This window comes from Hemiscyllium ocellatum, chromosome 33 (genome assembly GCF_020745735.1).
Source record: "Hemiscyllium ocellatum isolate sHemOce1 chromosome 33, sHemOce1.pat.X.cur, whole genome shotgun sequence".
NCBI lineage: Eukaryota > Metazoa > Chordata > Chondrichthyes > Orectolobiformes > Hemiscylliidae > Hemiscyllium > Hemiscyllium ocellatum.
The window spans coordinates 15,914,583-16,036,945 of NC_083433.1; the positions used below are offsets into that span (position 1 = coordinate 15,914,583).

Sequence of the window (122,363 nt, forward strand, 5' to 3'; positions counted from 1 at the left end):
GGACCTGATTGAGGTTTACAAAATCATGAAGGGTATAGACAGAGTAGATAGAGATAAGCCAGGGTGTTATCCCAGGGTGAAGGATTCAATAACGAGACGTCACACTTTCAAGGTGAGAGTTCAACAGTTTAAGGGGGATACACAAAACAAGTATTTCACACAGAGGGTGGTGGGTGTTTGGAACGCATTACCGGCAGAGGTGGTAGAGGCAGGCACGGTAGATGTGTCTGGACAGAAGCATGAGTAGGTGGGGAGCAGAAGGATACAGATGCTTGGGAATTGGGTGACAGACTTAGACAGTAGATTTGGATCAGCTCAGGTTTGGAGGGCCGAAGGGCCTAATCCTGGGCTGTAAATTTTCTTTTGTTCTTAATTCTTTATCTCTTTACGATCCCGGAGCTGGCAGGAGAGGGATCCAATTGAAGCATTACTTTACTCTGCTTAAGTAAGGCACGGCCACACAAATCAAAACAAGTTCATCAAAGGCCAGTTACTGTGACTGGCTCAGAAACATTTGTTCCTTCACGCTCACCAGGCATAAGTAATTGCAGCTCAGTTACACTGCTCTCCTGCACCCTCCATCTCTGCATTCTGATATCCGAGGACACATCTCCCTCTGCTGGGTTAGGACTGATGTAACACCAATAGCCATCTCCCAGTGGCAAAAGCAGAGACTTCCCTCATTCCCCAGTTTTTGGTGACTGAATATGAGGTGTTGGTTTTTAGATGGAAATACTTAGGGATGGACCTTTGATATATTAACAGGGGTTGCCAGATAGAAGACCCTGCACAATGAAGAACATACCATTCAGCTGGATGAGAAGTTGGAGAGGGTTCAGAAGAGATTATATTCCCTACAGTGTGGAGACAGGCCATTTGGCCCGACAAGTCCACACCGACCCTCCAAGCAGTAACCCACCCAGACCCATTTCCCTCTGACTGATGCACCTAACACTATGGGCAATTTAGCACGGCCAATTCACCCTGACCTGCACATCTTTGGACTGTGAGAGGAAACCAGAGCACCCGGAGGAAACCCACGCAAACACAGAGAGAATGCACAAATTCCACACAGTCACCTGAGTTGGGAATCGAACCAGTCTGTGAGTGCTGTGAGACAGCAGTGTTAATCACCATGCCACCCTAGGCTGTTGTCGGGTACGGAAGGTTTGAGTTATAAAGAAAGGCTGGATAGGCTGAGACTCTTTTCACTGGAGCATCAGAGGTTGAGAGGAGACCTTATAGGATTGAAGTGAATCGAATTTATTGTCACGTGTATTGAGGCACAGTGAAAAGCTTTGTCTTGTGAGCAATACAAGGAGATCACAGAGTTAAGTAGCATAGATAGTAAATAATAGGGGAACAGCGGCAAAAACAAAAACACAGGGACAGGCGAATGTTAAGAGTTTGAGAGTCCATTCAGTATTCTAACAACAGTAGGGTAGAATCTGTTTCGAAACTGGCTGGTGTGTGTGTTCAGGCTTCTGTACCTTCTCCCCGATGGTAGAAGTTGTAGAACGGCATTGCCAGGGTGGGATGGATCTTTGAGAATGCTGGCGGCCTTTCCTTGACAGCGGGCCTGGTAGATGGATTCTATAGATGGGAGGTTGGCCTTTGTGATTGTCCGGACCGAGTTCACCACGCTCTGTAACCGTCTCCCATCTTGAATGGTACAGTTGCCATATCAGGGAGTGATACACCCAGACAGAATGCGCTCAGTGGTGCACCTATAAAAGTTGGCAAGGATATTCGCCGTCAGCTGCCTGAGGAAGAAGAGACATTGTTGGGCCTTTGTAACCAGTGCGTCCACATGAAGAGTCCAAGAAAGCTTGTTGTGGATGACCACTCCCAGGAGCTTGACACTCTCCACTCGTTCCACCTCTATGCTGTTAATGTGTAGGGGGGAGCATGAGCAACATCCCGCCTAAAGTCAATAATGAGTTCCTTGGTTTTGCCGGCATTGAGAGCTCGGTTGTTATCAGTGCATCGTTTTTCCAGGTCTTCCACCTCTCGTTTGTAGTGTGTTTCGTTGCCATCTGAGTTTCGACTGACTATGGTGGTGTTATCAGCGAATTTGTAAATGGTATTAGTCCGGTATTTGGCAACCTCGTCATGGGTATACAGTGAGTACAGTAGGGGGCTGAGTACACACCCCCAGGGGCTCCAGTGTTGAGTGTTAGTGAGGATGAAATATTGTCCCCAGTCTTCACTGATTGTGGCCTGTGGGCCAGGAAACTGAGAATCCAGTTGCAGAGAGTGAGGCTTAGTCTGGGATCACTAAGTTTGGTAATCAGTCCCGGGGGGATAATAGTGTTGAAGGCTGAACTGTAGTCAATGAGTAGCAAAGGGGTATAGATTGGGTTATTGGTCGTTGTCTTTTCCCTGGGATGGGTGATTTCAAGACTAAGGGGCACATTTTTAAAGTGAGAGAAGTGAAGTTTAAAGCAGACATTGGGGTAAATGTTTTACACAGAGGGTGGTTCGCGTGTGGAATGAGTTTCCAGAGGAAGTGATGGATGCGGGTACAGTTACAATGTTTAAAACACATTTGGATAAGTTCATGAATAGGAAAGGTTTGGAGGGATATGGGCCAGGAACAGGCAGGTAGCATTAGTTTATTTGGGATTATGTTCGGCATGGACTGGTTAGACCAAAGGGTCTATTTCCATGTTGTATGACTTTATGACTGTAACTCTGTGTGCCTCATATATATATATTAAATAGATTAAACTAATAAATTTGCTTCATATCAAAGCACCCCTGTTTTCTTGTATTAATTTTGATCAGACCTGGTTAGGTGCATCCAGCCTAACATTATACCCACCAACTCTTGTTGCTATCTTGTGCTATCTCACGTCTGATCCTCACACATTTACCATTTTCATCACTCAACCTTTGTCATTGTGTTTTGATCTGCCAAATCTTGAGCTCCAGAATCCCTTTCCTTACAGCCTCTGTTGAGTAGCACAGTGGCTTAGTGGTTAGCACTGTTGCCACACAGCGCCAAAGAACCTGGGTTCAATTCCAGCCTTGGGCGACTGTGTGTGTGGAGTTTGCACATTCGCCCCGTGTCTGTGCGGGTTTCGTCTGGATGCCTGTGGTTTCCTCCCATAGTCCAATGATGAGCAGGTTAAGCGAATTAGACGTGGGAAATGTAGGGGATGGGTCCGGGTGGGATGCCCCTCAGGGGGTCTGTGTGGACTTGGTGGGCCAAATGGCCTGCTTCCACATTGTAGGTATTCTACGATTCTTAATTAGTAACAAGTTGAAGGGCCATCGAGAGTGGTGTTAAGGATGAGATTGGATGGGCTAAGACCCACCTGTCTTGTAACGTGCGTCTCACTCTCGAGAAGGGAGTGCAATCTATAATCATGACAGAGATTTTAAGGTCAGTCTTTCACATAGTTCAATGGGAAGATGTAAAATGAGGCTGATGTGTCACCCTCTCACACTTTTAAATGGAGCTTTCTCGATTTTAAGACATTGCTTAATGGCCCAGAAAGCTCAGTTCTGACACAGTTCCATTACAACCATGTCAGCAGGGATTAATCAGCAGAAAACACAACAACCTACGACACAGATAGTTACAAGCAAAGAGTACTCCAAGTCCCATTTAATATCACCTTTCCTGAATGCAGACACTGGTTTCCCATTGCCATTTGTCACTGTCAAAAGCTAGACGTTTTTGGGTCCTCCTCAAGTTCAGGCATGTTTCTTTATGTTATTATAACTCTATTACGAGAGTAAATAAGGAGGGACTGTTCAGCCGTGACTGAAGAATTGAAATTGGAAAACATGATATCAGTGACAACATGAGGCCGAAATAATTTTAAGCAGCGAGTTATGAAGGTGTGAGGAGATTCAGTTCAGGGGTTTCAAAAGGAGTTGGGCAAATATTTGGAGTGGAAGGCGTAGCTGGGTTTTAGATACAATATGGAAGTGGGATTCTTACTTAATCATTAAGGGGTTCTGGGCAGCATTGGCTGTGCCAGCATTTATTGACCATCTGCAATTAGCCTGCAGAGGGCACTGGTGAGCTGCCTTCTTGAACCGCTACAGTCCATATCATGTATGGACTCTCAGAGTGCCCTCAGGGAGGGAATGTCAGGATTCTGACCCAGTGACAGTGAGGGAACGGCGATATGTTTCCAAGTTAGGATGGGGAGTGGCTTGTTGGGAAACTTGCAGGTGATGGTGTTCCCATGTATCTGCTGCCCTTGTCCTTCTGGGTGGGAGAGGTCATGGATTTGGGAGGGCTTGGTGAGAATGATCCTTGGGAGCTCCAACACAGAGCCCGCGTGCATAATGGGCTGAATAACCTCCTTATTGATATTTTCCAATTGAGCTGTTCAGAGATATCATTACGCACCTCTGGAGCAGGTAGGACTTGACCCCTGGCTCAGAGGTAGGGATATTACCTCCACACCACAAGAGCCTTCAATGGCCTTCTTATGTATTCCATCACTGATGACTCAATGTTTTCCCTTTCATTGTCAGAGGGAGGATTGGTTATACCGACAACAGTGGGTTCAAATCCTGCCTCCAGCTGAGATTACCCTGAAGGGCCTCTCCTTCTCAACCTCTCCCCTCACCTGAGGCAGGGTGAGCCCCCTCAGGTTAAACCACCACTGGTCATCTCTCACTAAGGACAGAGCAACCATGCAGGTCTGGCCACTTTGACGTTTACCCGGAATATGGATGTCGTTGGACAGAGCAGTATGCATCGCCCAGAGGACACTTAGAAGTCAACAGCATTGCTGTGGGATCAAAGCATGTCATATCCTGTACTGTAGACTTTGTCCGGCTGCTCAACAAAGCCACAACTTTGCAGGATGCATGTGGCGTCAAACAGTTGTGGCACTGGAAAAGCACAGCCGATTAGGCAGTGTCCAAGGAACAGGCGAGTCATCAGGAAGGGCTTATGCTCGAAACGTCGACTCTCCTGCTCCTCGGATGTTGCCTGACCAGCTGTACTTTTCCAGCACCACACTTTTTGACACTGATCTCCAGCATCTGCAGTCCTCACTTCCTCCCAGGATGCATGTGGAGTCGGGGTTTGCTGTGGGTGTACTTTGAGCAGCATTATCCTCAATTCTTTCCTGAAATCCTTCTTTCCTTGGCATAGGGCTGTCAGCTCTGCCTGATACCTTCCAGCCAGGAGACTGTGGGTTCAAACCACTCTCGAGAGACCAGATGCTGTAATCTGGACTGGCACTGTTATGTAGCACGGATGTACTGTTCGAGTTGCTGTTATTCTGATGAAACGTCAACTTCTTTTTAGACTTCAGTCAGATTTCAATGATCCAAGAGCAGAAGAAAATAAGCAAGAGACTGTCCTTACCTAATCTTAGGACAAGCCAGAGACACGCATGAGAATTCCTAGAAGCATGGTATTCCAACCGGAACTCTATCAACAAACACATCGAGTTAGACCCCATCTACCACCCCCTGAGAAAAAGAATAGGAAATGACATCACCACAGGAAATGACATCACCAACCCAAAGAAACCCAAACATATAAATAGAAAGCAGGAATCATATACACTGCTTCCCCAGAGGCTCACTGAAGATGTTATCTAGTATGATGACGAAACATCTGGAAATGAACCTTCCTGCTCAGCAAGCAAACCTACATCCAGAACTTCAATCTGAGCTACAAATCTTCTCAAAACTCGCTATTACCTAATACAACTTACATCATTCCATTAATCGATCATGGTCATTTGTCAGACCTGTATAAATGATGGCAATCCAAATGCTTAGGCATCCAAAGCATACTGGATATGTGATGCTTTGGGAAATCTCTTTTAAAATACTTTGAGTGTGTGTGAGACAGCATTCAGACTGTGGTCAGACATTCCTATCAGATATTCTGTACCATTCTCCATGAGGGATGTTACATTAAAATACCAGATTTGGCAACTCAAATCAAAGTCAGTTGTGTAAAGTCAGCACCATGTGGACTGCTCCTTTAATTCTTTTGTTTGGAAAAAGAAATAAATAATGTGCACTTACATGGCATCTTTCACACCTCAAGAATCTCCAGAAGCTCCCTCCCATTTTAGACTCTTGACGGGTTGACACTGTTGTTGAGAAGCTATACACAATAGGGGGACCTCAATTTGCTACTTGGGTTAAGTTCCAAAATAATTTAATTCTGCAGCCTCCCCCCTCCCCCCGCCCACCACATCTTTAACAATGCTGCTGCAGTCCTTTGAATAGCTGCATTCATGGTCTCAGTGTCTGCTCCTTAACAGCAGACATCCAATAACGTGAGGAGAAGGTGAGGACTACAGATGCTGAAGATCAGAATCGAGAGTGTGGCGCTGGAAAAGCACAGCAGGTCAGGCAGCATCCGGGGAGCAGGAGAATCGACGTTTCAGGCATAAGACCTTCCTCATTTCCTCCTAGATAATTTCAACATTCCTAGGAAGCCTCTTCCAAGGCTGCTTATCTTGAAGTTCTCTATTCCTGATGAACAGCTTATACCCGAAATGTCGATTCTCCTGCTCCTTGGATGGAGAGAGTGTGGTGTTGGAAAAGCACAGCAGGTCAGGCAGCATCCGAGGAGCAGGAGAATCGATAGCCCTTCATCAGGAATGGAGAACCTCTTCAAGGTCGGCATCCTTGGAAGAGGCTTCACAGTTGGGCTGGAAGCAACTAGGAGAAAATGAGGAATGGCTTATGCCCGAAACGTCGAGTCTCCTGCTTCTCAGATGCTGCCTGACCTGCTGTGCTTTTCCGGCATCACACTCTCTCCACCTGCTGAGTTTCTCCAGCACTTTTTCTGTGTTTTGTTTCAGATCTCCAGCATCTGTAGTTTTTTTTCTAACCTCTACTCCATATTTAATCACGCCTGCAGAGAGAAGGAAAGATCTGAACCTTATTAAGTGGAGCAAGCTCAATAGTTTGAAACGACAACACTATTAAAGCCATTATGTTTGGGGCCTTTAAGACCGTTTGCTAACAACATAATTGGCAAATTGAGAAACAAAAGCAGAAATTGTTTGGCAGCATCTGCGGGAAGTAATCCAAACTAACCGCGGACGCTGCAAATCAGAAACAAAAACAGAAATTGCTGGAAAAGCTCAGCAGGTCTGGCAGTATCTGTGGAGAGAAAGCAGAGTGAACATTTCGAGTCCAGTGAGCCTTCCTCAGTACTGAAGTCAGTCGATCCGAAACATTAGCTTTGATTTCTCCCCACAGATGCTGCCAGACCTGCTGAGCTTTTCCAGTAACTTCTGTTTGCGGGAAGAAAGTAGAGTTAAAGATCGTGTCTGTTGATTCTGCGTCAGGTTTAGCTTCCTGCTGAAAAATGGTTTATAATATTATTTGTTATATTATTTGTTAATTCAACAGAGTAGAATTCCATTTAAAATACCATTACAAAGGGCACAGAAAAGAATACATTTCCTTTCAAAACAATAATTAATTTGCAAAACCTATATCCTGATGAAGGGCTTTTGCCCGAAATGTCGGATTCTCCTGCTCCTTCAATGCTGCTGCAACACATTTTCCAGCAACACATTTTCAGCTCTGATCTCCAGCATCTGCAGTCCTCACTTTCTCTATATCCTTTCAAACCGTCTAATCATCATATAGAAATTAATTTTGGTTCTGTGAACATTATCTTCAAGTGATCTGAAACCATTGTCAAAGAATTTCATATTCAGGTTTACCACATATGTCTGGTCATTGAATTCCAAGTCTATAAGTAAATTTAATTTGTGATTATCAGAGACGCAATGCTTTGGGATGAGCTAGTCAATATAAGACCATAAGACATAGGAGTGGAAGCAAGGCCATTCAGCCCATCAAGTCCACTCCACCATTTAATCATGGCTGATGGGCATTTCAATGCCACTTACTCTCACACTCCCTGTAGCCCTTAATTCCTTGCGAGATCAAGAATTTATCAATCTCTCCCTTGAAGATAATTAATGTCCCAGCCTCCACTGGGCTCCCTGGCAATGAATTCCACAGGCCCACCACTCTCTGACTGAATATGAGGAGGTGATGGCCTAGTGTCATCGCTGAAATGATCACCTGGAGATTGAAGACTAGGGTTCAAATCCCACTGATGCCAGCTCCTTGGAATGGTGAGTCCAATGATGACCATGAAAGTGTTGCCAATAATTGGAGAAACCTCTCTGGTTCATTAATGTCCTTTAGAGAAGGAGAGATGATGGCCTGGTGGTGCTATCACTGGACTGTTAACACAGAGATCCAGGATTACTAAATGTTCCAGGGGTCCAGGTTCACAACTCACTCCAGCAGATGGTGGAATTTGAATTCAATTTTAAAATATCAGGAATTAAAAGTCAAAAGATGACCATGCAGCTATTAGATTTCAAGACTGGGAACATGTTTTTAGGGTGAGAGGAGAAAGATTTTAAAAAAGCACATGAGGGCAATGTGTTTTACACAGGGCATAGTTTGTATCTGGAATGAACTTCCTGAGGAAGGGGGTATGGTTACAATATTTAAAAGACATTTGGATAAGAAATGTTTAGAGGGATATGGGTCAGGAGCAGGCAGGTGGCACTAGTTTAGTTTGGGATTATGGTCGGTATGGATTGGTTGGACCGAAGGGTCTGTTTCTGTGCTGGATGACTCTACGATTGCTGGAAAAGCCTAGTATGTCCTTTAGGGAAGGACATTGTCCGGCCTACATGTGACCCCAGACCCACCCTAAGTGATTGACTCTTAACTGCCCTTTAGGACAACTAGAGATGGGCAATAAATAAAAAATTGAAGGACTTGCGAATGCTGTAAATCAGACACAACAACAGAAATCCCTGCAGGTCTGGCAGCATCTATGGAGTGAAATTAGAGTTAACGTCTCAGATTATCCCCTTACCTGAGAAAGGACTTACTGGCACTGGAGGGGTTGCAGAGAAGGTTTATGAGGTTGATTCCGGAGTTGAGGGGGGGTTGGCTCATGAGGAGAGACTGAGTAGACTGGGATTATATTCATTGGAACTCAGAAGATTGAGGTGGGGGGGGCACATATAAAATTATGAAGGGGATAGATAAGATAGAAGTAGAGAGGATATTTCCACTGGCAGGTGTAACCAGGACAAGAGGGTATAGCCTCAAGGTTAGAGGGCACAGGGTTGAGAAGGAACATTTTTCACCCAGAGGGTTGCTAATCAATGGAATTCCTTTCCCAGTGAAGTAGTTGATACTACTTCAGTAAATGTTTTTAAAGTTAAGGTAGATATTTTTTGAACAGTAAAGGAATTAAGGGTTAGGGTGAGCAGGTAAGTGGAGCTGAGTCCATAAAAACATCAGCCATGACCTTACTGAATGGCGATGGCCTACTCCTGCTCCTAGTTCTTATGTTCTTATATTCAGTGACCCTTGACCCGAAACATTAACTCTGATTTCTCTCCACAGATACTGTCAGACCTGCTGAGCTTTTCCAGCAATTTCTGTTTTTGTTTCTGATGGGCAGTAAATGGTGGCCTAAACGGTGATGCCTCTAAGTCCCATGAAGGAATAATGTAATATGAACATCGAGGTGCCAAACGGTGCCAACTCTCCAGTGAACAACACTAGAAAAAATAAAACATAGGGAGATAAACAAAAAGGGCTGAGATTCTGTTCATTTTCTATGAAGACTTTTATTTACCAGATGTAAAATTATTGCAAATGGGAGAGACAAGGGCCATTTGTGCAATAGCCAAGTACCATACAGGGAGAGGCTGAACAGGCTGGGGCTGTTTTCCCTGGAGCATCGGAAGCTGAGGGGTGACCTTATAGAGGTTTAGAAAATCATGGGGGGCATGAATAGGGTAAAGAGACAAGGTCTTTTCCCTGGGATGGGGGAGTCCAGAACTAGAGGGCATAGGTTTAGGGTGAGAGGGGAGAGATATAAAAGGGACCTAAGGGGCAACATTTTTATGCAGAGTGTGGTACGCGTATGGAATGAGCTGCCAGAGGAAGTGATGGAGGCTGGTACAATTACAGCATTTAAAAGGCATTTGGGTGGGTATATGAATAGGAAAGGTTTGGAGGGATATGGGCCGGGTGCTGGCAGGTGGGACTAGATTGGGTTGGGATATCTGGTTGGCGTGGACCGAAGGATCTGTTTCCATGCTGTACATCTCTCTGACTCTATGAATCTAGGACCTTGAAGGGATCATAGAGGATCATAGAATCCCTACAACATGGAAACAGGCCTTTCGGCCCAACAAGTCCACATCAACCCTCTGAAAAGTAACCCGACCAAACCCATTCCCGAGAGTCTATTTCTGTGCTGTTCATCGCTATGAATCTGTGGCTAATGGGTCATTTTAGGTTGATGAAGGGAGGCAGCACAACTCAAGATTGGACGTGATTGGTCAAATGATGGCTGGAGCCTGGGGGCAAGACACATGACGAAAGCCCCCCACAAGGAAGACATTTCATCACAGCTGACAATCCACGAGGTACCACTCCATGTGTTCAGGTGTGATCAGAATGTTCCCATCAGGTTATTGCTGGAGAGCTATCCACAGAGTTAATAAGTGAATAAAATGGCAGTGAAATATAGACACAACAGAAAAGGAATAAAGGCAATCCATAGAGATAATAACCAACAAAGAGATTGATTCCTAAAAAAAGAGTAAAGAATGATCTGATAGAGCTCTTTAAGTTTTGAGAAAAAGACTTTTGATGGAATGGGATAATGAGAGATAGTTTTCTTTTATGGGAGAGAGCTGCACTTGAGTTCATCATTACAAAGTGAAATCCTGCGAGGAATTTATAAAGAAACCTGAGGTATATTCTATGCAACTCAAAAGAATGGAAGGCAATCAAATTGAAACATATAAAAATGTAAATTGGCTTGATAGCGTTGACTCTGTGAGTTTGTTTCTGCTGGTCTATGAAATAAAACATGAGCCAACAGTCTCAAAATAAGATGCTGATCATAGAGTCATAGAGTCGTAGAGATGTACAGCATGGAAACAGACCCTTCGGTCCAACCCGTCCATGCCGACCAGATATCCCAACCCAATCTAGTCCCACCTGCCAGCACCCGGCCCATATCCCTCCAAACTCTTCCTATTCATACACCTATCCAAATGCCTCTTAAATGTTGTAATTGTACCAGCCTCCACCACTTCCTCTGGCAGCTCATTCCATACACATGCCACCGTCTGTGTGAAAACATTGCCCCTTAGGTCTCTTTTATGTCTTTCCACTCTCATCCTAAACCTATGCCCTCTAGTTCTGGACTCCCCCAACCCCAGGGAAAAGACTTTGTCTATTTACCCTATCCATGCCCTCATAATTTTGTAAACCTCTATAAGGTCACCCCTCAGCCTCTGACGCTGTAGGGAATACAGCCCCAGCCTGTTCAGCCTCTCCCTATAGCTCAAATCCTCCAACCCTGGCAACATCCTTGTAAATCTTTTCTGAACCCTTTCAAGTTTCACAACATCTTTCGATAGGAAGGAGACCAGAATTGCATGCAATATTCCAACAATGGCCTAACCAATGTCCTGTACAACCTCAACATGACCTCCCAACTCCTGTACTCAATATTCTGACCAATAAAGGAAAGCATACTAAACGCCTTCTTCACTATCCTCGCTACCTGCGACTCTACTTTCAAGGAGCTATGAACCTGCACTCCAAGGTCTCTTTGTTCAGCAACACTCCCTAGGACCTTACCATTAAGTGTGTAAGTCCTGCTAAGATTTGTTTTCCCAAAATGCAGCACCTCGCATTAATCTGAATTAAACTCCATCTGCCACTTCTCAGACCACTGGCCCATCTGGTCCAGATCCTGTTGTAATCTGAGGTAACTTGCTTCACTGTCCACTACACCTCCAATTTTGGTGTAATATGCAAACTTACTAACTGTACCTCTTATGCTCGCATCCAAATCATTTAAGTAAATGACAAAAAGTAGAGAGCTCAGCACCGATCCTTGTGGCACTCCACTGGTCATAGACCTCCAGTCTGAAAAATAACCCTCCACCACCACCCTCTTTCTTCCACCTTTGAGCCAGTTCTATATCCAAATGGCTAGTTCTCCCTGTATTCCATGAGATCTATCCTTGCTCATCAGTCTCCCATGGGGAACCTTGTCGAATGCCTTACTGAAGTCCATATAGATCACATGTACCACTCTGCCCTCATCAATCATCTCTGCTACTTCATCAAAAAACTCAATCAGGAGATCCAAGATGGCGGCGACTCAGCAAGTCTGAGTTTACAGTGTTCTTCCCAAAACCTGGGTAAAGTGAGTTACTCAGCCCCACCACACTTACCAAACCACCCAAAAAAATTTTCTAACCTTAATTAGCTGCTTACTATTATATTTAAGCAGTTTAATATTAAGTGGATAATGAGTAAACCAAAGGGATCCCGCAGCTCTCAGAAAACAAAGACCCCTCCCCCACCCTCCTCTCCTCCTCTGGCTGCAGCTGATGTAAAAACAGGCCTTGAAGAGATGATTGCCAGGCTGGAAACGACACTCGTCAATTTCATCGCAGAATCCAGACAGAGATGGAATGCATTCGAAGAAAAGCTGCAGAAACACAGCCAGGCTCTAGAGGAATTACAGGGCCGAGTGGAGGGGGCGGAGCTAAAGGCCACGACCTCCGAGGCTGCAGCACAAACAGCTGCAGAACAGGTGCGAGCTCTGGAGCAGAGAGTCCGGGCCTTTGAAATCTACATGGATGACCTGGATAATAGAAATCGGAGAAAGAATATCCGTCTTCTGGGCCTCCCTGAACAAGAAGGGAAAGGACAGTTAGCAGTATTTCTGGAGCGATGGCTGCCCCAGCTTTTAAACCTGGGGGCTGAAACTGACCGGGTAAGGGTGGAGTGGGCCTACCGGGTCGCAGTACGCGGATCTGGCCCAAACCAGCGCCCACGCCCGGTCCTGTTCCGGCTGCAGAGTTATAGGGAGAGGCAGATACTCCTGGATGCCTCCAGAAATCTTGGAAAGGATCCTAAAGCTATGATTCATGAAGGATCCAAGATTATGTTATTTCAGGACTTCTCCCCGGCTTTGGCACGAAGGAGGAAGGCGTTTGATGAGGTGAAGAAATGTCTAAGGAACTTAAATATTCAATACACCTTACGCTACCCAGCGACGTTATGCTTTACCCACGAAGGATCCGAGTATAATTTTAGATCACCAGAAGAGGCTAAGGAACTTTTAGACTCGTTTAAATAAATCGTAAGAGACAATTTATGTTGGCTTGCCTCTTCCACACTCCGTGGGGAGAAGTGGATACTTTACTCTACTTTACTTTTGCTTCTGGGAGCAGGGTTGTCTTCCTTTGCTATTTTATGTTATTATACTTAACTGTAATTTGTTGGAGTTGTAATTTTATAGTTATGTGTGTTTGTACGTGGCATTGATGCTATCAGATATACTCAGGTATGGGTGGGGAGGGGTGGGGGTGGGGCGCTCACTGTTAACTCTAGCTCGGTATTATATCTAAATCCTATTAAGGAGCGCCCGGGTCAAGGGTGGGACACTGTTTGGGAGAGGATATGGTGGACCTTTAGAAAGGAAGTAAGGCCCCCTGAGAACAAGGGGGAGGATCTCCATTCAAACATGTTTTTTTTTTGTTCTTATTGTTTGGAAATAGTTTCCTTTTTATTATACTGTTATGAGTGTATTAGAGAACATTTTCTCTTGTTTGAAGGATGTAAGTGACTCAACTATACACTCTGGATAATTGTGGATTAGATTAGTAGTTAACTGAGTTTCATTGTTTTTCTTTCTTCTTTAGTATCATTCCTTTGAATTTTGATGATTATATATTTAAGATCTATTTTTATATTAATGTTTGTGCTTGAAAGTTTTGTTTATTTTTGTAAATCAGTCAAAATATTAAATTTCTAATAAAAATATCTTTAAAAAAAAAACTCAATCAAGTTTGTGACACATGATTTCTCACGCACAAAGCCATGTTGACTATCCCGAATCAGTCCTTTCCTTTCCAAATACACGTACATCCTGTCTCTCAGGATTCCCTCCAAAACTTTGCCTACCACTGAGGTCAGGCTCATGGTCTATAGTTCCCTGTCTTGTCCTCACCACCCTTCTTAAACAGTGGCACCACGTTTGCCAACCTCCAGTCTTCCAGCACCTCACCTGTGACTATTGATGATACAAATATCTCAGTAAGAGACCCATCAATCACTTCTCTAGCTTCCCACAGAGTTCTAGGGTACACCTGATCAGGTCCTGGGGATTTATCCACCTTTAACCATTTCAAGACATCCAGCACTTCCTCCTCTGTAATCTGGACATTTTGCAAGATGTCACCATCTATTTCCCTACAGTCTATATCTTCCATATCCTTTTCCACAGTAAATACTGATGCAAAATATTCATTTAGTATCTCCCCCATTTTCTGTGGCTCCACACAAAGGCTGCTTTGCTGATCTTTGAGGGGCCCTATTCTCTCCCTAGTTACCCTTTTGTCCTTAATATATTTGTAAACCCCTTTGGATTCTCCTTAATTCCATTTGCCAAAGCTATCTCATGTCCCCGTTTTGCCCTCCTGATTTCCCTCTTAAGTATACTCCTACTTCCTTTATACTCTTCTAAGGATTCACTCGATCTATCCTGTCTGTACTTGACATATGCTTCCTTCTTTTTCTTAACCAAACCCTCAATTTCTTTAGTCATTCAGCATTCCCAATACCTACCAGCCTTCCCTTTCACCCTGACAGGAATATACTTTCTCTGGATTCTTGTTATCTCATTTCTGAAGGCGTCCCATTTTCCAGCCGTCCCTTTACCTGTGAACATCTGCCTCCAATCAGCTTTTGGAAGTTCTTGCCTAATACTGTCAAAATTGGCCTTTCTCCAATTTTTAGAACTTCAACTTTTAGATCTGGTCTATCCTTTTCCATCACTATTTTAAAACAAATAGAATTATGGTCAATGGCCCCAAAGTGCTCCCCCACTGACACCTCAGTCACCTGCCCTACTTCATTTCCCAAGAGTAGGTCAAGTTTTGCACCTTCTCTAGTAGGTACACCCACATACTGAATCAGAAAATTGTCTTGTACACACTTAAGAAATTCCTCTCCATCTAAATCTTTAACACTATGGCAGTCCCAGTTGATGTTTGGAAAGTTAAAATCACCTACCATAACCACCCTATTATTCTTACAGATAGCTGAGATCTCCTTACAAATTTGTTTCTCAATTTTCCTCTGACTATTGTGGGATCTATAATACAATCCCAATAAGGTGACCATCCCTTTCTTATTTCTCAGTTCCACCCAAATAACTTCCCTGGATGTATTTCCGGGAATATCCTCCCTCAGCACAGCTGTAATGCTATCCCTTATCGAAAATGCCACTCCCCCTCCTCTCTTGCCTCCCTTTCTATCCTTCCTGGAGCATTTGTATCCTGGAACATTAAGCTGCCAGTCCTGCCCATCCCTGAGCCATGTTTCTGTAATTGCTTTGATATCCCAGTCCCATGTTCTGAACCATGCCCTGAGTTCATCTGCCTTCCCTGTCAGGCCCCTTGCATTGAAATAAATGCAGTTTAATTTATTAGTCCTACCTTGTCCCTGCCTGCCCTGACTGTTTGACTCACTTCTGTTCTCAGCTGTACCCGTCTCAGATCGATCTCTTTCCTCACTATCTCCCTGGGTCCCACCTTCCCACCTTACTATTTAAATCCTCCCAAGCAGTTCTAGCAAATTTCCTTGCCAGTATTTTAGTCCCCTTCCAATTTAGGTGCAATCCGTCCTTCTTGTACAGGTCACTTCTACCCTAAAAGAGATTCCAATGATCCAAAAATGTGAATCCTTCTCCCATACACCAGCTCCTCAGCCATGCATTCATCTGCTCTATCCTCCTATTCCTGCCCTCACTAGCTCATAGCACTGGGAGTAACCCAGATATTGCTACCCTTGAGGACCTCCTTTTTAAAATTCTACCTAACTCTCTATAATCTCCCTTCAGAGTCTCTTCGTTGGTTCCAATGTGGACAATGACCTCCTGCTGGCCCCTCTCCCCTGTGAGAACATTCTGCACCCTCTCGGAGACATCCTTGATCCTGGCACCAGGGAAACAACACACCATTCTGCTTTTTCTCTGCTGGCCACAGAAATATCTGTCTGTACCTCGGACTAGAGAGTCCCCCAAACACAATCAATCTCTTGGAACCCGACGTACCCCTCGTTGCATTCGAGCCAGTCTCAATAGCAGAAACTTGGCTGTTTGTGCTACGTTCCCCTGAGAATCCATCACCCCCTACATTTTCCAAATCAGCATTCCTGTTTGAAATGGGTATATCCACAAAAGACTCCTGCACTACCTGCCTACCTCTCTTACCCTTCCTGGAGTTAACCCATCCATGTGACTGTATCTGAAACTTTCCCCCCTTTCTATAACTGCTATCCATCACATACTATAGCATTTGGGACTATGAGTCATAGAGTCATAGAGATGTACAGCATGAAACAGACCCTTCGGTCCAACTCGTCCATTCCGACCAGATATCCCAACCCAATCTAGTCCCACCTGCCAACACCCGGCCCATTTCCTTCCAAACCCTTCCTATTCATATTCCCATCCAAAAGCCTCTTAAATGTTGCAATTGTACCAACCTCCACCACTTCCTCAATGGCAACCCCCAGATTATTGATAGTGGGAGATTCAGTAATAGTGACACCATTGAACGTCAAGGGGCAGTGATTAGATTGTTTCATAACGGAGAAATTTGGTTATTGCCTGAAATTTGTGCGGCACAAACGTTACTTGCCACTTGTCAGCCCAAGGCCTATATATTGTTCAGGACTTGTTGTATTTGAACATGGACTACTTCAGTATCTGAGGAATTGCAAATGGTGCTGAACATTGTGCAATCATCAACAAACGTCCCTACCTCTGACCTTATGATGGAGGACATAAAGTCATTGATGAAGCAGCTGAAGATGGTTAGGCCTAGGATACTACCCTGAGGAACTCCTGCAGAGATGTCCTGGAGCTGAGATGACTGACCTCCAACAACCACACCATCTTTTTATGTGTCTCCAACCACCGGAGAATTTGCCCCCTGATACCCATTGGTTCCAGTTTTGCTAGGTGTCCTCGATTCCACACTCGGACAAATGTTGCCTTGATGTCAAGGGTAGTCACTCTCACACCAGGTCTCAACTCTTTTGTCCATGTTTGAACCAAAGCTGTGGAGAAGCTACTTCAGTTAAAGTGTTGTGATTCGTGGGAATTCTCTACCTCAGAGTCTAGCAGCTATTCCATTGTCTAAGGCCAGGAAAGACATTTTTTGTTCTTTCAGGGAAATCAAGGGACATGGGACCTGATGAGAAAGTGGATATGAAGATCAGCCTTAATCATATTGAATGGTGTGCTCAATGGGCTGAATGGCCAGCTTCTGTTCCTATTCCTCATCTTCTTGAGTTCCTATGGTCCATGCATGGTGAGAATGTGGAATGATCTACTATAGGGAGAGGCTGAAATGAATAGTATTGATGTATTGAAGACTGCAAGACCATTTGGGGGACTGTGTGTGTGTGTGTGTGTGTGTGTGTGTGTGTGTGTGTGTGTGCAAGAGAGACCCAATTTGCATAAATACATATTCCATTCTGCTACAGAGCTATCTGTAGAGGATACAACAGCCGAGTGATATTATCACAGGACTGTTAATCCAGATACAAGATTAGAGTGGTGCTGGAAAAGCACAGCCAGTCAAGCAGCATCCAAGGAGCAGGAAAATTGATGTTTCATGCAAAAGCCCTTCATCAGGAATGTTGATCCAGAGAACCCCAGGTAATGTCCTCGGGACCTGGGTTCGAATCCTGATACAGCAGATGATGGAATCTGAATCCAATAAATATCTGGAATTAAGAGTCTAATGATGACCCTGAGTCCATTTTCAGAAAACTCACCTGATTCATGAATGTCCTTTAGGGAAGGAAACTGCCATCTTTACCTGGTCTGGCCTATAAGTGACTTCAGACCCACAGCACTTCCTCTGTCAGCTCATTCCATACACGCACCCCCTCTATGTGAAAATGTTGCCTCTTAGGTCCCTTTTATATCTTTCCCCTCTCATCCTAAACCTATGCTCTCTAGTTCTGGACTCCCCTACCCCGGGGAAAAGACCTTGTCTATTTACCATACCCATGGCCCTCACGATTCACCCAGGAACAAGAAGTAGGAGTTACAAAGGGAAGACCACAACCTGGTCATTGAGGGGAGTGATATTTCCTTAAGGGACAGTGATCCTTTAATTGATGAATGAAGGAACAGTTGACCTATTAGATATTACTCCCAGTCTTAGCTTCAATCCAATTCTACATCAGCGACAGTCTCACCTTTTGAGTGTCACTACCCCTGATAGGAGGCCCAACTCTCAACAGTGTTCAGGTTGTTTCTTCTGCAGGAGGTATTTTGAAGGATAAACATTTATCAGAATCTTGAATGATGAGGAATTTCAACGGTGGGGATAGATTGAAGACATTGGGACCATTTCTCCATGGAGAGAAGCCTGGGAGGAGATCTGACAGAGGTTTCAAAAATCGTGAGTGAGGCTGGAAAGAGTAGAGAGGGAGAAGGTGTCCCTGATTATAAAAGGAACAAGTTGGCGTAGATTATAAGGGACATGCAATAGAACCAAGCATGAAGTGAGGAAATGCTGTTTCACTTTCCCTGGAGCGTCGGAGGCTGAGAGGTGACCTTATAGAGGTTTATAAAATCATGAGAGGCATGGAAAGGGCAAATAGACAAAGTCTTTTCCCTGGGGTGGGGGAGTCCAGAACTAGAGGGCATAGATTTAGGGTGAGAGGGGAAAGATATAAAAGAGACCTAAGGGGCAACTTTTTCACACAGAGGGTGGTATGTATATGGAATGAGCTGCCAGAGGAAGTGGTGGAGGCTGGTACAATTACAACATTTAAAAGGCATTTGGATGGATGTATGAATAGGAAGGGTTTGGAGGGATATGGGCTGAGTGCTGGCAGGTGGGACTAGATTGGGTTGGGTTATCCAGTCAGCATGGACGGGTTGGACCAAAGGGTCTGTTTCCGTGCTGCACATCTTTCTGATTCTATGACCCAGTTAGGATAGGGGGTTCACGGTCTGGAAATGTGGTGGAGACAGGTTCAATTGAGGCATTCAAGAGGGGCAATGGATGTTCTTTTGGACAGAACTAATGTACAAGGGTATGGGGAAAAAGCAGGAGATTGGCTCTAGGTCACGATGCCCATTTGAAGAGCCAGTGCAGGCATAATGGGCCGATTGGCCTCATTGCGCTGCATGATTGTGAGGGTTGAACTGTGGTGCCAGATACCACCCTGGAAATCTAATAAATAATTTGGATTGTAAACAAGAAAGCGCGGTCAGGACAATGTTTGCTTTTTTGGTTCCAACTCCAGTCATTACTGGCAGGTATCATCAGTTACGTTTCCCAGTCTGATTCATTTCAGTTTTGTTTTGTACTAAAGGGCTACCAATCTTGTCAAGGTAAAATAATTAAGTGACTTCCCTCCCTGCAGTCCATAACAAATTGAAATTGTGTGAATGGCTGTGTAAATTAGCCACCCCGATGACTGATATGTTTATGCACTTTTAGTATAGTGCCGTTCGATTAAACGCTGATTCAGTCCTGAACTCCAATTCCCGGGTCTCCCTTTCACAGATTAATGTGCCGTTTACTTTGTTGTAAATACCATTGCCCAGTTCCTCCCGGCCCTTTCAGACTGCGTTTGTTGCCACCTTAACCACTGGGGGCACAGTTGCCACTTGTGCCCTTGACCAGTCAATGTCAGCTATGCACTGGCCAGTTGCCCAACACAGGGCAAGGGAACCCACAACAGCTGCCGCTGAGGGGTAGAGCAAGAGGCTAGTTGACCTCAATCCCATGGCATCAATGTGGACTTCACCAGTTTCCTCATCTCCCCTTCCCCCACCTTACCCCAGTTCCAACCTTCCAGCTCAGCACAGTCCTCATGACCTGTACATCTGTCAATCTTCCCTCCCACCTATCCACTCCACCCCCCCTCTCCGACCTATCACCTTTACCCCTGCCTCCATCTACCTATTGCACTCTCAGCTACTGTCCCCCCAGCACCACCTCCCTCCCATTTATCTCTCCACCCCTGAGGCTCCCTACCTCATTCCTGATGAAGGGATTTTGCATGAAACGTCAATTTTCCTGCTCCTCGGATGCTGCCCGACCTGCTGTGCTTTTCCAGCACCACTCTAATCTTGACTCAGTCTTTAGTGAGCTGCCCCCACTGTTGTAGACCATGTTACCCTGTGGTAGCTTTGCTGCCACTTTCACTATAGGGAGCTTTAGGGTTTGCTGGGCCTAGTGTGGTCCAGAAATAAACTCTCTTCCTAGTTCAACTAGCACGGGCTAAAGTGTACTCATTGGGCCAACTAGAAGTCATCACCACCAGAAGAAGAGACAGAGCGCCGTAGATAAAGAGAAGGGCATTTCCTCCCAACTAGGAAACAACGGACCCCCCGAAGTCCACCCTCCACCCAGTGAGAACCAGGGGGTACCCACTGCCCCACAACTACAGGTAACTGAAAGCTGTGATCCTCTGACAGTCCCATTGTCAGACACAGAACTGGACGGTGCGGACCCTTGCCTTGGCTCAATGACACCAGAGCGGGTAAATGACCCCAGTGAGGAGCTGGATAGCTACCTCAGCCCAGCGAAGGTCCAGCAGTTCGTGCTCACCATGGGGATGCAGACAGCTACCCCAGAGACAGGACAGTCAAATGGACAATGGTAACCCCATAAACTGGGGGTTAAAGAAGGTTCCTTTGCTATCGTATAACAGGGCACCCACTCACTAGGTGGGTTCCACTGAAGCCACAGCTAAACAATAAGAGACTGGATGGTTAATAAAGGGAACTGTAAATAGGATAACTGTAAATTCGATTAATTCAATCTGTTCTTTGTAATGTTAAGACATGCAATGTATATATCTATGAACATTGTACAGGTACCAAAGATTTATTTCTAGGAATAAAGTATATTTTGAAATAAAAAAAACTAGAAGAGGCAGAAAACCACTGCCTCTGGTCCAACTAGAAGAGGGCTAAATCTACACTTTGGTATAACATAAAGCGACTGAAAGCCACTACGCTGGTCTTACTAGAAAAAGCTGAAAATAACCTCACCTGGTCTCACCAGAAAACACTGAAGAGGCTATAAGCCATTTTCCCTGGTCTAACTAGAAGGTGCTTTTTCATTTGACAGGAAGCAGTTCGTTGTGACCAGTCGGTATTTGCTTCATAGTTCACCCCTTTCTGAACAACGCCCTCCATTTGTGCAGCACCATTTAACGCGGCTAAATCTCCCAAAACATTTCACAGGAGTGAATGTCCAGCAACTCTCGGGCTTTCGGATAAACAGGAGGCGGGATGGGAGGTACATCACAGGGGGCGAGTGGGAGCTGGAGAGGCGGAACGGTTTAGTGAGGGTGTTCCAGAGCTCAGAGCCCAGGGCAGCTGGAAACGTGACCATCAATGGAGGAGCGACAGATATCAGCGATGGGCAGAAGACCAAAATCGCAGGGGGACGGCAAAGATCTCAAAGATTTGTGAGTCTGGAGGAGGTTTCAGAGATCAGGAGATCACAGTAAAGCAAGGATGAGAATTGTTCTCACTTGTCTTATCAGCTTTGAGAGACAGAACAAAGGGGGAAGCAAATAGGAAGATGAGGGGATGATGGTAAGGAGGCCAGAGTGAATTGACACTGGGCTGTGAATGGAATTAAAATCAGTTGACTTCCCCTGTGAGTGTGTGAGGGCAGTCTCCTGATTGGCTCAGATCCAATCCAGACCAGCCACAAAACGCCTGCAGCATATGTTGCCTGCTTTCTGTAATATGAATCATTTGGTGCAATTGGCTGGTTTTTGCAGTTAAATTAGGTACAAGTGGAGGTAGCAGGCTTTGTTTGGCTGCTGGTATAAACTGGCTCGGCATTAACATGTATCACTGTGCACTGAGCAGGTGGCTAACCGGACGCTATTCAGTTGTCTCTATTGACTAGTTCAAAGTGGTCTCTGTTTTTAAATATTATCCTGACCAAGACGAAACCATTGCCTTTTCTCTCAAAGGACAGAAACTCTGTGGGACTTGATTGGCCAGGACCTGCTGGAGGTGTATGTCAGTATGCTTCGGGCAGGTACCATGAGTGAATCCATGAGGAAAGGCATCATCCCCCTCATCTACAAGCGGAAGGGGGAGAGGGAGGAACTCAAAAATTGGAGACCAATCTCACTGTTGAATGCGAAGTACAAAATCCTGTCAAAGGTAGTTGCCAAAGCCGGTTGGAGAACCGTGAAGCCCCTCTTTGAGTCCCCAGCGGACTGGTGGGAAACAGTAAAAAGGAACATCAAGAGGTTCTTCATCCTCAAAGGTGTTCAGGAGGCGAGAGAGAGGCGGGGAAAACTGTCCCAGCTCCAGGAAAGTATGCAGAACCTGTTCCTGCTGCAGACGATGGGGGCCGATGTTACGGAGGACCTCAAGGAGGTGAAGGGCCAGCAAGCCTCGCTCTTTGCCTCAGAGGCTTCCAAGATAATCTTCCGGTCCAGGGTCCGCTCGGTGGAGCAGGACGAGACGTGCTCACGTTTCTTCTTCCAGAAGGTGCACAAAGAGAGCTCTGTGCTCAGCAGCCTGAAGGAAGAAGACGGCTCGATAACGTCATCTCAGGCTGACGTCATGAGGATCAGTAAATCCTTCTATGCCAGTCTGTATGACGCGAAGCCAACTGACAGCGCGGCCTTACAGTCGTTCCTATCCTCTATCACGGAGGTCTTAGATGACAGAACATGCAAGAGGCTGGACCAGCCGCTATCTCTGGACGAGCTGACCAAGGCCCTCGAGTCCTTCGAACAGAATAAAACTCCCGGAAGTGACAGCTTACCGGTCAAGCTCTATTCCGCTCTGTGGGATTTGATTGGCCAGGACCTGCTGGAGGTGTATGTCAGTATGCTTCGGGCAGGTACCATGAGTGAATCCGTGAGGAAAGGCATCATCCCCCTCATCTACAAGCGGAAGGGGGAGAGGGAGGAACTCAAAAATTGGAGACCAATCACACTGTTGAATGCGGATTACAAAATCCTGTCAAAGGTAATCGCCAACCGGGTCAGGTCTGCTCTGGGGTCGGTGATTCACCCTGACCAAACCTGTGCTGTGCCGGGCAGGAAGATCGCTGAGAGTCTCACACTCCTCAGGGATACAATCGCCTAAGTGCAGGACCGAGGGTTGGACACCTGCCTGATCAGCCTGGACCAGGAGAAAGCCTTTGACAGGATATCACACAGGTATATGAGAGATGTTCTCTCCAAAATGGACTTTGGGGAGGGAATCTGCAATTGGATCAGACTGCTCTACACCAACATTGTCAGTGCAGTCTCAATCAATGGGTGGGAATCAGATAGCTTCCCAGTCAGGTCTGGAGTCAAGCAGGGCTGCCCTCTCTCTCCTGCCTTGTTTGTGTGCTTCATACAGCCATTTGCCGAGTCCATCAGGAAGGATGCGAGCCTGAGGCAGGTGACTATTCCTAGAAGCAGGGGCCTACAAGTCAAGGCCTCCCTGTACATGGATGACGTCACTGTTTTCTGCTCGGATCCGCTGTCCGTGCGCAGACTCATGTGCATATGTGACCAGTTCAAACGGGCCTTGGGGGCCAAGGTAAACCGAGCGTGGCCATGCTCTTTGGGAACTGGGCCGACCAATCCTCGATCCCCTTCACCTGAAGGTGCTGGGTATTTGGTTCGGGGGGGGCTGGGGTGTGCGCCAAGTCTTGGGAGGAGCGTATCAGCAAAGTGAGGCAGACACTGGGCAGATGGAAGCTACGGTCACTCTCCATCACGGGAGAAAACCTGGTCATCAGGTGTGAGGCACTGTCATTGCTGCTATACGTGACACAGGTCTGGCCTATTCCCAGAACCTGTGCCGCTGCAGTCACCCGGGCCATCTTCCAATTTACATGGAGGCCAAAGATGGACCAGGTCCGAAGGGACTCAATGTATAAAGATCTGGGCAACGGGGGGAAAGCGTACACCCAATGCCACCCTCACCCTGATGGCCAGCTTTGTGTGTGGCTGCATCAAGCTGTGCGTGGATCCCCGGTACGCAAACACCAAGTGTCACTACGTACTGAGGTTCTACCTGTCCCCGGTGTTGCGAAGGATGGGCCTGACCTCGCTGCCGCGGAACGGTCAGAGTAGTTGGACCCTTCCGTACCACCTGTCCTTCGTGGAGAAGTTTATGAAAAAAAAACACCTTTGACCACAAGTCCATCAGGAAGTGGTCAGCACGTAGTGTCCTCGAGACCCTTCGGGAAAAGGAGAGGGCAGGTCCCATCAAGCGGTTCCATTAGCAGACTGTCAAAGCCATTTGGCAGAATGCCTCATTGCCAGAACTTTCCAACAAGCACCAAGACATGGCTTGGCTGGTGGTGAGAAGGGCTCTGCCTGTGAGATCCCTTATGCATGCCCGGACTCTCAGCCGCACTGCACGCTGCCCTCGAAGCAGCTGCGGGGGGGGGACGAGACTGTCACACACCTCCTTCTGGAATGTGCCTATGCAGAGGAAGTCTGGAGGGGAATGCAGTGGTATTTGTCGAGGTTCGTCCCGAGCAGCGCCGTGACGCGGGACTCCGTGCTCTACGGCCTGTTCCCCAGGACGCACACCGAGACGAACATCAACTGCACCTGGAGGATCATCAACTCGGTGAAGGACGTTCTCTGGGTGGTCCGAAACCTGTTGATCTTCCAGCTGAAGGAGTTGACTCCGACTGAGTGTTGCAGACTGGCACATTCCAAAGGTCCAGGACTACAGGACTACCTGGCACATTCCAGGTTGAGGGACACGCTGAAGCTTGGGGCAGCTGCCGCCAAGGCGCGGTGGGGAAAGACCACCGTTTAACATCTGCCTGTCTAAAGAAGAACAGGGGGCCCATGCAGTCATTTGGGCTCCACTGACACCTCAGCTAAATATATGGGCGTATGATTGATAAACATATAGACCTGTATATACAAATGATAAATTCTGATCTCTGTATGCAAATGTTTACGTATGTATGGCATGCCCAACTGTATGGACCATCAAAATATTTTATGAATAAAGTATACTTTTGAAATAAAAAAAAGGACAGAAACATGGTTGAGCTGGTATTTTACAATGGTAAGGGATCAGCCTGTGATTTATACAATGCCAGAGGTCTATTGATTCACACTCACTGTCCTTGCAAGAGTCCCAGAAAATGAATTAAATGGATTGAACTCTCAGATGTAATTTAGACTTCGAATTGGTGTCACCATAGTCCCAGAGGACTGATAAAGAGAGGCACTGGTGCTGAACTTAACCTGAGAGTCAACACCCTTCAGCCAAGGGACAGGGTCAAGTAAGTAGGGTTGACATGGTATCCTGAGTTGGTGCAGGAATTGAACCCACGCTGTTGGTATAGTCTACTTCATGAACCAGCCATCCAAGTGAACCACGTCCTACTTCTGAGCAATTAGGGTCTGCGAGCAGATAGATTAGATTCCCTCTGGTATGGGAACAGGCCCTTCAACCCAACAAGTCCATACTGACCCTCCAAAGAGTAACCCACCCAAACCCATACCCTATTTTTACCTCTGACTAATACACCTAGTACTATAGGCAATTTAGCATGGCCAATTCACCTGACCTGCACATCTTTGGACTGTGGGAGGAAACCCACGCAGACACAGAGAGAATGTGCAAACTCCACACAGACAGTCGCCCGAGGTAGGAATTGAACCCAGGTCCCTGGCACTGTGAGGCAGCAGGGCTAAACATTGAGCCACTGTGCCACCCTGGCAACAGAACCCAGTGAATTCCAGGATATCAGTGAGGCCACTTTGGGAACAAGGGATCAGCAACAGACACCAGCAACAGGCACGCTGCAAACAAATTAACAACACAAGCAACTTCAAAATACTTCTGTTGAATCTGATGATAAAATGGAGCTCAGGACAACTGCTGTGCACCGAAAGACAGGCTTCCATGAAAATGAACTGCTCAGAAGAACAGCAATTCGTCTAATGAACTCTTCTGTAAGATGCATCATTAGGAACTGTTAGAAAGCACGTCATCCACAAGGCACTCAGCAATTCCATCTTAATTACAGTCAGTTTAATAGTGGTGTATTGGAGAGGGAGTGTGCACTAGGATCTAAAGTAGCTGTCTTAGCCACTTTTTCATCATTAGTACAATATTGGTTACATGGCATATGGGGAATGTTTCTAAGCTTACAACGTCCATTCAGGCCAGCCAATCTTACATCCTTAGAGCTCAAAATGTGTGTGTGCGTGTATGTGTACAAGTGAGTGGGTATGTGTATCTGAGTGTGTGCTACTTCTGTGTGTGTGAGCGCGTGTGTGTATGTGTGTGCATCTGTGTATATGCATGTCAGTGCATTGGTGTGTACATTTGTGTGTGTGTGAATTTGTGTCTGTCTGTGTGTTTGTGCTTGCATGTATGTGTGTGTGTGCGTGTGTGACTGTGTCTGTCTGTTTGTGCTTGTGTGTTTGTGTCTGTGTCTATGTGCGTGTGGCTGTGTGTGTGAGAGAGAGTGTGTGTGTGTGTGTGTGCATGTGAGTGTGTGTGTGTCTGTCTGTGTGTGTGTGACTGTGTCTGTCTGTTTGTGCTTGTGTGTGTGTCTGTGTCTATGTGCGTGTGTCTGTGTGTGTGAGAGAGTATGTGTGTGTGTCTGTGTCAGTGTGTGTGTGTGTGCATGTGAGTGTGTGTGTGTGTCTGTCTGTGTGTGTGTGACTGTGTCTGTTTGTGCTTGTGTGTGTGTCTGTGTCGATGTGCGTGTCTGTGTATGAGAGCATGTGTGTGTGTGTATCTGTGTCAGTGTGTGTGTGTGCATGTGAGTGTGTGTGTGTCTGTCTGTCTGTGTGTGTGTGACTGTGTCTGTCTGTTTGTGCTTGTGTGTGTGAGAGTATGTGTGTGTGTGTGTGTGTGTCTGTGTCTGTGTCAGTGTGTGTGTGTGTGTGTGCATGTGAGTGTGTGTGTGTGTGTGTGTGTGTGTGTGTGAGTGGATGTAGCGTCTTTGAAATTTCAGAAGGCTTTCAATGAAGTGCCACATGAAAAGTTGCCGCACAAGATAAGGAGGGGTTCAGGGTGTGACAGGTAATTTATTGGTCTGGATGAAGGATTTTTTAAAGGGCAAAAGTCAGAAATTAGGGATACATGGATTATTTCCACGGTGACAGCTTTGAAAAGCAGAATACAGCAGGCGCCTGATACTGGGGACACAGCGATAGCATCCTGTTTGGTTCTCCAACCCCCAGCACCTCAGACTTCACTGTATCTGGGGATAGAGGCAGATCCTGAATCCACCCCTGAAGGAACAAGGATTAATCCGAATGCTGTTGGCATTAATCTGATCCACAGCAGGCCTGCAGTACAATTAATTCTGGCAGAGGTAAAGATTAGATTCTCTACAGTATGGAAAGAGGCCATTTGGCCCAACAAGTCCACACCGACCCTCCCAAGAGTAACCCACCCAGACCCATTCCCCTACATTTACCCCTGATTAATGCACCTATCACTACGGGCAATTTAGCATGATCAGTTCACCTGACCTATACACCGTTGGACTGTGGGAGGAAACTGGAGCATCCGGAGGAAACCCACGCAGACACAGGGGAGAATGTGCAAACTCCACATAGACAGTCACCCGAGGCTGGAATCAAACCTGGGTCCCTGGCGCTGTGAGGTAGTAGGACTAACCACTGAGCCACCATGTTGCCCATCATGGTGAAAGAGAAATAAAGCATTTCTTTGAAAATGATGAAACGTTGGTGCCCAGGAAGATTTGGGTGCGCTGGTTCTGTGTGGAGTTTGTACGTTCTCCCCGTGTCTGCGTGGGTTTCCTCCGGATGCTCCGGTTTCCTCCCACAGTCCAAAGATGTGCAGGTCGGGTATATTGGCCATGCTAAATTGCCCGTAGTGTTAGGTTAGGTGTATGGATGGGTTGCACTTCGGCGGGTCAGTGTGGACTTGTTGGGCCGAAGGGCCCGTTTCCACACTGTAAGTAATCTAATTTAAAAGAAATGCAGGAAGTAAACATACAGGGTCAGTAACCATTTGGAACTGAAACAATATGCTAATATTCATTGCAAGTGGGTTGGAGTCCAGAGTAAAGATGTCTTGTTCCAGACATTACTGAGACCTGGATGGTGTGGACAGTTTTGAACTCCATACTTGAGATATATTGGAGAATGCAACAAAGTTTCACTGGCTGAGTCCTGGGCCACGCTATGAGGTGATCTTGAGTAAATTGAACTTGTCTCCCTGGTTTAAGAGAATGAGGTGATCTTATTGAGGAAAGCAAGATTCTGACAGGGCTTCACAGGATTCAGAATTGGTGGGTCTGACCTCAGCTTTAGGATTGAGGGAAGGAGAGATTTTGCTGCTCAGAGAGTTGTGATTCTTTGGGATTGTCTGCTTCAGAGAGCTGTGGATACTCAGTTTTTCGAGGTTCCTTTCCCCATGTGTTCTGGCAGTATAAAAGTCATGTAATATAACAATATGGTATGAGAGCTGGTCACAAATATAAAAACAGACTGCAAGAGCTTCTCCAGTTTTTAGAATTAGAATCTCTAGGCCCTTCAGCCCAACAGGTCCATACCGACCCTCCGTAGAGTAACACCCTCCCCCCCCCAGACCTACTCCCTTTCCCTACATTTACCCCTGACTAATGACGCTGGCCTACACATCCCTGAAATGGCCAATTCACCCTAACCTGCACATCTTTGGATTGTGGGAGGAAACCCATGCAGACACGGGGAGAATGTGCAAACTCAACACAGACAGTTGTCTGAGGTTGGAATCAAACCCGGGTCCCTGGCGCTGTGAGGCAGCGATGCTAACCACTGAGATACCAGGCCACCCTAAACACTGAGCCACTGTGCCAACCTTTTGTAAAGTTTTGCAAAAAGGTGGAGAGAAGCTAAAGTAACTGTGGATCCTTAGAGGCAGAATTGGGAAGAATTATGATATGTATTAAGGAAATGGCACAGATATGGAACATATATTTTGTATCTACCTTCACGGCAAAATATATTAAACACATCCCAGTCCATGTGATCGAAGCATGCTAACCAGTCGAACATACGGAACCTTCTCAAATGCCTTGCTGAAGTCCATATAGACAATGTTTGTATGTGTACAGATGTCCACATGCATGTGCATGTACATATTTATGAGTATACGTATGTGTTTGTGTGTACTTGCGTATGTATGTGGTGAATATGTTATATGTGTGTGCATGTGCTTATCTATGTATGTACGTGTCTACGTGAGCGTGCGTGTGCTTGAATGTGCGTTTGTGGAATTTACCATCATTGATTTCCCTAAGTTATCAAAGCTGACTTTTCTGTGTGTACAAAGATTTATCTGTTGTGTGTGCTAGCACGGCTACAGAGTTGAGTCGCAGAGCTGCATGCCTCTCTGCAGCACCGGAGGAAATTAATCACTTTGCTGCCTGTATATTTTGTTGTGTTAAGGAACCAACGCCATTCCTTATAATCACTCCCCCCAGTATAGAGTAATGGAATTAGCATCAGCAGCTTGGATAATGATGATGTATAGCCTTGTGAGTACCACAGATTCCAACAGTATTACTTTGGCAGGTTATTCAATAGAGTTAGATCTCATCCACAAATGCATTTTTGAGCTTTGCTCCTTGGCCCATCGTAGGCAAATGGTATTTCTGGAGCTTGGGCCTTCAATAAGTCTTTAAATCACAATCTGAGTCACTTTGCCAGCAGTGTTCACGTTGAGGTCATGAACAGCTGACTATCTGAGGGACTTTACTGACATTCATATCCATCTGAGCTGAGTTCAGATGCCACGTGTTCCAATTCCAGGCATTTCTGCTGTTTGATGAATTGTATTGGGCATTAGCCCTTTCCATTTGATGCTTCTTGAATACATCCCATGTTAAACCTGTCCCAGTGCTGAGAGTGAGTTTCAATTACCACAGCGTTGGACACAGCAGGTTTGGTTGTAGGTTTGATACCTTATTTTCTTCAAGGTTTCTTGGATAAATGGACAATCGCTCCGGCAATTCTATTTGCCGCCTCACTGTCAATGCAGACATTGGTGGGAATTTGTGTTTCCAAGATGAATGAAACAATCCCCAGCCTTCCAGGGTTGTAACTCCAGTAGCTGGGGTAGGGTCAGAGTTTGTTGCTGGTTGATGGACTGTCTCAGTTTTCATAGGACTATAGAAATGTAGAAAATAGGAGCAGGAGTAGGCCATTCGGCCCTTCGGGTCTGCTCCGCCATTCATGACGATCATGGCTGATCAATCAACTCAATAGCCTGTTTCTGCTTTTCCTCCATCTCCTCTGATCTCTCCAGTTCAAGTGCGATATCCAAGTCCTTCCTGAAATATTTTTTTGGCTTTGACTGCCTTCTGTGGGTCTCCACTCTCTGGGAGAAGGAGCCTCTCCTTACCTCAGTCCTGAAAGCCTTACTCCTTACCTTTAGGCTGTGACTGCTGGGCCTGGACTCTCTCTCCCCTCAGAAACATCCTTCCTGCACCTCCCCTTGCTGGTCTTGGTTGCAATGTTTGAAGTTTCTATGAGATTGCTCCTCATTCTTCTGAAATCCAGCGAAGATAATCCTGACTGATTCAACTTCGCCTCAAACGCCACTCCTACCATCTCAGGAGTCAGTCTGATAAAACTTTTAGATTAGATTCCCTACTGTCTGGAAACAGACCCTTCAGCCCAGCCAATCCACACCGACCCTCCAAAACATAACCCACCCAGACCCATTTCCCTCTGACTAATGCACCTAACACTATGGGCAATTTAGCACGGCCAATTCACCCTAACCTGCACATCTTTGGACTGTGGGAGGAAACCGGAGCACCCGGAGGAAACCCACACCGACACGGGGAGAATTCCAAACTCCACATAGACAATCACCTGAGGCTGGAATCAGACCCGTGTCCCTGGCGCTGTGAGGCAGCAGCACTGACCACTGAGCCACCGGGCCACCAATTCGAGTGTGACATGAGGTCACAATTATGGTGCTGCTTCACAGATTCCAGCTGAGAGAGGCAGTGTACCTTTAAGACAGTTAGATTCAATCACAGCCCAGGATATTCCAATCTATAGGGAACTGCCTCACCTTTGGTAACCACAGTTGCTGTAACAGTTGCAGTAGTCACATTAACACCGTTAAGCCCAAACTCCAGTCTATGTGTAAGACTGAGATCTGATAGCAATATGAATTGTTAGCATTGCCAATAAACTTCAAGCCATCCATCACAACGAGAACCCAACCTTTGGGGTATATGTAACAAGGGATAATGTACAGGCAACTCTCAAATTATATCATGCCGGTGGTTCACCCAGAAACCACATCATTGTCAATGGCGACCATTAATTCTCGCAGCATGATCTATGATACCTTTTTTGAGGATTTCAGTCATCTGATCCTCTGTTCCAATTTGGGATTTACTATCCCAAATCAACATACCCAATAATATAGCAGCAAATAATATCTTGAAGGGAACAGATGCTCTGCTTCACCCTAATTGTTATGTCAAAGGGATTTGCATGTAAGGGTGGGAGGTGATTTCCGAGTGGTATGGTTAACAGTCTAGCAATCCAAATAATGTTCTGGGGACACAGGTTCAAATCCCACCAGGACAGATGGTGGTGTTTGAATCCAAGTTTTTAAAATTTGGAATTAAGAATGTATTGATAACCATTGTTAATTGACTGAAAAATCTACCTGGTTCACCAATGTCCTTTGGAAAATCGCCATCCTTGCCTGGTCTGGTCTACACGTGACTCCAGACTCACACAGCAATGTGGTTAACTTTTAAATGCCTTCTGGACAATTAGGGACAGGCAATAAATGCTGGGCTTAGCCAGTGATGTCCACATCCTGTGAATGAATAAAGGACATTTCATATTCAGTGTCACCCACTATTATGACAATGAGACATCAGGGTTACAGCCCTATCAGAACATCTAGGTTCAGCTAAGACTTTCCACAAGACCTCTCTGTTTAAGAAGCTAAAGACCTTCGCCAGCTCAACAAAGTCATGGAAGAGTCCCAGCTGCTTTCTGCAACACTTTTTTAACCACTCACAAAAGGGCGAGTTCATGTCAAAAACACCTTTCGCAAAAACCACTTTGCCATTCTGGTGTATGGTTTGCCATTTGGATTTCCGGTCTGACTTTAATTAGAGCATGACCAGCTATCACAAGCAACAAGACCTCACTGTGGGGCTCAGACACAACGTTTTGTCCTTTTCCTTTGCATGCAGGAACAGTCAGGGGTGCTGATGGCCTAGTGGTACAATTGCCAGACCTGCTTGACCCGAAGACTCTGATTAAAGTTCTGAGGAACAGGGTTTGAATCCTGCTGAGGAAAATGGTGGATTGTGAATTCTATACAAGTCTAGCAATGATCACAAAACTTTTGGGGGGTAGGAGGTGTGGATATGCATATGTTTAATAAATATCCCTGAGGGAAGCAAGTACCTGGTCAGGCCTACATGTGACTCCAGACCCACAGCAATGTGGTTAGCTCAGAGGTGAACAATGCATGCTGGTCTAACCAGTAACACCAACATCCTGTGAATAAATAGAGAAAACATAGAACCTGTGAACTTCGAAGGAATGGCTTTGTAGATCCCACATGCTGTTTAATGTCTACCAGAAAACAATTTTACATGAACAGTGCTCATTGACACTACGGAAGGTGGTGTGCACAACCCAGACCATCACGGAAGTGAACCTCCCCATCTGTGGACTTCATTTACATGGCTCAGTAGTGGACTCGCCAACATTAAAGGCACTTAAATGGTTAATGGATAAACATGTGGATGATAATGGAATAGTGCAGGTTAGATGGGCTTTAGATTGGTTTCACAGGTTGGTATAACATCAAGGGCTGAAGGGCCTGTACGGCGCTGCAATGTTCCATGTTCTACTGCCACGGAAATCCTGCCAAAGACCCATCGCCGCCCAGTAACACTCTCCGACAGCCTCTTCCATCAGGCAGAAGATACAGAAGCCTGAACACATGCACCAACAGGTTCAGAAATAGCCTCTTCCTGGCCAATATTAAAGAGATGAATGGACTGCCGTGCCTCAAATAAAACTGATCTTGCCCAGCACACGGTGTGTGCAATGTAACCCTGTATGCCTCTGTCTAAGTCTTCTTGATTTGTATATCCTTGCTTACTATGATCTGCATGTAATGCTCGCAAACAAAGCTTTTCACTGTACTTCAGTACACGTGACAATAAATCAATCACTTGATCGAGTGACATCATTCTGATTATTTAATGACCTTCACAAATCAGAAGCAGTTAGGACAGCATACATGAGCACAGAGGGTGTTCATGATGATGTTGCGTCACCATAGTCTTCCAAGACCATAGGGGCTGGTCTCTCATTAGAGCAAAGCAACTGGTGGTGATTTAACCAAAGGGCCACCAGACCTCAGCAAGGAAAGGGGTTGAGAAGGATAGCCCCTCACGATAACCTCAAACCAGTGATGGGAATTGAACCCACACTGTTGGTATCACACTGCGCTGTAAACCAACAATCCAACCAACTGAGCTAAACCAACTCCCACACGCATGACCAAATTTTAATAGGACAAAAGTCGACAGTTGTTTCACAAACCAGCTGGCATTGATCATATGGTGGCGTGGATGTCATCAGCTGGTGTGATATATTATGCGTGCAATGTGCACATTGTTGATGGAAGGGTCAACACACAGATCAGTCCCAGGTGCATGACTCATTTCTCATTTCTCATTTCTCATTTCTCATTTTCCTTTTCCCGTGCATGAGTGACCACATGTACAATATCTCAAACCATTCTGCAAAGACATAATGTGCCCTGGAAATAAAGCAACTCGACGCTTGGAGTTGAATTGCAAAAACAGCAAACTTTTCATTATCCAGCCTATCTGGCCCCAGGAGTGGGCTGGTTGATCAAATCGTCCAGATAATCAAGAGGTCCACTAATCAAGAGTCCACACACATCAAGTAATGGAAACGCAATGCAGGGGGTATAATCACCACTGTAATAGTTACTTAAAGCATAAATCACTTAAATAATAATATAACTTTGCCTTAAATAAAACTTAGTGTCAAAAAACCTTCTCACTCACACCCTCAACTGACTACTCAGAGATTGTGGCATTTGAGGAGAAATTGACTCGAAATTGAATCATTTGTTGATATTTCATGTGGCCATTCGATTGAACAATCAGTATATTTATATTAAGGTAAATATATTAAAAAGCTATAATAACTGGACAGAATAACACAGGAAGCTTCACAATATTTGAGGTGTATAATTTTTACCAGTTTATCGAGACTACCAGTTTATTAAGGTGCTGGCTAAAACAAAGTTTTGCTCCACATGTTCGATGTCTTATGTTTTTAACCACTCATGAACCAACAGTCAAAAAACACCCCCCAAAAGCTCATGGAAAGTTCAAATGCAAAAAGGTCACCCCCTCCCCCAACAGCTCCACCATGTGCCAAGGATTGTAGGGGATGAGTACGGTTACAAACTCTCAGTAAAACCGAAAGGAGCCTTCATGACTGGGGGAGGTGCTGGCGAGACTGTGGAAGCAGGAAGGGGAGTGGGTAATGCTGATGGGATTTGGGGCTGGGAGACTGTGGGGGGAAGAGGGATTGGGGGTAATGGTCGGATTTAGATCTGAGAGACTGTAGGTTAGGGGAGGGGAGATTTGGGCAATGGTGGGATTTGGGGCTGGAAGACTGTGGGGGGAAGAGGGCTTGGGGGTAATGGTCAGATGTGGGTCTGGGAGACTGTGGTATAGGGAAGGGGAGGGGTGATAATAGTGGGATTTGGGGCTGGGAGATTGTGGGGGGGAAGGGGAGGGGGATAATAGTAGGATTTGGGGCTAGGAGATTGTGGGCGGGAAAGGGAGGGGGATAATAGTAGGATTTGGGGCTGGGAGACTGTGGGGGGGAGAGGGGAGTGGGGATAATGGTGGGATTTGGGGCTGGCAGATGGTGGGGGGCTGGGGGGGGAGGGGGTTTGGGGGAATTGGGATCAAAGGTAGAATTTGAGTCTGGGAATGGTGGGAGTCAGAGGTTGTTGGTCAGGCCAGGGGAGAAGGGAAGAGGTGGGGGTCAGCAAGTTTGTGGGAGCAGGGGCTGAAAGTTTGATTCTAGACTCCTACCTGAGACCCCAGCACACCTCAGTGAAACCCTCTGTGTGTGACAGTGTCAACCCAGACATGGGACCTGTTGGAGAGCCCTGACCTGTCGAAGCTGACCCACACATCTGACCTGGGATTCCACCCGAGTGTGGAGCCTGTCTCAAGGATGGGAACCTGATGCTTTGTCAACCTCCAAAGCAGAGAGCTTTCTTCCCAGAGTTTAGCGCTGGATCTGTTTGGGAACATTGCTCATGGATGGTGGACAGTCAAACACAACTGGGAAGTACTCGGTCAGACTCTCTTAGAATATGGTCCTCATCTGTTTGGAGATATTCTCCATCAGTGCTGAGACTAGGTGGGAAGTTGTGTGCATGAGAGGCATAAGCGGCCTTCAAGGCTTTCAAGAAATGCTTCAGTCACATATGTACATCCATGTGTACATGTGTGTATCTGTGTATAAGCTTTGTGTGTGTATGCGCTGTGTGTATGTGCGTGTGTGTGAGACTGCATATGTGTGTGAGTATGACTGTGGTTAAGTGTGAGTGTACGTGTGTACATGTGTGTATGTGTGCATGCCTGTGTGTGTGTCTGTGTATGTGTATGCATGCGTGTGTGTGTGTGTGTGTGTCTGTGTATGTGTGTGCATGCATGTGTATGCATATGGATGTGCGAGTGTGTGAGTGTGAGTGCCTGAGAGTGTGCACGTGAGTGTATGTGTGCGTATGCACATGTACGTGGGTGCGTGCATTGGCTAGCTGTAAGAAGACAGAGGGTGTTGGCTGATGGGAAATGGTCATACTGGAGTTCAGTTACTAGTGGTGTGCCGCAAGGATCTGTTTTAGGTCCACTGTTGTTTCCTATTTTTATAAGTGACCTGGATGAGGGTGTAGAAGAATGGATTAGTAAATTTGTGGATGACACTAAAATCGGTGCATTTGTGTACAGTGCGGAAGGGTGTTGTAGGTTACAGAGAGACATAGATAAGCCGCAGACCTTGGCTGAGAGGTGATAAATGGAGCTTAATGTGGAAAAGTGTGAGGTGATTGACTTTTGAGGGAGTAACAGGAATGCAGAGTACTGGGCTAATGGTAAGATTCTTGGTACTGTAAATGAGCAGAGAGATCTCGGTACATAGATTCCTGAAAGTTGCCACCCAGGTTGATAAAGGATGTTAAGAAGCTGTACGGTGTGTTAGCTTTTATTGGTAGAGGGATTGAGTTTCAGAGCCATGAGGTCATGTTGCAGCTGTACAAAACTCTGAGGTGGCCACAGAGTATTGCGTACGGCTCTGGTCACCGCATTACAGGAAGGATGTGGAAACATTGGAAAGGATGTGGAGGAGATTTACCAGGATGTTGCCTGGTCTGGAGGGAAGGTCTTATGAGGAAAGAATGAGGGAGTTGAGGGTGTTTTCGTTACAGAGAAGAAGTTTCAGAGGTGATTTAATAGAGACGCATAAGATGATCAGAAGATTACATAGAATGGACATTTTTACCTTGGATAGTGATGGCTAGCACAAGGGGACATAGCTGTAAATTGAGGGGTGATAGATATAGCACAGATGTCAAAAGTAGTTTCTTTACTCAGAGAGTAGTAAGGGCATGAAACACCCTGTCTGCAATAGTAGTAGACTTGCTAACTTTAAGGACATTTAAATGATCATAGGATAAGGTTAGATGGGCTTTAGGTTGGTTTCACAGGGCAGCGCAACATCAAGGGCCAAAGGGTCTGTACTGCGCTGTAGTGTCCTATGACTATGTGTGTATATCTGAGTGTGTGTGTGTGTCTGAGTATATGTGCGTGTGTGTGTCTGTGTGTGTGTGGGTGTGTGTGTGTGTCTCTGTGTGTGTCTGTGCATGTGTGTGAGAGAGAGTGTGTGTCTGTGTGCACGCACACTCATTCACCTTCCAACTGCACCAAGTCAGACTCGGTCCTGAATGTGTACAGACACCTTTGATAAAATGGCACCCTGTTGTTCGTTGTTCAATGTTTGCTGTATCATTATTTTGGCAGTCGGTGAATGAGCAAAGGCTGACCTGCTCAAGGAGCGAGCTCGACTCTACCCCAAGTTATCAGCAGTTCTCTAAGTGGCATCTCGCTCCATCTTCAGTTGTCTGCCAGAGTTTTGCATAAAATCAATGATTGAGAAAGTTTCACACTCTGGAATACACTGTGGGGCATGCCAGTCAGAAAATGGCTTGATTTAGGGTCAAGGTTTTCTTTATATCTCCTGCATCAGTGACTCATCAATGATGCTGATCCACTGAGCAATACCAAGCTGTGCCATCCAATCAAGCGAGGAGTAGATTATGCCAAGACTCTGCATGACCCCTGTGGGGCAGTCAGCATTTGCAATCAGTCCAAGAAACGACAAGATACCGCCAGCAGTTTGCATGTTCCTTCAGTCATTCGTAGCCTGCTTTTGGCACCGCGTTCTGCTTTGTGGAGGTTTGTAGTTCCTGCTGCAAAGTTGTTGGACATCACTCCCCTCTCAAGGCAGCACTCCCCCACTCCACCCCTTCCCCCCCGTTCCCCCACTCCGCCCACTCCACCCCTCCCCCATTCCCCCACTCCACCCCTCCCCCATTCCCCCACTCCACCCCTCCCCCATTCCCCCACTCCACCCCTCCCCATTCCTCCACTCCGCCCCTCCCCATTCCCCCACTCCGCCCCTCCCCCATTCCCCCACTCCGCCCCTCCCCCATTCCCCCACTCCGCCCCTCCCCCATTCCCCCACTCTGCCCCTCCCCCATTCCCCCACTCCGCCCCTCCCCCATTCCCCCACTCTGCCCCTCCCCCATTCCCCCACTCTGCCCCTCCCCCATTCCCCCACTCTGCCCCTCCCCCATTCCCCCACTCCGCCCCTCCCCATTCCCCCACTCCGCCCCTCCCCCATTCCCCCACTCCACCCCTCCCCCATTCCCCCACTCCGCCCCTCCCCCATTCCCCCACTCCGCCCCTCCCCCATTCCCCCACTCTGCCCCTCCCCCATTCCCCCACTCCGCCCCTCCCCATTCCCCCACTCCGCCCCTCCCCCATTCCCCCACTCCACCCCTCCCCCATTCCCCCACTCCGCCCCTCCCCCATTCCCCCACTCCACCCCTCCCCCATTCCCCCACTCCACCCCTTCCCCCCCATTCCCCCACTCCGCCCCTCCCCATTCCCCCACTCCGCCCCTCCCCATTCCCCCACTCTGCCCCTCCCCATTCCCCCATTCCCCCACTCCACCCCTCCCCCATTCCCCCACTCCGCCCCTCCCCCATTCCCCCACTCCGCCCCTCCCCCATTCCCCCACTCCACCCCTTCCCCCCCATTCCCCCACTCTGCCCCTCCTCCCCTTCCCCCACTCTGCCCCTCCCCATTCCCCCACTCCGCCCCTCCCCATTCCCCCACTCTGCCCCTCCCCATTCCCCCACTCCGCCCCTCCCCCCATTCCCCCACTCTGCCCCTCCCCCCATTCCCCCACTCCGCCCCTCCCCATTCCCCCACTCCGCCCCTCCCCCATTCCCCCACTCCGCCCCTCCCCATTCCCCCACTCCGCCCCTCCCCCATTCCCCCACTCTGCCCCTCCCCCATTCCCCCACTCCGCCCCTCCCCATTCCCCCACTCCGCCCCTCCCCCATTCCCCCACTTTGCCCCTCCCCATTCCCCCACTCCGCCCCTCCCCCATTCCCCCACTCCACCCCTCCCCCCCATTCCCCCACTCCGCCCCTCCCCCATTCCCCCACTCCACCCCTCCCCCCCATTCCCCCACTCTGCCCCTCCCCATTCCCCCACTCCCATCTTCATCATCTCCCATGTAATGAGCTGTCTCTCCCCATCTCGCTGAAAAGAGACCGGGTGAAGGAGTGGCCTGCTGACTGGGGTTTCTTTGGTTTCTATACATAAGACCATAAGACATAGGAGGAGAACTTAGGCCATTCAGCCCATCGAGTCTGCTCCACCATTCAATCATGGCTGATAGGTTTCTCAACCCCATTCTCCAACTTTCTCCCCTTGATCCCCTTGATACCTGTATTAAGTGAGAAAGCTGCATCTATATAGCACCGTTCCTGAGCTGAGACAGTCCCAAAGCGCTTGACAATTGATGAAGTACTCTTGGGTCCTGTAAGGTAGGAAAAGGGATGCTGATTGGCGTGCAGCAAACTCCCAAAGACATTCACTGCACTGAAAACGATCTGTCCATGCTGGGCACAGCCTGTGTCCTTGGGATTGTTCAATCATTACAATCACTGAATCTTACAACACACATTGAGGCCATTTAGCCCCTCCAGTCTGTCCTGCCTCTTTGCCAGAGCTATCCAAAAGTTTGGCTCAGTTTCCCTTTCCTCCTAGTGCTTTCCCATACCTGTATCTCCTGTCCCTAAATCAAAGGTTACAGGGGAAAGGCAAGACAATAGACAATAGACAATAGGTGTAGCAGTAGGCCATTCAGCCCTTCGAGCCTGCACCGCCATTCAATATGATCATGGCTGATCATCCTTAATCAGTATCCGCTCCCTGCCTTATCTCCATAACCCTTGATTCCACTATCTTTGAGAGCTCTATCCAACTCTTTCTTAAATGAATCCATAGACTGGGCCTCCACTGCCCTCTAGGGCAGAGCATTCCACACAGCCACCACTCTCTGGGTGAAGGAGTTTCTCCTCATCTCTGTCCTAAATGGTCTACACCGTATTTTTAAGCTGTGTCCTCTGGTTCGGCACTCACCCATCAGCGGAAACATGTTTCCTGCTGCCAGAGTGTCCAATCCTTTCATAATCTTATACGTCTCAATCAGATCCTCTCTCAGTCTTCTAAACTCAAGGGTATAGAAGCCCAGTCGCTCCAGTCTTTCAGCGTAAGGTAGTCCCCGCCATTCCAGGAATTGACCTCGTGAACCTACGCTGCACTACCTCAATAGCTAGAATATCTTTCCTCAAATTTGGCGACCAGAACTGCACAGTACTCCAGGTATGGTCTCACCAGGGCCCTGTACAGCTGCAGAAGCACCTCTTTGCTTCTATACTCAATCCCTCTTGTTATGAAGGCCAGCATGCTATTAGCCTTCTTCACTACCTGCTGTACCTGCATGCTTGCCTTCATTGACTGGTGTACAAGAACACCCAGATCTCTCTGTTCTGCCCCTTTACCTAAATTAATTTCATTGAGGTAGTAATCTGCCTTCCTGTTCTTGCCACCAAAGTGGATAACCATACATTTATCCACATTAAACTGCATCTGCCATGCATCTGCCCACTCACCTAACTTGTCCAGGTCACCCTGTAATCTCCTAACATCCTCATCACATTTCACCCTGCCACCCAGCTTTGTATCATCAGCAAATTTGCTAATGTTATTGCTGATACCATCTTCTATATCATTAACATATATTGTAAAAAGCTGCGGTCCCAGCACTGATCCCTGCGGTACCCCACTGGTCACTGCCTGCCATTCCGAAAAGGAGCCATTTATCACTACCCTTTGTTTCCTATCAGCTAACCAATTTTCAATCCAATCTAGTACTTTGCCCCCAATACCATTCACCCTAAGTTTACTCACTAACCTCCTATGTGGAACTTAATCAAAAGCTTTCTGAAAGTCCAGGTACACTACATCTACTGGATCTCCCTCGTCCATCTTCAGTGTTACATCCTCAAAAAACTCCAGAAGATTAGTCAAGCACAATTTCCCCTTCATAAATCCATGCCTACTCTGTCCTATCCTGGTACTACTATCCAGATGTGCCGTAATCTCCTCCTTTATAATAGACTCCAGCATCTTTCCCACCACTGAGGTCAGGCTAACTGGTCTATAATTTCCTGCTTTCTCTCTCCCACCATCTTAAAAAGTGATATAACATTAGCCATTCTCCAATCCTCAGGAACCGATCCTGAATCTATCGAATTCTGGAAAATAATCACCAATGCATCCACGATTTCCCGAGCCACCTCCTTCAGTACCCTGGGATGTAGACCATCAGGCCCCGGAGACTTATCAACCTTCAGACCTAACAGTCTCTCCAACACCAAATCCTGGCAAATACAGATTCCCTTAAGTTCAGGTCCTTCAGCCACTGTTACCTCAGGGACATTGCTTGTGTCTTCCCCAGTGAACACAGATCTGAAGTACCCATTTAATTCTTCTGCCATTTCTTTGTTCCCTGTAATATATTCCCCTATTTCTGTCTTCAAGGGCCCAATTTTAGTCCTAACCATTTTTTTTGCCTTGCAAATACCTAAAAAAGCTTTTACTATTCTCCCTTATATTTTTGGCCAGTGTATCTTCGTACCTCATTTTTTCTCTGTTCATTTCCTTCTTAGTAATCCTCTGTTGTTCTTTAAAAGCTTCCCAGTCCTCTGTTTTCCGATTTATCTTTGCTATGTTATACTTTTTCTCTTTTAATTTTATATGTTTCTTAACTTCCCTCATCAGCCACGGCCGCCCATGCCTCCTCCTGGGATCTTTCTTCCTTTTAGGAATGAACTGATCCTGCAACTTCTGCATTATACACAGAAATATCCGCCATTGTTCCTCCACAGTCATCCCCGCTAAGAGTATGGCGTTGGGGATTGTCAGATCAGCTATGATCTCATTGATGGGCAGAACAGAGCTGGTGGGCTGAATGGCCTTACTCTGCTTCCAGTCTTGTATCCCTGTCCTAAACAATCCAGTCTCTTCCCATGGCCTCACATTTCCTGCTGCAGGCCCCTCACACTGCACTGTGGTGACATCATTCCAATCTCCAGGCCCATAGGCCTGATCCTTATCCTATCTCCAACCCTTCAATGTCAATCCTTTATTGTTTCCCAATCAAACCATTCAGATCCCCAATCTCCTGAAATGACAGCATGGAAATGGAAGGCAATCTCTGGAAAGTGTAGATGGCACTGAGCTTAGTGACAAAGGAACAGTCGTCCCCCGCGGGCACACATCCCACTCCCATGGGCAGCACAGTGGCTCACAGTGCCAGGGACCTAAGTTCAATCCCCACCTTGGGCAACTACCTCTGTGGAGTTTGCACATTCTCCTCGTGTCTGTATGGGCTTGCTCCAGTTTCCTCCTGTTGGGACAGATCTTCTGTCCCCGTGTTCGTTTGGAGGAGAGAGACACCGGGTCTGATTAAAAGTATAAACAGGTTTAATGAGAGAGAATCGTACACAGTACAGTGAGGTGTCTAGCTCACTGGCGAAGGCGCGTTCTGCCTATATTTTAATTTGTCCATCCTTTTGTTCTCTCACATTCCAGAGTTACATCCTTATTTGGTAAAATGCAGAATTTTGGTATGTCATTGGTTCTCACCTGATAACATTCTATTACCTCAGTTTGAGCTACGTGCATTTTGACACGGCTCCAATGTCCTGTTATCTCTCACCCTCCCTGGGGCCTCTTCAGGCTATGCCATCAGCTTTTCAGTCTGTTCTTAGTGTAACATAATGGCTTACTGTTGTCTAGTGAAGCTAACAAGTTCCAGACTTGCTAATACTACCTTACGTGAGCACTACCTAACAATAAAGTTTCTTACACTGCCTAACCTTAATAATGGATCCCAACACTCCCAAGGTCCAAAGATGTGCAGTTCAGGTGAATTGACCATGCTAAATTGCCCATCACGTTAGGTGCATTAGTCAGGGGTAAATACAGGTTAGGGGGTTGGGTCTGGGTGGATTACTCTTCAGAGGTCAGTGTGGACTTGTTGGGCCGAATGGCCTGGAGGGAATCTGATCTTATCTTCCATTGTCAGTTTGCAGAAATGCCAGGGACCTTCTTGTTCCTACCACATTTTTGGAGTTTTATACTTCATCCATTTTCTTTCGATCGTTTCCTTTTGAACTGAGAGGCATTGTCCCAAACTCGTTTCCTGGAGAGACTGTAATCAGTCTTGAACTTCCTTTCTCGAGCTCCCACATTGGACTTAAGAAGGGGACTCTGTTGCAACGTCAGCGAGGTACAGTAATGGATGCTCACGCCGGGTACATTTTTAAATTTTTATTCCTGGGATGTAAGCACTACCAGCTAAGCCAGCAATTGGAGTCACAGAACATTTACAGCACAGAAACAGGCCCTTCAGCCTATCATATCCATGCCAGCTCACCAATCACTCTAATCCTGTTTCCCAGCCCTTGGCCCCCAGTCGTGTGGGCTGTGGCACTTCAAGTGATCATTTAAATGCTTCTTAAATACAGATCACGCCTGCTCTATCCATTTCTTTCTCACTTCCTTCTCTTTTTTCCTCTCTTTTCTCTCTCTTGTTGTTTTCCTTCTTCACTCCCAGCCTCAGCGTGGACCCGGCGAGATGTTCGCCCAGGCGGACATGGCAGTGTCCCAGCCCGGTCTCTCAGCCTGGTGTCTCAGTCTGGTCTCTCAACCTGGTCTTTCAGCCTGGTCTCTTGGGTTGGTGTGTAGTCTCTCTGCCCGGACTCTCTGCCTGGTCTCTCAGCCCCATCTCTCAGCTCAGTCCTTCTGCATAGTCTCTTGGCCTGGTGTGGTGCTCTCTCGGCCTGGTATCTCCGCCAGGTCTCCTGGCCTGGTGTTGCGGTCTCTCAGCCCCATCTCTCAGCCCAGTGTCTCAGCTGGTCTCTTGGCCTGGCATGGCAGTCTCTCGGCCTGGTCTCTCAGCCCAGTGTCTCGGCCTGGTCTCTCAGCCCAGTGTCTCGGTCTGGTCTCTTAGCAGCACAATTACAGCACTGAGAGATGCCATTCAGTCGATCATTAGCCTCCACCAAATGAGCACCATCACCTGGGGCCAATCTCTTGGGTTCTCTAACCTCACCCTACAATAGCTGAAAATGTGTTGCTGAAAAAGCACAGCAGGTCAGGCAGCATCCAGGGAACAGGAGATTTGACGTTTCAGGCATAAGCCCTTCTTCAGGAATGAGGAAAGTGTGCCCAGCAGGCTAAGATAAAAAGTAGGGAGGAGGGACTTGGGGGAGGGGCGATGGAGATGTGATAGGTGGAAGGAGGTCAAGGTGAGGGTGATAGGCCGGAGTGGAGTGGGGGCGGAGAGGTCAGGAAGAAGATTGCAGGTTAGGAAGACGGTGCTGAGTTTGAGGGATTTAACTGAGACAAGGTGGGGGAGGGGAAATGAGGAAACTGGAGAAATCTGAGTTCATCCCTTGTGGTTGGAGGGTTCCCAGGCGGAAGATGAGGCGCTCTTCCTCCAACCGTCGTGTTGTTATGATCTGGAGATGGAGGAGTCCAAGGACCTGCATGTCCTTGGTGGAGTGGGAAGGGGAGTTAAAGTGTTGAGCCACGGGGTGGTTGGGTTGGTTGGTCCGGGTGTCCCAAAGGTGTTCCTTGAAGCGTTCCAGAGAACGTTGTCTCAGTCAAATCCCACCAACACCCTCTTGGATGCCTCAGTCGAACCCACCTCGAACCCATTTCCAGGCAGTATGTTCAACACCCAAACTGTCCACTGTGTGGAAATGCTCTTGCTCAGGTCACTCTTATTTCTTCAGCGAGTCGCTTTCAACCTGCAGCCTCTCGTTCCTGTTCCTTTCACGAGCAAGAATAGGTTCTGCCTACCTACGTACCTGACCCGCTCGTGATTTTGGAAATCTCTATCGAGTCTCCTCTCAAGCCTTCTTCATTTTGGTTAAACTAACTAGGGCAGGACGAATACAGTTAAAGGTTGGGCCTTGGGCAGTGTTGTAGAACAAAGAGGCCTACGGGTTCAGGCACATCATTCTTTGAACTTTGTGTCCCATACAGACAGGGTGGTTAAGAAGTGTTTAGCACGCTTGCCGTCATTGCTCAGTGCTTTGCGTATAGGAGTTGGGACATCATGGTGCAGTTGTACAGTACATTGGTGAGGCCTCTTCTGGAGTACTGTGTCCAGTTCTGGTCGCCCTGTTATAGGAAGGATATTATTAAGCTGGAGAGGGTTCAGAAGAGATTTACCAGGATGTTGTCAGGAAAGGAGGGCTTGAGTTATAAGGAGGGGCTGGATAGGCCGGTACCTTTTTTTCACTGGAGGGTGGGAGGTTGAGAGGTGACCTTCTAGCAGTTTAATAAAATCATGAGGGGCATAGATAAGGTGAATGGCGGGTGTCTGTTCCATGGGGTGGGGGGATTTCGAGACCAAGGTATATTTTTAAAGTGAGAGGAGAAAGATTTTAAAAAAGTATGAGGGACATCTTTTTTTACGCAGAGGGTGGGAATGAACTTCCTGAGGAAGTGGGTGGATGTGGGTATGGTTACAAGGTTTAAAAGACATTTGGATAAGTGCGCGAATAGGAAAGGTTTGGAGGGATATGGACTAACTGCAGGGGTGGGACTAGTTTAGGTTGGGAACAGGGTCAGCACGGACTGGTTGTACCGAAGGGTCTGTTTCTGTGCTGGATGACTCTGCGGCTCTCCACAGAGGACCATCCCAACATCTTCAATCTATCCTCTTCCCTGAAGTTCATCGTCATTCAGCATCCTGACAATCTAGCCTCATAGGTGAAGTATCTCATTCCTGGAAACATTCTTGGGAATCATTTTTCTCCAATGCTTTCCTATAATGTGGCATCCACAACTGCAAATGATACTCCAATACAGGTACTCTGATTCAGTGGTCATGACGAGGGGACTGGGTTTAGTAACGTGGACATCCGACAAGATGGCTGCCTTCTCCTGAATGGTTGTTCCAAAGCCAATAATTCAATCAGCTTCCAAGAATTTATCTCAAAGTAACCTTGGGACACCATTCAGTGGCCAGACTGTGGGCTCCTTTATTAGTTTTTCCATATGCCTCATAAATTAGCTCTCAGCAAGTAAATATGATGACAGACTTCCAATTACAAGCCCAGTGGCTAAAAAGATAATAGGATCCGACACAACCATTCTTCCTCATATTTGGAAATAATCAGCATTAATCAGAAAGCAGCAGAAATGCAAATAGCTTCATTTGTGAGAGATTCAGTATATTATCTAAACTGGGGCTCTCCTATTCTTAATCAATTAGAATAATAGATTGTGTATTAGGACAGGATGTTATCATACTTGGAGCTGGTAATTGGCAATAATGACTTGTGTAGATGAAGATTGCACTCCAACCATTTTACCAGCGAATCTTTCAACATGATACTTGGTTGTGTGGAGTCTGCATCTTAATGACAATATTATTAAAAGACCAAATGTATCTTATTCATTATTAACTCCTTCATTCACTTAAGAGCGAGGGAAGATCTACACACATAAATGATAACTTGCTTGTTAACACTTCTGTAGCTCCCAGACCATAACCGAATATAAATCTTACATCAGTAAATGTGGTCATCAGATAGTGATAAAACTCAACTGGCTCACTAAACCGCTCCAGGGTGTGTAGTCTGACTGGTGTTCATTGTTATATTAATCAATCAATCAGATATGTTATAACGCAAGCCAAAAGCAAGATTGCCTAGCCCAGTGATAGGGACGCTATCCCCAGAGACTTACAGAGTGTTAGCATTAATCTGGTGCCCTCACACAGAGGTTGACACAGATGGGGAAAGACAGGTGCAATGAGTTTGAGGGAGTTTAGGATAACTGGTCAGCATGGATGAGTTGGACCAACTGTTTCCGTGCTGTCCAGATCTCTGAATCTATGAACTTCCTTTCCATCCCACCAGGGAGTACTGATAACTGTACACCACAGCATCCAAGTCCCTTGTGGGTTACAGCGCCAAATGTTGTCTTCCCCAGTTCCAATATTTGCCACCCTCTGCCCAGGGAAATGCCACATTCTGTGCATGGTGCCAGGGATGTAAAGAATGAGTGGATGGTTGATTAATAAGAGGTATTACACTGGTTCATTAGATGAGCAGTTAACAGAACAACATCTGCAGAAAGGGACAGGGGTCATTAATCCACATTTCTAATCTCGTTCACATTGTAAATTGAGAAGCTGTGAAATGTGTCTTTATTTTTAAGTGACTAATGAGCAATTGTCCTCTTAACCTACATCGTAGAGCCTGTCTCTGTATCACTGACATTCGTGGTGGGAGTTAGTTATGTACTTAAAAAGGAAAATCTGCAGGACTATGGGGAAACAGAAGGGACTGACTATCTGTGGCGCTACCTCAGGAACAGTGGGTAACCGACTGTGTGACAGGATTCTGCATCTAGTTCCATTTAACAGCGCTACAATGGTCATGATGAAATCATCTCCGTACTTCCTTCTGTTCCTTGTCCTCATTAGATTAGATTAGACTCCCTACAGTGTGGAAACAGGCCCTTCAGCCCAACAAGTCCACACTGACCCTCCGAAGAGTAAATCACCCAGACCCATTTCCCTCTGACTAATGCACCTAGCACGATGGGCAATTTAACACGGCCAATCCACCTTACCTGTACATCTTTGGATTGTGGGAGGAAACCAGAGCACCCGGAGGAAACAGACACGGGGAGAATGTGCAAACTCCACACAGACAGTCACAATTGAACCTGGAACCCTGGCGCTGTGAGGCAGCAGTGCTAACCACCATGCCACCTTGCAATACTTTCAATTTGAGACATGCCACTACACCCTTGACTTTTAACCATGATGTGGAGGGGCCGGTGCTGGACTGAGGTTAGAAGTCACACGACACCATATTATAGTCCAACAGGTTTATTTGAAAATACAAGCTTTCAGAGCGCTGTCCCTTCATCAGGTCACCTAACGAAGGAGTGGTGCTCCAAAAGCTTGTGATTTCAAATAAACCTGTTGGACTATAATCTGGCGTCATGTGACTTCAGACTTCACTTTTAGAACTAATGGTGAGTGAAAGAGAAAACAGGCAGCAGAGGTGAACTGGTTATCACAAAATGTACTCTGCAGCTAAGACATGAGAATTTGTACTGGCTTCCAAGGCCTTTGCACTGATCTACTGCAATGTAATGTTTATCTGTAATCTGCTTATCCGACTGTAATGTTTATCCTTCTAACTGTGTCTTATTTTCTGACTTATGCAGTAGAACCCCCTATATCTGCAGATTCGGTTTCCATATTTTCAGTTATCTGCAGTTTACCTCAGCCCTAAAATATTACATAGAACATTCCAGAAAGAATTCCAGGGGGCTGCTGAGGAGATAAATTTCCCATTTAAGTGATAGGGTTCGCTACTATCCGTGGTTTCAGCCAAACATGATAGATCTTGGAATGGATCACCCGCGGTTATGGCGGGGGTCACGTAATATGAATCACTCTAAGGAAATGTAACTTATTTTTCTTTTTTATTCCTCTTCTTTGTATCTAAGATTTGTACCTAGGTGCGTTGTACCTAAGATAGCGCCATGAGGGGTAAAATTGTAAACTTTTCACTGTACTCCTGTACTTGTGTGCAGATGACAATAAAAGCTAATTCTAATTCAAATGGTACAATTGGGGAATATATTCATGTCTATCAGTTTGACCATGATTGGTTAATACGGTCATGTGTCCTCATAAGGAATGTAAACTATGTGAATACGATTGAGTAGACATAGGGATGAGTAATTTTGATTAGAATGCATTTGTAGGAATAATTGATTGGAAATTTATTATCTAAGTATAACATAAAACCTTTGTTCTGCTATAAAGATTTCAACGTTTTTTTTGGATGTCACTTCTCCCATGCATGTATGAATAAAATATAAACAAGAGTCTTGACTGATCTAGCAGGAAATCAGCCTTTCAATGGAAAATGACGTCAGTCAAAGGGTTGTGAAGGTTTCTCTAGCCCCCAAGGTTTGTAGATGCTCCATCATTGAATAGATTTGAGGCTTGGGATAAAAAGACATTTTGTGCTCATGGGGAATCAATGGTCATGGGGAGCAAGTTGGAAGATGGAGTTGAAACCCAAAATCAGCCTTGACAGTACAGAATGGTGGAGCTGGGTCAGCCTTCACCACTTCCTCTGGCAGCTCATGCCATACACGTACCACCCTCTGCGTGAAAAGGTCACCCTTTAGGTCTCTTTCATATCTTTCCCATCTCACCCAAAACCTATGCCCTCTAGTTCTGGACTCCCCGACTCCAGGAAAAAGACTTTGTCTATTTATTCTATCCAGGCCCCTCATAATTTTGTAAACATCTACAAGGTCACCCCTCAGCCTCCAATGCTCCAGGGAAAACAGCCCCAGCCTGTTCAACCTCTCCCCATAGCTCAAATCCTCCAACCCTGGCAACATCCTTGTAAATCTTTTCTGAACCCTTTAAAGTTGCACAACATCTTTCTGATAGGAAGGAGACCAAAATTGCACGCAATATTCTACATGACCTCCCAACCCCTGTACTCAGTACTCTGACTAATAAAGGAAAACATACCAAATGCCTTCTTCACTATCCTACAACTCCACTTTCAAGGAGCTATGAACCTGCACTCCAAGGTCTCTTTGTTCAGCAACACTGCCTAGGACCTTACCATTAAGTGTATAAGTCCTGCTAAGATTTGCTTTCCCAAAGTGGAGCACCCCACATTTATCTGAATTAAACTCCATCTGCCACTTCTCAGCCCATTGGCCCATCTGCTCCAGACCCTTTTGTAATCTGAGGTAACCCTCTTCACTGTCCACTACACCTCCAATTTTGGTCTCATCTGTAAACTTACTAACTGTACCTCTTATGCTTGCATCCAAATCATTTATGTAAATGACAAAAAGTATAGGGCCCAGCATCGATCCTTGTGGCACTCCACTGGTCACAGGCCTCCAGTTTGAAAAACAACCCTCTACCACCACCCTCTGTCTTCTACCTTTGAGCCTTTTCTGTATCCAAATGGCTAGTTCTGCCTGTATTCCGTGAGATCTAACCTTGCTTATCAGTCTCCTTGTCGAACGCCTTACTCAAGTCCACATAGATCACATCTACCACTCTGCCCTCATAAATCCTCTTTATTACTTCCTCAAACAACTCAATCAAGTTTGTGAGACATGATTTCCCACACACAAAGCCATGTTGACTAGCCCTAATCAGTCCTTACCTTTCCAAATACATGTACATCCCGTCCCTTAGGATTCCCTCCAACAACTTGCCCACCACCGACGTCAGATTCACTGGTCTATAATGCCCTGGCTTGTCCTTACCACCTTTCTTAAACAGTGGCACCACGTTTGCCAACCTCCAGTCTTCTGGCACTTCACCTGTGACCATCGATGATACAAATATCTCAGCAAAAGGCTCAGCAATCACGTCTCTAGCTTCTCACAGAGTTCTCGGGTATACCTAATCAGGTCCTGGGGATTTATCCACCTTTATCCGTTTCAAGACATCCAGCACTTCCTCCTCTGTAATACTGACATATTTCCCTACAGTCTATATCTTCCATTTCTTTTCCACAGTAAATACTGATGAAAAATACTCATTTAATATCTCCCCCATTTTCTGCAGCTCCACACAAAGGCTGCCTTGCTGATCTTTAAGGGGCCCTATTCTCTCTCTAGTTATCCTTTTGTCCTTAATGTATTTGTAAAAACTCTTTGGATTCTCCTTAATTCTATTTGCCAAAGCCATCTCATGTCCCCATTTTGCCCTCCTGATTTCCTTCTTAAGTATACTCCTACTTCCTTTATACTCTGCTAAGGATTCACTGTCTATACCTGAAATATGCTTCCTTCTTTTTCTTAACCAAACCCTCAATTTCTTTAGTCATTCAGCATTCCCAATACCTACCAGCCTTCCCTTTCACCCTGACAGGAATATACTTTCTCTGGATTCTCGTTATCTCATTTCTGAAGGCTTCCCATTTTCCAGCCGTCCCTTTACCTGTGAACATCTGCCTCCAATCAGCTTTTGAAAGTTCTTGCCTAATACCGTCAAAATTGGCCTTTCCCCAATTTAGAACTTCAACATTTAGATCTGGTCTATCCTTTTCCAACACTATTTTAAAACGAATAGAATTATGGTCGCTGGCCCCAAAGTGCTCCCCCACTGACACCTCAGTCATCTGCCCAGCCTTATTTCCCAAGAGTAGGTCAAGTTTTGCACTTTCTCTAGTAGGTACACTCACATACATCAATGTCATTTCTTGAAGAGAGCTCCGAAGGAATTCCACACATTGTGTGAATTAGTGCCACGGTTACGTTGTGAAGTTGACACATTTCCTGATTTCATTCCTGAGTGAGTGGGTTCTAACGCCACGCCACATATGGTTGTAAGGATTCATTACCTGCTCACCTGCCTCTCTTTTACTTTACCCAACAGTCTCACAGTTTTTAAGTACTCTCCACTGACCTCTCGTACTGTTTGAACTTTTAATCTTCACCCCCCCCCCCCCACCACATCAATGGAGAGGAAATGAGGACAGGGACATCAGTAAGTTGTACTGATCTCTGTTATTCTCAGCATCAGGCTCAAGTGAGACAACGCGGGGACTGCAGATGCTGGAGATCAGAGTCGAGAGTGTGGCGCTGGAGAAGCACAGCAAGTCAGGCAGCATCCGAGGAGGAGAGTCGACGTTTCGGGGAAAAGCCCTTCATCAGGAATGAGGCCTGAAACATCGATTCTCCCGCTCCTCAGATGCTGCCTGACCTGCTGCACTTTTCCAGCACCACACTCTCGACTCTGATCTCCAGCATCTGCCATCCTCACTTTTTCCATGGCATGGCCACTACAGTACTTATTTGATTTGATTTGTTTTATTACTGTCCCATGTATTGAGATACAGTGAAAAGTATTGCTTTGCATGCTAACCAGATAAATCATACCTTACACAAGTAATTAGAATTAGAATCCCTACAGTGTAGAAACAGGCCATTTGGCCTAACAAATCCACACCGAGCCTCTGAAGAGTAACCCACCCAGACCCATTTCCTTATGTTGACCCCCGACTAATGCAACTAACCTACACATCCCTGAACACTATGGGGCAATTCAGTATGGCCAATTCACCTGGCCCCCATATCTTTGGACTGTGGGAGGAAACCAGAGCACCCAGATAAAACCCACATAGACACAGGGAGAATGTGCAAACTCCGCACAGACATTTGTCCCGAGGTGGGAATCAAACCCAGGTCCCTGGTGCCATGAGGCAGCAGTGCTAACTGCTGAGTCACTGTGCTGCCCCAGAGTACATCAGGGTAATAGAACAGAATGTAGAAAATAGTGTTACAGCTACAGAGAAGGTGCAGAGAAAGACCAACTCTATATACAAAGTTAAAAATCACACAAGCTGAAAATGTGTTGCTGGAAAAGCGCGGCAGGTCAGGCAGCATCCAAGGAGCAGGAGAAACGTTGATTCTCCTGCTCCTTGGATGCTGCCTGACCTGCTGCGCTTTTCCAGCAACACATTTTCAGCTCTGATCTCCAGTATCTGCAGTCCTCACTTTCTCCTTAAAAACCACACAACACCAGGTTATAGTCCAACAGGTTTATTTTGGAAGCACTGGCTTTCAGAGCACTGCTCCTTCATCAGCTACCTGGTAGGTAGGACTATAACCTGGTGTTGTGTGATCTTTAACTTTGTCCATCCCAGTCCAACACCGGGACCTCCCCATCATGACTCTATAGTCATGAGAGGGCCATTCATAACGGCCCTCTCATGAGAGGGAAGAAGCTGTTCTTGAGAAGCTGTTACTCTTGCATTAGCTTGCCCACCATTGACAATGATCCTTAGGAAGGTGGTGATAAGCTGCCTCCTTGAACTGCCGCAGTCCACTGGCAGTAGGTTGACTCTCAACGCTCTTAGGGAGGGAATTCCAGGATTCTGACCCAGTGGCAGTGAAGGAACATATTTCCAAGTTGAGAGTGTGGTGCTGGAAAGACACAGCAGGTCAGGCAGCGTCCGAGGAGCAGGAGAATCGACTTTTCGAGTAAAACCCCTTTGTTAGGAAGAGCTTATTCCTGATGAAGGGCTTATGCCTGAAACGTCGATTCTCCCACTCCTCGGATGCTGCCTGACCTGCTGTGCTTTTCCAGCGCCACTCTCTTGACTCTGATCTCCAGCACCTGCAGCCCTCACGTTCACCTGATATATTTCCAAGTCAGGATGGTGTTTGGCTTGGAGGGGAACTTACAGCTTAGACCCTCCTCCTGTTGAACTCGGGTCAAATTGTCTGAGGAGCAGAATTTATCTTTAAGAAGCAGGACTGCAAAACATTTTGGAAAAGACAAATATTCTCAGATGGGGGGAGAGTTCAATGTATTTTCCACAGTTTCAGCAATATGTGTTCAGTGTTAAATTTCCATCCATTATTAATCCCCAAAATGAGTTTATATTAGAAACAAATAAATAAAATATAAAAGCAGAAATGGCCAAGGGAACAAAATGATTAATAAATGCAATATTCCATGGCCTACAACAATTCATTGCACTTCTGTGGCAATGTTGCAAAGAATATTAGCCATTTTTTTTAAAAATTCGTGTGACTTCTTAAAAATTAATTCCCATGACTCAAAGTTCCCAGGTTTTAATAAGGTTGATTTAAAGAGACAGCACTTGCATTTGTGAACCAAACAGCTGGTGCTGCTGTGGAACAGCATTGCCCCCTGTTGGCTTGGTAAGTGACTGCAAGACGCATAATGTCCTCAGTTTAGTTTCCCCAGTCCCGCTCTCAGTTGGCCAATTCCAGAGAAGGCAGCCCAGCAGCAGACCGTGCTAGTTTACAATTGGTGCCTGCGGGCAAGGGGACTGGGAGAGTTAGGAGAGAGTGTCACCCTTCCCCGCACCCCTGTCCCCATCCCCGATATTCTGACACCCATTCTGCAAATGCTCACTTGCAGGTAACTGTAGTGCACTCCATTGTTAACAACTTCCCGATGCTCACCAGAAAGGCTAATGTTGAAAGAGAAACCATAACCTATAAGGAAAGACCACTGTGTTTCTGCCGAAGTTAAAAGGGGGCCGGTCAAAGCTATTTGGCAGAATGCCTCATCGCCAGAACTTTCCAACAAGCACCAAGACATGGCTTGGCTGGTGGTGAGAAGGGCTCTGCATGTGAGATCCTTTTATGCACGCCCGGACTCTCAGCCGCACCGCACGCTGCCCTCGAAGCAGCTGTGGGGGGATGAGACTGTCACACACCTCCTTCTGGAATGTGCCTACACAGAAGAAGTCTGGAGAGGAATGCAGTGGTGTTTGTCGAGGTTTGTCCTGAGCAGCGCCGTGACGCGTGACTCCGTGCTGTACGGCCTGTTCACCGGGACGCACACAGAGACGAACATCAACTGCGCCTGGAGGATCATCAACTCGGTGAAGGACGCTCTCTGGGTGGTCCGAAACCTGTTGATCTTCCAGCTGAAGGAGTTGACCCCGACTGAGTGTTGCAGACTGGCACATTCCAAGGTCCAGGACTACGTGTTGAGGGACGCGCTGAAGCTTGGGGCAGCTGCCGCCAAGGCGCGGTGGGGAAAGAACACCGTGTAACATCTGCCTGCCTAAGAACAGGGGACCCACGCAGTAGTTGGGCTCTGCTGACACCTCAACAGAATATCTGGATAGTCGATGTACAGAGTTGCATACGAATGATTAATTCCAATCTCTGTATGTAAAGAAATGGAATGTATGCAAATGTATGCCATCACCAATTGTATAGATATCAAAATAAATTTATGAATAAAGTATATTTTTGAGATTAAAAAAATGGGGGCCTGTTCAGTACTCTCTCGCTACCTCAAATGTATGTAAATATAATCTTGTTCAAGTCAGAATTGTCTTAAGCTTGTTTCTTCTCATTATGTGGACCGTACAGAATCGAACTGCTCGAGTGACTAATTTATAAAGTTTATTTTGCGAATAAAACAAAGGAACCCTCACAGAGTCATACTGGAGAAAGTGAGCACTGCAGATCTTGGAGATCAGAGTCGAGAGTGTGGTGCTGGAAAAGCATAGCCGGTCAGGCAGCATCCGAGGAGCAGGAAAGTCAACATTTCACCAAGCCTTGATGAATTCCTGATGAAGGGCTCATGCCCGAAATGTCGAATCTCCTGTTCCTTGGATGCTGCCTGACCTGCTGCGCTTTTCCAGCAACACGTTTTCAGCTCTGATCTCCAGCATCTGCAGACCTCACTTTCTCCTCATACAGCATGGAAACAGACCCTTCGGCCCTAGAAGTCCATGCTGACCATAATCCTGAACTAAACTCGTCTCACCTGCCTGTAACACATGCCAGCACGTTGGAGGGTTTGAGCTACAGGGAGAGGCTGAATACACTGGGGCTGCCTTCCCTGGAGCGTTGGAGGCTGAGGGGTGACCTTATCGAGGTTTATAAAATCATGAGGGACATGGATAGGGTGAATAGACAAGGTGTTTTCCCCAAAGTGGGGGAGGCCAGAACTAGAGGGCATAGGTTTAGGGTGACAGGGGAAAGATTTAAAAGGGACCCAAGGGGCAACATTTTCACATAGAGGGTGGTACGTATATGGAATGAACTGCCAGAGGAAGTGGTGGAGGCTGGTACAATTACAACATTTAAAAGGCATCTGGATGGGTACATGAATAGGAAGGGTTTGGAGGGATATGGGCCAAGTGCTGGCAAATGGGACTAGATTAGGATGGGATATTTGGTCGGATTGGATAGGTTGGACTGAACGTCTGTTTGTGTGCTGTATATGACTCTAAAGAAGCATTGGAACAAGCCATACAAAAACAATTTGAGGTTATGTCCCATCTTTAACCCTGACGAGCATTGTATATGGCACTGAGTCATACATGCAGCCATTAGGTCTGATGGTAAAACATTTGGACAAAGAGTTGTTTCCATAGAGTCATACTGCACAGGCCCTTCGGCCCAACTTGTCCATGTTGCCCACAATCCCAAGCTGAACTAGTCCCATTTGCCTGTGTTTGGCCCATATCCCTTTAAGCATTTCCGATCCATGTGCCTGCCCAAATGTCTTGTGAATGTTGTGACTGTCCCTACCTCTTCCAGGATTGTCTTTAAGGAGGGCAGCGAGGTAAAGAGGCAGAGAGATGTGGGGAGGGAATTCCAGATCTTGGGGTGCCAGGACACTCATCGATGAAGGAATGATTCGCACAGGAAGCCGAAGGAGCGTGGGTTTTGAGGAGACTTGAGATAGAGAGAGTGGGAGGCCATGGACGGAACTGAACACAAGGGCAGGAGCTTTGAAGTGAAGGTGCTGTTTGACTGGGATCCAGGGTGGGTCAGTGAGTACAGAGATGGTAAGGGGACAGGATTCAGTCAGAGCTAAGTCACATATGGTGGAGATTCGGACATGTTCATTTGACAGAGGTCCCAATGTGTAAATTAGCCCTGGAATAAATCGGAATTTTTTCCGTAGAATCCCTACAGGGTGGAAGCAGGCCATTCTGCCCATTGAGTCCACACTGACCCTCCAAACAGCATCCCAGCCAGATCCACCCTTTTCCCTGCACTTCCCATGGCAAATCCACTTAGCTTACGCATTCCTAGACACTATTAGATTATTTACAGTGTGGAAACAGGCCCAACAAGTCCACACCGACCCGCCGAAGCGCAACCTACCCATACCCTTAACCTAACACTATGGGCAATTTAGCATGGCCAATTCACCTGAGCCGCAGATCTTTGGACTGTGGGAGGAAACCGGAGCACCCGGAGGAAACCCATGCAGACACGGGGAGAGTGTGCAAACTCCACACAGACAGTTGCCTGAGGCAGGAATTGAACCCGGGTCTCTGGCGCTGTGAGGCAGCAGTGCTAACCACTATGGGGCAATTTAATATGGTCATGAGTGTGGTGCTGGAAAAAGCACAGCAAGTCAGGCAGCATCTGAGGAGCAGGAGAATCAACGTTTTGCCCGAAACGTCGATTCTTCCTGCTCCTCGGATGCTGCCTGACCTGCTGTGCTTTTCCAGCACCACACTCTCGGCTCTGATCTCCATGATCTGCAGCCCTCACTTTCTCCTCAGCAATTTCCCATGGCCAATCCACCTGACCTGCATTTCTTTGAAGTGTGAGGGGAAACTGGAGCGCCCGGAGAAAATGCAGGCCGACACGGGGAGAATGTCCTAACTTCACACACACTGTCACCCGAGAGTGGAATCGAACCTGGGTCCCTGGCGCTGTGAGGCAGCAGTGCTCGAGGTAACAAAAAATACGAACGCCCTGAGACAGACGACATTCAGGAGGTGGGAATTTGTCATTTTAATGATGCCATGAATATGAAGTCGGAATCAGGATCAAATTGCACATAAATCTTTATCTATTGAATCTCGGAATGTTGCCAGAGAGAGAGAGAGAGAGGGAGTTCACTGAAAGGAAGATACTGGAAATATGAACAGAGGGCGCTGGGGAAACTTAACAGGTCTGGCAGCATCTGTGGAGGGAGAAATGGAGTTCACACTCTCCGAAGATGTGAATTCACCACAGACTATAGGACTTCTCTCTCATTAGAGAGAGAGAGAGGACCCGTGGTGCTTTAATCTGTGGATCACCACACCTCAGGTGAAGGGAGAGTTTGAGAAAGTGAGACCTTCAGGGTAACCTCAGCCAATTTGGAAATTGAACCCGCATCGTTGGCATCACTCTACACTACCAACCAGCCGACTGCCCCTGCCCCTGAAGAAATCATATTGGATTCAAAAACGTCCACTCTGTTTCCGTCTCCACAGATGTCGAGCTCCTCCAGTACTTTCTGTATCTTAAAGAGCTGGGGTTGGTTGCAAGGGGCGGGGTTTGAAGCAAAACAATGGTTTCGGTCTTCCCAAATCAGAGGAATCTCGATTATCCAGCGTTCAATTATCCGAATTTTGGATTGTCCGGCAAGATCAATTGGTCCCGATGCTCGGCTAAACTATGTCATCCAGCATTGGATTAACCAAACAAACTACTCATCTGTGTCCTTCGGATAATCGAGGTTCCTCTGTATTTAATATTCAATCACCCAACAGTGACTACCATTTGGCCCCTTTAGCTGGCTCTACCATTTAGCTCTATCTGTGTCACCTTTTAACATGACTAACTAACAGGTGGTGGTACTGTTGCCTGACATAAATCCCTCAATCACCATTTTGAAATTTTCAAAGTTCTCCATCTTCAAATAAGAAGAAAGGCAACAACTATTTTATTGCTCTATTTTTCTACCTAATCTATTTTAGTACCTAAAATGGTGCTATGTGTGTGGCGACGTTGTACACTTTTCACTGGACTCCTGGACTTAAGTACATGTAACAATAAAACCTAATGCAAATTCACTGAGATTAGGATTAAGATAATGGGGGGGGAGGGGGTGAATGAGAGGGCTGACTAAGGGAACATCAAAATGGCCAACTCTCGAGGTAGCAAGGGTTTCAGCAACTGATTTGAGGCAATTGGGTGTACTCCAAATGTGTAAGTAACAGTCTTTGAGATGGCACAAATATGTGGTTGCATGTTTATTGCAAGATCAATTTTTTTTTCTATTCGTGGGACATGGGCTTCGTTGGCTGGGTCAGAATTTATTCCCTGCCCCTAGTTGCCCTTTGAGAAGGTGGTGGTGAGCTGCCTTCTTGAACCACTGCAGCTCATGTGCTGTGGGGTGACCCATAATGCCATTGGAGAGGGAATGCCAGGATTTTGACCCAGCAACTCTGAAGGAACAGCACTATGTTTCCAAGTTTGGATGGTGAATGGTTTGGAGGGGAACTTGCTGGGGGTGGTGTTCCCATGTATTTGCTGCCCTTGTCCTTCTAGATGGAAGTGGGCATGGTTTGGAAGGTGATGCCCAAGGATCTTTGATGCCACGCATGATGCCAAGATAGCAAATGATTTTCTATCAACAACATTGACTTGGACCCCATTAACCACCCCCTGAGTAAAGGAACAGGAAATGACATCACCAACCCAAAGAAACCCAAACATATAAATAGAAAGTAGGAATCATCAGCAGTGCTTCATCTAGAGGCTCACTGAAGATATTACCTAGTATGGTGACGAAACATCAGAAAATGAACCTTCCAGCTCAGCGAGTAAAGTTACATCCAGAACCTCAACTTGAGCTACAAATCTTCTCAAAACTCATTTATGATTTTCATTCTTCCATGGGATTTGGGTGTTGCTGGCAAGGCCAGAATTTGTTAGCAATAACTTCAGAAGTGAGAGAATTGCTAGGCCATTAATAATGAATGCCATGGTCGCAGGGTCAGAGACAGACCAGACCAGGCAACATCCATTAGTGAACCAGGTAGCGTTTCACAGCAATCTACGACAGCTCCACGACCACCGTTAGTAAGTCAATCTTCCATTTCCCAATTGTATTAATCGAACTTAAATTCCACCAGACGCTGTGGTGGGACGGGCCTGTGCCTCAGAGCACTGACGTCGAGATTACTAGTTCCCAGACATCACCATGACAACACTGTCTTTCGCCAGTGTGGGACACAAAGCTTGGAAGAATTGTAAAGCATGAGGAAGATAATGTGGTGTTTTCCCTGGAGTGTTGGAGGCTGAGGAGTGACCTTAAAGGGGTTTATAAAATGATGAGGGGCATGGATAAGGTAAATAGACAAGGTCTTTTCCCTGGGTTGGGGGAGCGCAGAACTAGAGGGCATAGGTTTAGGGTGAGAGGGGTGAGATATAAAAAGGAAATAAGGGGAAACTTTTTCATGCAGAGGGTGGTGCGTGTATGGAATGAGCTGTCACAGGAAGTGGTGGAGGCTGGTACAACTGCAACATTTAAAAGGCATCTGGATGGGTATATGAATAGGAAGGATTTAGAGGGATATGGGTCGGGTGCTGAGACTAGATTAGATTAGGATATCTGGTCGGCGTGCATGAGTTGGACCAAAGGGTCTGTTTCTGTGCTGTACATCTCTATGACTCTATGACTCTGAAGGGATATTGACAGGTCGATGAAGTGGGTAGATAGGAGGCAGATAAGGTTCAGTGCAAAGACGTGGGAGGTGATGCATTTTGACAGGAAGAGCATTGAACGGCAATAGAGTATAGGGAGGACAATTCCACAGGGAGTGCAGGAGCAGAGGGAGCTGGGTGTATTTGCTGGTGTACAGATCATTAAAGATGATAGGATAGGTGGAGACAGCAGTTATTAAATCACACGATGCTTTCAGTTTTATTACAGGATATAGAGTGCAAGGAGAAATCAATGCTGAACTTTGGGAACATGCTTTTCAGGCCTCCACTGGAGTAAGGTCTACAGTTGTGGGCACCCCATTGTAGGAGGTGTGAGTGCATTGGAGAGAGAGTGCGAAGAGATTTACATGAATGGTTCAAGGAATGAGCAACTTCTGTCACGCAGATACATTGAAGAGCGACAGGTTGGCTCAGTGGTTATCACTGCTGCCTCACAGCGCCAAGGACCTAGGTTCAATTCCAGCCTCAGGCAACTGTCTGTGTGCACATTCTCCACGTGTCGGTGTAGGTTTCTTCCCACAATCCAAAGAGGCATGGGTCAGGTGAATTGGCCGTGCTAAATTGCCCATAGTGTTAGGCGCATTATTCAGGGAGAATGGGTTTGGGTGGGTTACTCTTTGGAGAGTCAGTTTGGATGTGTTGGGCTGAATGGCCTGTTGCCACACAGTAGGGAATCTAATCCAAGGTTAGGACTATCCCCCTTAGAAAGATGAAGGCTGAGAGAATGCCTCAGTGGTTAGCACTGCTGCCTCACAGCGCCAGGGACCCAGGTTCGATTCCAGCCTCGGGCGACTGTGTGTGTGGAGTTTGCACATTCTCCCCGTGTCTGTATGGGTTTCCTCCAGGTGCTCCCACAGATTAGATGGATGAGCCATGGGAAAGTAGGGGTTATAGGGAAGTGGGACACTCTGCCAAGGGTCAGTATGGACTCGATGGGCTGAAGGGACTGCTTCCACATTGTAGGGATTGAGCAGGCTGAACAGAGTAGATAGTGGAAGCTCCTCCTTCACAAGGAACAAGGAGAGAGCAGGGATTGGAAGGGACATCTGAAAGAAGCACGGGTGATGTGAGGGGAAAAGGAAAACATTTTCACATGAGGTATAAAAGGGATTGCCTGGAAATGAGCTGGAGGCACGTCCCACTGGGGCAGTGGATGGTTATTTGGATAAAATAAAAAGTGTAGGAATATGGGGGGTGGGAGAAGATAGAAGACTAGCACAAAGTTCCAACAGACATGTCACTGTTAGCAGCAAGAATTCCATATGACGTAACAAAGACCTGCATTTATATAGCAACTTCCATGGCATCAGGGCAGCACAAAGCACTTTATGGTTGATAACATCATATTGAAGTGCAGTCGTTGTTGTAAAACAGGCAACGGGATTGGCCATCTCTATCGGCATAGAAAGAGCAACATGGGAAATCTGTTATTGCGTTTGGAGCGATGGCTCTGCTTAAATGTGGGAGAGAGAGAGAGAGAGAGAGGGGGAGAACGTGTGCATGTGTAGGAGAGAGAGCGGGAAGGGGGAGAGAGAGAGAGCGGGAAGGGGAAGAGAGAGAGAGAGAGCGGGCAGGAAGGGGGAGGGGGAGAGCGGGAAAAGGCTGAGAGCGGGGGAAAGGGGGAGAGCGGGGGAAAGGGGGAGGGGGGGAGAGCGGGAAGGGGGAGGGGGGAGAGCGGGAAAGGGGGAGAGTGGGGGAAGGGAGAGGGAGAGAGAGCGAGAAGGGGGAGGGAGAGAGTGAGGTGGGGGACAGAATGAGTGGGCGACAGTGTGCGTGAGGCCTGCTGTTGGTGTCTAGCTCTGATGCACTAGTGTACAAGTGTGAGTGTACACAAGGGTGCATGTACAAGTTCTTTGGAACACTGCGAGCGGGTACTATCAGCTGGCACCTTTGGGGAAAAGCTTTGTTAATCTCCCTTACCTAATCCCAAAGAATCTTCAGCATCAAAGACACACCCAAATTTGTAGGAAAGGCTTAATGCCAGAACAGGCCAGGAAACTACAACAGCAACTCTGAGCCAAACAAATATTCAGAGCAATGCCAATTTCAGCACAAAATACAGAGAGAACACAAACATCATGAAAACTAGAACTCTTTACTTTGTTTTTTCTTTATATTAACAACATTATTTTCTAAAAAAAATGAACAGAATTGTTTAAACTTGCAGTCAGGAAACGACCGATCAGTAAACTGTTTTCCTGTGCAACCTGGCAGCACTGCTTTTATTGAATGTACAAGAATTCTTCAGAGAAATTCCCGCGGCCACCAAACAAGGCAATTATCATTATTCTCCATGTGGTACCTGGTAGGTGTTCAGTCAGAGTTCTCTTTCAAGGAAGGAAAAAGTAAGAAAATATATCCTTTAAAATTAATTTCTCTTAAAATAATCCCTGATCAAGGGTCCAGTCAAAGTTTGGTGCTAAATGTCGTCTCCTTCAGTTGTGTGAACCATTGGAGGGCGGCCATTTTCTTCACCATCATTCTAGCAATGATTGTCCGGCTCAGTCCTCTTTGATTTTCTGTTCTCCTTCATTCATGGTCGACTTTTTTTTTTAAGAAAGTTAACTCCATTTTTCTCTGTCAAGTCAATTGGCCCAAAGTGCTTTCAGAAAGTGCAGAGTTGGCAGCGGTGACCTCTATGTCGCAGTAACCTTTAACCCTGACAGTGACAGAGGTCAGGGCTGCTCTTCTAAGGGCACCAAGATGTGTCTGGGTAAAGTAGACAGTGAATGGACTTGAATCTTGAGAAGACATTAAAAACAAAAAGAGTTGGTTGTTATTTTTTGGAAGGATGGTAGCTTTTCCCTCATGTTTGGATCCCACACCCCCACTAACCTGAGGAAACAATGGCTTCCTGCTGCAGTTTCTTACAGACAGCACCAGGTGGCACTGCAACTGGATTGCAGCACACATGGAGCGCCACTGGGTCAGTTGTGCACAGCATGTGCAGGTTCCCCCCGCTCCCTGTGTCCCAGGGAGCTCACACACACACACACACACACACACACAATGCATATTCGCACTTGCGCATGTGCCACCCCTCATCCACACACATGCCTCCCCTCAGCCATACGCCTCTCCACACATGCTCGCACTCACCCACATGTGTTCACACACTCACATGCATGTAGAGTCAGACAGAGAGGTACACTGGCGTTCATACACACACTGACACATACACACAAATACACATGCACATACGTGACCATACAATCAACCACACACATCTACACACACGTGTGCATTCACCCTTGCTTGTTATTCAACAACGGTCTCATCTCCAACACTTTCCTCATGAATCAATAAAAGACAATTTTGACAGACAATAGACTGTAAGCTATGAGGTTTTTTTTGACGGATTACATCTATGTTTTCCACCATGAGGCCCAGTGAGATTTCTTGCCATACTGTACCAAGCTTGCCCACCACGCCAGCCTCCTAATGCCCAGGACTAGCTCCATCACTCCACGCACCGTTCCCAAATACCGGATACCCATCGGAAAACCAACATTGCTGGCACACTGGCTGCTCACTCCCTTGGGACACGTCAGCAGCACCAACACCTCACTCAATCCCTCGAGCTCTTACATTCCAGGTGAAGATTGTCCTCAATCAGGACAGGCAGTGGGGGTGGGGGGTGGGGGGGGGGGGGGGGGGGGGGGTGGAATGCCTCCTCACTGTCTCACACTGACCCTCACTGGGAAAGGCCAGGAGCCCCTCTTGTAGGGACACAGAGACACCCGTCCCCTCTCTCTACTGTTCCGCAGGTAGCACCACCACCTCCATGGAGGTACACCCAGCATCTCAACCTCGGGAGAGGAAGAGGAAGAGGAAGAGGAAGTATACAGAGGCCTCCGGGGGGGCAGAATCAGCAAAGCTGCCTCCTGCACCAGCTCTTACACCTGCCGGTGGGGGAGGGGGAGGGGAGTGTGGAGCCACAGCTGGGGAGACCCAAGGGAGACATGCACCAGGCCATCAGCACTCGGAGGGCTGCCAGAGACCAGGCAGGAGAGGGCCCAGTCAGCAATCAAGAAGTTCATCTACATGCACAGGGAGGGATAGGAGCAGTAGGCAGGTCTGTGGGACAGAATGGCCTTCGTTGCTACAGACCAGTAGCTCCCAGGGACAGACCCAGCAGCCCCCAGGGACAGATCCATGCAGCATCCTCTCAAACACAGTTATATACATTTAAAGATGTATACACATGCACATACGTGTGTATTATACATAAATACAGCAATATATACATACACACACACACACGTATACACATATGTATGTACATGTGTAATATATATAAATCTACACACATACATACACAGGTAAATACACTCAAACACAGCCATATGTGTACACACACACAAACATATACATACACGCTCAAGCATCAACATACACACACACATTTCAAGAGAGGTCAGATAGAGATCAAATGTTTATCAGAGCATTAACTCCTGAGTATTAATTGCAATTATTTAATGGCAATCTAAGAGCATGAGAGCCTCTAATCTGAATGTTATTGTCTTTTTTCACCTTCTGATGGCAAGACAATGTTGAGATAATGATTATTAATGAAGTGACAGTGGAAGCAAATCAATCTCAAGGTGCCCTCATTAACTCGGCAGGCCAGGGAATCAGCACCAGTGAGTGGTAAGCTACACTCCTGTCTCTTGATGTAAAACCTAGTTCTGGATCTTTTAAAGGGCGATTGTGGTCCCTAACTTTCTCTATATTGTGTGTTTAGTTTGTCTCCCATAACCCAAAGATCAACTCTACAGAGGCCTGCTGTAGGCCTGACTTTAGGCCTCAAATATATTCCAGAAGCCGCCTCCTGACCTTTCGCCTTCCACCCCTGTAAACATAAGATAATCAATAACTTTAATAGCCACTCACATTCGCCCATCACTCCTGTGTCGACACTTCAAAGAAAATCCAGTAAAACTGGAAAATAAAACACACTCATCCTGCATACTTCAAAATGGAGGTACACTGGCTTCCAAACATTAACCATTTTTAACTTTTATTTTTCCCCTTGAGTTCCTGGTGAAGCATGCCTCAAATTTAAAATATTGATCCTTGCTTCAAATGTCTCCAAGCAACCTTACCCCTGAATTTTAATTTTACTCCATGCAGGAGTGGTTTGGGAATAGTTGTAAGCTTTTTCTTTTATTCATTCTCAGGATGTGGGCGTCACTGGTTAGACTATTGTTTATTGCCTATCCCTAATTGCCCAGAGGGCAGTTAAGAGTCAGCCACATTGCTGTGGGTCTGGAGTCACATGTGGGCCAGACCAGGTAAGGATAGCAGTTTCCTTCCCTAAAAGACATTAGTGAACCAGGTGGGTTTTCCTGACAACAGACTCCTGCTCATCATTAGATTCATAATTCCAGAATCTTCACTGAATTCAAATCCCACCATCTGCCGTGACAGGATTCGAACCCAGCTTCCCAGGCCACGAGCTGAGTCTCTGGATTAACAGTCCAGCAAAACCAATCTAGCCCATCACTTCGCCTCCCTGCGGAGAAACAGCTAGTCTTTTTTCTTAAGTTCTTTCTAGGGGTGAGAGGGTCTGGCTAGTTCAGGATTTATTGCCCATTCCTAAATGTCTTGGAGAAAGTCGTGGGGAGATGCCTCATTTGGACCGCTGCTGTCCATTTGAGCTCTGAGGGAGGGAATTCCAGGATTGTGACCCAGTAACAGTGAAGGATCAGTGAAACACTTCTAAATCAGGGTGGAGAATGGCTTGGAGGGGAACTTCCAAGGGGTGGTGTTCCCAAGCATCTGTTGTTCATCTAGATGGAAGGTGCTGCGAATACAATAGGTTGCGGCAGTGCATCTTTGAGATGGTACACACTGCTGCCTGTGTGCCAATGGTGGAAGGAGTGACAACAAGAGGCTCCTCATTAGGACGGCCCAGTGGCTCAGTGGTTAGCACTGCTACCTCATAGCGCCAGGGACACAGGTTCAATTCCACCCTCGGGCAACTGTCTGTGTTGAGTTTGCACATTCCTCCCGTGTCTGCATGGGTTTCCTCCCACACTCCAAAGATATACAGGTTAGGCCGTGCTAAATTACCAATAGCGTGGAGGCAAGGTGGGTGAGCCATGGGAAATGTAGGGTTACAGGGACAGGGTGGGCAGGATGTTCTTTGGAGGGTCAGACTTGATGGGCCACATGGCCTCTTTCCTCACTGCAAGGATTCTATGATTCTCCCCTCCCCAAACAGATGGGGACTCGATAACCCAGTGGTGACTGAGCAAAGCTGAAGCCTCAGATATCATGAGATAAGCTAAAGGATTTGATACAATCTCCCACAGTGCGAGGATCAGATTCGGTCTTAGCTTACTGAATATCCCATGATTCAAATCCGAGCACCAATGGGTTGCAACATACCTGGAAGGGTCTTCAGCTACCGAAAATGCTCCTTTCATCTCGATAATATTCTGCTTGTTCTCAAAGGTTCCATAACTTAGAGTGACCTGGAAACAATCATTTAAACTTTAGTTTGATTTCTTATCTGTTAAATTGTCCTCAGTGCTAAACCCCATAACAGGATAAATTGCTTCAAGACCCATTATCTATGACCATTTACTTAAACACTCATAGCTCACATCAAACAAGGACGAGACAGAGTGTAGAGAGGAGATAGAGAGCTTAGCGGGTGTGGCATAAAGATAACAATCTCTCCCGCAATCTCAGCAAAACGAAGGAGCTGGTCATTGACTTCAGGAAGTGGAGAGGAGGGCACACCCCTTTCTGTATTAATGGTGTTGAGGTGGAGACCGTCAAGTTCCTGGAAGTGACCATCACCAACAATCTGTCTGGTCCACACACGTTAACGCTATGGTCAAGAAAGCACAGCAATTCCTCGACTTCCTCGAGGGTCTAAACAAAATCGGCAAGTCCATAAAGACACTCATCAATTTTTATAAAGGACCAGAGCCAGCATCCTATCTGGATACATCACGGCTTGGCATGGCAACTGCTCTGTCCAGGACCGTTAGAAACTGCAGAGAGTTGTGAAGCCAGACCATCACACAAACCAACCTTCCATCCACTGACTCCATCTACATTTCCCACTACCTCGGGAAGGCAGCCAACATCATCAGAGACCCCTCCCACATCTCTTCCAGCCTCTTCCATTGGGAAGAAGATACAAACGTTTAAACACACGTACCAACAGGTGCGGGAACAGCTCCGTCCCCCGCTGTTATTAGATGCTGAATGGACCATTCACATTTTAAATCGAATGTTGATCTCACTCTCTGTACACCTTCTCTGCAGCTCTAACACTATCCCTCGCTGTTCTATTAGCCTAATGCACTTTTATGTTATGATTTGCCTGGACTGCACGCAGAACAAAACTTTTCATTGTACTCAGGTACACATGACAATAATAAATCCAATCAAATCAAAGAGGGTCGAACCAACCTCAGCCTATTGCAGACCCTTCGGCCCCAACCTGAACCTATCCTTCAGACCCTGCAGCCCCAACCTCAGCCTAGCCCTCAGACCCTCCAGCCCCAACCTCAGCCTAGCCCTCAGACCCTCCAGCCCCAACCTCAGCCTATCCTTCAGACCCTTCAGCCCCAACCTCAGCCTATCCTTCAGACCCTCCTGCCCCAACCTCAGCCTATCCTTCAGACTCTTCAGCCCCAACCTCAGCCTAGCCCTCAGATCCTCTAGCCCCAACCTCAGCCTATCCTTCAGACCCTTCAGCCCTAATCTCAGCCTATCCTTCAGACCCTTCAGCCCCAACCTCAGCCTAGCCCTCAAACCCTCCAGCCCAAACCTCAGCCTATCCTTCAGACCCAACCTCAGCCTATCCTTCAGACCCTTCAGCCCCAACAACAGTCTAGCACTCAGACCCTCCTGCCCCAACCTCAGCCTATCCTTCAGACTCTTCAGCCCAAACCTCAGCCTAGCCCTCAGACCCTTCAGCCCCAACCTCAGCCTATCCTTCAGATCCTCCAGCCCCAACCTAGCCCTCAGACCCTTTCAGTGCCAACCTCAGCCTATCCTTCAGACCCTTCAGCCCCAACCTCAGGCTAGCCCTCAGACTCATTTTGAACAAAAGGAGAGAGGGCGGAATTAGGCTATTTCGGCCCTTGAGCTGGCTCTGTTATTCAAGTCAATGTTCTACCTGAGTGCCATTGTTTGGTTATTTGCTGATGGGATGTGGACATCGCTGGCTAGGCCAGCATTTCTGGCCAATCCTCAAATTGTCCAGAGAGTAGTCAGGAGTGAACCACATTGCTGTGGGTCTGGAGTCACATGGAGGCCAATCCAGGTAAGGATGGCAGCTTCCTCCCCCAAAAGAAGCCTAGATGTGGTTTTACAACAATCGTTTCAAGGTCATCATTAGACATTCAATTCCCAGATTTTCATTTTGATTATTGGATTCAAATTCCACCAAACAGCTGTGGCATGATTCGAACCCATGTCCCCACATGGGTCTCTGGATTAACAGTCTAATGACAATAGCACTGAGCCATCACCTCCCACTTCCCCCCCGTATCCCTTGGAAACTGAGGGAGTTGATGTTTCGAGTCGTTAATCGCTCAGCCTCAAAAGAATTCCAAAGAGTCCCATTTGCCGACAGGGATAGATAAAGACAGATGACAAATGTGAAGCATCAACCCCAGCACAGACCAGGCCGAATGGCTTCTTTCTGTGCTGTAGATCCAAAGCAATGTAATATACAAGGATCAATCATAGAGTCATACAGCACAGAAACAGATCCTTCAGTCCAAACTGTCCATGCCGATCAGATTTCCCAAATTGAACTAGCCCCATTTGCCAGGATTTGTTCCAAATCCCTCTCAATCTTTCCTGCCCATGTATCTGCCCAAATGTTGTAATTGTACCAGCCTCCACCACTTCCTTTGGCAGCTCATTCCATACACGTACCACCCTCTGTGTGAAAATCACCCTCAGACTGCTTTTAAACCTTTCCCCTTTTACCCTAAAACTATACCCTTTGGTTTTGGGCTCCCCTACCTTGGAGAAAAAATCTTGCCCATTCACCCTATCCATGCCCCTCATGATTTTATAAACCTCGATAAGGGCAGACTCCCAATGTTCGAGGGGTAAAGGTCCAGCCTCTCCTGGTAACTCAAACCTTCTATTTCCAGTAACATCCTTGGAAATGATTTCTGAACCCTCTCCAATTTAATAATATCCTTCCGAGATCAAAACGGGACACGGTACTCCATTAATGGCCTCACCAATGTCCTGTGCAGTTGCAACATGATGTTCCAACTCCTATACTCAATGCGCTGATCAATGAAGGCAAATGTGGCAAATACCTTCTCACTAACCTGGCTTACCTGTCATTTTACTGCTCCTCGGATGCTGCCTGAACTGCTGTGCTCTTCCAGCACCACTAATCCAGAATCTGGTTTCCAGCATCTGCAGTCACCTTCCTCACTAACCTGCCTTACTGGTCATGTCACTTTCAAGGAACTATGTATGTGCATCCCCTAGGTCTCTCTGTTCGATCAACACTCCCCAGGGCCCTCTCATTAACTATGTAAGTCCTAATCGTCTTAACAAAATGCAACACCTCGCATTTATCCAATTTAAACTCCATCAGCCCATTGGCCCAGCTGATCTAGATCCCAGTGTATTCTGAGGTAACCTTCTTCACTGTCCACTATACAACCTATTTTGTTGTCATCTGCAAACTTATTAAATCGTGGTCTACTTCGAGGAATCACCATTAAACCATTCCAGCGCATCATCAGTCCGCCAAAAGCACAGGTTTAAAAAAAATCAGCTGTATTCTGTCCAGTTGAGTGTACAACAGCGAACCTGGTCAGTGTGGGTGGGATTCCACCAGCAGAACATCGGAGACCATACCTGACTCTGAATGTGGGATTTGGAAACCAACTGCAGGTTTTCGAGGTGGGAGTGGAAGAGTGGGCTGCGGATTAGATTCACACCCAGGATAGCCTCAATGATATACCCAATGGTGCAGTCGTCAGGGAGACGGATCCTCTCCGCTGTGTTCATAAAATTTCCATTGCTAATTGTAAAAAAAAATCATGTTTTAGATTTAAAATGCAAGTTCTTTACAACACTTCATCATAATTACCACAACACAATGGGATAAATTTATGTCATTAACTGGCATGTGTTATGTAGTAGTGTGTGTGTGTGTGCGCGCCCGCCCGCCCGCCCGTGCGCGTCAGTCTGTGTGTGTGTTGTTTGTTTGGTTAGGATGTTCGTTTTTTGAGTCTAATTTATGGGGATGGGTGTATTCAGTGCCAACACAACCAAGAAAGTTTGTCCGTATCATATGTCCAATGAGATTGTTAGGAACTGAACGGCCAAGCTTCTCGGCCAATCATGGACCTCCACCGCAGTGTCTCAGCTCAGTCATAGGCTGGCACTTTCTTCATCACCATCTTGGTGACGGCCCACTCACTGGTGAATCCAAAGGCAAGGAGGCAGCTTTGGTTTCTCGGGAGGTGGGGTATCACAGGGAGAGGACAAGGGAGTGGGAACAGAGGCAAAGGCAAAGAGTTGCCTTGTAGGCGTCATCCTTCTGCCCCATGTCTCTGAATGCCCCTGGACTGGGGCAAGCGGAGGCCCATCTCAAACCCATTAGGCCCATCATCCTGGTTACACAGCTGGGAAATCGATCACTTTTCCCAGCTGTAAGGAAGGCGGATAGATCTGGAAGGTGGTGAATGAAGGCCTTTCAGTGGCTGGTAAGGTGAGGAAGTTTCTAATAGACCTTCTCCCCCGGAACTCTATGGGGAGAGGGCATTCTCCAAGGCCAACCCTCTTTTACACTCCTCTCTTTGCAGAATGGGAAAATTGGCATCTGGATGGGTATATAAAGGGTTTGGAGGGATATGGGCCAAGTGCTGGCAAATGGAACAAGATTAGGTTAGGACATTTGGTCAGCATGGACGAGTTGGACTGAAGGGTCTATTCTTTCCTCTTTCACCACCTCCTGCTCCCACCCCCACCACCATACCACACTTCTCTCTCCCTCCCCCATAACTCTCCTCCTAACGCTCACTGGCTACCCCCCATATCTTCTCTCCCTCTGTCTGGTCCATCTCTCCCCTGGCCCTCTCCCTCTCTCAAATTTTTCTATCTTCCAATCACTCCCTCCCTCTTCTCACCCATCCATCTCTCCCCCACCCGGCTTCCTCTTTCAATCTCTCCCCATCTTGATCTCTCCCCATATCTCTTCCATTTCTTAATCTCAGGTTATCACCCCCCTCCCAATCTCTGTATCACTGTCTCTCCATCTCTCCCCCATCCCTCTCCCAATCTCTATCACTCCCACTCCCAATCTCTCTATCACTGTCTCTGCATCTCTCCCCAGCCTCTCTCTCCCATTCTCACCTTCTCCCATTCTCTATCACTCCCAATCTCCTTATCACTCCCTTTCCATCTCTACCTCCTGCCTCTCTCCCTCTCCCTTTCTCTTTGCCAGGATTGAAGGGTTTGAGCTGTAGGGAGAAGCTGAATAGACTGGGACTGGTGTCCTTGGAGCGTCGGAGGCTGAGAGTTGACCTTTTAGTGGGCTGCATGGTAGCACAGTGGTTAGCACTGCTGCCTCACAGCGCCAGAGACCCAGGTTCAATTCCCACCTCAGGCGACTGACTGTGTGGAGTTTGCACGTTCTACCCGTGTCTGCATGGGGTTTCCTCCCACAGTCCAAAGATGTGCGGGTCAGGTGAATTGGCCATGCTAAATTGCCCGTAATGCTTAGGTAAGGGGTAAATGTAGGGGTATGGGTGGGTTGCGCTTCGGCGGGTCGGTGTGGACTTGGAGGGCCGAAGGGCCTGTTTCCACACTGTAAGTAATCTAATCTTAAAAAAAGTTTATAAAATCATGAGGAGGCATGGATAGGATAAATCGACATGGCCTTTTTCTTGGGGGTGGGGGGGAAAAGAGTCCAGAACTAGGCGGCATAGGTTTAAGGTGAGAGCGGAAAAATTTAAAAGGGACAATTTTTTCACACAGAGAGTGGTGGCTTGCATGGAATGAGCTGCCAGAGGAAGTGTTGGAGGCTGGTACAATTACAGTATTTAAAAAGCATCTGGATGGGTATATGGGAAGATATGGGCCAGGTGCTGGCAAATGGAATAAGATTAGGTTAGGTCATTTGGTCAGCATGGACGAGTTGGACTGAAGGGTCTGTTTCTGTGCTGTACATCTCTGTGACTCTATCACACCCTCTCCCTCCCTCAGGCTAGCCCTGTGTGTCAGTGTACCCCACCTGTATCTGAATGAAATGTTCTGGTGGAGGTTTCTTATACCACAGCCAGAACTATTTGTCTCTTTCCGTCCCTCAGTTCAATCCTTCCTCTGCAAATACCCAGCCTTATAAAACTAAACATTCGCACTGCCCAGAAGTTCTTGTCACAGAGAAGTTCTTTATTCGGCCAGAGTCATTGAGAATGAGAACTGCAACAATGATCATTTCCCAGCAGACTCCCTCTGCTGGTACAAGTGGATATGGTAGCCTCAGCTGACAAAATTCACAGACCCATGTCCATGACAGGGCGAACCCTTTTTTTGGGAAAAATTCCAGAAGGTTTCATCACATGACCTTTTCCTCCCAATGGCCGCACCCCTCACTGTTGCCATTGTCTCACTGAATCCATCCTCAGTAAACTGTCTCTCCACAGCCAAGTGAACCCTTAAATAAAAGTAATCAAAAAGATTTTCTTTTTATTACGGGCCCCACGGTTTTTCTTCGCCAAGTGTTGCTCCCACAAACTTCCCAGAGACTAATCTGGAAACGTTGGAGACGCCAGACCAATCGAGAGAGTTGGTGACATGGCGAGAAAATGCCTGCTTCCCCTCCCTGACCTGATCAAGCTTTAATCGTAGTCAGGTCTTCGTCAAGATTTTCTCAATCAAAGGAGAGGAAGATGGAGGTCGCATTCTCAAATCGAGAAGATCAGACAAAGTCGGACATTAAACCAGAATGGTGGCAGAGCTTGGGGATTGAGAGAGTGCTCAAAACAGCAAGTGATAAGAATTCAGTCCTGTTAAAATCCCACGCGCCCTCTTCAAAATAACCTGCAGTTGAAATGCCTACCTTGCCCATGGTGCCATCTTCAGCGCCAATCCTCGGTTAATACAAAACCCAGCTCCTCCAGTGGCGAACCAGAAGAAGACAGATTTCTGCAAACATTAAGGTCAAATGATCATTCCTTGTCACACTTTTTTTATTCATAGAATCCCTGCAGTATGGAAGCAGGCCATTTGGCCCAACAAGTCCACACCAACCCTCTGAAGAGTGACTCATTCCTCGACCCTATTACTCTACATTACCCCTGACTAATGCACCTAACCTACACATCCCTGGACACTATGGGACAATTTTGCATGGCCAATCCACCCTAACCGGACTGTGGGAGGAAACCCACACAGACATGGAGAGAGTGTGTAAACTCTACACAGTCACCCAAGGCTGGAATCGAACCCAGGTCCCTGGCGCTGTGAGGCAGCAGTGCTAACCACTGAGCTACCCTGCTGCCCCCAGTCACCTCCAGCATTATGTTCTGCTTTCTAACAGAAAAGGGAGGCGTTCCCATTTATGGTACAGTGATAAAGTCCCTGGGCTTTTAATGCAGAGGCCCAATGATTCAAGTCCCATTATAGACGGAGTGCAATTTAAAATCAGTTAGTCTGGGAAGCTGTCCCTCTCAGTGATGAAACCACCATTGATGGTTATTTTTTTAAAAATCCCATCTGGCTCATTGAATCCCATCTGGCTCATTGCCCTGCTATAGGAAGGATATGGTTAAATTGCAGATGGTGCAGAAACGATTTACAAGGAAGCAACTGGGATTGGAGAGAGAGTTATTAGGAGAGGCTGGGACTTTTCACACTGGGTGTAGGAGGTTGAGGATTGACCTTGTAAATAAATGTTGACAAAATTATGAGGGGCATTGATAAGGCAAACAGAAAACATCGTTTCCCCAAGGTAGGAGAGTCCAAAACTAGAGGGCATAGGTTTAAAGTGAGAGGCAATAGATTTAAAAGGGACCCGAGAGACAACTTTTTTGTACAGAGTGGGGCTCGTATGTGGAAATGAACTGCCAGAGAAAGTGACGGATGCATGTCCAGCTACAACATTTAAAAAGACATTCGGAAAGGTAGATGAACAGAAGGGGTTTAGCAGAATATGGGCCAAACGCAGGCAAATGGGACTAGTTTAGTTTGGGACATCTGGCCAGCATGGGTGAGTTGGACTGAAGGATCTGTTTCCGTTCCGTATGACTCTCTGTGAAAGCTGGCTCTGGTTTTCCGCACAGTCCAAAGATGTGCAGGCTTGGGTGAATTGGCCATGGGAAATTGCCCATAGTGTTCAGGAATGTGTAGGTTAGGTGCATTAGTCTGGGGTAAATATAGGGTAAGGGAATGGGTCTGGGTGGGCTACTCTTCAGAGAGTCAGTGTGGACTTGTTGGGCCGAAGGGCCTGTTTCCATTCTGTAGGGATTCTATGGTTCTCTGTGTGGGCCTGAGCAAACCACACAGTTCAAGGGCAATTAGGGACGGCCAATAAATGCCTTGAAGCCCACATCCCATGGGAGGCTAAAGGGTAAAAAGCTTCAAGCCACCTTGAACAGGTACCACCATTCAATGGTGACCACATCTACAATGTCACAGAACATCAAAATCTTTGTGACGAAGGTCACCATGACCACAAGGTGGAATTTGAGTTGTTCAGCACGGTGAGGGGGGCATCAATTTTCCACAATGGTCCTGCACGAGGGACAGGAAAATCAGCCGCCATTTCCGCCAAGGCTATAGAAATCCCAGTTGGCACTATCCACTTCGGGAGGGTGAAGGTGGCAAGTTGGAGTCCCTGGCCAGAAACCTAAACAATTTCAGCTGATTCTCCAGTGCAGAAATGAGACACTATCTTTTGGGTGAGACCTTAAATCATGGAACCCCTACAGTGCACAAAGAGGCCATTCGGCCCATTGAGTCTGCACCAACCCTCCAAAGAGCATCCCACCCAAACCCACTCCCCTACCTTATCTCCAAAACTCATATTTACTGTAGCTAATCCACCTAGCCTGCACATCTCTAGGGTAATTTTCCATGGCCAATCCAACTAATCTAAATACCTGTGGACTGTGGGAGGAAACTCATACAGATACAGGGAGAATGTGCAAACTCCGCACAGCCAGTCTTCCGAGACTGGAATCAAACCTGGGTCCCTGGCACTGTGAGGCAGCAGTGCTAACCACTGAGCCACCGTGCCCACCTAAATACAGTTGTCCCACATGGATGAAGCACATGGGTGTGTCTACAATATATGGACTGCAGCAATTCAAGGCACCACCTTCTCAAGGACGACAAGGGAACCAACAATAAATATTGGAACAAAATCAGAAAGTCGCTTGAGAAACTCAGCAGATCTGGCAGCAGCAACAGAGAGAGAAACAGAGTCGACGTTTTGGGTCCAATGACCCTTCTTCAGAACAGTTAACAATAAATGCTGGCCCATGTCCCATGAATAAATGCAAGACCTCACAGCATTGCCTCGGAGGAAGAGTCACTACTCCTCCCTTACTTCTCTCCAAAGAAATGCAAAACTTGCGCCCACACCTCCCCCCTTACTTCTCTCCAAGGCCCCAAGGGATCCTTCCATATCCGCCACAAATTCACCTGCACCTCCACACACATCATCTATTGCATCCACTGCACCCGATGTGGCCTCCTCTATATTGGGGAGACGGGCCGCCTACTTGCAGAACGCTTCAGGGAACACTTCTGGGACGCCCGAACTAACCAACCCAACCACCCCGTGGCTCAACACTTTAACTCTCCCTCCCACTCCACCGAAGACATGCAGGTCCTTGGACTCCTCCATCGCCAGACCATAACAACACGACGGTTGGAGGAAGAGCGCCTCATCTTCCGCCTGGGAACCCTCCAGCCACAAGGGATGAACTCGGATTTCTCCAGTTTCCTCATTTCCCCTCCCCCCACCTTGTCTCAGTTGATTCCCTTGGACTCAGCACCGCCTTCCTAACCTGCAATCCTCTTCCTGACCTCTCCGCCCTATCACCCTCACCTTGACCTCCTTCCACCTATCACATCTCCATCGCCCCTCCCCCAAGTCCCTCCTCCCTACCTTTTATCTTAGCCTGCCTGGCACCCTCTCCTCATTCCTGATGAAGGGCTCTGGCCCGAAACGTCGAATTTCCTGTTCCTTGGATGCTGCCTAACCTGCTGTGCTTTAACCAGCAACACATTTTCAGCTCTGATCTCCAGCATCTGCAGACCTCACTTTTTACTCCAATATTTAGATCAAGGTAAGGAAAAAAACGATAACTATCCAGCTGTGCATCTGTGCACAGAAGCATTTCCTACATTATAGCAACAACAATACTTCAAAAACACTTCATTGGCTGCAGGATGCTTAGGGTCATTCTGACATTAAGAGGTGCTATGTAAATGCAAGTCTGTGTTAGCTCTACTCTAACACCTGCTGGAGGTGTTTTCTCTCTAGAATGGTTTACTTTCTGCAGTCAGAGACTGTGGTAACTCGTTGTTGAGAAACACAAAGAGCTATTCATCGAAATATCAGTGACCACAAAATTTAATCCCAATGAGGGAATTACTGGCAATGCTTTTATGATTGAAGGCAAAATCTTGTCCAAACAATAGAAGAACTTTCAACAATCCAACAAATTACCACGTTAACACAGTGGCTGCAAGAGCAAGTGAGAGACTGAATTCTACAGTCAGGAACTCACCCCCCCCCCCCAAAGCCTATCCACCATCTACAAGGCACAAGTCAGGGGTGTCATGGAATACTCCCCACTTTCCTGGATGGGTACAGCTCCAACAACACTCAAGAAGCCTGGGACCGTCCAGGACAAAGCAGCCCACTTGATTGGCACAATATTCAGAAGATTCACTCCCTCCACCACCAACGCTCAGCAGCAGCAGTGTGTATCATTTACAAGATGCGCTGCAGAAATTCACCAAGGCTCCTTCAACGGCACCTTTCAAACTCAGAGCTCTACTGTCTAGAAGGACCAGGGCAGCAGATAGATGGGAACACCACCCCCTACAAGTTCCGCTCCAAGTCACTCCCCATCCTGACTTGGAAATGTATCACCATTCCTTCACTCTTACTGGGTCACAATCCTGAATTCCCTCCCTCACGGCATTGTGGGTCAAATGGACAGCAGTGGTTCAATGAGGCATCTCCCCTCTGCCTTCTCCAAGACATTTAGGAACGGGTAATAATCCTGAACTAGCCAGAGACACCCACACCAAAATGAACATAAGGAAAGAAGGCTGGCTGTTTGTCCACAGGGAGGGGTTGCAATGGCCTGGACTAGTATCGTTGGGTCAAACCCCAGGAACATCCCCCTCTAAAAGCACTGCGAAATTTCCTGTGGCACATGGACTGCTTTGGTTCAAGGATAGCAGCCCTCCACTACCTCATGGCCTAGCCACCAAAACCCATTGCTCCTGAACAATTTCCTTTAATCAGCAAAACCTCCTTCAGTAGTAGACTCCAATTTTATGACCATTTCCACCTGGAAAGACAGGGAGAGCAGACACAGGGGAGAATCACTATCCACAAGTTCCCCTCCCAAGCCACTCACTGTCCTGACCTGGAAACATATCATCGTTCCTTCAGTGTGGCTGAATCAAAATCCTGGAAGTCCCACCTCGAGGGCATTGTGGGTCAACTCTCAGAAGGTGGGACTGCAGTGGTTCAAGGAGGCAGCTCACCCCCTCATGGGGGCAACTAGGGACGGGCAATAAATGCTGGGCCTTGCCAGAAGCACGCGCATCCTGTGAACCTGTTCTTTATTTTTAATATTAACGATCTCCTGACTATGAAAGTAGGGCGATGACACTGCAACATTCCCTCAATCCTGCAGTTCGGTACAGGCCAAGAGTGTAACCCAGGATTATCCAGGAATAACGGACAGTCTTTTGACTCCAGATTCTAGGAGTCCTGCTAATTAGACCAGGTTGCTGTAAATCATGGATATTAGCACAAACTCTATGGGGTACTGGAAGAATTAAGCCAGTTATCTCCACTGCAATATGCCCCTTTAACTCCCCCCTCTGTTGTGGAATGAACTTCATGAGGAAGGGGTGGATGCAGGTACAATTACAACGTTTTGGATAGACACATGAATAGGAAAGGGTTTGGAGGGATATCAGCTAGGAGCAGGCAGGTGGGGCTAGTTTAGTTTGGGATTATGGTCAGCATGGACTGGTCGGACCGAAGGGTCTGTTTCCATTCTGTGAGACACAAAAAAGCATCATTTTCTGAAGAGCACTCAACATGTAACAAACCACCAACAGGCCAATGACAGAGCGTCTTCCTAACGCCCAATAACATTTCATAAATAAGAAGGGGCTGGTTGAAATAGATTCAGTTGTACCTTTCAAAATGGAACCAGACAAAGATTTTCAACAATAGTGTGTGAAATATAGGAGAGCCAGTACGGGCATGACTGGCCAAATGGCCTCCTTCTGCTCAATAAGTATCTCTGAAAAGGCAGCATTTCTTTTCTTAAGTCACTTACTGTTTTGTTGTTGGGCAATTTTTCAGACGCTTCGATTGGTCGATCCAGACTGGGCTTTCCGACATAGACGTCCTGCGTTGGAGGGAAGCTTGACAGCAGATTCAACAAGGCGCGAACGTTGACGTAATTATCGTCGTCGACGTGGCAAAACCACCTAAGGGATCAACACACAGAGGGCCGAGGTTAGAGGTTAAAGGGAGGGCAACTCTCATTGAGGTAAATTGCGCAGACACTGAAGGGGGCATCCCGAGGTGAAAGCACCCTGAGCTCCATGGGGACGAGGGTGGTCCTCAATGTTCAGATGCCGTTTTCAGAGATCGCCCTTCCTCATTCCGCACAGTTGCTGCCTTCCCCCCCACCCCCCTTCCCCGCAACACTTACTTCAGGCGGGATGCGATGAATACGTCATACTCGGCGGCCATCTTGCAGGACAAGGCTTGGCGGCTGTGTGCTGATGAGCAGTTCGTATTGATCACTCGGTGACCTGTACGGAGAGAGGGGAGAGACAGCACGTCATTAACGTGATGAACACGAGATAGCTCAGAGCCAATGACGGTGATCCACGCGGACTCAAGGCCAAACTGGTCGGTACACCAGAGAGCAAGAGAATCCGCCAACCTGCCTCCTGTTCATTTCACTGTATGAGAACATTGTGAAACTTGACAGTGTGCAGAAAAGATTTACAAGGATGTTGCCTGGGTTGGAGGGTTTGAGCTATAGGGAGAGGCTGAATAGGCTGGGGCTGTTTTCCCTAGTGTCGGGGCTGATAGAGGTTTATAAAATCATGAGGGGTATGGATAGGGTAAATAGACAAGGTCAATTCTCTGGGGTGGAGGAGTCCAGAACTAGAGGGCATAGGTTTCAGGTGAGGGGGAAATATCTGAAAGGGACCTTAGGGGCAACTTTTTCACACAGAGGGTGATGAGATGATGGAATGAGCTGCCAGAGGAAGTGGTGGAGGCTGGAACAATTACAACATTTAAAAGGCATCTGATGGATAGATGAAAAGGAAGGGTTTAGAGGGATGTAGGTCAAGTGCTGGCAAATGGGGATAGATTGGGTTGAGATATCTGGTAGGTATGGACGAGTTGGACCGAAGGGTCCGTTTCTGTGCTGTACATCTCTATGGCTCTATTTGAGCGATAGATAATGGCCATTCTGTCCAAACCCAGTACTCCTTTCCTCAACCTAACCTTCCCCTATCTATCAATCTATTATCTCACAAAACTAACCTTTCTTTTCTATTCATTCATAGGATCAGAGCGCTGCTGGCTAGGCCAGCATTTATTGTCCATCGCAGAGAGCAGTTAGGAGTCAACCACATGGCTGTGGGTCTGGAGTTGCATGTAAGCTAGACCAGGTAAGGATGGTCCCTTCCCTACAGGACATTAGTGAACCACATTATTTTTTCCTCTGACAATGGGCAATAGATTCATGGTCCTCATTAGACTCCTAATTCCAGATGTTTATTAAATTCCAATTCCACCATCTGCCGTGGTAGGATTTGAACCAAGTTCCCCAGGATGTTAACTGGGTTTCTGGATTAACAGCCCAGTGATAATACCACTAGACCATTACCTCCTCTGAGGCCATTCAACCAGAAGATGTAGGGGCAGTAGTTGGCCTTTCGCCCATTAGGTGTACTCTGCTGATCTCATAGGCGGCCTGGTGGCTCAGTGGTTAGCACTGCTGCCTCACAACACCAGGCACCCGGGTTTGATTCCAGCCTCGGGCAACTGTCTGTGTGGAGTTTGCACATTCTCCCCGTGTCTATGTGGGTTTTCTCTGAGTGCTCCAGTTTCCTCCCACAGTCCAAAGATGTGCAGGTCAGATGAATTGGTCATGCTAAATTGCCCATAGAGTGAGATGCATTAATCAGGGGTAAATATGGGGAAGGGGTTTGGGTGGGTTACTCGTCGAAGGGGCGGTGTGGACTAGTTGGGCTGAAGAGCCTGTTTCCATACTGTAGGGAATCTAATCTAATTTAAGTCCACAACTCTGCTTTTCCCCACAATCCTTGAATCACTTTTGGATTAAAGATCCATCTATCTCACTTGACTAATCCTTAAATAACCTAGACTGGACAGCCTCCTGCAAGAAAGAATTTCACAGATTCACTCCTCTCAGCTCTGTCTTAAATGGGCTGCCTTTACACAGACACTGACCCCTCTGGTCCAAGAGTCGCCCATAATGGAGAACCAACCTCTCTGTAGCTAACCTGCCAAGTGCCTAAGAATCTGAAACATTTCAATCATTCTTTTTAACTCCATTGAGTACAAGCCAAACCTCCTCAACCTCTCCTCATAAGACAGCTCTTCCACACCCAGGAACAGCCTGATCAACCTCCTCTGGATTGCCTCTAATGCCAATATACCTTCCATTAGATAAGGGGACCATAACACAATTACAGTCTGACTAATGCGCTGTATGGTGTTAGCAAGACTCACCCATTTATATACACCAATCGCTTTGAAAAAATGCCAATGTGCCCATTTCCTTCCCTATTAGCCACTGACCCTGGATGCTAGTTTTTTGTGATTCACACGTCGACTCCATTAGCTGAGAAAAGTCTTATATTTCCTGAGGTCTTGAAAAGCCTGATAGAAAAACAAGTTTCTTCTTTAAAAAGTGTGTTTGATTGCTTGTTCAGTCTTTCGTTTCGATTGAGCAGTCATTTCCTGGCAATTTACTGCATCCCGTACTATTTGTATTTAAATGCCATGCAGGACATTGAAAGGAAAACCAGGCAAACATTGAGCAAGATAGGGGTGTGTGTGAGAGAGAAAGAGAGAGAGTGTGAGAGTGTGAGAGAGAGAGAGAGAAAGTGTGTGTGTGTGTGAGTGAGTGAGTGAGTGAGTGTGTGTGAGAGAGAGAGAGAGAGAGAGAGTGAGAGTGAGAGTGAGAGTGAGAGTGAGAGTGTGTGTGTGTGTGTGTGTGTGTGAGAGTGAGAGAGAGTGTGTGAGAGTGTGTGTGTGTGTGAGAGAGAGAGAGAGAGAGTGTGTGTGTGTGTGTGTGTGTGTGTGTGTGTCTGTGAGTGAGTGAGTGAGTGAGAGAGAGAGAAAGAAAGACAGACAGACAGACAGAGTGAGAATGTGAAAGAATGTGAACATACACGTGTGTGCATGTATGTGTGAGAGTACACGTGTATGTGTAAGAGAGAGTGTCTATATGTGAAAGTGTCGACATGTGAGAGAGTGTGTATCTGTGTGTACACCTATGTACTGAATGCTTGTGTGGGAGTGCATGTGTATTCCCTCCTAAAACACTACGGTGCGGCACACACTGAAGGGTATTCTATACACTACACACATAGTGAGATGGCACCAGAGGAGGTAGAGATAACATTTGTCAGCATGTTGCCTGGGATGGAGCAACTGAGTGATAAGGAGAGACTGGATAGGCTTGGATTGTTTTCCACACATCAGGAAAGACTGAGAGGGGGACATAAACGATGTGCATAACATGATGAGGGGTATGGACGGGTGATTCAAGAGCAGCTGTTCCCCTTGACTGAGGGGTCAATCATGATCGTTTTAAGGTAAAGATCAGGAGATTCAGAGGGTATTTGGGAACGAAACCTTTTCACTCAGAGGGTGGTCGGAATGTGGAATGCACTGCCTGGGGAGGTCGTGGAGGCTGGAAACCTCACAATATTTGGATGAACACTTCAAATAACATAACATTCAAGGGTATGGGACAAGGGCAAGAAATTGGGATTAGCACATGTTTAGTGGTAGCTATGTCAGTGCAGAGTCGATGGGCCGAACTGCCTTTTCTGTGCATTATGACTCTGATTCGAAGCCTGAAACTGACAGAGACAGAGAGAGATTATCAGCACCATTGCCAGACTGCCCCATGCCCTGCATATCCATTCACACCAACACAAGCACATGAGGCATGCTCCAAATATAGGCACTGCACTAAAGACTTTTAACATAACAAAGCATTTAACAAAAAGAAACAGGAACAAATGCTGAATTAGACAGGGAGTCACCAAGAATTGGGATATGAAAATAAAATAAAGAACTACAGGCACCGGAGATATGACACAAAAAAAAGGAAAAGCTGGTGAAACTCAGCGGGTCTGGCAGCACCTGCAGAGAGAGAAAGCGAGTTAACGTTTTGAGTCCAGTGACTTCAACATCAGACTGTGTGATGGGAAGCATCTTCAATATTCAAGGATGAAGTTCAGAGGTGGAACACACCCTCCCCCAGACACCGTCCCCCCACTCTCCACTCACCACCCCCACCGCCCCCCCGAATTAATTCCAGAGATGAAAGGCTTGTTACAGCAGGAGAAACAGGGCAGTTTCGGCCTAACTGTGATATATCAGGCAGCATGTGGGGGGAGAGAGGTGGCATGTTTGGGGGGGGTGGGGGGTGTGTGGAGGGGATCTTCAATCTCTAACGCACATTTGCAACAAAAGCTGCACAGTCACTTCACAGAATCGATGGGCATATAGTCATACAGCCCAGACACAGACCCTTCGGTCCAGCTCGTCCATGCCGACCATAATCCCAAACTACATGAGTCCCACCTGCCTGCTCCTGGCCCATATGCCTCCAAACCTTTCCTATTCATGTACTTCTCCAAATGTCTTTTAAACGTCATAACTGTATCCACATCAACCACTTCCTCAGGAAGTTCATTCCACACACTAAGCACCCTCCGTGTAAAACTTTGCCCCATCTTCTTCAAATCTCTCTCCTCTCATCTTAAAAATGTACCTCCTAGTCTTAAAATTCCCCCATCCCAGGGAAAAGACAGCTACCATTAACCCTATCTATACCCCTCATGACTTTATAAGCTTCTATAAGACCTACACTCAAAAGGTTTTTCTGGAAAAGATACATTTGTCAAAGATTTTAATCTTGCACTTATCAGGATAACGTGCAAGAATACCAATCAAGAGCCTTGACATTTACCAACCAGCATTACTCTCCTCTCATGCAGTTATAAGTGTTGGCTTTCCCCAGCTCAAACTGGCATTCTTGCAAATTGTCCTGATGAAGGCAAAATAAAAACCTTACAGAAAATAATTGTTTCATCAGGAATATCCAAGTCCTTTCATACTAGAAGACTATAAAGTTGCTGTTCCTAGAATCCAGTAGATTCTGAGGTGGTGCTGTGTGTTGTCCAATTAGATTCACACTGTAAAGAGAGCTCTCTTACAGAGAAGGAGCAAGTAGCCAGCAGATTTAAGAGATTTACCAGGACGTTGCCAGGACTGGAGGGCTTGAGTAATAAGGAGAGGCTGGAGCATGCAAGGTCAAGAGTTACCTTATAGAAGTTTAAAAAATCATGAGGGGTATAGATAAGGTGAAATGCAGGGGTCTTTTCCCTAGGGTGGGGGATTTCAAGACAAAGGGGCACGTTTTAGAGGTGAGAGGAGAGAGATTTTAAAAAGACATGAGGGACAATTTTTTCAAACGCAGAATGAATGGAATGAACTTCCAGAGGAAGTGATGTAAGCAGGTACATTTACACATTGGAAAGGCACTTGGAAACGTACATGAATAAGGAATGTTTGGAGGGAAATGGGCCAAGTGCAGGAAGGTGGGACTGGTTTAGTTGGGATTAAGGTCAGTGTGGACTCGGTGGACCAAAGGGTCTGTTTACAACTCCATCGATGTGCAGAACTGACATGGCCCACTCTTATTAATGCAAGAGCACCTCGGCGTTTGTGATACCTCAGGAGTTTTACAATGCTAACTGCTTAGCCCCTGGTGAAGGGCTCCTGTCCGAAATGTGGATTTTCCTGCTCCTTGGATGCTGCCTAATCGGCTGTGCTTTTCCAGCACCACTCTAATCTTGATGGGGATAAAAAGGCCATTCGGTCCTTCATGTCTGGCTCTTGGAATGAGCATCTCACTTGGGACACTTTCCTACATCCTGTAATCCCCGCACATACCCTTTTAGTTTACAGCTCAAGTCCATTTTCAAAGAACGGTCTGTTCTGACCAAGGGTAACTGGACTTGAAATGTTAACTGGATTTTCTCTCCACAGACGCTGCCAGACATGCTGTGCTTTTCCGCTCCAATCTTGATGCTAATCTCCAGCATCTGTAGTCCTCCCTTTTGCCCTGCTTAACCCCTGCAATTCATGGGCAGAAAAAACACCCAGATGCTGCTGCAAAAACACCAGCGTAGCACGGTTCAATCCCTACCATAGGCAGCAGGTAACATCCCAATTTGATGAGCAAACGCAGCCATGGTGACGCGAGATCAGTATTTTCCACACGGCACGTAGTTAGGATGTGGAATGAGCTGCCTGCAAATGCAGCGGAGGCAGGTTCAATTAAATCATTCGAGGGAGTGGTTGGATGGTTATTTATTGGGATAGTAATGCATGCAGGGATAGGAGGTAAAAGTAGGAGATTAGCACTAAACAATACAGCTGCGCTAGCTAATGGAGGTAATAAGGGGCTAAATGGTCTCCTTTCACACCAAAATAATTGTGATTCTGTGAATCCCACCACACGATAAAAACATTAGCAACACAAACAAAATCCTTTAGCTCTGCTTGAGAAGAGGTCAAATAAAAAATAAAAACCATTCTCATTCTTTTCTTCAGACATTTTCATTAAATTGTACATGTTTGCTTGTGCAGTGATAAGGACAGATATGTTTATGTAGATATATTTTTTACTTTGAATGAATAAAACAAATTTAAAATAAAATCTCAGGCACTGTAGCATTCAGGGAGTTATTATAAACATCAGGATCAATGAAGAACAGGGGGACTGATTTAACCAATGGAAGTTCGGATGAGAATCTAATCTGGTCAGGTTGAAAAGAGTCTGCGTTGTGGTTGAAGACTTAACAGAAGATTCAGGTTCACATGGGTGGCACGGTGGCTCAGTGGTTAGCACTGCTGCCTCACAGCGCCAGAGACCCAGGTTTGATTCCAGCCTCGGGTGACTGTCTGTGTGTTTGCGTGGGTTTCCTCCCACAGTTCAAAGATGTGCAGGTTAGATTAATTGGCCGAGCTAAATTGTCCCATCATGACCAGGCATGTGCAGGTGAGGGTGAATTGGCCGTGGGGAATTGTGGGGCTAGATCTGGGCAAGATGCTGTTGAGTGTATTGCTGAGGACTTGATGGGCTGAATGGCCTGATTCCATGTTTTGTTCAAGGCTCATGGTGCTTCCACGATGATTTTCAAACTGATCTGCTCTTATAGTTCAATCCTTCCACTGGATAGGAACACCCGGCTTGGACATCACTTGTGCCCTTCCCATGTTCACCAGCTCATTACGATTCACTGAGGTGCCCCACATGCCCCTTGTGTATCCCTGCAGGGACTGGTTTGGAACCAAACACAGAAAGAGTAGGCCTCACCTGTCCTGATTGTCAGCTCCTCATCCTCATCATCAGTGAAAATATAAGTCTGGGAACCAACAGAGATAGAAAAGGTTAGCACAAAACCGGAATTCAATGCGCTGGACAATTAAATAAAAACTCTTCCTAAAGTTGCCACAAAAATAACCCATGAACACACAGGGTTGCTGGCACCAACTTACCAAACCCCTGCTATAAACCCTCCTCTTGGGTACGGCATTTTTCCAAACACTTCTTGTGTTACTGGCTATGGGGCAACGGATTGGGAGAGTGAGGGCAAGTGGATGCCTCAAACAAAGAGCTGGCATGGAGAGGTTGGGTTGAATGGCCTTCTGAAGGGTCTAACCACCCCTGAGAGGCAACCAACACCTCACCAACTTCCCCTTCACCAACTCCAGGACTGCTCACAAACGAGGATCAGAATAAGACCCCTGACTTTCCAGTTTTGATGCCAGTTCTTACACCTGTGCAGCCTGAAGCCTTCAGGGATTGAAGTCCCTGTACAGGTTTCTTCCCATTACCAAACTTTGAGAGGATGTGATTGATAAATGCTTTATAAATATTAACAGTACGGTCAAAGACCCAGCAGCAGAACAGGAACCTTCTCGGTGGTGTGAGCAGTGGCCTTGAAGAGACATTCGGAATGAGGAAATGATGACTTTATACTTGCACAGTGACCAATAGTACTGGTCCCACACAAGTGTGGGCTCCAAGACCAATATTACTGGGGCAGTGACCAGTGTTACTAGTCCCACACAAATGTGGGCTCCAAGACCAGTATTACTTGAACAATAAACAGTGTTACTGGTCCCATACAAGTGGGGGCACCAAAGCCAATATTACTGGCACAGTGACCAGTGTTACTGTCCCACACAAGTGCAGACCCCAAAGCCAATATTACTGGGACAGTGACCAGTGTTACTGGACCCATACAAGTGTGGGCTCCAAGACCAATATGATTGCTGTTACTGACGGTAGGACCCGTATTAGTGGCCCAGTGACTAGTGTTACTGGTGTCAGACCAGTTTGTCTACTGGTCTGGAATCTCCCTCATACACTGATCCAGTACTATTGGCTTGACCCTCTGGAAAAATGGATGGTCAGTACCACTCTTATGAGAGAGGATGGAGAACGTAAACAAATCAGAAAGATGATAGCCCCCGCTCTGCTGATTACACGGTGGTGTGGGCTGCTGACTGCGCTTAGCAGAGGCTTCCTGTTTCTTAGTGAGAACAGGAAGATGGGTAGGAACAATACACAAGTGAGACAACAGAAATAGCCACGTCGCTCTGAGCAGAAGAGCCAGCCATTTCCTCATTCTGTAACCCTCTTCAAAGCTACTGCTCACAGCAAGTTCCTCTTCTCCTCCAACAACCTTCCTTTCCATTAGCTGCAACTGTGATGGAAGCGCTTCTGACTAGCTACACGCCCCCCACCCCAGGCCCTGCCCCATCCCCCTCCTCCCCATCGCTGACCTCTCCCTCACCACCAAGCGGGGGAAAAGCCGCACCATGGCTTTCCGAAAGAAAGGAGCAGAACTGAGCCTGTTAACAGTGAAGTCAGGGGCTCCAACCACTGACAGCGTGCCGTATACAAGGCTGTTTCACGGAGTGCCTTTAACCAGACGACGGGCTTTGTGTGCGCGCGCCGACATTTAGGCCTTGTTTAAGCACGGCCAGACGTGGGTCTCATTCAACACGATTTCCACGCCAGCTCACAGCTCCTTTTAAATCCTTCTACCATTTTCCACCAGGACGGGATTTAGACTTCATACAGCGGCAGAGATAAAGAGACGGGCCGGGGAGGCTATTAGTCAGAAGGATTGTATTTGAGGCTAGTCCATCAACTGTGGGACTCTGTCTCTCTCTCTCTCTCACGCTCCCTCTCCGAAATAAGCAATTGTAAATTGGAGTAGCACGGTGCTCAGTGGTTAGCACTGCTGCCTCACAGCGCCAGGGACCTGGGTTTGATTCCCAGCCTCGGGTGACTGTCTGTGTGGAGTTTGCATGTTCTCTCTGGCTCTGCGTGGGTTTCCTCCCACAGTCTAAAGATGTGCAGGTCAGGTGAATTCTAAACTGCCCCATAGTGTTAGGTGCATTAGTCAGAAGTAAATGAGGGGTGGGGGAGTGGGTCTGGGTGGGTTGCTCTTCGGAGGGTCGGTGTGGACTTGTTGGGCCAAAGGGCCTGTTCCCAAGCCCTTCCAATCTAATCTGTGCAGGATTTACAAAGCGAAGATACATGCGCATAGCACCTTTTACACCTTGAACATACATCGGTAGGAATTAGGACTAGGAATAGGCCACTCAGCCCCTCTAGTCGGCTCTGCCAGTCAATAATATCATTGCTGAGCTAACTGCACCTGTAACACCACTGGTCAGGTTACTGATCATGTTCGAATAAGTAACCGCTCAACAAGGATTGATGGCTTGGTTTATTTAAAACAGTGTCCAATCAGTCCAGTCAGACAGCACCCGAGGAGCAGAAGAGTTGAAGCCTCGGGCATAAGCCCTTCATCAGGAATCCTAATGAAGGCCTTATGCTCGAAACGTCGATCCTCCTGCTCCTCGGATGGCTGCCTGACCTGCTGTGTTTTTCCACCACCAGGCACGCTCGACTCTGACCTCCAGCAGCTGCAGCCCTCACCGTCTCCTGATTTTAAGCGGAGCCAGGTTACAAAGCAATGACTTGCTCAGAGGAGGAGTTGTACTGGACTGAAAAAAATATTAACTCTGCCTCTCTCTCCACCGCTGCTGAGATTCTCCAGCAGAGATAGTGTAGGCGGATGGGTGAGTCTGGCTGGGACTCTCGCCGAAGGGTCGGTGTGGCTTTGATGGGCCAAATGGTCTTCCACACTGGAGGGATTCTGCAATTCTATTCTGATCCCATTTTCCGGTGCTTGGTGTGTTCTACAGTGCTTCAAATGCTCAGCTGAATATTTCTTTAGTATTTTGAAAGTTCCAGTCTCTCCAACCCTTTTCGACAGCGGTTTCCAGATACTCACTACCCTCTGTGTGGGGGGAGGGGAAGGACAAAAAAAAAAGCTCTCTTTAAATCCCCTCTAAACCTCCTGCTCCTTACCTTCACGTGGTGTCCCCAATCATTGACCCCGCCATGAAGGTTTCTTCCTACGTCTGCGCCCCTCAGAACTTGGTGCACCTGAAACCTGATGAAGGGCTTATGCCCGAAACGTCGAATTTCCTATTCCTTGGATGCTGCCTAACCTGCTGTGCTTTAACCAGCAACACATCTGCACCTGAAATCAGGTTAACCTGCAATCTTCTTCCTGACCTCACCGCCCCCCCACCCCACTCCGGCCTATCACCCTCACCTTGACCTCCTTCCACCTATCGCATCTCCAACGCCCCTCGCCCAAGTCCCTCCTCCCTACCTTTTATCTTAGCCTGGCTGGACACACTCTCCTCATTCCTGATGAAGGGCTCATGCCCGGAACATCGAATCTCCTGTTCCTTGGATGCTGCCTGACCTGCTGCGCTTTTCCAGCAACACATTTTCAGCTCCCCTTACCTCAGCCTTCTCTGCTCGAGGGAAAACACCTCCAGCCTGTCCTGTGGCTGCTCAGAGTGGAAATGGTCCAACCACAGAGCTTGGTAAATGCACTCTGCATCCTATCTGGTGCAGTCACCTTTTCCTGACAGAGTCAACAACCAGAGGCTGTGCAGTAGCACCAGCAGCTTCTAAGACACCATTAAATGCAGTTCCAGAATAAACTCTTTATTTTTCCATTCAACACCTTGACTAGTAAAGGTACATATCCCATGTTGCCCCTGAACAACCTCGCCCTGCTGCCTTCAAGGATCCGTGGACATGTACTTCCAATCCTGCAACGTTCTACCATTCGACACCACGGTGGCTCAGTGGTTAGCACTGCTGCCTCACAGCGCCAGGGACCCAGGTTTGATTCCCACCTCAGGCGACCCTCTGTGTGGAGTTTGCACATTCTCTGTGTGGGTTTCCTCCGGGTGCTCTGGTTTCCAAAGATGTGCAAGTTAGGGTGGATTGGCTGTGCAAAATTGCCCCATAGTATTCAGGGACGTGCAGGCTAGGTGCATTTGTCAGGGATAAATCTAGAGGAATGGGGAGTGCAGTGCTGGAAAAGCACAGCAGGTCAGGCAGTATCTGAGCAGCAGGAGAATCGATGGTTCAGGCATAAGGATCTTCATGATCGAAACGTTGATTCTCCTGCTGCCTGCCCTGCTGTGCTTTTCCAGCACCAAACTCTCGACTCTAATCTCCAGCATCTGCTGTCCTCACTTTCTCTTAATAGGGGAATGGGTCTGGATGGGTTATTCTCTAGAGGGTCAGTGTGGACTTGTTGGGCCGAAGGGCCTGTTTCCACATTAGAATCTAATCTAATCTAAAACATCAAGTACTGGCAAATGGGATGAGAATAGAGTCATAGGATCCCTACAGCACGGAAGCAGGCTATTCAGCCCATCGGGTCCACACCAACCAGACACACTCCACTACCCTATCCCCCTGGATACCCTTGCAATTCCCATGGCTAACCCAGCTGGCCTGCATAGCATGGACAATTTAGCATGGCCGATTCACCCTAACCTGTGCATCTTTGGACTGTTAGAAGAAACTGGAGCACCCAGAGGAAAGCCACGCAGACGTGGGGAGAACATGCAAACTCCAAACAGACATTCGCCTGAGGGTGGAATCAAACCTGGGTCACAGGCGCCGTGAGGCAGCAGTGCTAACCACCGAGCCACTGCCCCTTGCCCCAAGAATAGATAGATGCTTGATGACAGGCTCCAGACACAATGGGCTGAAGGGCCTCTTTTCATGCTGTAAAACTCCACGTCTCTATAAACCCAGAGCCCCTCCCTGTGGCTGACCACACGAGTGTGGCTTTAAAGCACAGTTTATGTCCTGCTGCTGTCTCTAAACGTGGCTGTGGCTCGTATATCTGAGAAGCCGTCTCAGTTGTCAGTCCGGAAACTGCCCGCTCGAAGAGACCACCAGGAACACACAAAAGGCCGAACGACTCAGTCTCTTAAAACCCAAACCTGAATTGGTGTGGACTGACCACCTTAATCCAAGGTCGACAGACAAGAATAGCTCCAGAACTGAGCAGCTGTAAGCTCATGGGGGATGGGGGGCAGTGTAGAACAGGGAAACAATGATTCTAAACCAACAGTGAAGGGGAGCTATGAAAACAAAGAGCTGGAAAAGCTCAGCAGGTCTGGCAGCGTCTGTGGAGAGAAATCAGAGTTAATGTTTCGGGGCCAGTGACCCTGCATCAGAAGGACCCTTCCGACTGAAGGGGAGCTGTCTTGTTAGAGATTGTAAAAATCGGGCAGAGCTTCAGTATCACAGCCTGGGGTGACTGTCTGTGTGGAGTTTGCACATTCTCCCCACGTCTGTGTGGGTTTCCTCCGGGTGCTCTGGTTTCCTCCCACAGTCCAAAGATGTACAGGTCAGGTGAATTGGCCATGCTAAATTGCCCATAGTGATAGCTGCACTAGCCAGAGAGAAATTCTTCGGAGGGTTGGTGTGGACTTGTTGGGCCAAAGGGCCTGTTTCCACACTGTAGGGAAACTAACCTAATCCTGACTCGCTGTGATTTCCAACATCTTTTGTTTTCAGTACAGATACAGTATCAGCAGTAATTAACTCCCACATTAATCTGGGGTTCTAGAAGGCGAGATTGCAGTGACATTATCAAAGCAACAACCAGAAACAGAAGTAGGCCATTCAGCCCCTCTAACCTGCTCTCCCATTCAAAACAATCATGGCTGATCTCATCTTGGCCTCAACTCCGCTTTCCTGCCTGCTCTCTGTAACCCTTAAACCCATCACTAATTAAAAATCTGTCTCCTCCTTAAAATTACACGATGTCCCAGCACCCACCACACTCTGGGAAAGTGAATTCCACAGATTCACAACTCTTTAAGATAAGTAATTTCTCCTCATCTCGGTTTTAAATCTTCCACCCCTTCCACCCCATCGTGGCGGCACGGTGGCACAGTGGTTAGCACTGCTGCCTCACAGCGCCAGGGACCTGGGTTCAATTCCCGCCTCAGGCCACTGACTGTGTGGAGTTTGCACGTTCTCCCCGTGTCTGCGTGGGTTTCCTCCAGGTGCTCCGGTTTCCTCCCACAGTCCAAAGATGTGCGGGTCAGGTGAATTGGCCATGCTAAATTGCCATAGTGTTCGGTAAGGGGTATGGGTGGATTGCGCTTTGGCAGGTCGGTGTGGACTTGTTGGGCCGAAGGGCCTGTTTCCACACTGTAAGTAATCTAATCTAATCTTTATCCTCAAAGTATGACCTCTCGTTCTAGATTATCCCAGGAGGGAACATCTCAAAAGATCCATCCCACCCTGGCAATGCTTTTCTGTAATCTCTACCATCGGGGAGAGGGTACAGAAGCCTGAACACCAGCCAGTCTCAAAACAGTTTCTACTCTACTGTTGTTAGAATACTGAATGGACTCTCAAACTCTTGGCATTCGCTTGTACCTGTATTTTTGTTTTGCCGCTGTTTACTTATTATTTACTTATCTCTGCTACTCAACTCTGGGATCTGCCTGTATTGCTCGCAAAACAAAGCTTTACACTGTGCCTTGATACACGCGACGTTGTCAAAATTCAATTCTCAATGGCACTTACTTTAAATTGAAACAAAACGTAAATTTGACATTGTTGTGCCTATTCTGATGAGCTCAAAGTGAAAAGATTTCAGCATGATGCAAACCCAGATGAAGACATTGCCCACCTATCTCCAACAGAGTGCAAAAGCTGTGCGCGAATGTTTGAAACATAAACACAAGGGGCCGAGATCCAAACTCTACCAAGTTCGAAAATGGTGAAATGAAGACATAAATGGTTAGGGAAGAGCAGGTCGGAATGCACAAAGTTTCAGGATGCCTGACGGATACCTTTTCAAGAGGACATTAGACGTGGCTGCACCTGTTTTGCAAACAGGTCACAGAGGTACAATTTTTTGGGGGGGGTTACCCTGGTTTTGCCCATTCCGAGCGTCCACCTTAAACCCTAACCTGCACTAAATCACTGGTGTAAGCTAATTAGCAATGTTAAAAATCATGCAACATCAGGTTATACTCCTGCAGCTTTTGGAGCACTGCCCCTTCATCGGGTGGTTGTGTAGAGGATCTCTGAATGCTTCCAAATAAACGTGTTGGACTATAACCTGGTATTGTGTGATTGTTAACTTTATCCGTCACAGTCCAACACCAGCTCCTCCACATCATGGCCAACTAACGATGCCTGACTAAGGAGCTCTCTCTGAACAAAGCGCAGGTTGTTCAGGCTGAGGTCAGGGCTAAAGGCCCAAGGTTGGTTTCTCAAATTGCTGGGCTGTGTTAAAGCAGAGTGAAGTGTGATTGGTCCGGTCAGCACACAAAAACAAGACTTTTCACTGCGTCTCAGTAACATGTGACAAAACTAAATCAAATCATGGTGGCTCAAGTGGTTAGCACTGCTGCCTCACAGCACCAGGGACCTGGATTCGATTCCCACCTCTGAGTGTGTCTGTATGGAGTTTGCACATTCTCCCCGTGTCTGAGTTTCCTCTGCTTGTTCCTGTTTCCTCCCACAATCCAAAGATGTGCAGGTTAGTGTGAATTGGCCATGCTAAATTGCCCATAGTGTTGGGTGCATTAGTCAGAGGGAAATGGGTCTGGATGGGTTACTCTTTGGAAGGTCGGTGTGGACTGGTTGGGCCGAAGGGTCTGTTTCCACACTGTAGGGAATCTAATCTTCAAAAAAAAAATCAGTCAGTGCATCTAATAGTGAATGGTTAATTTCTTTCAGCATTTCAAATGAGATTGAAGACAGTGCAAGTGGAATTTGCTTTGCGCTACATATACTGTTTGTTAACTAATGCAGGATAACAATCCATCTCTGGCCTCAATCCACCAAGTCCACCTTCAGAAAGCACATACCAACAAAGGAGGGCAGAACTGGTACAGAAAATGATACAGGAACATCCATTAGACACGTTTTCTAATTATGTTTTGGATAGTACCCCTCAACCATTTGGGAGGGAGTGACTCCCATTAGCACCAATATAGACTCATGGACGGGTTGGGCCGAACGACTTGTTTCCAGCGACTGAGGGGTGACCTTATAAAATCATAAGGGGGCCATGCTAAACAGTCAAGGTCTTTTCCCTGGGGTTGGGGATTCCACAACTAGAGGACATAGGTTATAGGTGAGATAGGAAGGATTTAAAAAGGGATGTAAGGGGCAACTATCCTAATATCGTTTTTTGCAAGGTATAATGTCAATTTTTATTCAATAATAGACCTGTGAAAGAGCTTGGAATACCTTACTACACGAAAGACGCTATATCGGTCCATCTCTGGCAACCTGAGGCTAATCAGAGGACAGGAAGCAGCAAACATTAAAATGATTAAACTCCAAAATCAGATTGTTACACAAAGGGTATGAGCTATAGGGAGAGGCTGAATAGGCTGGGGGTGTTCTTTCTGGAGAGTCGGAGGCTGAGGGGTGATCTTGTAGAGGTTTATAAAACCATGAGGGGCATGGCTAGGATATATAGAACAAGGTCTTTTCCCCAAAACTTGGGAGTTCAAAACTAGAGGGCATAGTGTTAAGGGAGAGAGGGCAAAGATTTAAAAGGAACTAAGGGGCAACATTTTCACACAGAGGGTGGTACGTGTATGGAATGAGCTTCCAGAGGAAGTGGAGGAGGCTGGTACAATTATAGCATTTAAAAGGCATCTGGATGGATATATGAATAGGAAGGGTTTGGAGGGATATGGACCAAGTGCTGGCAAATGGGACTAGATTAGGTTAGACTATCTGGTCAGCATGGACAAGTTGGACCAAAGGGTCTGTTCCATGCTGTACATCGCTATGATTAATTATTTGTGAGTGCAGGAATTGTGCTAACAATTCCATCTGAAACCAGTTAAAAATTATCAGCCAGGCTCACAGCATGATCAATGTGTGTATCCTAAAAAGTACATACTTCTGCCCACAGGACTTTATAGATGAAAGGAATATGTCCATACCATATTCCTCCTCGAGTTAGGAGGAAGAGGGGGAGCTGGAAACAGCTAAGCCCCTCCCACTTTTATGTGCAACACCCCACACCCACCCCCAGTCCTGAAGAAGGGTTACACCCAAAACATCCCCTTTCTGATGCTGCCTGGCTTGCTGTGTTCTCCCAGCCTCCTGCCTGTCCCTCCTGATACTGCCTGGCTTGCTGTGTTCTCCCAGCCTCCTGCCTGTCCCTCCTGATGCTGCCTGCCTTGCTGTGTTCTTCCAGCCTCCTGCCTGTCCCTCCTGATACTGCCTGGCTTGCTGTGTTCCTCCAGCCTCCTGCTTGTCCAGGTGGGCACCAGAGGGGCCGGAATCACTACTCTTCCTCCACCCTATCACCCTCCATCCAACTCCATCTTGATCTAACCTCGCCATCTTTCTCTCCCTGGTTATTGCTGCAGTGCCCCTGGTGGGCAGAGCCGGTCATTCGTTATTTATTTAATTGGTACGGGGTGGGGCATGGTTTGATGCTGGGTTTCAAAAGATACTTCAGAGAGGAAGTGGGGTTAATATGGAGTTCAGTGAAAGCACAGTTAACATGGAGTCTTCTGTTCGAAAGAACGGTGATTGGACTCGACACTCTAACGTTTGTTTTTCTCTCTCTCCACACATGCTGCCAGACCTGCTGAGTTCCACCTGTAGTTTTTGTTATTTCAGATTCCCAGCCTCTGCAGTTCTTTGTTTTATTAAAAGTTTTTGCTGCAGCCCTACATTAGCCACACTCTGGCCAATCTGCATGCTCTACCTCATGCTGAAGAAATTGCTGTTCCCTTGTCTTCATGTATCCCAGCCCTGACGAATTCTGGACAAAATCTTTTGACGGTTCGTCTCTTTGCAACAGCAGCCATTTTAATTGGTGGCTCAGTGGTTAGCACTGCACCCAGGTGACTCTCTATGTGGAGTTTGCAGATTCTCCCAGTGTCTGCGTGGGTTTCCTCCCACAGTCCAAAGACACGCAGGACAGAGTGGATTGGCCAGGCGAAATTGTCCCATGGTGTCCTGGGATATGTCGGCCAGGCGGGTTATCCATGGGAAATGTAGGGCGGGTCTCTTCAGAGAGTCAGTGTGGACTCAATGGGCTGAATGGCCTACTTCCACACTGCAGGGATTCTTTGATGATTCCAATAATAACCAAAGACAACATGACTGAGATAGAGAAAATATGAATCACTTTTCGGAAGGAAAGTCCAGAAATTTATTTTAAATTTAGTTTGGGCAATGGATCAAAGGATTACGTCTCCTTATCTGAAAGAGGATGTTCTGGTTATGGAGAGAGTACAACAAATATTTACCAGACTGATTCCTATGACGGTGGGAAGGTTGGAGCGGTTAGGACTAGATTCACTGGAACTATGAAGAATGATGGGGTTTCTCATGGAAACTTATAAAATTCTAACAGGACAAAACAGGGTCAACGCTGGGTTCCCGATGACTAGGGAGTCCAGAACCAGTTTAAAGATACGAGGAAGGTCATTCAGGACTGAGATGAGAGGAGATATTTTTACCCCAGTGAGCCTGTGGAATTCTCTGCCACAGAAAACAGTTAAGGTGAAGATATCAAACATTTTGAGGAAGGAGCTAGATATAGTTTCAGAGTCATAGAATTACACAGCAAGGAAACAGACCATTCTGTCCAACTCATCCATGCCGACCAATATCCTACATTAATCTAATCCCATTGTCCCGTATCCCTCAAAACCCTTCCTATTCATATACCCATCCAGATGCCTTTTAGATTCCCTACAGTGGGGAAACAGGCCCTTCGGCCCAACCAGTCCACATCGACCCGACAAAGAGCAACCCACCCAGACCCATTTCCCTCTGACTAATGAAGCCTAACACTATGGGCAATTTACCACAGCCAATTCACCTGATCTGGACTGTGGGAGGAAACCAGGGTACCAGGAGGAAACCCATGCAGACACGGGGAGAATGTGCAAACTCTACACAAACAGTCGCCAGAGGCTGGAATCGAACCTAGGACTCTGGTGCTGTGAAGCAGCAGTGCTAACCACTGAGCCACCGTGCTGCCCCAATGTTGTTATTGTACCAGCCTCCACCACTTCCTCTGGCAGCTCGTTCCATACACGCACCAACCTCTGCATGAAAGGATTGCCCCTTAGGTCCCTTTTAAATCTTTCCTCTCTCGCCCTAAACCTATACCCTATAGTTCTAGACTCCCCCACTCCAGGGAAAAGACCTTGTCCATTCACCCTATCCACGCCCCTTACAAAGATTTATAAAATTGTAAGGTTACCTGTCAGTCTCTGATGCTCCAGGGAAAACAACCTCTGACTATTCAGCCTCTCCCTGTAGCTCAAACCCTCCAACCTGGATGAGGGAGCAGCACTCCAAAAGCTAGTGCTTCCAATTAAACCTGTGGTTCTATAACCCACGTTGTGATTTTTTTTAACCCTGGCAACATCCTCGTAAAACTTTCCTGAACCCTTTCAAGTTTCACAACATCCCTCCTATAAGCAGGGAGACCAGAATTGAATGCAGTGTTCCAAAAGTGATCTAACCAATGTCCTGTACAGCCGCAACATGACCTCCCATCTCCTATGGCCACTTAGAGTTAAAGGGATCAAAGAGAAAACAGGAACAGGGACAGAGTTGGATGATCGGTTGTGATAGTATGGAATGATGGAGTAGGATTGAAGGGCTGAATGGCCTATGCCTATTCTTAGTTTTCTATCTTTCTACATGGGCTACTTGCGCCATGTATATAGATGAGGGCTATAGATAAGGTGATTGGCAGGTGTCTTTTGCCTCGGGTGGAGGTGGTCAAGACTAGGGGGGCATATTCTTTAAGGTGAGAGGAGAGAGATTTAAAAAACACGTAAAGGCAATTTTTTTTTTGTTACGCACAGAGTGGTTCGTGTGTGGAATTAATTTCCAGAGGAAGTGGTGTATGTGGGTACAGTTACAATGTTCAAAAGACATTCAGATAAGGACGTGAATCAGAAAGGTTGGGAGGGATATAGGCCAGGAGCAGGCAGATGGGATTGGTTAAGTTTGGGATTATGGTCAGCATGGACCAGTTGGAGCGAAGGGTCTGTTTCCCTGATGTACGACTATCTTTAGTGAATGCGACTGGGATGTAAAGGGTTACATTTACAACTATTTGCTTGTTCTTTAGTGAGTCACAGAACGTAGGTTTCACTGCTACATCCCCCTTTAACAGCCAATGAAACCTTTTCTTGATGCGTGCAAGTGACCGGTTGGTCCATTTCAGTGGGTAAACCACACTGCCTTGATTGGAGAGTCCCAGCCAGATGGCAGATAGTCCCCTGTCATTTCATAGTCACCAACATCACTGTTAGCTTCTTATTTTCGATTTATTCAGTTGACCTCCCCGCCCAGCAGCCAGGGCGGTAGGATTGGGTACAGAATCCAGACTCCCTCCTTGACAGATCTTCACCTTGTTCCCCTTTTGGGGAGTAGTGGAAGGAGTCTCAGGCCCATTAACCATCTCTGGAGTGCTCCTTCCATGGCCAGAGTCCTGGTGTGGGATATGAACCGGGAGCCTCTGGCCCAGAGGTAGGGACACTACCCACTGCACCACAAGACCTCTACCATGTGGTAACATGCTCAACTTTGGGGTCTGGGGGATAATCTCACATGAGAGGTGGGAGGGAGGGGGGGAAAAGAGAGAGAAGGGGGGGGAAGAGAGAGAGGGGGGAGAGAGAGAGAGAGAGGGAGGGAGAGAGAGGAGGGGGAGAGAGAGGGGGGAGAGAGAGAGGGGAGAGAGAGGAGGGGAGGGGGGAGAGAGAGAGGGGGGGAGAGAGGGGGGAGAGAGAGAGGGGGAGAGAGAGAGGGGGGAGAGGGGGGGGGGAGAGAGGGAGAGAGGGGGGAAGAGAGAGAGAGAGGGGGGAGAGAGAGAGAGAGAGGGGGGAGAGAGAGAGAGAGAGAGAGAGAGGGGAGAGAGAGAGAGAGGGGAGAGAGAGAGAGAGAGAGAGAGAGAGAGAGGGGGAGGGGGAGTGAGAGAGGGAGGGGGGGAGTGAGAGAGAGAGGGGGAGAGACAGACAGACAGACAAAAGGGATTGGGGAGAATGGGGGAAGGGGGGGGGGGGGTGGGGGAGAGTGGAATTCCAGAGCTCAGGGCCTTGTCAGCTGAAGGTACACCCAGGAATAGCGAAGGCAGAATGAGATGACTGCAGAACATCCCAAAGGATTACAATGATGGGAAAGCTTAGGAGGAGGGAAGGGATGAGACTATGGATGGGATTGAAAATGAGGAAGTTTTTTTTTAGATTAGATTTACAGTGTGGAAACAGGCCCTTCGGCCCAACAAGTCCACACCGACCCGCCGAAGCGAAACCCACCCATACCCCTACATTTACCCCTTACCTAACACTACGGGCAATTTAGCATGGCCAATTCACCTGACCCGCACATCTTTGTGACTGTGGGAGGAAACCGGAGCACCCGGAGGAAACCCATGCTGACACGGGGAGAACGTGCAAACTCCACACAGTCAGTCGCCTGAGTCGGGAATTGAACCCGGGTCTTCAAGCGCTGTGAGGCAGCAGTGCTAACCACTGTGCCACCGTGCCGCCCACTAAGTGAATAATTTTAAAATGAGGGTGTCACTTATTCAGGGCCCAGTGGATCAGTAAGAAGCAGAGATGGATGAATAGGGTTTTGGAGAGAGTGGGGCCACATGTTCCAGGGTTGTGAACAGCGATGAGCTGACGGAGGTTGGGACATGGGATAGGCAGGCCAGGGAAAGGTTAGGACAATCCATTCTCGAGTCGACAGCCTGCATCAGGCACCCTGGGCTGCAGACCAAAGTGAGCGCCCGAGTGACTTTTGGAAAGAGAAGTGGTTTAGCAGTTCAGCACTGACGTGGTATACAGGAAACCATGACAGACTCTGTACCCTGCATGCTTCCTGTTTCAGAGTGACTTCTAAACCTCTGTACCCTGCTCAAAGAGTACGCCTGGCTTCAAGCAGGGTCACCATGGTCAGGGGAGACTGGGGGAGGGGGGAGTTTGACAGCAGTCTGTGATTGTCACCAACAATACTCCCTTGGAAACATCACTCCTTAAGAATCCTTTCAATCCCTGTTGTTCTAAAATAAAAACAACACTTAAATACTTTGTTTTTACAATTGAGCAGGAAGAGTTGTGAGGAACAGTTTATTTTTAATGTAGTGATTTTTGGGCAGAGAAATATTGGCCAAGAGAGTGCTGGAAGCAAAGGGAATTAGAATACATACTCTTTTATTCATCATAGGATGTGGGCATCATTGGCTAGGCCAACATTTATTGCCCATCCCTAATTGCCCAGAGGGCAGTTAGGAGTCACCCATATTGCTGTGGGTCTGGAGTCACATGTAGGCCCAGACCAGGTAAGGATGGCAGTTTCCTTCCCTAAAGGACGTTAGTGAACCAGATGGGTTTTTCCAACAATGGATTCAAGGCCATCAATTAGACACTTAATTCCAACATTTTATTGAAAAACACATTTAAAAATCTGCCCTCAGGTTTTTATTTTGGCTTTGGCACTGTCCAACCTTCTGGGTCGAGTTCCAGCAATTCAGACCGTGAGGCCTGTCCTCCATTTTGTTTTCTCGGCCTACTCAACCTCCACACTTTACCCCTACCCCACAGCACCAGGTGTAGAATGGTCCTACATTTTAGCGACACCCCCCCAGTCTCTGGAAGGTTGTGTCCTTGTAGAGGTTTATAAAATCATGAAGGACATGGATAGGGTGATTAGAAAAGGTCTTTTCCCTGGGGTGGGGGAGTCCAAAACTAGAGGACATAGGATTAGGGTGAGAGGGGAAGGATATAAAAAGGACCTAAGGGGTAACTTTTTCATGCAGAGGGTGGTACGTGTATGGAATGAGTTGCCAGAGGAAGTGGTGGAGGCTGGTAAACTTGCAACATTTAAAAGGCATCTGGATGGGTACATGAATGGGTAGGGTTTAGAGGGATATGGGCCAAGTGCTGGCAAATGGAATTAGATTAGGTTAGGATATCTGGGTCAGCATGGATGAGTTGGACCGAAGGGTCTGTTTCTGTGCTGTACATCTCCATGACTCTGAGGGTTCGACAAGATGGAGGAAACACTGGGGGGAGGGGTGGGTGGGGTATCAACTGTCATAGGGATCAGGAGTGTTAATGCTTTGGAGGCAGGAGTAAATGGTGCAGAATGGTCAGTCAGTGTCAGTGCAGAGGGGGTTGGTCTCCGAGCAGATATCCAGCTTAGAAGGAGGTGGTGATGGGACGTCGAATAGGAGGCCATCACTGATTCACTCCATCTGTTTTCTGTCAATGGGGCAGCCTGCCACAGACACTCAGCGCTGCCTCTTCCCCTCCCCTGCTATTGAGGGTGTTCGACCAACCCTCAGCACACCACACACCCAGCATTGTCTGAATCCCCTCAGCAAACCCCCGCCAGACTGCCGACACGCCAGTCTCCTGTCAGAGACCCATTGTGCTCGCTGTCAGATGGTGTGGCTGCAGTTCTCTCCACACTTAAGCTCAAACCACTCCCCCTCCCTCCCTCCCCCCACCAAAAGGTGCGCCTTTTACAGAGCATGAAATGCTGTTAACAAATCCTGCCTTGTCTCGCCAATTTGTTAAAAGCATTTCACGCTCTTTTGACCCGTTAACGCACAAGCCTGAATGATCTTTCGCTGGTTTCTCCATCAATCTGCCCGGCTCTGTAAACTCTTCCACCAACACTCCCCTCACCCCTCCCCTTTCAGATTTCTTTAACAATCTCACTGGACTGTGTTAGAGAGAGCAGACGAGGTTCCAAAATACAGCCACAAAGACATTTTTAAAAAGTCTCATGAGGTTCGGATATCTCAGTGTTGGCCATTATTCCTGAAGAAGGCCTCATGCCCGAAACATCAATTCTCCTACTCCTTGGATGTTGCCTGACCTGCTGCGCTTTTCCAGCAACGTATTTTCGGCACTATTCGATGAAGCCAAGAACATGCAAGTCCTGGCTCAAGAATTATCCATTTTACACTCACTTTGTGGCACAGAATTAAAACCTTCCTAAACACAAGAATGGAGGAAGCGAGGACTGCAGATCAGAGTCCAGTGTGGGGTGCTGGAAAAACACAGCAGGTCAGGCAGCATCTGAGGAGCAGGAGAATCAACGTTTTGGGCATAAGTCCTTCATCAGGAACGAGTTCATTCCTGATGAAGGGCTTGGGCCCAAAACATCGATTCTCCTGCTCCTTGGATGCTGCCTGACCTGCTGCGCTTTTCCAGCAACACACTCTTGAACACTAAACACACCAATGCCATTATTCAAATGGTCACAACAAGTTAAACTGCAGGGGTAAAGGGCTAACTCCAACTGGCTGAGGCTTTGCCATGGAGGGGGCGTCAGGGAACTATTGGCTCCATGAGATACCAGGTGATTGAAACAACAAGGATACAAGGCTCTTCTGCCTTTTGCGGAGAATGGATCCCGGTATCCGACTCTATGCCAATGCTACAAAATGCAAATAAATCAAGTTACAAATGCGACGGTTCATTTTAAATGGGAGGCTGGTGTGGCTATTGATTCACTTAGGCAAGCTCAGCAAGTGCTGTCCAATCACGGAAAACTATCGAACAGTCAGTGATTTGTTTCGCTTGACTACTCAGACAACATCTCCGTGTTTTCAGTAATCTTTAACTGTACGGTTAGTTGGAGAGTGAGGGGTGCAGAAAAAGCTGGGGATTGGGTGGGAGGGATGAAGGAAAGACATTGGGGAGCTTGGTTGGGTGGTGTGGGGGCAAGAGGTTGGGGAGTTTGGGGTGGGGGGAGGGAAGTGAGGTGGTAGCTGGGGGACTGGCAGGAAGTGAGGTGGTAGCTGGGGGACTGGCGTTAGAGAGAGCCAGTCAGTAGGAGACCACCTCCAGGCAGTAGGGCTAGTCCTTCAGATCTCAATAGGCCTGCAGGTGGACTCAGAGCTTACAGTTACGCTTGGTCATTGGGCTTTAAGGGGTCACTCACCCCATTCCTCTCCACCTTCAAGGATATATACCCTTTCCCATCTAGATCCCGCCTCCCGTAAAATGACCCAAGATGGGATGACGTTGGCAAACGAGCATGCCCATGAATTTTTGTACCCGCTTACCCCCAGAGACCGACCAATATTTGATCCAAGAATACAAGAGGTGGCATGGTGTCTCAATGGTTAGCGCTGCAGCCTCACAGCACCAGGGACCCTGGTTCGATTCCCGCCTCGGGTGACTGTCTGTGTTGAGTTTGCACATTCTCCCCCACATCTGCGTGGATCCCCTCTGGGTGCTGTAGAAGTTAGGGTGCTGTGGAAGTTAGGGTGAATTGGCCATGGGAAATTGCCCATAGTAATAGGTGCATTAGGGTAAGGGAATGAGTCTGGGTGAGTTACTCTTCAGACAGTCGGTGTGGACTTGTTAGGCCAAAGGGCCTGTTTCCACACTGTAGGGAATCTAATCTCTAAGACATTGCTTCGCCCTAGTGCAGAACACTCCCATTTGAACAAGTGACCACACTAGATAGTCCAACCCTCCACGACAGTGCTGTCCTGTTGGAGGTGCCATTTCCTACCAGCACGAGACGTGGAACAGAAGCCTTGGGCCTATTCTCCAACGCAGACGGAAACGATCCCACGGCCCTGTGAAGGGGAGCAGGCAACGTCTCCCCCGGAGTCCTGGTCGCGATTTCTCCTTCAACCAAAGTCACCGCGTCTAGTCACACATGCTTTAGTGTTTGTGGGAGCTTGCTGCTGCGTTTCCTATATTACATGCGGCATGGTGGCTCAGTGGTTAGCGCTAGGGGCCTAGGTTCAATTCCAGCCTTGAGCGGCTGTCTGTGTGGAGTTTGCACATTCTCCCCGTGTCTGCGTGGGTTTCCTCCAGGTGCTCTGGTTTCCTCCCACAGTCCAAAGATGGTATGACAGGTCGGCGCAGCATCGAGGGCCGAAGGGGCCGTACTGCGCTGTAATGTTCCATGTTCTATGTGCAGGTCAGGTGAATTGGCCATGCTAAAATGTCCATAATGCTAGATGTGTTAATTAGAGGGAAATGGGTCTGGGTGGGTTACTCCTAGGAAGGTCGGTGTAGACTGGGTGGGCCAAAGGGCCCGTTTCCACACTGTAGGGAATCTAACCAATAAGCGACCGCTTAAAACAAAGTCCATCACTGGCTTTGAAAGGTCTTTGCAATGTCCTGAAAAGCACCAGGCTTCTCCTCCTTTCATTTTCTGAGCCTCAAACTCAAATATTTAAGGGCTTAAACCCCACTGCAGACAGTCATGCTAACCGGACACCACAGAGGCTCACAGTGAGAGGGTAGGGGATAATTGAATGAGGCACAAAGCCCCCATCCTCTGGTTAGCCTCATCCTTCCCTTCAATATCCACTCGGAAGATCATCTCCATGATGAAGACAATGGGAAACTCCCTTCCCTCAGGATGAAATACTCTTCCCTCAGAGAGAATGTCACATAAAGCCCCTCAACCCAGCTGGAAAGCAGACCCACCCTGTCACCATCTGCTCTGCCGTACCAATCTTGGACACGTATACAAACAAAGTACTGAAAAGAAACTAAAACCCAACCAACTAACAGATTGATTTTCTACCAGCGCTGCTGCAGCACCATCAGTAATTGTTTGGAGATTACAGGCAACTGGGAGGATTGCCAATAACAGCAGAGGATAGGAGTCACTTCCCATCCACTGACTCTATCTACACTTCCCACTGCTCCGGGAAGGCAGCCAACATCAGCCCCCCTCCCACCCCCCAGTTATAATCTCTTCCATCGGGCAGAAGATACAAAAGCTTAAACACGCGTACCAACAGATTCAACAACAGCTTCTTCCCTGCTGTTATTAGACTTCTGAACGGACCTCACAAATTTCAAACTTCATGTTGATCTTGCTCTCTGTACACCATCTCTGCAGCCATAACATTATATTTCTCGCTCAGATCTACAGTGCTGCACCCAAGCTGAAACTTTTCACATGTGACAATCAAATCATTACCTCACAGCTCTCTGTTCGTAAAATACATTCAAGGGAATATGGGCGTCATTGGCCGGGCCAACATTTTATTGCCTGTCGTTAATTGACTTGGAGAAGGCGATAGTGAGCTGCCTACCTAAGCCACTGCAGTCCTTAAGGGTGGCGGGACACACACACAGTACTGTTAGGAAAGGAGTGCTGGGATTTCAACCCAGCGACTATAATGGAGTGACAATTACAGTTCAAAGTGAGCGAGTACTTGGAGGGCACTTGCAGAGGCACAGTGGATTACTGAGTTAGGAATCCAAAGTAAGGACGACAGATGCTGCAGGTAAGAGTTGAGAGTGTGTTGCTGGGAAAGCACAGCAGGTCAGGCAGCATCCGTGGAGCAGGAGAATCAACGTTTCGGGCATAAGCTTTCATCAGGAATGAGGCTTGTGGCCCAAGGGGGCTGATTCCTGATTCATTCCGCATTCTTGATGAAGGGCTTATGCCCGAAATGTCAATTCTCCTGCTCCTCAGATGCTGCCCGGCTTGCTGTGCTTTCCCAGCAACACACTCATGTCGGAGGAATCCAGAGGCCAGTTTATTGCGCTGGGGATGTGGGTTCAAATCCCACCACCACCATGGCAAATTGCAAAATTTGAGTTCAATAAATCTGTGGAATTAAAAGTTAGCTCAATCACCACCTTTTAATGACTGTTGTGACAATCAAGCACTCTTGTGGGAAAGAAATCTGCCCTGTTTAAACACAGAGATGCTGGAGAAACTCAGGAGGTCTGGCAACATCTATGGGGAGAGAAACAAAATTGACATCGAGTCCAGTATAATTCCTTTTTCAGAATTGTATCAAGCTGCCATCTTGACCAGGTCTGGCCTATATGCAACCTCAGGGGATGGCCTCGTGGGTATTATCACTGGGCTGCTCATCCAGACACCCAAGGAACGTTCTGGCGGGACCCAGGTTCAAATCCTGCCACAGGCAGTTGGTGGAATTGGAATTAAGAGTTTAATAATGACCAGGACCCAGGTTCAATTCCACTCTCGGGCGACTATGTGGAGTTTGCACATGCTCCCCGTGTCTGTGTGGTTTCCTCCCACAATCCAAAGACATGCAGGTTAGGTGAATTGGCCATGCTAAGTCGATCCAAGTTGTTGAGAGATGTATAGGGTAAGGCATTAGTCAGGGGTAAGTGTAGAGTAATATGGTGGGGGAATGGGTTTGGGTGGGTTACTCTTCGGAGGGTCCGTGTGGACTTGTTGGGCTGAAGGGCCTGTTTCCACACTGTAGGGATTATATTATGAACCCATTACTGGGGAAAACCTCACCTGGTTCACTAATGTCCTTCAGGGAGGGAACTGTCATCATTACTTGGTCTGGGCCTGCATGTGACTCCTGACCCACTGCAATGTGGTTGACTCTTAACTGCCCTCTGGGCAATTAGGGAGGGCGGAGCCAGTGATGTCCTCATCCCACAAATAGTTAAGAAAAATCTTCATACCAACATCAATGTCAGATTCTTGACAGTGCTCAGAAAGGGCCTAGCTAGTCATAGTTTTGGGTCTCACTTAGTTCTCCATTTAAAGTTAACAGGCTTTCTACCATACGGAAGTGAGAGAAGTGTGGGAGAAGCGAGGGTGGGTGATTGTCAGAGGCCCATTCCCCAAGGATCCTTGAAGGCAAAGTGAGAAATTTGGCCAACATTGATAAATCCTGGAACACCCGCACACTGAGGGGACGGTTTGGTCACTCAACACATGAGTCATCAGCTTTTCTGGCAAAACTTCCGTGAGAGATGTGTGAGACTCTTCAACTGAAAAATAAAATATAACCAGAGGAAAAAAACATGTGGGAACATTGATTTTGGGATCAGAGTTGTTGAGGGTGGGGGGGGTGGAGTGTTTGAGATGTGCAGCATGTATCAACCAGGCATTATGTTCTCATCGTCCTCCCCTCCGACCTGTGTAATATCGCGACGAGGTGGAAGGTCTGTTTCCCCTTTCTCAACATAGAGCATTGCCAAATCAGAAAGGGAGCTGTGTGGCCACAGTTAGACAGGCAGGAGGCTGGAGGAACACAGCAAGCCAGGCAGCATCAGGAGGCACAGGCAGGAGGCTGGAGGAACACAGCAAGCCAGGCAGCATCAGGAGGGACAGGCAGGAGGCTGGAGGAACACAGCAAGCCAGGCAGCATCAGGAGGGACAGGCAAGAGGCTGGAGGAACACAGCAAGCCAGGCAGCATCAGGAGGGACAGGCAGGAGGCTGGAGGAACACAGCAAGCCAGGCAGCATCAGGAGGGACAGGCAGGAGGCTGGAGGAACACAGCAAGCCAGGCAGCATCAGGAGGGACAGGCAGGAGGCTGGAGGAACACAGCAAGCCAGGCAGTATCAGGAGGGACAGGCAGGAGGCTGGAGGAACACAGCAAGCCAGGCAGCATCAGGAGGTGGAGAAGTCGACATTTCGGGTGTAACCTTTCTTCAGGACTGGCGGGGTGAGTGTAAGGGGAGCTGCAGATAAAGGGGTGATTGGGGAGGTTGTGTGTGGGTTGTTGAGGTAGGGATAGCTGGACACAGGTCGAGAGTGCAGCCTGGTTGGTTGATGGGTGGAATGAATCTGACCAAGTGTGACCAGGTTTGGTAGCACAACAGAAAATAAGAAAAAGGTTCCTCATGGCCTCAATGAGGAAGATCCTTGGGCTGGCTGTCCCTCTACCCAGGAGCAGATCTTGAAGGGGGATTTTAACCGACATCCCAAACTGTAGAGATTTTATACAAAAACAAAGGGGTGGTACGGTGGCTCAGTGGTTAGCACTGCTGCCTCCCAGCGTCAGGGACCTGGGTTCTTTCTATAGACCTGAAACAGAATCACATCCGGCAAAGTGTGGCATTCCAGAAGGTTGGTGCCATCTGGCAGAAGAGTTGTGGCGCTGGAAAAGCACAGCAGGTCAGGCAGCATCCGATGAACAGGAGAGTCGACATTTCGGGCATAAGCCCTTCTCTGCTCCTCGGATGCTGCCTGACCTGCTGTACGTTTCCAGTGCCACACTCTCCACTCTGACCTCCAGCACCTGCAGTCCTCACCTTCCTCTAGCAAATGCGCGGGTACCAGCCACCCTGCGAGTTCCCCTCCAATCCGCACACCCCAACATGACTTGGAAACACATGTCCGTGCCTTCACTGCTGGGTCAAAATTCTGGAGCCACCTGCAACACAACAATTCAAGATGGCGACTCACTACCACCACCTTGAAGGCCCCCAAGGGATGACCAATAAACATTCCTGATGAAGGGCTTTTGCCCGAAATGTTGGTTTTCCTGCTCCTCGGATGCTGCCTGACCTGCTGTGCTTTTCCAGCACCACTCTAATCTTGACTCTAATCTCTAGCATCTGCAGTTCCCACTTCCACCTAATAAATGCTGCCCCAGCCATCAATGCCTGCTTCCCACGACTGGACAACAAAATGTTAGCTCAAGGGCCCTGGACCGCGGCATCAGCGGCCATTTTAACGGGAGGCCTGAGCAGGAGGTGAATGACTCCAAAAGGCCCAAATCTGTCAGGAACAGGAGAACAGGGCCCAAGGTTGACCAGTAACGTGACATTTTAACCACACCTTCGGTCAGGGGGAGCAGAAGGGCTCTCCATGATTTCTAGGTCTCCTCTCGTGACCAAAGATTGTTCCACACAACCCTGAGTTCAAAAGTGAAATGCTCTGACTGCCTGGCTCTCCCAGAGTGTCACGCTAATGGAGCTTCCAGCTGCTTCCCTCCATTGTCCCAACTCCTCCTGCTTGGGAAGCAACATCCTATTGAGGCCTGGTCATCAACAAGTGGTTTACCAGCAGGCTGTCAGGAGATTGCGCACGTACCCTTTCCCTTTCTCCCGACACGGAGCAGCCACGTGAGAATAACACACAGCCGCGGCCTACATTCTACTCCCACCCACTCAGCCTCCCGCGCGGCTTCAAAACCAACCAGAAGGATTGTCTGATCAGCCACCATCTCAGTGAAGGGCCAGGCTGACTCGATGGGCTCCTAAGTTGTCTGGTCTAAGTGTACCCCTTGCTATAAGGTTGGGTAAATGTACGCACAGCAAGATCCCATGGTCCACCGTGTGGGAATAACCAGATTGCCTTTTTTCTGAAGTTAATTGAGAGATAACTGTTGGGTGGGATTCCCAGGGTAACTCCCTTGATCTTACAGAGTCAGAAAAGTATACAGCACAGGCCTGGGAGGGTTACTCTTTGGAGGGTCAGTGTGGACCTTTTGGGCCGAAGGGCCTGTTTCCACATTGTAGGAATTCTGTGGCCAGCACGGTAGCTCAGTGGTTAGCACTGCTACCTCACAGTGCCAGGGACCTGGGTTCAATTCCACCCTCGGGTGACTGTGCAAACTCCACACAGACATTCTCCCTGTGTCTATGTGGGTTTCATCTGGGTGCTCCGGTTCCCCCTCACAGTCCAAAGACGTGTAGGGTGGACTGGTCATGGGAAATTGCCCCACAGTGTTCAGGGATGTGTGCATTAGGTGTAAATGTAGAGTAATGGGGAATGGGTTTGGGTGGGATACTCTTTAGAGGGTCGTTGTGGACTTGTAGGGCCTGTTTGCACGCTGTAGGGATTCTATGACACAGATCATCTTAAAATAGTGCAGTGAGATCTTTTTAAACACACCCTAGATGGAATAATAGAGACCTCCATAAGACCATGAGATTTAGGGCCATTCAGCCCATCGTGTCTGCTCCAGCACGCCATCTTGGCTGATACATTTCTCAACCTCATCCTCCTACCTTCTCCCCGTGCTCCTTGATCCCTTTACCAACCACGAACTGATCTGTCTCTCTCTTAAAGACACTCAATGACTGGGCCTCCATGATCCTCTGTAGCTATAATTCCACAGAGTCACCACCCTCCGGTGAAGAAATTCCTCCTCATTGCAGTTCTGAAGCGTCGCCCCCTTCACTCAGAGGCTGTGCCCCTGGGTCCTGTTCTCTCCTAAGAGTGGCTCCAACTCCACTCTGTCCAGGGGTCTCAGCATTCTACAAGTTTCAATCCGACACCAGGCCCTCATCCTGCTCCACTCCATGGGTACAGGCCCAGCGTCCTCATATTCATCCCCGGGATCATTCTTGTGAGCCTCCTCTGGACCCCTCCCCACCCCCCCAACATCCCTCCTTAAATAACGGACACAAAGCCACTCTCAACATTCCAAGTTACTTTGGTTTTAAGATGTTCCCCTAAGTGGGCATGCCTTACTTGACACCCTAAGTGGTATTACCACTGGACTAGATTAGATTAGATTACTTACAGAGTGGAAACAGGCCCTTCGGCCCAACAAGTCAACACCGACCCGCCGAAGCGCAACCCACCCATACCCCTACATATACCCCTTACCTAACACTACGGGCAATTTAGCTTGGTCAATTCACCTAACCCGCACATCTTTGGATTGTGGGAGGAAACCCACGCAGACACGGGGAGAATGTGCAAACTCCACACAGTCAGTCGCCTGAGGCGGGAATTGAACCCAGGTCCCTGGTGCTGTGAGGCAGCAGTGCTAACCACTGTGCCACCGTGCCGCCCTTAATCTGTTAATCCAAAGGCCCAGAGAAAATTCTGGGGGCCTGGGTTCGAAGCCTTGGCGCGGCAGATGGTGGGATTTGAATTTGACAAACATCTGGAATGAAGAGTCTAATGATGACCACGAATCCATTGCTGAAAAAGCCCATCTGGTTCACTCATGTCCTCCACGGAAAGGAACTGCCGTCCCTACCTAGCCTGGCCCTACACATGATGCCAGACCCACAGCCATGTGACTCTACACTGCCCTCTGGGTAATTAGGGATGGGCAATAACTGTTGCACTAGGCATTGATGCCCTCATCGCGTAAATGGAGTGACAAAAGAACTACCTCAGGATAGATTCTGGTGAGGTTCTTGAGGTCAGAGTCTGGAAGAGGGACTCCAAGCCCCGAAAGAAACCAGCCAAGAGCAGCTTGGGCTGAGCCAGAGTGTTATTGCGTTGTGGAAGTTTTGCCAGCATTAAAGTCAAGCCTTGGTCTTTTTGTGGCTTCTGTCTCTTTCCTCCCTTCCTTCCTTCTGAAGTCTCTGACAAAACCTGCATTGGGACAGTGACCCTGGGATTCCCTGCGGCCTTGCTGAGGTTAGGCTTCCCCAACCCGGCCCCCTCCCCCCGTTTTCCGATCTGCTGAGAGACAGCTGCAGTGGCAGACTCTGCGAGACTGCCCGGCGAGGGGGTGCTCAGACTACAGGCATCCCTCGAAAGCGTAGCTGTCTCCTCGTCCCCTCCCCCGCTCCCACAGCAACAAGAGAAAACAAATTCTAAGCAAAGTCTCTGAACTCCCCAGGTGGAAGCTGGAGCCTGGTGTGTTTGGTTTCTGAGGGGGTGGGATTGTTGCTGGATTTGGAAATGCACAGGACAGAGGAGGCCATTCAGCCCAATGAGATTGCTCTAGCTGCCACAGTCCAGCTGTCTCTTCACCGGTTACAACGCAACAACTCAATTTCCAAAATATTGGATTTTTAAATGCAATTGAAAAGTTTCACCACCTTTTCACTCACTGAGTTCCAGACGCTCTGGTGAAGATAAAGTCCCTCCTCAAAAGTCCTTCCAACCCTCCTGCTAATTACATTAACCACATTTGCTCTCTGCAGTTGTAGAGCTCTCTGTTAAGGGAAATGAGTCCTTCCTATCCAGACCGGTCTGTCTATCCTGCTCAATCATTTAGCAACCTCCACCAACATCTCTGTATTGCCTCTTCCACTCCAAGGAAAACAAGAGCAAGGTAAAAATGCTCAAATATTGCAGTCCTGGCAAATCCCCAAATCTACGTCCTCAAGACTGTGTGCATTTCTCCAGCGGTGGTCTAGCTACTGCGTTACATAGTTCCAGCCATAACCTCCCAGCTCTTGCATCCCCATGTCTCAGATCACAAACTGAAGCATCTCACATGCTCGGAATGGCAACTGATTTGGAAAGGGTTAGGGTTTGGTGACCTGGGTGTCATGGTGACTGAAGGAAGCTTGCAGACAGTGAAGATGGTCAGTGGTATGTTAGCCTTCATAGTGAGAGGTTAGAGTACAGGGAGCAAGGATGTCCTGCTGTAGTTATACCGGGCCTTGATGAGACCACACCCTGCTGTGTGCAGTCTTGGTCTCCTTATTAGATTCCCCTACAGTGTGGAAACAGGCCCTTTGGCCCAATAAGTCCACACTGACCCTCTGAAGACTAACCCGGCCAGACCCATTTCCCTCTGACTAACGCAGCTAACACCACAGGCAATTTAGCATGGTCAATCCACCCTGACCTGCACATTTTTGGAGCGTGGGAGGAAACTGGAGCACCCAGAGGAAACTCACGCAGACACAGGGAGAATGTGCAAACTCCACTCAGACAGTCGCCAGAAGCAGACCTGGGACCCTGGCGCTGTGAGGCAGCAGTGCTAACCACTGAGTCACTGTGCTGTCCCTGAAGGAGGACGTTCTAGCTACTGAGGGAGTGCAATGGAGATTTACAGACCGATTCAAGATTGATGTATGGACAGGTAGGTCTATATTTATTAGAGTTTAGATCAATGGTGCGGGCGAGATCTGATAGAAACCTATAACATTCAAACAGGACTGGCAACGGTCAAGGTTTCCCATGACCAGGGAACACAGCCTGAAGATACCAGTTTGAGCAGTTAGTTTGTGATGAGGTTTAACATTTTCACCCAAAGATATTAGTTTGATTTGACTTATTATTGTCACATATACTGAGATACTGTGAAAAGAACCATTCTGCGTGCTATCCGGACAAATTCTACCTTACAGGAGTACATCAGGGTGATGGAACAGAATGCAGAATGTAGTGTTACAGCGACAGAGAAGGTGCAGAGAAAGATCAACTGTAATGTATGAGAGGTCTGTTCATAACTCTGACAATAGCGGGGAAGAAGCTGTCCTTGAATCTGTTGGTCTGTGTTTTCAACTGTCTTCCGTTAGGCAGAAACTACAAGAGAATGATGAGCCCGGAGAATTCTCTGCCATATAAAAGCAGCTGAAGTCAAAATATTGATCGTTTTCAAGGAGTCACATAGAGTCATAGAGATACAGAGCACAGAAACAGACCCTTCGGTCCAACTCGTCCATGCCGACCAGATATCCTAAATAGGTCTAGTCCCATTGGCCCATATCTCTCCAAACCCTTCCTATTCATATACACGTCCTAATACCTTTCAAATGTTGTAATTGTACCAGCCTCCACCACTTCCTCTGGCAGCACATTCCATACACATACCACCCTCTGTGTGAAAAGGTTATCCTTTAGAGTTGGAAGGTTAAAGGTACAGGGGACAAGGTGAGAACAGGGGACAGAGTTGGATGATCCGCCATGAATACTGCTGCAGGCTCAAAGGGCCAAATGGCCTTCTCCTGCTCTGATAGACTGTGCTTTCTACATATTATCTCCTCCGTGCTGCTGCCATCAAGGATTCGGGGACATGTATGGCCAAATCAGCTCCATTATTCTGTCCATCTCCATGGCCTCATTGGAACATCAACACATCACCTCACACTTCTCAGGATTAAATTCCATTTGCCACTTTTACGCTCATTTCATCAATCCACCATTTCTTCCAGCAGTGCCCAGGTTGCTTCCTCATTCTCACCCACACAGCCAATGGTTACATCATCCTGACGTTTACATCTCATTCATTGATAAATCCACCAGAAAAAGCGAGCATCCTGGTACAGAGGTCCAGATAGGCAAATGGGAAAAGGCCTTCCAGTTACACAAATACCCATCAACCATTGCTCTTATGCTCCTGTAATTGAGTCCATTTTAGATTCAACTTGTTGCTCTCCCTTGGATCTATCACTACATCAACACTCCACTCTCTCCCCACCCAAAGCCCTTACCCACCCCCCCCTCCATTTATCTGCAGCTCCCCTCACCCCCCCTCCCCCAGTCCTTAAGAAGGGTTCCACCCAAAACGTTGACTTCTCCACCTCCTGATGCTGCCTGGCTTGCTGTGTTCCTCCTACCTCCTGCCTGTCCCTCCTAATGCTGCCTGGCTTGCAGTGTTCCTCCTACCTCCTGCCTGTCCCTCCTGATGCTGCCTGGCTTGCTGTGTTCCTCCAGCCTCCTGCCTGTCCCTCCTGATGCTGCCTGGCTTGCTGTGTTCTCCCAGCCTCCTGCCTGTTCCTCCTGATGCTGCCTGGCTTGCTGTGTTCCTCCAGCCTCCTGCCTGTCCCTCCTGATGCTGCCTGGCTTGCTGTGTTCTCCCAGCCTCCTGCCTGGTTTGCTGTGTTCTCCCAGCCTCCTGCCTGTCCCTCCTGATGCTGCCTGCCTTGCTGTGTTCCTGCAGCCTCCTGCCTGTCCCTCCTGATGCTGCCTGGCTTACGGTGTTCCTGCAGCCTCCTGCCTGTCCCTCCTGATGCTGCCTGGCTTGCTGTGTTCCTGCAGCCTCCTGCCTGTCCCTCCTGATGCTGCCTGGCTTGCGGTGTTCCTGCAGCCTCCTGCCTGTCCCTCCTGATGCTGCCTGGCTTGCGGTGTTCCTGCAGCCTCCTGCCTGTCCCTCCTGATGCTGCCTGGCTTGCTGTGTTCCTGCAGCCTCCTGCCTGTCTCCCTTGGATCTCACGGGCTGTTATTTCTGAGCCAGAGTACTGTTTTGGAGCCTGGTCAAATCCCCAGCTAAAATCAAAGTCGACACATGGAATGCATTTACACATCAACTCTCCTTGTGAAGTCCACATAAGATTCTTATGTGTGTCAGACATGACCTTGCCTTAATAAATCCCTGCTGACTGAAGAGGGAGAAAGGATTTACTGGTAGGGCAGGCGTGAAGAGCTGGTGGGATGCGGCTGTGGAACATGAATGGTAGCAGCCAGCAAATGGGGTACGGCCTCTCTCAGTGCTGCATGGTGCGTGCTCACAGTGCACCCCCTGGGGACGCCTTCCCCCTCCCCCCAATTGGTGAGCAGACTAGCACCCCCCCAGCCAAACCCATTGGGTCGTAGCTGGCCAGCTGGCTTTGCTATTGAGACAGGGATCCAGTCTCTGACCCATAACAGGGGGGACATCCTGACTGTGGATGACAAGTGAGATCAAAAGTTCGCAGTCTAAGAAAAGAAAAGAGAAGTCAACCTTTGGGAGGAAAGACTCACACAGGACTCGCTCCAAGACAACCGACTGTCTACTTGAAGTCATGATTTGGAGGTGCCAATGTTGGATTGGGGTGGACAAAGTTAAAAATCACACAACACCAGGTTATAGTCCAACAGGTTAATCTAGAAGCACTGCTGCCTCCCCCCTGCACCAGAACCAGAGATAAAGCAAACAGTCCATTTGAGCTGTTGCCTCTTGGGATGGTGTTCACCTTCTCATGGGAAGGTACTGTTGAGAAAACTCCGCACTGGCAAGTTCTAACACCAAAGGCACAAACAAACACAAAATCAGATCACAGAGTCATTGATCCGACAACCTTCAGAGAGTCAAGGTCTAAAACTAAACTACGGCTGCCACACGGGATTGCTAGGTCGACAGGCAGGAGGCTGGGGGAACACAGCAAGCCAGGCAGCATCAGGAGGGACAGGCAGGAGGGTGGAGGAACACAGCAAGCCAGGCAGCATCTGGAGGGACAGGCAGGAGGCTGGGAGAACACAGCAAGCCAGGCAGCATCAGGAGGGACAGACAGAAGGCTGGGAGAACACAGCAAGGCAGGCAGCATCAGGAGGGACAGACAGAAGGCTGGGAGAACACAGCAAGCCAGGCAGCAGCGGGAGGGACAGGCAGGAGGCTGGAGGAACACAGCAAGGCAGGCAGCATCAGGAGGGACAGGCAGGAGGCTGGAGGAACACAGCAAGGCAGGCAGCATCAGGAGGGACAGGCAGGAGGGTGGAGGAACACAGCAAGCCAGGCAGCAGTGGGAGGGACAGGCAGGAGGCTGGAGGAACACAGCAAGCCAGGCAGCATCAGGAGGGACAGGCAGGAGGCTGGGAGAACACAGCAAGCCAGGCAGCATCAGGAGGGTCGGGGAGGAGGCTGGAGGAACACAGCAAGCCAGGCAGCATCAGGAGGGACAGGCAGGAGGGTGGAGGAACACAGCAAGCCAGGCAGCAGCGGGAGGGACAGGCAGGAGGCTGGACGAACACAGCAAGCCAGGCAGCATCAGGAGGGACAGGCAGGAGAGTGGAGGAACACAGCAAGCCAGGCAGCATCAGGAGGGACAGGCAGGAGGCTGTCCTGCTGTGTGCTTCCAGCCAGCTGCTGGTCTACCTTGGATTCCAGCATCTACAAGATTTTTTTTTGTCTCTAACACTGGATTGTTGGCTGGGATGGTGGAACCAAGAGTCTTGGCATTATTGCAACTGGATGCCATACTGAGGGGTGGCAGGGGTGTTTAGAATGCAGGAAGTACAACAGGATAAAAGCAACTTTTGATTCACATCAACTACACGATTGTGTGAAATGGATAAGATAATGCAGCTGCTATCGTTACCAGTAACAGGATATAATGAGCACACAATGAACAGGGTGCATAGAAGTGAAGCTCTTCATGCTTAAGATACTAATCTTTTCTCATGCAAAATGTTTGATAAGAGCAACCCAACATTTTCCATTTTAATGCACGACTCATTGCATCCATTACTCACCCTCTCTGCTCTACAACGCTTGTCCCTCTGAATGCATTTTAAAGTCAAACACATGCGAGAGAATGTCAAACAGTTACAGCTCAGGTCATGCCATTCTCAAGTCTTCTGTTATCATTGGGTCTGGACCCAACTTCCTCCAATTCTAGCCTCCGAGATCCCTTACTTTCATTGTTTCAACTTTGGATGGCAGTACCTTGAATTGCACAGACCCAGAACGCTGCACGTCTCTCCCACATCCATTCAGATTCCCCTCAAAGCCTACCTTTTTAAGCGGGCCTACATGGTGAAGTGGGATTTTCAGCTGATTGAGAAGTAAAATGGGAAAAGCCCGATCAGTTCAAAGAAATTGCTGCCAACACTAATAGTCATGACTTGGAGACACCGGTGTTGGACTGGGGTGTACAAAGTTAAAAATCACACAACAATCCTACACCTGATGAAAGAGCAGTGCTCCAAAAGCGAGTGCTTCCAATTAAATCTGCTCAATTATAATTTGGTGTTGTACGATTTTTAACTTTGAACACAGTGTTTAGTGCACTTGCTCCCAGCTTGCTTGTTATAGTAAACATCTTAAAACATGCGATCTTGTTCAGTCAATCAGAAATTCTTCTCTTTCCAAAGTTCCTGGCCTTCATTGGAATTGTAACAACTGTGAGTAAAAAGTGAGGTCTGCAGATGCTGGAGATCGGAGCTGAAAACATGTTGCTGGTTAAAGCACAGCAGGTTGGGCAGCATCCAAGGAACAGGAAATTCGACGTTTCGGGCCAGAGATTCCTGATGAAGGGCTCTGGCCCGAAACGTCGAATTTCCCGTTCCTTGGATGCTGCCCAACCTGCTGTGCTTTAACCAGCAACACATTTTCAGCAATTGTAACAACTATGTAATGACCAGGCTTATGAAGCACTTCATTACCTGTGAAGTGCTTTGGGACATCCTGAGGTCATACAAGGTGCAATGGAAATGCCAATTCTTCCCTTCTGCTGGGGCAGATGACCAAAGGCCACGTCAAAAGAAGCAGCAGTTAAAGACAGCAAAGTGCGAGCTGAGCACAAAATGATTTGGAGAAGCCAACAGACTTGGAATGAGATCAATGGGCCATTGAATGAAACGCTAACTGTGCCTCTCCAGCCCAGAAACCCATTTTGAAATTTGTGTGTGATCAGTCACAGGAAGTTGTGTCCCTCCACCCCTGTGGTTGCAATTTCTCAGTTGGTGCAGAGGAATAATTGAATGCGTAGAGTATGGATAGGGCCCTCTCCAGTTTATTAGTATCCCATAACAGGGTGACCAAAACTGAATACATTACTCAGAAGAGGACTCGAGAAGAAAGTGAGGTCTGCAGATGCTGGAGATCAGAGCTGAAAATGTGTTGCTGGAAAAGCGCAGGAGGTCAGGCGGCATCCAAGGAGCAGGAGATTCGACGGTTCGGGCATAAGCCCTTCTTCCTGCGTTTTTCCAGCAACACATTTTCAGCTCAGAAGAGGCCTCACCAACATCCCATGCAACCTCAACATAACGTCTCAACTCCTACACTCAAAAGTTCTGAGCAACGAAGGTGAGATCTGGCCTAAAACCTTTGCCCCATAAACCCTACACATTCTATCTTTTCAGAGAACTATTACATTCTCTTCTGAATGTTTCCATTGAACCTGCCTCCTCGGCAGCACACGCCACTCACTACGTTTCACAAAATGCTTTCTCCCCCTCACGTCACTTTTACGTCTTTGACCAGTTACATGAAATCTGCTCCTTCACCAACGGGAACAGCTCCACCCCCTCGACACTGCCTGAGCTCCTCACGATTTTGAGCATCGCCACCCAATCTCCCATCATCTGTCTTCCCTTCAGGAAGCAGAGTCCCCAACTTCCCCAATTCATCCGTGCAATTCTCTCCCCTGCTGAAGGCCAGGTTGCAAAATTTCCAGAGGTTGAAACATGCCACGGATTGCAAAACTAAGAGGTGGAGGTTAAGATACAGATCAGCAAAAGGAACAGACTCAAGGAGGCTGAATGACCTTCCCTAGTTGACATGTGCCAAAAGTTACTGGGGATAGGAAATCCCCTTGTTTTAAGGCCAACGCAGTATTGAAAGTGTTTAGGTGTTCAGAAGTAAGGGTGTTTTGCTGCAGTTATACAGAGCCTTGGTGAGACAAGTCCTGGAGTATTGTGTGCAGTTTCAGTCTCCTGGCCCAAGAGAGGTCATATTTGCCTTAGAGTAAGTGCAGAAGTACATGAGGCTGATACTCAGGATGAAAGGACTGTCTTATGGGCACAGATTGTTTCAACTGGGCCTGTATTCACTAGAGATTAGAAAAACGAGAGCCAATCTGATTGAAACGTATAAAATTCTAAAGGGGTCGGACAGACCAGATGGAGACAGGATGTTTCCCATGTCTGGGGACAATTTCAGGACCGTTCAGGACTGAGAAGAGGAAACATGTCTTTATTCAAAGAATAGTGAGCCTGCTGAATTGTCAGTGAGTGAGGCACTGAATGTGTTTGAGAAGGCAGCAGATTTTATTTAAATTTTTAAAGTTAACGGGGTATGGAAATTAAAAAGCAAGAAGATAGGATTGAGATAGAGGACCAACCATGATATTGTTTTGATTTTAAGGGCATCAAAGGGTATGGGGGGAAAACTGAGTTAAAAAAATCAAAGTTGATATTTACATTTTAAGGGCGTCAAAGGGAGAAAGCGAGAATATAGGACTGAGTGGGAGAATCAACCTTAATATGATGGAGGCTAAAATGATTGCAACATTTAAAAGGCATTTGGATGGATATATGAATAGGAAGGGTTTGGAGAGATATGGGCCGGGTGCTGGCAGGTGGGATTAGATTGGGTTGGGATATCTGGTCAGCATGGACAGGTTGGACCGAAGGGTCTGTTTCTGTGTTGTACATCTCTATGACTCTACTTAGAGTTTACGGTTGTCAGAGGGTAGAGAAAAAGCAGAGTTTATATGTGGCATTGAGATAGAGGCATGGCACTGAGATTCAGATTAAGAGCATCAAACGGTGTGGGGAGAAAGAATATTCCGTTGAGTTAGAAGATCAACCACGATGTTGCACAGATTTTAAAGGTCAAAAGGTTTGGAGGGGAGAATGGAAGATCAGGCATGATCCATCTGCCTCACAGCACCAGGGTCCCAGGTTCGATTCCAGCCTCAGGTGACTGACTGTGTGGAGTTTGCACATTCTCCCCGTGTCTGCGTGGGTTTCCTCCGGGTGCTCCGGTTTCCTCCCACAGTCCAAAGATGTACAGGTTGGGTGAATTGGCCATGCTAAATTGCCCATAGAGTTAGGTGCATTAGTCAGAGGGAAATGGGTCTGGGTGGGTTACTCTTCGGAGGGTCGGTGTGGACTGGTTGGGCTGAAGGGCCTGTTTCCACACGAGGGAATCTAATCTAATCTATTGAAGGGGGCAGCAGTCTCGAAGGAATTTGTGTTGCAGACGTTTCGTCCCCTGTCAAGGTGACACCGTCAGTACTTGGGAGCCTCCGGTGAAGCATTTGCCAGAGGAAAGATCACAGAAGCGCTTCACCGGAGGCTCCCAAGTACTGAGGGTGTCGTCTAGACAGGGGACGAAACGTCTGCAACACAAATTCCCAGCTCGGCGAACAGAACCACAACAAGGAGCACCCGAGCTACAAATCTTCTCCCAAACTTTGAGTCTCGAAGGGCCGAATGGCCTACTCCTGCTATTTTCTAACTGAAAAAGCATCAAAAGGATGTAGGAGTTTGCCTCTCCACCCAGTCAGGCAGCAGATGCTGGCTGAGCACAACAAAAGCAAAACACAAATAACTTTTTATTTCCCTAAAAAGAAATTAGACAAATCCACCCACCTGCTCCCAAACTCTGGAGATCCAAGTTCCCAGGAGCAGTTCCAGCCTGGATTTGTGGAACTTGCGTGTGGTTTTGATAGCGATGAAGATGTCCCTCAGCTCCACCTGAGGTTCCCGGTGAGCGGACCTGGAGCGGGCGAGTCCCCGGGGCTTCTCGCTGTGAGCCGCGAGTGCCCGCTCACTCAGCGGCCGCTCCCCGGCACCGCGGCCGCTCAGGGCGCCTGAGAGTCGGCTTGCCTGCAGCCCGCGCCCGCTGCTCTCCTCTCGCCTCTGGTAACCCACCACAGCCACCAACAGAAAAGTGACCGTGGCCCCAAACAGGGTCAGAAAAATCTTCTTCAAACACAGGCGCATCTTGCCTCCTCTACCTTATTTTCTTTTAAACGTGCGAGAATAAAGTCCAATTTAAACTGCACTGTCACATCCTCTAGTCAGTCCGAGCCACGTTTTGAACTCTTGAGTCCTAGTGTCGTAAAGGGACCCATTGACATTTCCATTAAAACCCCGCTCCCTTCTTAAAATCCACTGAGTTTTAAGCGAGAGTTGAGCAGCCGTGACTGCATAAGGATGTACTAACTGGTCTGTAACTCTCTCTGTGTCTGTCTCTCTCTGATGCCTCTATCTAACTGTGCTTCCACATCCCCACTGTTCCACCTGCCTGCTCAGCGTGTCTGAACTTGTCACAACTTCTACAGCAGGTTCCCTGTGTCAATTTCGTGAAATCAGATCAGGGGAGGGGAGGTGACAGGCTGGGCTGGCCAATGGTTAACGAGGTTTGAGGGAGGAGGATGGAGTCAGATGGAGGGAGACACCCACCCACAATCGAATGGGGTAAGGGGCAGGGGGAGAGGCATTTTGATACCTTTTGAAAGCCACCACTTTCTTGTCTTACCACCCCTCTCTTCTGTGTAAACATAAGCTCAGCTGTTCTGAAGAAGGGTTACACCCGAAACGTTGACTTCTCCACCTCCTGATGCTGCCTGGCTTGCTGTGTTCCTCCAGCCTCCTGCCTGACCCACCTGATGCTGCCTGGCTTGCTGTGTTCCTCCAGCCTCCTGCCTGACCCACCTGATGCTGCCTGGCTTGCTGTGTTCCTCCAGCCTCCTGCCTGACCCACCTGATGCTGCCTGGCTTGCTGTGTTCCTCCAGCCTCCTCCCTGACCCTCCTGATGCTGCCTGGCTTGCTGTGTTCCCCCAGCCTCCTCCCTGACCCTCCTGATGCTGCCTGGCTTGCTGTGTTCCTCCAGCCTCCTGCCTGTCCCTCCTGATGCTGCCTGGCTTGCTGTGTTCCCCCAGCCTCCTCCCTGACCCTCCTGATGCTGCCTGCCTTGCTGTGTTCCTCCAGCCTCCTGCCTGTCCCTCCTGATGCTGCCTGGCTTGCTGTGTTTTCCCAGCCTCCTGCCTGTCCCTCCTGATGCTGCCTGGCTTGCTGTGTTCCCCCAGCCTCCTGCCTGTCCCTCCTGATGCTGCCTGGCTTGCTGTGTTCCCCCAGCCTCCTGCCTGTCCCTTCTGATGCTGCCTGGCTTGCTGTGTTCCCCCAGCCTCCTGCCTGTCCCTCCTGATGCTGCCTGGCTTGCTGTGTTCCTGCAGCCTCCTGCCTGTCCCTCCTGATGCTGCCTGGCTTGCTGTGTTCCTGCAGCCTCCTGCCTGTCCCTCCTGATGCTGCCTGGCTTGCTGTGTTCCTGCAGCCTCCTGTCTGTCCCTCCTGATGCTGCTTGGCTTGCTGTGTTCCTGCAGCCTCCTGCCTGTCTGCTTTGGATTCCAGCCTCTGCAGTTTTGTTTTGTCTGGAACCCAGGTTAACACTGCTGCCTTCACTTACTGCTTGGACTAAGTTAAAAATCGCACACCAGGTTATCATCCAACAGGTTTATTTGGAAGCACTAGCTTTCATAGCTCTGCTCCTTCATCAGGTGACTACTGGGACAGGACCATGGGACACAGAATTTATAGTAAAACAGCATAGCAGCAATCTAGGTTTGCTCAATATATCATTTCAGTTGCAAGTCACTGTAATCTTTTGCTATAATTCTATGTATTATGATCCTGTCCCACTAGCTGCCTGATGAAGGAGCAG

General features: G+C 47.7%; 2 protein-coding genes across 2 annotated transcripts in view; one reads left to right on the plus strand and one right to left on the minus strand.

Moving 5' to 3' along the window:
• The window catches only part of LOC132831431 (cytochrome P450 2D6-like), a 43,916-nt gene extending 38,186 nt beyond the window's left edge, over positions 1 to 5,730 (plus strand). Inside the window, exon 9 of the mRNA XM_060849580.1 lies at positions 5,282 to 5,730. Coding sequence (XP_060705563.1) covers positions 5,282 to 5,373 — 92 coding nt within the window. The 3' untranslated portion in view covers positions 5,374 to 5,730. The remainder of the gene's footprint in view (positions 1 to 5,281) is intronic.
• Positions 5,731 to 61,955: 56,225 nt separating this feature from the next.
• On the minus strand, positions 61,956 to 120,960 carry LOC132831161 (beta-1,3-N-acetylglucosaminyltransferase lunatic fringe-like). Its single transcript, XM_060849168.1, has 8 exons — positions 120,289 to 120,960; positions 85,775 to 85,823; positions 78,815 to 78,917; positions 78,434 to 78,587; positions 72,952 to 73,037; positions 69,741 to 69,906; positions 66,273 to 66,358; positions 61,956 to 62,620 (listed from the first exon to the last, which is right to left on the minus strand). Exons 1-8 carry the CDS (start codon positions 120,640 to 120,642, stop codon positions 62,569 to 62,571), a joined length of 1,050 nt encoding a protein of 349 aa, XP_060705151.1. The 5' UTR covers positions 120,643 to 120,960; the 3' UTR covers positions 61,956 to 62,568.
• Between the last annotated feature and the right edge of the window lie 1,403 nt (positions 120,961 to 122,363).

What these genes read in the sequence shown, in the direction of transcription:
- LOC132831161 (XM_060849168.1), bottom strand. Translation starts at nt 120,642, where the DNA reads ATGCGCCTGTGTTTGAAGAAGATTTTTCTGACCCTGTTTGGGGCCACG. An exon ending in AATTGCCCAACAACAAAACA is followed by an intron (nt 73,038 to 78,433) that starts GTAAGTGACTTA and finishes TAATGTTTGCAG; the next exon opens with AAATCTGTCTTCTTCTGGTT. An exon ending in AAGATGGCACCATGGGCAAG is followed by an intron (nt 69,907 to 72,951) that starts GTAGGCATTTCA and finishes TTTTACAATTAG; the next exon opens with CAATGGAAATTTTATGAACA.